The sequence below is a fragment of the Labeo rohita genome, chromosome 21 (assembly GCF_022985175.1).
Source record: "Labeo rohita strain BAU-BD-2019 chromosome 21, IGBB_LRoh.1.0, whole genome shotgun sequence".
Taxonomy (NCBI): Eukaryota; Metazoa; Chordata; class Actinopteri; order Cypriniformes; family Cyprinidae; genus Labeo; species Labeo rohita.
The window spans coordinates 25,986,079-26,097,155 of record NC_066889.1 but is presented as its reverse complement, the minus strand read 5'-3'; the positions used below and the strand labels follow the sequence as shown (position 1 = coordinate 26,097,155).

General features: G+C 31.3%; 1 protein-coding gene across 2 annotated transcripts; it reads left to right on the top strand.

The window, feature by feature from the left end:
• Positions 1 to 10,667: 10,667 nt before the first annotated feature.
• Positions 10,668 to 86,574, top strand: ap3b1a (adaptor related protein complex 3 subunit beta 1a). Of its 2 annotated transcripts, none has more exons than XM_051093316.1 (27): positions 10,668 to 11,009; positions 20,141 to 20,216; positions 20,547 to 20,621; positions 23,010 to 23,105; positions 24,748 to 24,908; positions 24,992 to 25,058; positions 31,391 to 31,573; positions 31,924 to 32,073; positions 34,126 to 34,223; positions 34,316 to 34,370; positions 36,160 to 36,231; positions 36,330 to 36,392; positions 36,574 to 36,706; positions 38,426 to 38,535; positions 38,617 to 38,793; positions 38,871 to 39,057; positions 43,519 to 43,649; positions 43,802 to 43,946; positions 44,021 to 44,180; positions 47,420 to 47,609; positions 47,699 to 47,738; positions 49,385 to 49,488; positions 63,232 to 63,460; positions 67,005 to 67,089; positions 69,825 to 69,922; positions 75,110 to 75,248; positions 85,920 to 86,574. In XM_051093316.1, the coding sequence occupies exons 1-27, from the start codon at positions 10,861 to 10,863 to the stop codon at positions 86,074 to 86,076; spliced, it is 3,330 nt and encodes a 1,109-aa protein (XP_050949273.1). In that variant the 5' UTR covers positions 10,668 to 10,860; the 3' UTR covers positions 86,077 to 86,574. The 2 variants fall into 2 exon arrangements, with proteins under 2 accessions (XP_050949273.1, XP_050949272.1); XM_051093315.1 differs by having other exon boundaries at positions 47,696 to 47,738; positions 85,920 to 86,573.
• The last annotated feature ends 24,503 nt before the right edge of the window (positions 86,575 to 111,077 follow it).

The following is a 111,077-nucleotide window of genomic DNA, read 5'->3' as shown; positions in this document are numbered from 1 at the left end:
ATATATATATATATATATGTATATGTATATGTATATAACATAATATATATATATATATAGTACATTATATGTACATTTTTATATTGATTTTTATTTTTATATCCTTTGTATTTATTTAATCTATTTATACATTTCATTCTTTTTTAACAATAATTATATTTTATAATACATAATAAATTAATCACAAACTAATTATTTTATACATTATTATTTACATTGATTTATAAATGTCTTTCTTTTTTAACAATTTATATTTTATAATACACAAATACATGGTAAAAAATTATGTATATGTATATATATATATATAGTACATTATATGTTTTAATAATAATAATAATATTTTTATAAATATTTTGTTTTGAATCATTATACCCATCTTTTTTCTTTCTTTCTTTATTTATTTTTTATTCTGACTTTAAGTGAAAATATATTGCTTATTAAAAATTAATATATATTTTATATAACATTCATTCTAAAAATCAAATAGATCGATTATATTAACCATATGAATACACATTTTACAGATGTTAATATTAGAAATGATTATTATTACAAGTTATTACTCATGTGTATATAAATATATATACAATATATATATATATATAAAAGGAAACACCTTTCATCAAAACATTATTTTATTAATCAAAATTCAAGCATGATACTTAGTCTGGAAGATTTTTCCATTCATATGCATGTGAAGACGGAGGAGTACAAATGCAAGCACTTTTGCCTTCTGTTGCGTTACAAAGTTCAAGTTTAGTAAACTCTGACCTGCGACTTCAGCTAAGCAAAGATCTGGACCGGAACGATCAGTTTTTTAATGTTTACCAGATTGCAATATTAATATAAATGCATCAAAGTTGCCTTTTTCTTTCTGTCTGTCCCCCTGTAGATTCCTGATGCCGCTTTATGGAGATTCTTTCTACACATTGTCACATCCATCTTGTTCTTTTAAGCCTGCAGGGTCAAAACTGAGTGAGGTTTTTAATATCAGCCTGTCATTCAATATCTACATGGACGTTCATATGGATCATTTTGAAAAGAGACAACAGAGATCACGAGAAAGAAAGACTCTTATGAGTTACAGGGCTGTGAAATCCTGTCTGAAGGCCCTCAGGATGTAAAACTAATCACACACACTCCTGACCCTGAGATCATGCGCTCGTGAGCTCTGGATGAGCACGACGTCTACCGTGGGGCGCTGGAGGTCACGTAAAGGTCATGTGTGCTGGGTGGTTCTTTCCTGTCAGGGGTAAAAGAGCTGCGAGACAGGAGAGGATGTAGGCCATGAGGTCACTTCCTGCTGAGGTGTAAATTTAGCCGATGGCCGTTGATGATGTTAGTTATTGGAAGCCCTGAAGTTTCCACTGGCTTTACTCAGGAGTTGCTCTGCACACTTACTCACATCCTTACCACATCCTGTCCACCATACATCATTTCCCTGCTGCATTATGGGATGTGTTTTATGAGCGATTGTGTATATGCATGGGTTTTAGTTTTCCATGGCAACAGTGGATGTTGTCAGAGGAAGTGTGACATCTTCCTTTAACATCATCATTATAAAATTCCCATCAGCCTTGAATGGATGTATGTTAGTGAATTTGCAATGTTTCTTTGAGTGTAACATTAGCAGTTTTAGAGATTATTGAGAGAGATAATTATTTAAAATGTCACAGAATAATATCAAATACGACCAGGCATTCGTGATATATATAAAAATCATTCAAAGGAACCTTACAGCTAATGCAAGATAACAATATAATAATGTAAAATATGTATATGTATATGTGTGTGTGTTTGTTTGTGTGTGTGTGTGTGTGATGTTGTTTTAAATGTACATTTTAAATTAAAATTTTATCTACCACCTTTTTTTTTTTTCTTTTTTTTTTAAGAAATCTAACTTTTTAAAAAAAAGTAAATTATTTTAAAACCAAACACGGAATAGATCTGTATTTTATTTATTTTACAATATATTATATTATATTATATTATTGTAAATACATTTTTATAAAATAATTTATCATCTTTTTTTAAAGAAATCTATGTTTTAAAAAAATAAATGTAACATTAATATTATATTATATTATATTATAAATTGTAAAATAATATATAAACTAAATAAAACAAATAAAAAACTTTTTTTATCCCTTTTAATAATTTTTCATTTTCATTGTATGTTTAAAAAACATGATGGAAATAATGGATAATTTATCCATTTAAAATAATTTATCATCTTTTAAAAGAAATCTATTATTTTATTATATTATATTATATTAAATTATATTATATTATATTATATTATATTATCAAAATAAAACAAATAAATATGTGTAATGATTTTAAAGCTTTGTATATGCTTTTGTATAAAATAATTCATCTCTTATCTTTTTAAAGAAATCTTTTTTTTTTTTTTTAAATAAAATAATTGTATATTATATTATATTATATTATATTATCTCTTACATTAAACTCTCTCCTCAGCCTCCTCTTCCTCTAAATTGAATTGAACTGTGCTTGTGTAAAAATATGTGTTCTGGGTGGTTGCTAGATGGTTTCTTATTGATCAAAAGAGCTTAAAGTGTCTCTTCTAATATTAAAATCTTTGGTTTTTGTTTACTTATGCAAAACGAACTATGAAATCTGTGTTCTGAAGCACTGTTTTAAACAAGTTTTGTTTTGGTGTCCAAAATTAGATATTTTGAATAATTTTGTCTAGTCTTTCGATACTCTGTAGTTTCTGAGCAGATCTTCATGATGTTGTTTGACAGTCAGTGTGTTTCTATGCATATGTGTTAACAGGTGTGTACGTTTATCTGTAGCGAACATCCACTTCCGTCCGTCTGCGCTTCATTTATCATCAGGACACACTGATTCATGTGCTTCTCTACACCAGTCCACTTTGAGATGGTAAAACAATTGCGTTTCTCTCACTCCTTCTGTGTGTGTGTGTGTGTGTGTGTGTGGTGAAGATAAGAAGTCTGGCGCTCTAAGGTTACGTGACCCACAGTCTGTTTACAAACACAGAAGTCAACCCCCAATAAATCACAGTTGTGTGTGTGTGTGTGAGAGTGTGTGTGTGAGAGAGAGAGAGGGAGGACAGGTGCAGCGGATGAGTCCAAAGGAAAATCTGTGTTCCCGAAAGAGCAGATATTTAAATAATAAAAAAGCATCTTAATTCCTCAATGCAAAAAAAAAAAAAAAAATCTAAATATATAAATAAAAAATAGGCACATAAAAGTGTTTTTAAAGGTGTGAATCTTGTGATTGAAATATTTAAATAAGTAAAATAAATATGCTGATTTGTAAATACCTAAATTAATAAATTAATTACTCCCCCTATAGGAAAATGCAAACATACAGTACAGAGTCATAAAAAATAATAAACATAATAAATAAATAAATAACATGAAATATTTACAGTTTATATTTTTGCGTGCAAAATATGTTAATATGTAAAAATAAAATCTATTTTTGAAGAAAATAGAAAAGAAAAAGAAAACAAGATACATATACAGCAAAATTAATATTTTTGTTTTCTGTCCAAAATATGTCATATGCTAAATGTATGTGACAAACAACACAGTGTAGGAAATATAATATTGTAATTAAACATTTATTTAGCTTATAAAATAAAAATATATATATAAAATAAAATAAAATACATCTCAGAAAACTTTTCATGTATTTTTATACCTAATAATATAAACAGAATTTTTTTTTATTATTTATTTTATTATTTTTTAATATGTCATGCTAAATGTATGTTACAAACAACACAGTGTAGGAAACATAATATTGTAATTAAACATTTATTTTGCTTATAAAATGGAATAAAATAATAAAATAAAATATAAAATAAAATAAAATACATCTCAGAAAACCTTTCATGTATTTTTATACCTATTGAACATATACACACTACCGTTCAAAAGTTTGGGGTCAGTACATTTTTATTGTTTCTTTTTTTTTTTTTTTTTTTTTTTTTTAAGAAATTAATACTTTTATTCACCAAGGATGTATTAAGTTAATAATTAAAAGTTTATTAAAAGTTAATAATAAATAATTTACACTGTTATAAAATATTTATATTTTCAATAAACACTGTACTTTTTAAACTTGTTATTCATGAAAGAATCCTGAAAAAAATAATCACAGGTTCCAAAAAATATTTGGCAGCACAACTGTTGATATTATCCAACATTGATCATTCTAATAATAAATCCGCATATTAGAATGATTTCTGAAGGATCATGTGACACTTAAGACTGGAGTAACAGCTGATAAAAATTCAGCTTTTCATCACAGGAATAAATTCTATTTTAAAGTATGTTAAAATAAAAAACATTATTTTATATTGTAAAAACATTTTGCAATATTACTGTTTTTTTCTATATTTTTAATCAAATAAATGCAGCCTTGATGAGCATAAGAGACTTCTTTAAAGACTATTACAAGTTATACTGACCCCAAACTTTTGAACAGTAGTGTATATATATATATATATATATATATATATCCATATGAGTATAGTGGTTAGATAGAAAATAAAATAAAGTAAAATAAAATAAAAATACATCTCAGAAAACCTTACATGTATTTTTATACCTAATAATATAAATATATCACAATTATATTTTTATCCCATCCATATGAGTATAGTGGTTAGTTAGTGTGTGTATGGCAAGTATGCAGCAGGTATAAACAATAAAAACAGAACTATATTACAATATAAATATATTACAATATAAACAATAAAAAACAGAAATATATTTTTTTCTGTCAAAAAAAAAAAAGGTGCTAAATGTATGTGTGCTTAACTTTCATATACCAAAATGTAAACTATATGCTTGAAGGGGCAAAAAATACACAGTATTACAATACATATATTACAATATTATAGTCTATCCCATCCGTTATACAGTGTAGTAGTTTACATTAGTGTATGGCAATTATGCAGTATGTATTGATTATTATAGTACTTTTTGAATTCTTATTTTTACTAATGTGAAGTGTGCAAATATTGTGTTTTTCTACAACTGTGTAAAGTGAAGTATGCAGTGTTTTGTTGTAGTCAGTAATGGTGTGCATAATGAAGTGTTTAGTGTTCATTTAGTGTTTTTTTAGCACTAGAGCTTGACTGCTGGAGGATGAATGAACTGACGGGACAATCTTGAGATTCCACAGAGGAAAAGAGGAGGACGGATGAAAGAGAGCAGAGGTCAGAGGACAGAGGGACAGAGAAAGAGTTAATGCTGAGCTCTCGCTCTCTCTGCTTCACCTCTCTGAGCAGAACAATTCATGAACATTCAGCTGCTAATCACTCTTTAAACACACTTCAGCGCACACAAACACACACAATACCAGCCCTCACACACGCACACTGACCTGATCCTTACATCTCAATCCTGTTCTGCACAAAAACAAGACTTTTAACCATTTAACTTCCTTGCATCGAATCTAAAATACCACTCACATTTTGCCCATTTTAGAATTTGGTTTTAAAACCAGTTTCATGTCAGTAAATCTGTTGAAGCCTTTAAAGTTCTTTATATCTTTGACAACAGGAAATCATCTGCAGTTCAAAAGGAACAAAATGAAGGGAAAGAACAAAAAACATATCCAACGTGTTTGTATTTCCAACTCGGATCGCTGTGGCACAAACTGCCAGGCATGATCGAGAATATCAGGAAATGGCATCTCAGTTTCCTGTTTCTTCCGAAGAAAAAAACTCACTCCATTCCTCTCACATACTCAGTCTTGTATTTCTCCATACTGTTCTGTCTATCATGAAAAGCATGTCTCTGTTACTCTGTTACTGTTAATTATTATATTATTAATATTTCTTTTAATCCTAATAGATGTGATGGATTGTTTTTGAGGATCTTAGTGTGAAATGGATTTATTTTCTAAGTGATAGTAATAATAATACAGGTATTACAGACCTCACTTGCTCAGACAGACTGAACAGAGTCACAATATTCAGGAAAATCAGCGTATGAATGGATTATATATTTAGACTTAGCTTCAAAACCAAGTGTATTTTCATAATTTAATACTCGGATTATTGTAAATCCTCACAAATAAATTAAAAGTCCTTTATAAATATTCATAGGGAAGTGCTTTCGCTGTAAAAACAGACATTTGGACTGATTTTTGCAGCTTGAAAGTGGTAATAAATGTCCTTATGACAAACAGATGTGTGTCTATTAATAACAGATGAAATGAGGAACAAATGTTTTAAATGGATTATAATGTATGACATAATGTGAATAAATAAAAATTGGACAATAATTGTTTTTTTTTTTTTAGTTATTATTGTATGCAATTATATTGTTTGTCATTTATTTTGTCTGGTTAATTTTAATAATGCTGAAAGAACAGCTAAATAATTAATAATTATAATAATATTAATGATTAAATTATATTATTAATATTAATATTATTTGTAAAAATGTATTATATATATATAATTTTAATGATTAATTTATATTAATATATTTGTAAAAATGTAATTATTTTAAGTTACATTTAGACTTTGTTTTTTTACATATTCATATTAAAAATATACAGTAATTACAAAAATGTATATAATAAACAATTATTTGTTAAATAAATAAATATAAATAAATAAATAAATATTTTTTTGTTATCTTCTGCTCACCAAGCCTGCATTTTTTTTTGATCCAAAGTATAGCAAAAACAGTAAAATTCAGAAATATTTTCTACCATTTAAAATAACTCTTCTCTATTTGAACATATTTTAAAAAGTAATTTATTCCTGGGATCAAAGCCAAATTTTCAGCATCATTACTCCAGTCTTTAGTGTCACATGATCCTTCAGATATCATTCTAATATGCTGATTTGCTACTCGAGAAACATTTATTATTATTTTTATTATTATTATCATCATCAATATTTAATACAGTTGAGTAAATGTTTTCAGGATTTTTTGATAAACAGAAAGATCCAAATATCAGCATTTATCCGAAATAAAAAGCTTTTGTAAGATTATACACTAAACCATTTAAAACCTTGGACTCAGTATTTATTTATTTTTTTTATATTTTTTTATTTTTAAAGGTAAATAGAAATTTATACTTTTATTTAGCAAGGATGCTTTAAATTGATGATAAAGTAATGATAAAGTCGTTTATAATGTTACAAAATATTTCTATTTCAGATAAATGCTGTTTTTTGCACTTTCTATTCATTAAAGAAACCTTAAAAAAAATCTACCCAGCTGTTTTCAACATAATAATAATAATAATAAATGTTATTTAAGCAGCAAATCAGAATATTAGAATGAATTTCTAAAGGATCATGTGACTGGAGAAATGATGCTAAAAATTCACCTTGAAATCACAGGAATAAATTACATTTTAAAATACATTAAAATAGAAAACAGTTATTTTAAATAGTAAAAATATTTCAGAATTGTGCTGTTTTTGCTGTACTTTGGATCAAATAAATGCAGAAGAGACTTTAAAAAACATTAATAAATCTTACTGTTCAAATACTTTTGACAGTGTAATTTTATAAATGGTTATTTGTGTAAATCTACTAAAATGGGCAGTTTTGTTTGCTATTTCTGACAAAACTGGGCTTTATTTTTCATAGTTTGTGGTTTGTTTGTGGGTTGCAGATTTATTATACATAAACAAATGTCTTATTCCTGCCCACAAAAAGAAACAAAGACACTGAAGATTTTGTCTTGTGTCACAGGAATAAATAATCCGACCTGCTGTGTTGTCTTTTCGGTAATATATTTTCCCCCTCTCTCTCTGCTAAGTGTGTGTGTGTGTCTTCTTGAACCCTTAAACCTCAGATATTTTACAGTCAGCAGTAATTATTTTGAGGTAATCTATGATGTCATAATAGCCCACAGTGAAATCTGAAGCTGATGTAAGGCTAAATGTGGTCTTCCCTTAAGCACTGTAAATGTGTCTGTTAACTGACCCTGAGACCGTCTGACCTCTGACCTTCTGCTCTATAAACATTACAAGATAAAACGATCCCCAAACCAGCCGTACCTGTTTGAGATGTTCAGAGCCTTGAAGATACATGTCTTACAATGAGACTCTACAGCTCTGGTCAACAATCATCTGATTGCTCCGGTTTAAAGAGTAACTCTTGACTTCTCCAAAAGCTTTACAAAGTAAAGGTGACTTAAGGGTCATTTATGGAGGTGAGGAGAAAAGTCAAACATGTGGTGAAGAGGTGAAGTAAAGGAAGAAGTGTGATTGAGCTTGTGAGGGTTTTGTTGCAGATAGAAAGGTAATTTTTGTTTAAGCAGTAGGTTAAATGAAACATGCAAGTGAAATGGGCCACTTATTATAATGACAGATATATTTAGCAAACAAATATGATCTTTAAGCTCAGCAGCAGCATGTGACAAAAATTAGGACGCGTACTAATATTTTTTATCAGGATTTATCGCCATCTGCTGGTCATTATGAGAATCGCTGTGTGTTTTCAAGCACTTCAGATGAAAAATATAACGTATTATCAATAATACTCAAACTTTATACATTATTTATTGCCTACATTATATGTTAAATTCTAAAGGTACCACAGTATTACCATCTGATACATTATTATATCATAATAACCATCACAGTACTTTTTGTAAGGGGCAGACAAAATATTATCCACCATTTAATACTCTGTTAAATAATTAATAAAGTCAAATATAAAAATACAAAAAGTGAGAGAGGATGTTTGGAGGTGTATTTAATAATTAATTAGGATCATAAAATAAGATTATTAACAAATAAAAACAGAAGTAGTTCTCTTATAGTTGGAAAGTTTGGCGGCTGTAACCCAATGAATAATTAATGAGACTAATAACATGAGATAAAATACAAAAATAAATCATTTTTAAAATAAATACAAATACAAAAAATATAATCGTAGAACAAGAAAAAAAATCGGATGTGTAATTAGTCTTTGTCACCCTGTTGATAATATTGTTGAAAAATTATTACAATTCTTAAATTACATAGAATTACTTATATCAATATAAGTATTTATTTAAAATGAATTAAATTACGTTAATATAATTACGTTAATATAATTAATTGTAAAAAAAAAAAAAAAAAAAAAACAAAAAAAAAAAACAATTGTGTTATTTAGGTTAAATAATTAATAAAGAAAAATATAAAAATACAAAGAGTAAGAGAGGATGTTTGGAGGTGTATTTAATAATTAATTAGGATCATAAAATAAGATTATTAACAAATAAAACAGAAGTAGTTCTCTTATAGTTGGAAAGGTTGGCGGCTGTAACCTAATGAATAATTAATGAGATTAATAACATGAGATAAAATACAAAAATAAATAATTTTTAAAAATAAATACAAATACGAAAAATATAATTGTAGAACAAGAAAGAAAGTCGGATGTGTGATTAGTCTTTGTCATGCTGTTGAAAATATTGTTGAAAAATTATTTCAATTATTAAATTACATATAACTGCTTATATGAATATAGGTATTTATTTAAAATGATTAAATAGTAAAAAAAATAATGTAAAGAAAAACAATTGTGTTATTTTGGTTAAATAAGTAATAAAGAATAGTTCTCTTACAGTTGGAATGTTTGGGGGTCGTGACCTATTAAATAATTAATTAGAATAATAACGTGAGATAAAAATACAAAAATAAATTAATTTATTAAAAAAAATACAAATACGAAAAATATAATTGTAGAACATGAAAGAAAGACAGATGTATATTTAGTCTTTGTCACATTGTTAAAAAAATTATTAAATTACATATAATTACTTATATTAATGTAAGTATTCATTTAAAAGGTTTAACTTACATAAATATAATTAATTGTAAAAAAACCAAAACAAATAATTGTGTTATTTTGGTGAAATTAATAAAGAAAAACAAAAATACAAAGAGTGAGAGAGGACATTTGGGGGCTATATTTAATAAATTTATTAATAAAAAATAAAAATAAGATTATTAATAAAAAAACTGAAATAGTTCTTAATCACAATTAATTTCCGAAAAAATGTGCAATTAATTAGTTGTATTTTTTGTAATTTTTAATTGATTAACAGCACTACATATAATAACATATTAATAAACGTACGGATTTAAGGTAATATAATTATCTGTAAAAACAAATAACAATTGCGTTATTTTGATATGGAGTGGTTAGTGTAAATGTGTATTACAATTGTTTATGTATGTTTTTTTATTTGAGAGTTACATGTAAATTTAGCTTTTTTAATTTATTAAAGAATAATGTTGTAATAAATATGAATATAATACATAATTATTTGTTACATATTTTGTAAATTATAAAACATAATATGCTTTTATAAAATGGTTATTTGGGTGATTCTTCCAAATTGGCCAGTTTTTTGTCTTTTTCTGACAAAATGTTTATTTTTCATAGTTTGAGGTTTGTGAGTGTGTGATCGCAAATAAGATTATTAATAAATAAAACTAGAAAGAGTTACATTTTAATATGAAAATGTGTGGCTGTAATCTAATTAATGATTAATGGATATAATAAAATAAAAATATGATAATAAAAAGAAATTATGAAAATGAATAAAAATATTTTAAATGAAAAATATAATCCCGGAGCAAGAAAAAAGAAGATGTGTGTGTGTTTGGTGTTCGTCACACTGCTGTCATGTGACGGTCATGTGACCGAACTCCAGCTCACTTCCGACTCTGCGTGGAAGAGGAAAAAAGTTGTACGTCAGGAATAAAAAAGTTTTGTTCTTTCGATTCATTCAGTGAAAACCATAAACGCAACGTCGTTAAAGCACATCTGCGTTTGTCGGAGGATAAATAAGGCTGCGGTGCTGTAGTGATCAGTGTGAATCGGGGTAAATGCTCGGGATGTCCGCCAACAGTGTGTCGTATAACGATCAGGGCTCGGTGGAGTCCGGCGTGGACGCGGCGCAGGAGAACAGCAACATCCCCGTGAGCATCAGCAGCGGCGGGGCCGCCTTCAGCCTCTTCAGCGCCGACTACAAGAAGTAAGAAACCCGGAACACACGCTCACATGATGTTTATTAATGTACTTTTCTGTTTCCACAATGGCTCCTGTGTGAGAAGTGTAGTTGTAGCATACGAAGAAGAATGTTTTTGTGTATGTTTGGGTGTCAAGTGATGCTAGCTGTCTTGTCTAATACTATAGTATACGTTGAGGCGACACGCCTCTTTTTTGTGACCTTATAATTTGGGGTTATGAAACATATTGTGGGTTGTATGTTAGGTTGGAGCTATCATATTTGCATGAAGAGCAGATTAAGCAGCCTCACAGACCAGTGTTGTGCTGTCCTGAACTATTTCACGTCTTGAGAATATAAATATTTGCTTTTCTGTCTTGTATCCTTCATTGTTTATGCAAAAGTTGTCACTAAGATGTTGTCTACCAGACTGACATAATAGATTTATAATAGAGTTTGGTTACATGATAGTTTTGCATAAGAATATGTGACCCTGGACCACAAAAGCAGTCGTAAGTGTCAGCTGAGCTTTATACATCATCTGGAAGCTGAATAAATAAGCTTTCCACTGACGTATGGTTTGTTAGGATAGAACAATATTTGATCGAGATGCAACTATTTCAGTAAATGGAATCTGAGGGTGGAAAAAAATCAAAATATTGAGAAAATCGCCTTTGAAGTTGTCCCAATTAAGTTCTTTGCAATGCATATAACTAATTAGAAATTAAGTTTTGATATATTTACAGTAGGAAATTTACAAAATATCTTCATGGAACATGATCTTTGCTTAATTTCCTAATGAGTTTTGGCATAAAAGAAAAATCTATAATTTTGACCCATACAGTGTATTTTTGGCTATTGCTACAAATATACCCGTGCTACTTAAGACTGGTTTTGTGGTCCAGGCTCACATATGGTAAACTACAAACCATTCACTATTTTTTGTTTTGTAGCACAAGTGTCTAGGAATTTATAGAGATAATAGTTTTATATATAGGCCTATAAATGCACACTCATATTGCATTTGATATACACTATCGTTCAAAAGTTCGGGGTCAGTAAGACTTGTAATAATCTTTAAAGAAGTCTCTTATGCTCATCAAGGCTGCATTTATTTGATTAAAAATATAGAAAAAAAACAGTAATATTGCAAAATGTTTTTACAATATAAAATAATGTTTTTTATCTTAACATACTTTAAAATAGAATTTATTCCTGTGATGAAAAGCTGAATTTTTATCAGCTGTTACTCCAGTCTTAAGTGTCACATGATCCTTCAGAAATCATTCTAATATGCGGATTTATTATTAGAATGATCAATGTTGGATAATATCAACAGTTGTGCTGCCAAATATTTTTTGGAACCTGTGATTTTTATTTTTTTATTTTTTTTTTTTTTTAGGATTCTTTCATGAATAACAAGTTTAAAAAGTACAGTGTTTATTGAAAATATAAATATTTTATAACAGTGTAAATTATTTATTATTAACTTTTAATAAACTTTTAATTATTAACTTAATACATCCTTGGTGAATAAAAGTATTAATTTCTTTAAAAAAAAAAAAAAAAAAGAAACAATAAAAATGTACTGACCCCAAACTTTTGAACGGTAGTGTACATATATTTAATGTTTCCAGCGAAAGTATGTTTATGAGTTTATGGAGTTACATTAATTATATATACACTACCAGTCAAAAGTTTTTGAGCTGTAAGGTTTTTAATGTTTTTTATAAAGAAGTCTTCTCTGTTCACCAAGCCTGTACTTATTTGATCCTAAGAACTGCAAAACAGTACATTTTTAAAATATTTTTACTGTTTAAAATAACTGTTTTCTATTTGAATATAATTTAAAATGTAATTTATTCCTGTGATTACAAAGCTGAATTTTTAGCATCATTACTCCAGTCACGTGATCCTTCAGAAATCATTCTAATATTTTGATTTGTTGCTCATAAAAACATATATTGTTATTATTATTATGTTGAAAACAGCTGAGTAACCAATATTTCATTGATATAAATGCCTTTATCATCACTTTCGATCAATTTAAAAGTGTTTGTGCTAAATAAAATGATTAATTTGTATAATTTCTTTCACAAAACAAACAAAAAAAACTCAAACTCCAAGCTTTTGAATGGTATAGTGTATAATGTTACAAAAGCTTTTTATTTCAGATAAATGCTGATCTTTGGGTTTTTCTGTTCATCAAAGAATCCTGAAAAGAAACAGTTTTAAATATTGATGATAATAACAATAATAATAATAATAATAATAATAATAATAATAATAATAATAATAATAAATGTTTCTTGAACAGCAAATCAGCATGTTAGAATGATTTTTGAATGATCATGTGACATTAAAGACTGGAGTAATGATGCTGAAATTTTCATTTTGATCACAGGAATAAATTACATTTTAAAATATATTCAAATAGAAAACTGTTATTTTAAAAGGCAAAAATATTTAAACATTTTACAGTTTTTGCTGTACTTTGGATCAAAAAAGAAACTCAAAAAACATTGAAAATCTTACTGTTCAAGAACTTTTGACTGGTAGTGTAGCACATTTGCATTTATCAGAGGATAAATAAGGTTATAGATACATAAATAGATACACACACATGTAATTTGATTTAAACATTAAATATTTTAGCAAAACCTGAGATAGTTTTTTTTTTTTAATATGTATGTGAAAATGTAATATTCATAAATTTTAGTTTTTTTTCTTTCTCTATATACTGATATAATGTGTGTATATATGTATGCTGCTAATTTATTTAGAATGTTATTGATTTTAAAAAAATATATATACGAGTTAAATTAAAAATGTAATAAAATTGAGTTAAATTTTAAAAAAGTCTTACAAAATGACTTTATATTATTTAATAAAATAATAAATAATTAATTAAACACCATTTTTGACCAAGTGTGTCCAGAATTTTTGATTTTGGTGCATCCTTAGAAAAAATAATTTTAAAGGAAAAGACAGTTTTTAAAAAGAAAAAACTGCAGCAAAAAAAAAAATAAAAATAAAATAAAATAAATAATAATTATTATTATATATTAAAATATAATATATAATTTAATTTGTATCAAATAAAAATATATATTGCTAATAAAATCATAGTTTTCTGGTGGTTGTCTTGTCTTGCAATCTCATGTTATTGTTTGTTGCAGCCCTTCTTCCCCTCCAGGGGTCAGTATGCCTGTAAAATCAGAGCCCTATTTCTCCTTTTGGTCCAGATATCTCATCAATAATATTCATGAAACTAGGCCTGGCTCACTCTAGCTTCTAAATACCATTATTATTTCTTCTGTGGTGTCTCATAAAGTGCTAGCTGGATCTCTCAGGATTAATCTACATACTGTATTGTCTCTAGTGTTTATCTACTCAGCCAGTGTTTGTCTTCTCCATCCTCTTTGTGTGAAGGCCGTTGACAGGGCTGACGTCAAACCCTCATGTCCCCGTCCTATGGGATCTTAACTCCATTTAGCTTTAAAGGATCTGTTCCAACAATTACAGTTCAAAATGATTAATTCCCATCCTTAGACAGGAAGTCTGTTGCTGTTTCCTACATTAATGAGCCTGTTAATTGTTTAATCTAATGGGTCGTAGGAGAACTGTGTCATTTATTATGCAGCAAAAAGCCTTCGCTGCTGTTTATTATTTAGTTATTCACTGGGACTAGATTGCATGGGTTCCATTCTGTTGTTTGCATATTGTTTTATTTTTGCTTGCTGATTTCAAGATGCTGGTTTTCTGTCATAGCTGATGGTGGGATGGTATGTGTTTGTGTAGATATGTTGAGGGTTATAATGGAAGGATGTTAATGTTATTTAGGGCTAACTGAATTGTGCTCTCACATGACTGCAAGCAGAAGACTGAACTCATGAGAGCAGAGAGAGAAGAGGAAGAATGAGATGCAGGGATAACAACGCTGTAGGGATAGTTTACTCACATGTAAACCTCTATGGCTTTCTTTTCTTTGTGGAACCAACCACTGGATTTATTAGACTAAAAATGTGATATTTTGAATATTTACACAGGTCTTTTTCATGTGAATCATTGTAACTTGCCTCAAAATGCTGCATGGAAGTAGTCTATACAACTCTTGGACTGTATTTCAAGTTGTATGATAGTATCGTTTGATTAACAAATCAAAATTGAAGTCATTATTCTCTTATAATCTTCCTCTCCTGTGAGCTGTTCATTTAAGAATCTGTTTAGTGAATCGGTGAGTTGAACTAATTCATAAACAAATCATATTGATTCGTTAACTAATTGCTCAGTCTAGTTTGTGAACTATAACAAGATCGTTCCTTTTTATTCATAAGAACCAGCTCAAAGCAATGATTTGTTCGCTGGTTTTGTTCTTTAGTTCAACTCATTGATTCACCGAGTCATTTGCTGTTCAAGTTAATAGCTCACTGGTGTTTTTATATATATATATATATAATTTTTTTTTCAGCAAATATCTTAAATAATATCTTAAATAATTCAGAAGACTGAAAATATACTGCATGAATCTTTCAGACTACATTAATGCGAGAGCCTGTTCAGTGAGTCAGTGAGATGAAATTAAATTCGGGAAGAAATCAGATTCATTCACCAACGATTCATTAAATCCAGTTTGTGAACTAGCTCAAACAGCTTTCATTGGTAAGATCCTTAAAATAAAATAAAGATTTGTTCACTGCTTCTGTTCTCTGGTTCAACTCATTGATTCACTGAGTCATTTGCAGTGATTCTTGAGTTAATAGTTCACTCGAGGGGAAGATTATGAGCAAATAACGACTTAAATTTCAGTCTGTTTCTCTCTGAAAGCTATCATATGACTTCAGAAGAATCGAAATGTAGTGTACAAGTTGTATGGACTACTTTCATGCAACTGGCTGTTCAGGGAATCAGTGAGTTGAACTTTAATTTGTGAACAAATCAAATTAATTTGCAATTCATTAAATCCAAACAGCTCAAACAGCTTTTATTGGTAAGATCCTTAAAATAAAATAAAATAAATTGTTCACTGCTTCTGTTCTCTGGTTCAACTCATTGATTCACTGAGTCATTTGCAGTGGTTCTTGAGTTAATAGTTCACTTGTGGAGAAAATTATGAGCAAACAGTGACTTAAATTTCAGTCTGTTTCTCTCTGAAAGCTATCGTATGACTTCAGAAGAATCAAAATGTAGTGCACAAGTTGTATGAACTACTTTCATGCAACTGCCTGTTTTTAATGAATCAGCGAGTTGAACTTTAATTCAAGACGAATCAGGACAACTCATCAGTGATTCATTAAATCCAGTTTGTGAACAAGCTCAAACAACTTTTATTGGTAAGACCCTTAAAATAAAATAAATTGTTCACTGCTTCTGTTCTCTGGTTCAACTCATTGATTCACTGAATCATTTGCAGTGGTTCTTGAGTTAATAGTTCACTTGTGGAGAAAATTATGAGCAAAGAATGATTTAAATTTCTGTCTGTTTCTCTGTAAGCTAACTTCAGAAGACTCAAAACATAGCACACAGGTTGTATGAACTACTTTCATGCAGGAGCCTGTTCAATGAATCAGTGAGTTGAACTTTATTTCAGAAACAAATCAGGTCTACTCATCAATAATTCATTAAATCCAATTTGTGAATTAGCTCAAGCAGCTTTCATTGGTAAGATTTGGAAGATTTGTTCATTGCTTTTGTTCTCTGGTTCAACTTATTGATTCACTGAGTCATTTGCAGCAATTCCTCAGTTAATAGTTTAATGCAGGAAAAGACTGAGCAAATAATAACTTGAATTTCAGCCTGTTTTTCTCTGACAGCTATCGTATGACTTCAGAAGACTTAAAACATAGGGCATAAGTCACATGGACTACTTTCAGGTTAAACGCATTGATTCAGTGATTCAGTTAGAAGCAGTTTTTGAGTCAATAACTTACAAGAAGGGATGTTTATCAGCAAATTATGGTTTCATTTCAATCTGTTTCACTTCGAAAGGTCTAAAAAGACTGAATATATTGCACAAGTTGTATAGACTATTTAATGGTGCATTTTATCTACATCTTTGCAGCTTGAAAGCCAGTGTTCACTACGAACATCTCAGTGATTCTTGTTCAATCCAACCGATTCATTCCACCGTTTTCAATACAATCGCCTGGCAATGTTCACAAAATATTCGTCTCGTTCCTGCCTCCGCTTCACTATTTGGGTGCGACAGTTTCAGACTTGTTATATTTTGTTGCCTTGGTTGGCAGGAGGAAGTTTCACGTTATCAGGATAAGCAGACCTACCGTGAACAGCGAGCACAAGCGAAGAGAGAAACGATGAAAGCCTCGGCCTGAAGATAAGAGCCTGTATGCTTCCTCAAAAGGGAGGTGACCATAGCTATGAAAAATTACCACGAAGTTGATATGAGTCACCTCAGCTCTTTAGATGGTGCTGCTTTGACCTCAATGGACTTCCTTTCCATTTTACCCACTTCCGTTATTAGCTACAAGTCCGAACTTTGCACTCAAAGAGACGCAGCTTGCGAGCTTTGGACCTCTGAGGTTGAGCATTTCTCAACCTGATCGATACCTCAGGATTCATCATTCTCTAATGCAAGAAGCTTCTTTGGACAACTAAGCAGATCTGAGGAGAACCTAAGGGAATTCAGCTTTCAGTCTATGATAGAAGTGAACTATTGTGACCTCGCTGGTCTCTCAGCGCTCATGGATCTAATTGGTGTGTGATGGTCACACTGGACAGTTGTGCGACCGCTGCACGTGGCCATTAACTAGATGATCGAGTCAGGCTGGAGGATAGTGCTGTCTTATGGCTTTCACTCCATGTCAAACGTTCTCATGGCTTTAGCTTCTTAGACCTGGTCTTCTGGGTTGATTTTTGGAGAAATGGATCTCATAGTCGTGTTTAAATGGTTTCTACATGGATGAGCGAGTCTTGAGGAACCTCTTGATGGGTCTTTCACGGCATCCAGCTATGTGTGGATCATCTTGATCTTCTCTACTGCTGTGATTTGTGGTTTTTAGTAGTTTTGTACACGTGTAAGATGAACGGAGGATTGGGCAGCTTGCGTTTGGAAGCCGCCGGAGTGATGCGAAACGCTCTCGTCTCGGCCGAGAACCTTCAGCTCACGCTAAAATCAGACTTCAGCTCGGAGGAACAGGCTCTGACCAACAACCACAAAAGTGGTAATGAGGAGAAATCAAGCAGAGGGTAGGAGAAATGCTTAAGCAAAGCCACTTTAAAGCATGGCATTTGTTTCTGAGCTTAAAAACATAGACAGATTCTAGTGGTCTGAATGTCCTTATGTTTCAGTACTTTTGCTTAAATAATAGCTCATCTGTATCTGTGACATGATAGCATACTGTCTTCAAATTGTCTCAAGAATGTGTCTCACATGATAAGTATGTAAATGATAGTGCTGTGTGGATAGAGGAATGACCAGCATTCGCACAGACTAATCTAATATGTCGTCGGCTGTTTTCCATCAGCTTGAATGGAGATGATTTTTCTTGAATTCTGTGTTCTTGGTGCTGTAGGCAAGGGATTTTTGTCGTTTTAGTCAGCCGAACCAGTCGAAAGTATTTACTTGAATTGCCCACTGAGATTTTAAGTCAGTATTTGAGCTTTTAAGTCAGTAAGCTCCACCCCTCCTTGGTTATTGTTGCTAACTTGGGCTAGCTTTACAGAACATCCTGTAGAAATGAACTGGAGATTTCAATGAACTCCATGACTTACAGTAAAATGTGTTTATTAAATGGTAAAAATTGATTTAATATTTAGATTTTTTAATTTTATTTTTATTAATTTTTAAATTATGCAGTAACGTTTAAAGGTTTGATGGCAAGCAAAAATGTTAATAAATTTGATATATATTTATTTATGTAATTTTAAAAAAATATATATTTTATTGATTTTTACTTCAGTTTATATTTTATTTATTTTAGTACACCAAGTTAGAAATAAAATGAAAGAAATTAAATAAAAAAAATTTATTTATTTTTTTAAATTTTATTTACATTAAGTTAAACTCGAAAATGTTGGCAACTGCTGAAATTAAATTAAATAGTTTTTTTTATTATTATTATATTTATTTTAGTTAACACATTTTATTTCAAGTTTTAAATATGTCAGTATGTTCATGGTTTCCTGATGTTGGTTAATGGTAAGAAGACATGCAGGTAAAAAAAAAAAGTTTTGTTTGTTTATATTTTGAATATTTAGAATATATTTTTATTTTTTATATTTATAATAAGTAATAATATTTTATTTAATTGTAATAATGTAAATGCAAATATGTTGTAATGTATAAATATACCATTTATAATAAAATAATGTTTCATTTTAAAAATATTTTCTAAAATAAAATTAATTAAAATGTAATTGTAAAAATTATAAAAATGTATTTTTTTAATTTATTTTTTAAATGAATTATTTTATTTGTAATTGATTATTTTAATATATGAATAATTTTGTGTGTGTGTTTTTTCAGGTAAAAAAGCAGTTTTTTGTTTCTTATTTTTATTTTGAATATTTATAATATATATTTATTTTTAATAATTATAATATAAAAGCAAATATATGATAATGTATACATGTACCATTTATAATAAATAAATGATATAATAAATAAAATTTAATTGTAAGACAAAATTCATATTTTTTGTCTTTTATTGTGATTGTTTTTATATTGAATATTTATAATATATATTTATTTTTAATATTTGTAATATATAATAATATTTTATATAATTGTCAATATAATTATAAGGTAAATGCAAATATATAATAATGTATAAATATACCATTTATAATACATAAATGAAATAAAATGAAATAAAATAAATTTAATTGTAAAAATGATAAATAATAATTTTTTGAATTAATTATTTAAATATATTTAAATTATTATTGTATTTTTGTGATTTTTTTATTTTTTCAATGGTTCTGCTGTTTTGAAATGGTAAACAAACACATGTGGATAATACAGATATTATTTTTTTATTTTTATATCAGCCCTAACAGCCCTACTTTCATTTTATGAGTAATTTTATGAGTTTTTTTATTGTGCATTTTCGTAAGGGTGCATGAATGTGAATTAATCAAGTCCTTCTTTCCGCTGTGTTTAAATATGAATTAAATATAACCCATTGGTTTCTCTGCAGGAATGAAGATCTGAAGGAAATGCTGGAAAGCAGCAAAGAGTCTCTGAAGCTGGAGGCCATGAAGAGGATTGTGGGGGTACGTCATACTGAGAAACAGAGATCTGTTATTAAAGGGACAGTTCAGCCAAAAAGAAAGAATGTGGGCAAGCAAACAGTTGCTGGTACCCATTGACATTCATAGTATTGTTTCCATACTGCGGAAGTCAATGGGAACCAGTAACTGTTTTGTTACCGACATTCTTCAGAATAGCTTTTTTCATGTTCAACAGAAGAAAGAAACTTGAGGGTGAATAAATAATTTTTATTTTTGGGTGAACTGCCCCTTTAAGAGTGAGTGTGCATTCATCACGCGGCATCAGTGTGTTGCTTCATTTTCTCTAATTAACGTATTTATTTTTCTATCTAGTTGATTGCCAAGGGAAAGAATGCATCTGAACTTTTCCCAGCGGTGGTGAAGAATGTTGCAAGCAAAAACATTGAGGTAAGGAAGTATATAAAACACTCTAAAACATGCTCAATCCAGTTTTCCTCATTGCGCTTTTTGCTTTGATTTGAGAGTGAAAATCGACTGCTGAGCACAAGTGTTGGGCAGCTGTGAGGAGCCCTGTAGACGGGGGTTATTTTTGATCAGGCTTCTGACAGGGAAGCCCTTGTTGATGAAGAATGAGTGTTTAGATGGAAAGAAGATTGTCTGGACGGGGTGATGGAGAGACATGAGAGGTGGTTGGGAAAACGTCCTGGCTGGAGAAGACGGCTGCTGTTTTGAGGGGCCGGTGTGTAATTGGTGGTCCAGGGGCCCAGTCACGTTCTCTCTGTCTCTCCCCACGTCTGATGCTCAGTGCTGGGCAGCTGTGTGCCGAACGCTGTCGCTCTCTGGAGCTCAGAGGCAAGGGGACGCTGGCATTGATCCACACACATGCACACACTCACACAAGACGAGACCACAGGTGTGACCATTGATCCACTCACTGCAGGGTCGTACACAAACACACACGCACACACTCTTAAACACTCGTGCAGTTGGCCCTTTAATAAGCTCCGCCCCTCCTTAGTTACTGTTGCTAACTTGGACGAGCTTTACATAACATCCCATAGCAATGAACTGGGGAACTCTATGAACAGCATAATTTTCAGTAAAATGTGTTTATTAAGTGGTAAAAATGTATTTGATATTGTTTTATTTATATATTTTTTATATGTCTATTTTTATTTATTTTTTAATTTCAGTTTATATTTTTGTTGTTTTAGTACATCAAGTTAAACTAAAAAATGTTGGCAACTGCTGAAATTATTTTTTATTTAATTTTTTATTTATTTTAGTTAACATTTATAATATTTTAAGTAATGACATTTTTGAAATGGTTTTATTTTATTATTATTATTATATAAATATGTTATTCTTTTACTGTATTACTTGTACTTTTATTTTTTTTATCCACTTTTTATTTTATTATTATTATTATTATTCCTAACCAGTAATAATGAAATTCTTTATTATTTTTATTTTATTTTATATTTATATTTGTTACAGTATTACTTGTTACTTTTAATTTTTTTTTTACTTTTTTAATTTTATTTACTTTTATTATTATTATTATTATCCCTAACCGCTAATGATGAAATTGTCTTTATTATTTTATTTTATTTATTTTTTATTTACTATATTACTTGTACTTTTATTTTTACTTTACTTTTATTTTAGGTTATTGTTTTATTTTAATTTATTATTATTATTATTTATTATTATATTATTAACCAGTAATAATGATTATCTTTATTAATATTTTTGTTATTATTTTGCTGTATTACTTGTACTTTTAATTTTTTTATTTTACTTTATTGTATTTTAATTTTAATTTTAATTTTAATTATTATTATTATTATTAACCAGTAATATTGAAATTATCTTTATTATTTTAGTTTAATTTTTTTATTCTTTTACTACATTACTTGAACTTCCTTGTGATTATTTTTTACTTTTATTTTACTTGATTGTTTTTATTTTAATTTTATTATTATTATTATTATTATTATTATTATTAACCAGTAATATTGAAACTGTCTTTATTGTTTTATTTTAATTTATTTTTTATTTTGTTTTACTGTATTACTTGTACTTTTAATTATTTTTGACATTTATTTTGCTTATTATTATTATTATTATTATTATTATTATTATTTTAATTTTCAGGTCGAACCTCTTAAAACTTCAGTTCGAAATTCTGGTTTAATCCACAGAATGCATTTTTTAAAATCTATAAAGCACAATAGCTTGTGTTTTGGTTTGTTGTGTCCCTGTTATAAATGATGCGGTAACAACAATCTCGTGTTTAAAAAACAATCTCCATCCAGTTAGTTTTTCTCCTCCTCATATAATTCTGCTTTATAAATGCCAGCGGTTCATTTAGTCGCCGTCTAATTAACATGCGCACGGATGCTCCAATCCCTGATCAGCAGGCCGCTGTATGTAAATGTGATTAACCAGAGGGGCAGATGGGTAATGTCTCTCTTTATGAAGTGAGTGATGTTTTTCCATTTGGCTGGTAATCGCCGTGGTGATGATGATGGAATGCGTCGCCGTGACTCCTTGATCGCTAGTGACCTCTCGTCACCCCGAGAGCTGGACGCAATTATACGGAGAGCCGACCTTTGACCCTTCGCCTTTGAGTACAAGCTGATCAGACTGTTTCTGAGTTATTAAGATGGAAAATGAGCTTTTTAACGCTGGGATTGGATGATGCTTGTTTGTCTGCTTCTTAAAGTTTTCTGTGTTTCTTTCCTGAAACAAACAAAAGCATATGAAGCCAGAGTAATGACCAAGGAGTGGACTGTTTTTAATGTTTGGTTCATTTGTATGTGTATGTTTTAGCTGAAGAAGCTTGTGTACGTGTACCTCGTCCGGTATGCAGAGGAACAGCAGGATCTCGCCCTCCTGTCAATCAGCACCTTTCAGCGGGCACTCAAGGTAAGTCCCGCCCCTTTCCTCTCCCATGATGCTCTCTTTGCTCTTTACACAATGCCCCCCTTAGTAGGCCTGCACGAATTATTAAAATTAAAATTAATCAAAATTATGATATGGCTTTGTGTGATTATCAAATCTCGAAGGCTGCAATTCAATTTAATAATTTAATGTTTGCGAGTGAAGAAATTAAGATAAATATTAGCCATAAATATTAGTATTGCAATTTTACAGTTGTAGTGTAAAATAAATTACTTTATTATTATTATTATTGTTATTGTTATTAAACTTTTCTTAAATGTTATTACTATTTATAACTAGTGTTTGCTATTTTTTTTCGTTTTACTTAGTAATTTTTGTAACTTTATAGCTATTTTATTTCAGCTGTTTGCTAAAGCAACATTTCTCATTTTCATTAAGTTTATGTAATAAAACAAAATAAAATCTAATTTTATAAAAACTGTATATTTTGCAGTATGTTTTAAATTTACTTTAAACATATATAAATATATAAAAAATAATAAAAAAGTTTCTTCTTCTTATTATTATTATTTAGTTTTTTATTTAGTAATTTTTATATTTTTATTTTAACCATTTTTTTCTTATCTTTAATTTAGTTTATTTAGTTTTACTAAGTTTAAAAACAACAAAATGTGATGTATAATTATGAAATGAAGACAACCGTAAATATTAGTATTGTAATTTTAGTTGTAATATAAAATTGTAAAATATTTTTTTAAATAATTCATATTAAATTGTTTTGTTTAAATACGCATTTATTTTAATATATCTATATATTTTTAATATAATATATAGGATAGTAATAGCAATTTTTTATTTAGTAATAACAATAACATTTGTTATTATTATTATTATTATTATTATTATTTAGTTTTTATTTAGTAATTGTTATATTTTTATTTTAACCATTTTTTTTATTTCAGCTTTTTGCCAGATCAACATTTATTTTTTTCATTTAATTCAAGTACTACAACAAACTAAAATCTTATAGTATAAAAACTGTATAAATGTATTAAAATAATAATAATAGTAGTAATAATAATAATAATAATAATAATAATAATAATAATAATAAATTTTAAAAGTGACAAAGTCAAGAAGTTACAGAAATTAAGAATTTATTATTAATATTTTTTAAATCTTCTTTTTCTTCTTCTTCTTATTATCTTTTATTTAGTTTATTTAGTTTTACTTAGTTTAAAAATGATAAAAAGTCATGTATAATTAAGAAATTAAGACAACCATAAATATTAGTATTGTAATTTTACAGTTGTAATAAAATTTTTAAAATAAAATTATCATTTAATAATTTATCTTTATTTTAGTATATCTATAGCAATTTATTAATATATTTTATAGTGTAGTTGTAATAGTAAATTATAAATAGTAAAGTATTATTATTATTCTTTAGACATATTAATGTATGATCACAAATTTTGCTGCCCTACAAACAAGCAGAGCAAACCTTGAATTTTTTTTTAAATCACATTTTAAATGGCAATTTTTTTTTTTTCAGAAAAAAACGCAATTGGATTTCAGCCCAAATCGTGCAGCCTTTGTGCATGAAAGTTTTGCCTGTATATTAGATCAGCACTAACACACGTTTCCATCATTGGTGTGTGTGCAGGATCCCAATCAGCTTATCAGAGCGAGTGCTCTCAGGGTCCTGTCCAGTATCAGAGTTCCCATCATCGTTCCCATCATGATGCTGGCCATCAAAGAAGCATCCACCGACCTTTCACCTTACGTGCGGAAAACCGCCGCTCACGCTATTCAGAAACTCTACAGGTAATGTGCGCATCCACGCAGATGTGGTCATTGAATGTTAATGATTGAGTGTTTTACTGAGGTCTCTGATTGTCTCTGTCCAGTCTGGACCCGGATCAGAAGGAGCATCTGATCGAAGTGATTGAGAAACTCCTGAAAGACAAAAGCACGGTAAAATATCTTGATATTCACACAAACATGAATAGCAACGTCATCCTTTGTCTGTTACCAGCGCTAAATTTCCATCAGAATACTAAAATCATACAAAATGTTACTTGAAATGACGTTTACTGAATATATATATAATTTAAAAAAATTCTATTATGTTTCTATTTTATTTTGTTCGAAAGGTTATTATAGTTAACTAAAATCATAAAAAATGTTACTCAAAATAAATTAAACTGAAATAAAATAAAACAAAAGAATAATTACAAAATGTTTGTTCTTTTTTTTTTTTTTTTTTTTTTTTTTTTTTGTTTGAAATAAAATAAAATAATAAAATAAAATGAAATTTAAAATAATAAATAAAATATTTTTTTCTAATATTATTCTGTTTTTTTAGTTTGTTTGAAAGGTTATTTTAAAATAAATAAAATAAGATATTAAATTGAATTTTATATAAAAAAAAAGCTAGTTGCCACAAGGAGCTAATAAAGTAAAATAAAATACATTTAATACAATAAAATATTAATAAAAAAGTACAATAAAAGTAATGTGATAAAAGACTAGGTTAATAATATTATTTTAAGAATTATTTAAAATAATAATTTAAAAAGAAATCTATTATTTTTCAGTTTTTTAGTTTGTTTGGAAGGTTATTATAGTTATGTATTATAATTAACTAAAATCATTAAAAAATGTTACTTGAAATAAATTAAAAATAAAATAAAATAAAACAATGGCATAAAAGAAAATAAAAGGAAATGGGAAAAGCTAGTTGCTACTAGGAGACAATAAAGTAAATTAAAATAAAGTAAAAAAGTAAAATAAATCTAATATAATAAAATAATAAATTAAAAATAAAAAAGTGAAATAAAAGTGATAAAACACGTTAAAAGACTGTTTTTTGTAAAGTATAAAGTAAATAAATATTTTAAATTAAAAAATAAAATCATTTTACTTCGAAACACTGGTGAGAAATTAAATAAATGCATGGTATGTGTATGTGTATATATATGTATATATGTATATATATATATATATATATATATATATATATATAAATTGATTTATTTATTTATAAATATATATATATTTATTTAAATTAAATTCAATTTTACATTATATTACATTAAATTAAATTAAATTAAATTAAGAAGACATAATAGCTAGTTGCCACAAGCAGCCAATAAAATAAATTAAAAGTTCTAAAGTAAAATAAAATTAATAAAATAAAATAATAAATTACAAGTTCTAAAGTAAAATAAAAGTAATACAATAAAATTATTAAATTAAATAAAAGAAAATAATTTCATTCTGCTTCTAAACACTGTTGATAAATTAAATGCATGGGATTATTTTTTAATCTAAAATATTACAAAACTTTTATTTAGATTACACAGCTTTAGCAGAGTGAAATTGACAGGTTTTTACAATCTAACCAGCTATAAAAAAGCTGTTTTGACACAATAGGCATTATAAATAAAAAAAAAAAAAGCTGAATTTAGTGAAACTAATCAAGTTTAATGTCTAGTTCAACATTATCTTAAATTTACAGCATACAACCACCAGATGGCGTAACAACACTACATTCATTTCTGTCTCGCTTCCTTTTATCCCTTTTCCCCTCTCTATCTAAAACACTTCTGGCAGTAAAACAAACACTTTCCGACCTCAGAACATTTCCACCAGGGCCTTGGACAAAGTCTCAGCGACACATTATCTTAAAACACATCCGCTGGACTCGCTCGTTGCCTCCGGCCTCAAATCTGAGTTATGTTTGTAGGGTTTCAACTCGCGTTGTCATGTTTTTTAGCGCTGTCCTCATAGGCTTTTAGCACAGAGCTGTATTTCACCTGTAGAGCTTCCCGAATATGCGCTGGAAATGTTTATTGTGACATAATAGACATCTCTACGAGCTGCTAAAGGAAGCTCGCCCGGGATGCGTCGGCGTTGATGAAATATGAGCGCGCGCGTGTGTCTTCGGTCTGACCGGCAGGCACAGCATCAATCACAGGCGCGTCGTTCCAGCGTCTCTCTCTATCTCTCCTCGCTCGCTGATGACCCAGCATTCCCTGTTTCCTCTCCCGTCAGTGCGGCCCGGCCTTAATTAGAATTCATGACAAAATGGATCCAGGGAAACGTCCTGTACCCTTCATAATTTTACAGGAAATTTATTGTTATTAGAGGAACCATTTGCTTAGTGTGATTTTTCCATTAAGGTCTTGTCAAGCAGCAGAGATAGCAGAGCTTTGTTGATGAGGTGTGTGTAAGTAAGAGCTTTGTTGATGGTGGATGGAGTTTACCTTGGCGCTCTTGTTGGGTAATATGGGAACTGAAAGATGGGGAGATGCTAGCTAAAGATGAACGGTAAAAAATAAACCAAGAAATATGAGAGTAAACAAAAGAAATTAAGATTTTTGACTGACTTTCATTTTCCATAAACTTTTATATGTAATTTGGATTACGCACATTTTAGGTAATGTAGTCTGACTACTTTTAGATTACTTTTAGGTTACTTTTGACCTAACCCCTTTATCATAGACTTGAAGAATGGGTTTATTGTGTACAATTTATTTTATTTTGTTTTCTTTTGTTCTCTTTTTTATTATATTATATTATATTATATTAATGTATCTTGATATACAGTATATTAACATTTTACAGTAATGGGAAGAATAATTAAAAATGAAAATAAATTACAAATAAAATATAAAAGTATGGTACTCGATATATATCCTTCCTTACATTATTATTTTTTTTTATTTGTAATTCTTGTTCCCAGTATCTATAGCGATATATATACAATATTACAAATAAAAATAAATTACTAATATATAAAAATTAATGACTAATAAAATAATTAAATAATTAAAATATAAATGATATATGTATAAGTAAATAAATAAAGAAACAAAATACACACAATACTGGGAACAAGAGTTACAAATAAAAATAAATAATTTAATAATTAAAATACATATAAATTAAATAAATAGATATATAATATAGTAGATAAATAAATATAAATAAATACTTAATTGATTTAAAAATACACATGCGCACACACACACAGATGGTATGAGGAACAAGAGTTACAAATAAAAATAAATGACTAATAAAAAAATTTAAATGTATAAAAATTAAATACTGTAAGTAAACAAAGAAATTTATTGATTTAAATATATATACATACGCACATGGTGCTGGGAACAAGAATTACAAATAAAAATAAATTACAAATAAAATAAATAATTAAAATGCATTTAAATTAAATATGTATAAATAAATAAATAAAATATACACATATACGCACACAAACAGTGCAGGGAACAAGAGTTACAAATAAAAATAAATTACTAATAAAATAATAAAATATTTATAAATATATAGTATATATTTTATATAAATATAATATATAAATATATATAAATTAAATATGTGTAAGTAAAATAATTGAAAAAAAACCCCCACGGTACTAGGAACAAGAATTACAAATAAAATAATTAATTAAAATATATAAAAATTAAGTGTGTGTGTGTGTCTGAATATATTTATTTATTTATTTATAGACCCACAAAATACATTAAAATCTATAAAAAATTATATTCTGTATAAACATTTTTGTGTATAGTTTGTGTTTGCGTGTCTGTGTATATATATTTATAAATGTTTATTTATTTATACACAAACACACACATATTTAATTCATATTATACATATATATATATATATATATATATATATGTATGTATATAATTTTTTTTTTTTTTTATCAAAGTATATATCATATATACATTTTATTTTCAACTATTTTTATTAGAACAACTCAACAAGCCAAACTCTCGTCACTGGTGTTGTAATAATAAATGTTGCAAAATATTAATTCATGGCTGCTGCCCGATGTGGCAAAAAGTTTATTTTGCACCCTTTTTGCAAAAGTTTAAGTGATCGGTTACGTGTAATTTCCTTCCTCAGAGTTGGAACTGAAGTCACATGATGATGAATGAAGCACCTGACCTGCACAAACTCTCTCTCTGTGTGTGTTGTTTTTACACACTCTCTCTCATATACTGTAGTTCATTAGTCTAAAGTGAGAGTGGTGTGTTATATTAGCTCGGTGGGAAGCAGAACAGGTTGTCATCTTCCAAGCATCTGTTTGTTTTGAGACCACACTGAGGTTTGTAATTACGACGCATATATAACCTAATCAGCTTAATTTGCAATTATGAACCTCCAGCACAACTTTAGGGTTGCTGCAGGAGAAGCGGGTGAGTGATAATTGCACAGAAGCTGTGGAGGTGTGTGTGTGTGCAGCATGTGTTTGTGTGTGGCTGTGGAGTTTTATAACTTCAGACACACTGTCATAGTAAATGTGTACAGATGCTTTTTGTTCTTCTTTTCATGTGTGTGCAAATGCAATATATATTTATAGCAAGGTTCAGTTAGGTAGAATTACAATACATTACTAGCCAGTATTTACACCAACACTCTCCACATGAGTACCAAACCATAAAACAAATAGATAGATAGATAGATAGATGGATAGACAGATAGATAGATTAATTGATTGATTGATTCTTGGTTTTGCTTTTCTTTAGTTTAAAATTTTGTTTGTTTATAAACAGTTATTTGTGTTTAAATGAGATAAATCAATTAAATTTAAATATAATGTTTTTCTAATTATCTCTAATGGATTGTTTGAATAACTGGTTTGTTGATTTGTCGCTCAGGTGCACAAATATTTTTGGATAGTTTGGGTTTTTTCCCTTTAATACTCTTAAGTTACCGTTTGTAGAAACTCAAAATTGTGCAAATTGTGATTAATTTTTCAGACCAGTACTAATTATTGAAACAGAAATATTGAAAATTAAATTAATTAACTCCACAATAATCCAATCGCCCAGAGTCATTTATTTAGTTGATACCATATTATCACTGTTACATATATATATGCACTTTAATATTTTTTAATATGTTTTAATTAAATTGGAATAATGTTTTTAATTGTTTTAATATATTTGGAATTTTTTAAATATTTGTATTTTATTTGACTATATATATATATATATATATATAAATGTAAACATTTTAAAATAAGTTATTATTAATTAACAAGTAATATATTTTAATTATTGATAATTAATAAACATATTATTATATTATATTTTGAAATGAAAAATACTGATATAATAATAATAATAATAATATTATTATTATTATTATTATTATTATTATTATTTTGCTGTATCACTATTTACAATTGCAAAATGTAATTGTAAATGTTTTTATTATGACAGATTTGTACCAGGAATATTATCCAAAAATATTCCTTTAAACAGAAACGGATGGCAGTGAATACATATATATATATATATATATATATATATATATATATATATATATATATATATGTATATATGTATATATGTATATATGTATATATATATATATATATATATATATATATATATATATATATATATATGTATATATGTATATGTATATATATGTATATATATATATATATATATATATATATATATATATATATATATGTATATATATATATATATGTATATATGTATATATATATATATATATATATATATATATATATAGTTATCTATAATAATTTAATATTATATATTGATATTTAGTATAAATTAATATAGATTTTATTTTTTATATTTTTTTTTATTTTACTGTTAATTCATGATTATATATGAATTCATATATATAATATATATATAATATATATATATATATATATATATATAAAATGTAAACCTTTTAAAATAATTTATTATTAATTAATAAATAATATATTTTAATTATTAATCATTAATAAACAAATATTGTATTGCCTTTTGAAATGAAAAATAGTGACATAATATAATAATAATAATAACTGTTATTATTATTATTCTTTATTGTTATTGTTATGGTTATTATTGGTATTGTTGTTATTATTATCATTTTGATGTATCAATATATAATATCAATATCAATTATTTATAATAATTGAATGTAATATATTAATATTTAGCATAAATTAATATAGATTTTTATTTTACTTTTAACTCATGATTGATAGATAGTTTAAAACGGCCTTTAATTTTAGCTCATAATTATTTGATTGACACCCCTGGAATGTGTGCCAACCAATCAAAATCAAGAATTCTAAATTTTATTTTACTAGTGTACCTCATAGTGAAAGAACCACTTCAAAGTGATGTATAATTTAGGGATGCACTGAAATAAAAATTCTGGGACAAAACCGAAAACCGAAAATTCTGTATGCATATGTAAATCATATGTCTTTTTTTTGTGTGTGTGTGTAGCTGGTTGCTGGCAGTGTGGTGATGGCGTTTGAGGAGGTCTGTCCCGACCGGATCGACCTGATCCATAAGAACTATCGCAAGCTGTGTAACCTGCTGGTGGACGTGGAGGAGTGGGGTCAGGTGGTCATCATACACATGCTGACACGCTACGCCAGGACGCAGTTTGTCAGCCCGTGGAGAGAGGTGAGCTGCTGTCTAAGCACAAACTGTTCAATTATCATTTGACATATTTTTAAAGCTCAGCTTATCAAGATTAGCGGAACATAAAATTGCTGTTTGAAATTGACTGATCTGAATTTGATTTTGTTTTCTTTTTCAATGCTAGCATTGAGGGTTTCAGGTAGGAAGGAGGGATGGAAAGGACTAAATGCTGTAACTCTGATTGATGTTATGTAGACTGTAGTGATGGTTGTTTCAGAAGAGAAAGAAAGTTTTTCTTCTCTTGGTCCTTTCAATCATTTTTGGTTTGGAGTTGGTTTAATGACCTCTGGATTTTTGATATTTGTATTAATTAGTTGTGTGTGTGATTGTAGGATGCTGTGTTTGATGAAAACAGTGAGAAAGCATTTTATGATTCGGAGGAGGAGAAGAGAGTGGACCAGTCCAAACTGTACATCATGGATCCAGACCACAGACTCCTGCTCAGAAACACTAAACCACTGTTACAAAGCAGAAACACTGCAGTGAGTACACACACACACCTCTCTGTTTCTGTTTAAATAAATATTATTGAATAATATTAATTTTTATTATTATTATTATTATTATTATAGCAACATTTCTATTATTTGTCAATATTTATATATATATATATATATATATATAAACTTAATAAAATTATTTTTTATTAGTTGTTAAAATTAGTAGTTTGAGCATTTATATAATAAATACTAGTTTAGCAAATATTAATAAAGCGCCATGTATAAATTGAATTTTCCAAACAATTATATTATTATATTAAATCTTTTTGGACTTATTATTATTATATTAACATATTTATTATTTTTTTTAATAATAAAAATATTTATTATGTATTATTTAAAATAATATTGTTGATACAAATATATGAATCAATTACTTTCAATATAGTTTTGAGCATTTATATAACACATACATGTACAGCAAATACTATTAAAGTGGCATGTATAATAAGTAATAAACATTTTGAAAATGTTTTTTTTTATTATTGTTGTATCAATATTAGTAAAAAATAATAATAATAATAATAATAATAATAATAATAATAATAAATAATAAATAATAATAAATTGAAATTCCCAAACAATTATATTAAATATTTTAGACTTGAAATAATAATAATAATAATAATAATTGTTTATTATTGTTATAATTATTATAGCATTTTTTATGCCAAAAGTTATAGTAATATGTTTATTATTTATTATTTAAATTAATAAAATTATTTCAAGTGTTTTACATTATTACTATTACTATTATAATTATAATAATAATAATTATTATTATTATTATTATTATTATTATTAATGCAAATATAATAATCTGTTACATTTAATATCATTTATATAATAAATACTAGTATTATTAATAGTATATTATTAAAGCAGCATGAATAATCAATAATAAATATTTTTCCATTTTAAAATGATGTTTTATATTGTATTGTTGTATCAAAATAAATAAATAAATAATATTTCCAAACGCTTATATTGTCATTAACTCTTTTTGGACTTTAATTATTAATATTATTATTATTATTATTACTGTTGTTGTTATTAATAAGACCTAAATCTATTACATTTAATATAGTTTAATTATTAAGTATTAAGATTTTTTTTAAAAAACTTTGTCAATCATTGCTGGTTTCATTCCTGTATTTACGGTTTGAGGTAATTTGAAGCGTGTTCAGCTGATAGTTACATCCCTTCTTCTTTATTAATTCATATTTAACAAACTCTCATTTCCACACACATCTGCACTCTCCAGTTCTCTTTCTCCCTCTCTCATGCTCGTTTCTGTTCAACTCTGAGCAATAGCGAAGGCCTTCAGGACGCACCTGAGTGTGTGTGTTTTGTGTCTAAGTGCGAGTGTGTGCGTGTTTGTACATCAGAATATTAGCGGCATCAAGGCTGTATCAAACTCAACTCCATCACGTTACACACACTCAGCCTTAGAAATGTGCTCAGAAAACGTTATTCCCTCCTACATCACACACACAGAGTGACTCGAGTGCTCCATCACCCTGGAAGCTCAAGGTCTGTGTGTATGTGTGTTTTTTCTAGTGTGTGTGTGTGTGTGATATGTTTTGATTAAAACTTGTCCTGCTTTGTTCTACACTCAGTCTGCACTCTGTCTTTATCAGCTCTCTCTCTCCCTCTCTCTCTGCTGGTTTAGCGGTTGATGTGTTGAAGTCTGCTGTCCTGTTCGTATATTGGGGTCAAAGTAATTTGGGAAAGACAAAATCATTACATACATTGAAGGCTTCCTAATCTATCACCATCTATCTCTTTTTCAACCTCGTTCAAACCCTCCTCTTCCTCTTTCCCTCACTTCACATGTCTTTGGGACTCTCTACCACGTCTTCCATTAATCTGTCTCTCTTTCATGAGCTACTTTTTATGTCCACCATCTTTTACTCACCTTTCTCTGTTTTTATAAAAACACAACATGGAAAAGGCATTGTTATTCTTTTAAGTACCTTAGATTTAGCATTTAAAGTCTCTTCATTTATAATGTTAATCATCTCTCTTTGTCAGGTTGTGATGGCAGTATCTCAGCTGTACTGGCATTTGGCCCCTAAACATGAACTTAGCATCATCACCAAGTCCCTGGTGAGGCTCTTGAGGAGCCACAGGTAACGCATACACACTATAAGAGAAATGAGATAGAGATGATATCAAGATCTAATCTAATTCCTGTTTATGGTTTCACTCTCTGCTCTTTTAGGGAAGTTCAGTACATCGTGTTGCAAAACATCGCCACCATGTCCATTCAGAGGAAGGTACAGACTCATGAAACTTTCATTTTGCGGTTCTTATGAAATCTGTAGCACATTATGAACGATGTTAATTATTTAGAATCAGTTAGGCCTAAATGTGTTAGTCTATTTCAGGTGCTTTATCTGAGGTAAAATCAGAGGAAGGCATCGAGAAATCATGAAGTAAACTATGTAGTAAATTTTGAGGTTAGATCTGAGGTAAACACTGAGGCAAAATCGAGGTAGGCCTCATTTTTGATAGAAATCATGAGGTAAAATATGGAGTAAATTTCAAGGTTAGATCTGAGTTAAACACTGAGGCAAAATCGAAGTAGACCTCATTTTTGAGAGGAATCATGAGGTAAAATATGGAGTAAATTTCAAGGTTAGATCTGAGGTAAAATAAGAGGTAGTCCTCAATTTTAAGGGGAAAACATGAGGTAATATATAAAGTTAATTGCATGGTAAGATCTGAGGTAAATAATGAGGTGAAATTATGAGGTAAATATTGCCATATTGTCTGAGGTAAAATCAGAGGTAGTCCTCAATTCTGAGGGAAATCATAAGGTAAAATATGAAGTAAATTTTATAGTAAGTTCCGTGGTTTAGAGGTAGTCCTCATTTCTGAGGTAAAATATGAAGGTAAATGAGGTAAAATATGAAGTAAATCTTGAGGTAAGATCTGAGGTAAACAATGAGGTAAAATCAGAGGTAGTGCTCAATTTAGAGAGACATAATGAGGTAAAATATGAAGTAAATATCGGAATATTGTCTGAGGTAAAATCAGAGGTAGACCTCAATTCTAGGAGAAATCATTAGGTAAATATGATGTAAATCTTACCTTAGGTTTTGAGGTAAAAATCTGAGGTAGACCTCAGTTCTTAGGGAAATCATGAGGCAAAATATGAAGTAAATATTACAGTATTTTCTGAGGTAAAATCAGAGGTAGTCCTCAATTTTGAGGGAAATCATGAGGCAAAATATGAAGTAAATTTTACAGTAAGTTGTGAGGTAGAATCAGAGTTAGTCCTCAATTCTGAGGAAAATCATGAGGTAAAATATGAAGTAAATTGCAAGGTAAGATCTGAGGTGAACACTGAGGTGAAATCAGAGGCAGCCCTCAATTCTGAGGGAAATCGTGAGCTAAAATATAAATGAAACCTGCGAGGTAAGATCCCAGGTAAACTCTGAGGTAAAAACAGAGTTAGTTCTCAATTCTGAGGGAATGAGGTAAAATACAAATAAAATAAATAAATATATAAAATTTCAATGTAAGATCTGAGGTAAACAATGAGATTAAATCAGAGGTAGCCCTCAATTCTGGGAGAAATAAGTAGGTAAAATATGAAGTAAATCTTACGGTAAGTTTTGAGGTAAAATCAGAGGTAGCCCTCAATTCTGAGGGAAATCATGAGGTAAGTAAATTGCAAGGTAAGATCTGAGGTAGTCATTGAGGTAAAATTGAAGGCTTTAATTATGTTTCAAGTGAACTGAGGGTGATATCTGATAAAATATCTAATGTATCTTTTGAGGTGAACACAGTTAAAATCTGAGGTAGGCCTAAGTTAAGGCTCAAATGAACTGAGGTAGTGTCTGAGGAAAACCTTGAGGTAAAATCTGAGGTATCAGTTAAAGTAAGCACTCAACTGATGCCTAAATTTGACCTGAATGTCTGAGGAAAATCTTTAAGTAAATGAATGTAATCTAAGGTAAATATTAAGAGTAAACTCTGAGTACAATATGTGTACATTTTTTGAGGTAAACTCAGAAATTATTAGGGTAAATCAAATCAATGTCTATGTTGTTTTTTTAGGGGATGTTTGAGCCCTTCATGAAGAGCTTCTATGTGAGGTCCACAGATGCCACACACATCAAAACACTCAAGGTAAAACGTTGATTTACCTTCATGTGTCACATCTGCTGGTTTGCTGATGTTTTGTGGCTTATCTAAAGTGTTTTTTTGCCTCTGTTTAAATCCTTCAGCTGGAGATTTTGACCAACCTGGCTAATGAAGCAAACATCTCCACCATACTAAGAGAATTCCAGGTAAAGTTTTATATATTACACTGAATCTGAGGGGAGAAAATTGAATCTTAAGATGAAATCTGAGGTAAATACTGTGATTTGAATATTCATAAATTTCTAAAAATCCTGTCTGTGTAAGCTCGCTAGGTTTAGAAACACAGCTGAGGAATAGCAGTTTTAAGCAGCTCTATGTGTGTTCCAGACATATGTGAAGAGTCAGGATAAGGCGTTTGCAGCGGCCACCATCCAGGCCATCGGCCGTTGTGCCACTAACATCTCTGAAGTGACTGACACCTGCCTCAACGGCCTGGTCCTGCTGCTGTCCAACAGAGACGGTAATAATACACTAACCTCACTGGAGCCTTTTGGTTTTGAAGTTATTGTTCAGTCATTATCAGCAGTGCTTCTGGTTGCCTCCAGATGGCAATATGATGAAGTTCATTGTCTTGCAGTGTAAAGACAAAAGTGACGATAAAGACAGAGTCATTATCACCATGCAAATATGAATATTCTTCTACAAATTACATAGATTGCGTAATAATTCATAAAACTCCTTGAACATATTTTGAACTTTAAACAGTAGGATGTTATGATATATATACACTGTACACACTACCAGTCATTTTTAATGTTTTTTTAAAGAAGTCTCTTCTGCTCACCAAGCGTCAGTTTATTTGATCCAAAGTCCAGCAAAAACAGTAACATTTTGAAATATTTTTACTATTTAAAATAACTGTTTTCTATTTGAATATATTTTAAAATGTAATTTATTCCTGTGATTTCAGAGCTGAATTTTTAGCATCATTACTCCAGTCACATGATCCTTTAGAAATCATTCTAATATTCGGATTTTCCGCTCATGTATTATTATGATGTTGAAAACAGCTGAGTAGAATTTTTTTCAGGTTTCCTTGAATAGAAAGTTCACAAGAACAGCATTTTCTGAAATAGAAATTTTTTGTAACATTATAAATGTCTTTATCATCACCTTTGATCAATTTAAAGTATCCTTGCTAAATAAAAGTTTTAATTTCTATTAATTTCTTTTCTTTTTATTTTAAATGTAAGCTTGGTGAACAGAAAATAATTCTTTAAAAACTTTAAAAATCTTACTGTTCAACTTTTGACTGGTAGTGTTTGTGTGTGTGTGTGTGTGTGTGTGTGTGTATGTATGTATGTATGTATGTATGTATGTATGTATGTATGTATGTATATATATATATATATATATATATATATATAATAAGATATGATATGATTTAGGCCAAAATTAAAATATAACTTTTTCATAATTTTATTGAAAGAGGAAGAGAAACATATTACAAAACATTCTAATAGAAAGTCAGTTTTTAAATATGAAACAACAACATATTTAGAAAATATCCTGAAAATAGAAAATTTTAGAATTTTTATCATACATTAAATTAAAAGGTTCTATGTAATTGTTATTATTACTTTTGTTATTAGCATTATTTTAATTATGTATGTATATTTTTGTATGTTGATTGTTTTTAATAGGCAAAATTATTAAATTATTATAAAAAATGTATTGAAATTATATCATAAGCATACGTATTTTTTAAATACTGATTATTTTGCTATGAATTTAGCTATTTGCTGCTCTAATGGCATGAAATCCTAAAAAATAAATGAACATAATTAAATATAAATCTTAAATATATGTGTATTTCTATACAAGGGTAACTGCATTACATTTAACATACAAATTGCATAAAATGTACAACTGATAAAAGTAGGAAACACAAAAAAATGATCAACTGCATTTACCTATAAAAATGGATCACAGGGTCTTGATTCGTCTGAATCACCTGAATGAATCAGTTCACTAAAATGACTCACTAAAGCTACATATAAGAAAAGACATTAAATATAGAATTGTGTGTATTAATTCCTCACCTCAAACTGCTTAAAATCTAGTTAAACTGCTGCTTAGGTGCTTCTCAACACTGGTTACTACAGTTAGTTATTGTTAACACAGTGAAGACATACAGTGCATTGGCTTATCAATGTATTTATGTTTTTTCTTTTTGTAGAGACTGTTGTTGCAGAAAGCGTCGTAGTCATCAAGAAACTTCTGCAGACTCAGCCGTCACAGCACAGTGACATCATCAAACACATGGCCAAACTCTTCGACAACATCACTGTGAGCATCGAGTGCAATATTACACAACGGTAACGATATAGAGTGCAACTACAGTCTGATTCATATAATTTGCTTCTTTAGGTCCCAATGGCAAGAGCCAGCATCTTGTGGCTGATGGGTGAATACTGTGAACACGTGCCTAAAATCGCCCCTGACGTGCTGCGAAAGATGGCCAAGTCCTTCACCAACGAGGAGGACATTGTCAAACTTCAGACAGTCAACCTTGCTGCCAAACTGTACCTGACTAACTCCAAACAGGTAAAATCAAATCACACTTTGAGTGGGTGGGGGTGTGTTTCGGCTGTGTTTTATATAACTTTTTTCCTCTTATACAGACTAAATTGCTGACTCAGTACATTCTGAACTTGGGCAAGTATGATCAGAACTATGACATCAGAGACCGAACGCGCTTCATTCGTCAGCTGATTGTCCCAAACGAGAAGAGCGGAGCTCTGAGCAAATATGCTCGCCGCATCCTGATGGCGCCCAAACCGGCTCCTGTCCTGCAGTCTGCCTTCAAAGGTAACAACCTTGAAAAGTCATAAAGAGTCATTTACATTTTGTTTATTGAGTATATATACTTTTTTTTTTTAATTAAGTACTGTATTAAAAATGAATTAAACTGTAAAGTATGTAGGTTTTCAGGCCTGGAAATGTGTTTAAAAATAATTTAAATTTCATTAGAGAATAAAAAATATTTGGATTTAGGTAGTAAAAAAAACTAGTAAAATATTTTATTGGCCAGAAATTACTTTTAGTTGTTTCAGACTTTGTAAAATGAAATAGATCAATTAATGTAACTGCAAATAATATAGATTTTCAGGTCTACGAAAGTCATATAGTGTCAGTTTAAATTTCTGTAGTGAATATAATTTTTGTAGTTAAATATTAACATTTCAGAAGAATATTTAAACAGCTAGAAATTGTTTTTGTTATTGCAATCTCTCTGAGATACTTTTTAAAAATTGAATAAAACTGCAAACAGTATTTTTTTTTTTCAAGAGTCTAAATTTCTGTAGTAAACACATTGTGTAAAAAAATTTTTTTTGATGCAAAATGATTTTTAAAAATAATAAATAATAAATATATTATGTATTTTACACAATTTTATTATATATTTATTATAAAATATGTCACATTTATTTAAAAATAAACAAAATAAATAATTTGTTTTTTAGGCCTGGGAAAGGGGAAAAATTATATATATATATATATTACTTATTTTGTTTAAATTTGTTTAAATAAATGTAACATATTTTATAATAAATGTATATATTAGTTAACTACCTTAGTAGTTTTTCTTTTCACAGTCTCTGTGAAAATGATTTGTAAAAATTAATTTAAAAAACTAATGAAAATTCATGAAAAGTAATGTAGGTTTACAAGCCTACAAAAGTCATGAGTCAAATAAATTTCTCAGGTGTTTTTTAATTTTAAATGGAAGTTAAATAATACAATATATTCTGCAAAAGAAAATGTAGTGTTTCATATCCGGATAAGTTATAAAGAGTAATTTAAGTATCTGTAGTGTACATCCTTTATAATATGATATAATATCAATACACATAATTTTTAAGTCATGGAAATTCAGTGGTCATAAGTGATGCCTGAAACCATTCTGTGCAAGAGTCGAACCTACCACCTTTCAGTTCCCACCACAGATCTGTAACCTCTAGCCTTTATTTAAAGCTTTGTTGCATGATGGAAGCAGTTAACAAAAATCCAAAGCAGTCAGTTCACCATCATGCTCCGATTCTAAACGCCACAACCACATCTCTACGAACTCAAGAGTTCTGCTGACATCGATTTCTCTCACTTCTCTCTTATTTCATCACATCATTCCATTCCAGCAGGGCTTCAGAACTGAAACACACAACACTGTCATGGGAATTCATCCCCGCGGGCCATGACAGCAGCGCTAACCCGTAAACATCAATACAGCACGCAGAAATACTCCACAACCTATTCTATCAAACGGCACACGGTTATTTTTTCCCAGCTTTTTTTTCTGCATTAACCGAGTGGATTTGTAGGCTACGCCTTCTGTTCCTCCCACGCGGAATTGAATTGTTGGATTCGGCGTAATTTGATAACAGACAGTCGAATCTGGGCGTCCCGTCCGGCCCGCGCACGCCCACACATCGATATACTACTACCTCCTGTACGTTTACGTGCTTCACCTGCAATTAAGCGGCAGTAATTACGCTCACGAGCAGGAAAAGGGTGTTACTCATTTGCTCCTGTAGATACACGGATGGACGGATGGATGGATTCAGGTTTAGCGCAAAGGATGCGCTCTGTGTGATTGATGCCGGCTGTCGCTGGGGGTAATTTTTGTTGTGCTGAGTATCGTTCTCGGTGCTTGCTAAAGCGTGTCCCGCTCTTAATAGGAGGTAATAAAGTTTGTAAGGGCTGATTATGCTTCTCTGTGATGAAACTTGAAGCGACACGTCTTTGTGTGTTTTTTTTAAGTCATGTATAGATGCCGGTTCTGACATATGATTTGGGCGAATTGTCATGGTTTAGCTGAAAAACTACATTCATAATGTGCTGATATAAAATCTGTGCTCTAATTTGTTTTAATACAATGATTACATGATTCTACTATAGATTAAAATAAATTAGCATACTAAAACATACACCCATTAGTCTTTATTTCATTAATGCGGCATATACTTACCCTATAACATTTGCGAGATATTTAACTGCTGCTGTCATTTTTAATATTGGTGGTTTGGATGCACTGCGTTCGGCTGCGTTTTTCGCTCATGTTTATATTCTGCAGAGCCACAGTGATTATGCGTTCATATACCTTGGTTATTACGGGACTCACCCGGCGTATTGTGAGAAGGGCACACGGGCAGACCTGAATGCCGTGGCATTTCTGCCAGTTTAATGTCAATTATCCAGCAGGTCTTTTGAAGGCCTGTGCAGACACGTATTGCTTTTTTGTTTATTATGACAAAGAAGTACAGTAATATCCAAAGTTGGAGGCATAAAGTGGAAGATCTTAGTTTATTAGTCTTGCATAGCAGAAGTTTTGACTGTCTGCTTGTTCAACACACTAAAGTTTGTTTTCCAACTTTTTTATGCCACATTTATGATGAAGAGTAGATTACAGTAGATTTAACTTTATTCTCATATACACACACAATCTACTATATAATATTTAGAATTACACTACCAAAATGTCAAAATGTTTTTAAAGAAGTCTCATCTGCTCACAAAGCCTGCAATTATTTGATCTCAAATACAGCAAAATCAGTAATATTGTTAAATATTTTTACTATTTAAAATAACTGTTTTCTATTTGAATAAATTTATATAGTGTATATAGTTACATTATAAATGTAATTTATTCCTTTGATGCAAAGTCGAATTTTCAGCATCATTACTCCAGTCTTCAGTGTCACATGATTCTTCAGAAATCATTCTAATATGCTGATTTGCTGTTCAAGAAACATTATTATTATCAATATTTAAAACAGCTGATTTTTTTCAGGATTCTTTGATGAATAGAAAGATCCAAAGATCAGCATTTATTTGAAATAAAAAAGCTTTGAAAAGAAATTATAGAAATTAATGCTTTTATTTAGCAAGGATGCGTTAAATTGATCAGAAATGATGATAAAGACATTTATAATGTTGCAAAAGATTTTTATTTCAGATAAATGCTGTTCTTCTAAACTTTCTATTCTTTAAAGAAACCTGAAAAAATCTACTCAGCTGTTTTCAACATAATAATAATAATAATACATTTTTTGAGCAGCAAATCAGAATATTAGAATGATTTTTGAAGGATCATGTGATTGGAGTAATGATGCTAAAAATTCAGTTTGAAATCACAGGAATAAATTACATTTTAAAATATATTCAAATAGAAAGCAGTTATTTTAAATAGTAAAAAAATCTAAATTGTACTGTTTTAGGCTTGGTAAGCAGAAGAGACTTCTTTAAAAAACATAAAAAATCTTACTGTTTAGAAACTTTTGACTGGTAGTGTATATCCATGATTATATCCATAATTAATATAATATTAAATGTTATACTTAATATTGTTGTATTAATACTCTAATTAAAATGAAAAATAAAAGAAAATATTAAAATTGTTTCATATTATCTGGAAAATATTTACTAAATATTTAAGTTGATTTTTCTGTTTTTAGAATATAATAACTTGTGATTTAATTTTAATGATACCAGTGAATTTAGAAAGCGTAATCAAATGTAAATTTTCAGTTTTCTTTTTTTATTTTGCATTTCTAAATTATTTTCTATTGTATGTATTTACTTGGACTTTATAATTTTTGAATTACCTTTACTGACAAGTTTTACCAATAAACTAATGTTTCTGTTAGCGTATGACCAGAGGTGTTGCTTTGATATAAAACCTTAAAGGGATAGTTAATCCGAAAATTAAAATTCTGTCATTAATTACTCACTCTCATGTTGCTCAAAACCCGTAATCTTCAGAACACAAATCAAGATATTTTTGATGAAATCTGAGAGCTTTCTGACGCTGCATAGACAGCACGTTCAAGGCCCGGAAAGGTAGAAAGGACATTGTTAAAATAGTCCATGTGACATCAGTGGTTCAACCGTAATGTTATGAAGATACAAGAATACTTTCTGTGTGCAAAGAAAACAAAAATAACAACTTTATTTAACAATTTCTTCTCTTCCGTGTCAGTCTACACCATGTGTTCACGAGTACCACGATGCATGCCTTGAACGTGGTAGTTGTGTTGCTGTCTATGCAATGTCAGAAAGCTTTTCAGATTTCATCAAAAATATCTTAATTTGTGTTGTGAAGATGAAAGGTCTTACGGGTTAGGAACGACATGAGGGTGAGTAATTAATGACAGAATTTTCATTTTTGGGTGAACTATCCCTTTAAAGGTTTCCAGCTGCTGACACTGCACAGTATTTAACATAAACAGATATTAACTTATCTATTTCTCGCTTCTTTTGTCCATTTTTCAGATCGAGACCGGTTTCAGCTTGGCACGCTCTCTCATACACTCAATTCTCAGGCCAGTGGATACCTGGAGCTTTCTGATTGGCCGGCTGTTGCTCCTGACCAATCAGTGAGAAATGTGGAGGTAGTAGAACCGGTAAGACTCCCTTTTAATTTTTTTTTAAAATAATGTCTTATTATATCTATATAATTAAAGGGCCTCAAAATTCAGTTAATTCATAGTGCAATGATGTTACCAAGTCTCAAATTATTATGACCTCATTTCCTGTTCGCATGTGACTGGGGCAGGTCAAAGAAGCTGGAGCACCAGCACTTGGTGAATCCAAACCTGCCAAATCAGATGAGAAGTTCTACTCTGATTCTGAGGAGGAAGAGGAGGAGGAGGAGGAAGAGGGAAGCAGTAGTGAAGACAGCAGTAGCAGCAGCAGTGAAGGTAAAACATAAGATTTTAAGAGGATGTTTTTGCTCATTTGAGGCTTGTCTTAACATGTTTTTGTGTGCATGTAGAATCAGAAAGTGAATCTGAGAGTGAGGAGAACAGCGATGATTCAAACAAGAGCAGCTCCAGCCAATCAGAGAAGAGCTCAAGTGAATCCGACTCAGAAAAGAAGAAGAAAACTCTAAAAAACAAAAAACTACAACAACAGAAACCGGACAGCAAAGACAGGTACTGGTCGCACTCAGTGTAAATGACCTCATTTAAATGAACCAATCATGAACTTGCTCTGTATTCCAATGGCCAATCACATTCATCCTTTCTAAATAAATTCCCAGCTGTTTTCAAAATTGTATTTAAGACATATAGCAGAATATAAAAATAGTTAAGTAAGATTTAAAAAAAAAAAAAAAAAAAAAAAAAAACCATTTTTTTATTTAGCAAGCATGCATTCAATTGATCAAAAGTGACAATAAAGGCTTTTAAAAAATGTTAAAATGATGACTGGAGTAAGGATGCTGAAAATTCAGCCTTGCATCGTAGGAATAAATTACATTTTAAAATATATTTAAATAGAAACCACTTGAATTGTAATAATATTTCACAACATTATAGTTTTTTCTGTATAGTTAGATCAAATAAATGCAGCCTTGCTTAGCATAAGAGACTTCTTTAAAAAAAACAACCCCAAACTTTCCAACTGTGCTGTATTTTAGAAATCAGCCAGTTTTTATTTAAATAGACACATCACTTATGCATAAACCTTCATTAAAGGTCATGCATGTTTCCTAAACACCCATTGAACACTACAGAAAAAGTAAGTGTTATGAATTCCCATGCTTTATACTTGCATCACATGCTGTTGCCTGTTTTGAAGTGTTTATGCACATAAATATATAGACAGATGGTATGTGAGATTGACTTTGGTAATTTTAACCACATATACGGGTGTGTTTTGCTCAAGTGTGCGCGCAAGTGGATGCACAATGTACAACTTGGGTTTTATATATGTGCAGAAGGTAAATAATGTGTGTGTTCAGTGTGCGTGTTGGTGTGATTGTGTATGCTGCAGCATAAAACGTGACTAATAAAATGTGGCACCAATAATCTCCCCCTCCATCTGTTCATACACACACATACACTCTCACACTCCCTCTCTCTCCCTCTCTCGCTCACACACACGCCAGGCCTCAACAATAATGTCAGTAATTTAACATTTTCGCCGACCCCACCACAAAGAAACTATGCTTTTTATTTTTAGCAATGCATGTCTGTGTGCCAGAATTCACTTTATATTTTTTTTATTGCATTTCTAGTTTGCTTGTTTCAAAATATAAAAATATCTGGGAAAAAAGTTCATAAATGCACATTTTGTTATCATTTATTAAGCAGTTTTTAATTTTGAACCCATTCTCATTGCTTCCAAATTGATCAAAAATCGCTTTTTTGCTAACATTAGAAACAAGTTTAAAATCAGCAGAATATGTTTAGTTCATCACACAAACACAAATGTTTACATTTGCAAGGCATAAAAAAACACAAACATGATGACTTTCTTTATCCAGTCCACACACCTAGTTTGCACTGTTAATTGTTGTGATGTAACGTTCCTGTAGTTGACCCTTCTGCCTTTATTAGAGGCGGTAATTAAACAGCTAATACACACACACACACACACACACACACACACACACACACACGTGTGTGATACACTCTTTGCCTGTTTTGTTTGCTGTTCTATCATTATTGTGCGTAATTTAAGGCTCTCGCCCACATCCTCAACTACCGTGAAATGCTCTCATTAATACACACACACACACACACACACACACACACACACACACCTGCTTTAATGCTGCCGTTGAACTGTGCACATTTCAGTTAGATGGTGTGTGTGTGTGTGTGTGTGTGTGTGTGTGTGTGTGTGTGTCGCTTGTTCTGGGCAAATGAAATTCAAAGGCCAAATTAATCCATCTAATCATCTCACAATTAAACAGACATTGTTCCCGCTGCTAATTTAGCCAACCTTTTCTCTTGTGCTCTCTCTCTGTATCAAACAATGTCCATTTTGATGTTTGAATATTGAAATATTTTTTAGTAATGGCTATTTGTTCAGTTTTTTTAGGTTGTCAAAAATGACCTGGGATTTTTTTTTAAATATATTATATTTAAACATGTTTTTACTAGGGCTGTCAGTTTAACATGTTAACTTAATTAATTAGTTATAAAAAAATAATGTGATTAAAATATTTTAACGCAGTTAACGCACAGGCCGTGCCCCCAGACCTGTACATCATCTTATATTTTATACAGTTGACTGTGGACAAATATGATCCAGGGAAACAACTCCATAAAGGCAGTTATGCCCTAAAATCCCAGAAAATGGTGCAAAAAAAAAGCCCATGTATTTGTTTTGTTTCATATTTATATATATCGCATGGTATCACACGGGCAACAAGGGCAATATGACACCAGTGCTGATTTTGTCCCGATCTGTCACAAGCTTAAATGATTATATAGAACAGTTCAGTAAATAAGAAGGTGATGTTTTGCTATATTTTAAATACAATATTGCGTTTTTGCTCAATTTTGCAGAGAACATATTACCTTTGAAGCCATAGCAGAATTGTTGCGCTTCTCAGAGCAACACAGCAGTGTTTATTTTCTGAATGAATTTGCGGTTTGAAAGAATCATGTGAATCAATGATTAAAAAGCCCATTTATAAAGAGAGCCATTTACGTCATTCCTGAGTGAATCAGCCGTTTGAATGAATCAAATGAATGAATGACTCATAAAGACATTTACTGCCACCTGCTGGCAGATTTAGTTTCTTATTTAGAGTATAATTTCATTAAAAAATAAATAAATGAATAAATAATAATAATAACAACAATAATAATAAAAACATTAAAGGGATAGTTCACCCCAAAAAATATTAAATTCTGTCATAATTTACTCACCCTCGTGTTGTTTTAAACCTTTCTTTCGTGGAACGTAAAAGAAAGTATTTTGAAGACTGTTGAAAGATGTTTTGGTTACCATGACTTTCATTATATGAACCAAAAATACTGAGATGTTTCTCAAATGATGGTCTTTTATGTTCTATAGTCTACGTTAGGCCATTGCAGGCTAAACGTTTATGTGTAATAAATTTTGTTGAATCAAATAAAATTTCTTTCTAAAGCTACAATTTGTAATGTTTTGTAATGTTTTGTGGGTATTTTCACAGTCGAATTTATATTGCGATTAATACGATTAATTAATCAACACATCATCGACTGACAGCCCTAGTTTTTACATATTTCATTGTGGTGTTTAGTGCATAAGAAACTCTTAAAAGGAAAGGCTATGGATGAAATTAAGAAGTGAAGTTGGTTTATTGGATGTAGGTTGATTTTTGCAGCATTAATTTGGCTAGTGAACTCAAACAAATACTTAAGTTGTTTCTGTGTCTGTGTTGCTTCAACAGGAAGCAGAAAAATGGGAATACTGTAAAGGGTGAATCCGAAAGCGAATCAGGCTCTGAGAGTTCCTCGTCTGGGAGTTCATCTGAATCCGGATCAGAATCTGGATCAGAATTGGATTCAGATTCAGACTCAGGAACAGATCAGAAGAAGAACACAAAGTCTAAACCTGTGCAGTCTAAACCGGTCACAAAGGTGAGAACAACAAGAGAGTGTCCTGAGTTGTGGGTATGAAGTTTTGCTCCATGTGTAACATCTGACATCCATGTTTTTCTTTTCAGCAGGTTGAGAAGAAAGAAGTGTCTCTGCTTGATCTGGATGACTGTGAGTTTCTTTCTGTAGAATTTCCATAGTTAAAGAAGTTCACTTTCTTCAGTTGTAAAGAAATGATGTTTTTGAGAAACAATTTAAGATTTTTCTACATATAATGGACTTCTATGGTCCCCCGAGTTTGAACTTCTAAAATGTAGTTTAAATGCAGCTTCAAAGGGCTCTAAACGATCCCAGATGAGGAAGAAGGGTCTTATCAAGTGAAACAATTGGTTATTTTCTAAAAAAATATTTATATACTTTTAAACCTCAAATGCTCATCTTGTCTAGCTCTGCGTGAACTCTGTGTATTCTGGTTCAAGACAGTGTAGGTCATAAAACTCCCATCTCATTTTCTCCTCCAACTTCAAAATCATCCTACATCACTGTAGAAGTACTGACCTAGTGTTTACAAAGTGAACACGCAAGGAGAGTCAAACACCCTTTCCAAAAAAAGGTAAAACAGTGTTGTAGGTTGCGCTGATAGACTCGTGGGCAGTGCGTAGACATGCAGTGCCATTGCGCTTCGGGTGTCCAGTCTTCGAGTCCCGTCCCCCTCTCTTTCCCACTTCATTTACTGTCTCACTGCTGTCAATCAATAAAAGTCAAAAATGTCAAAAATAAATCTTTAAAAACAGTGTTGTAGGACTATTTTGAAGTTGGAAGAGAAAATATATATTTTGCAGAATCTGCAAAATGTTAATTATTTTACCAAAATAAAAGGGATCATACAAAATGCATGTTATTTTTGTATTTAGTACTCACCTGAATAAGATTTTTCACATAAGACATTTACATATAGTCCATAAGAGAAAATACTGTGTTGTTACCTGAATGGTCCACGGCTGTTTTTTTGTTTAGTGACAGTTGTTCATGAGTCACTTTGTCCTGAACAGTTAAACTGCCTGCTGTTCTTCAGAAAAATTCTTCTGGTCCTGCAAATTCTTTTTTTTTTTTTTTTTTTTTTTTTTTGTATTTGATCCCTTTCCAGTAATGACTGTATGATTTTGAGATCCATCTTTTCATGCCGAGGACAACTGAGGGACTCATGTAACTATTACAGAAGGTTCAAACCTTCACTGATTTTCCAGAAGGAAAAATGATGCGTTAGGAGCCGGGGGGTGAAAACTTTTGGAATTTGAACATCAGGGTAAATTTAACTTATTGTGTCTTCTGTAGCTTCTGAGGGGCAGTACTAACTGAAAAAAATATATATTTAAGCAAAATAAGAAAAATGTACACATCTTCATTCGGTTCAAAAGTTTTAACCCCCCGGCTCTTAATGCGTCATGTTTCCTTCTAGAGCATCAGTGAGCGTTTGAACCTTCTGTAATAGTTGCATATGAGTCCCTCAGTTGTCCTCAGTGTGAAAAGATGGATCTCAAAATCACACGGTCATTGTTGGAAAGGGTTCAAATATACAAAAATGCTGAAAAACCAAAGCATTTGTGCGACCTGAAGAATTTTTCTGAAGAACTGCAAGCAGTTTAACTGTTCAGGACAAACAAACAAACCTTAATATTTAGACAAGGCTATGTAACTTATACTTGTTTTTATGCTGATCTTGGGGGTAAATCTGCGTAATGCAGGTAAATCTAGTAAAATGTGTTAAATAGAGAAAACTATGTTGTTAATGCTGTTCTTATTGTTTTGTTTGACAGTCTCGCCTGCGCCAGTCACCACACCCAAGAGCTCCATCCTGTCTCCTAGTTTGCTGTCTGACCTGCAAGGACTCTCAGTCTCACCCTCCACATCGGCCTTACAGGTGTGTGTGTGTGTTGTGTCTGTCCGACTTTGTGTTGTTATAATTAGGCTTTCTAGAATACTTTGAGTTCATTTGTTTGTATAAACTGACTATTAACTATATATTTAACTATATATTCATTTATTTTGCACTAATGACCAGCTCGCTGTCCTGTAGACACCTCTTCCTTTCTATCATTTCCACTCCAATCTGTTGTTAGTGTCCATCTAGACATCTTCTATGTTCTTTGTTTCTTTATGCTGTTGTATTATAGATTGGTTTTTCATTGCCTTCCCTCTTTCTTCTCCTCCAGTGTGCGTCCAGCGTGTGTGTGTCTGTGTGTGTTGTCAGCGTATGTGATTGTTGACCTTTTGCAGTATGACGGCTCCTTCCTCTCCCGTGAGAGTCCTGTGTCAGGGAGAGAGGGATATCAGGAGAGCGAGAGGGAGGGAGAGATGTCAGTAAGAGATGAATGAAGCATGTGTGGTCATTTCTTCTCAAATACTATCTGTGTCTTTCTCTTTTAGGATTGACACATGAACTGTAATATCCCAGCGGCCCACAGACACCCCCCGACAATAACACACACACTATACACGCGTTTATAGACCTGCACCGCTGTCATATTTCAAGCTAAAGATTCTTAGCGGGATCTGGACCTTGATCGTATTGTTGGTAATATTTTGTGGTGTTTTTAATCTTGTGTATATTTGTAAAGGCATTGCATAGATAAAGATATTGTGTGTTGAAAGAAGAATTAAATGTATTTTTACATAGTAAACACAAGCAAAGGTTAATACACAGTATAGATAATACAAGGACTTTTTTTTATATTATGCTCACCAAGGCTGCATTTATTTGATTAAAAGTACAGTAAAATTAGGAATATTGTGAAATATTATAACAATTTAAAATAAGAGGTATTTATTTGAATATATTTTAAAATGTAATTTTTTCCTGTGATTCACAGCTGAATTTTCAGCATTGTTACTCCAGTCTTCTGTGTCACATAATTGTTCAGAAATCATTCTGATATGCTGACCAAAAAACATTTATTATTATTATCAATGTTGAAAACTGTTGTGCTGCTTAAGAGTTTTGTGGAAAACATGATGCAGTTTTCCCAGGATTCTTTGGTGAATAGAAAGTCCAAAAGAGGAGCAATTATTTGAAATAGAAATCTTTTGTAATACTGTTTTTTTTTTTACTGTAACTTTTTATCAGTTTAATGCATCCTTGCTCAATAAAAGTATTAATTTCTTAAAAAAAACCTACAAAACTTAAACAGTAATGCTCTATCTATCTATCTATCTATCTATCTATCTATCTGTCACAATTTCCTGAGCCATTCCATCATATTCTCCAGTACCTAATATCATTAATTATTTAGAAAATACGTTTTTTTCAATAAATTGCCAGGTCCCACTTTATATTAGGTGGCTTAAACTACTATGTACAGTACCAGATTTTTAATGTTTTTTAAAGAAGTCTTTTCTGCTCACCAAGCCTGGATTTATTTGATCCAAAGTACAGCAAAAACAGTAAAATTTAGAAATACTTCTACTATTTAAAATAACTGTTTTCTATTTGAATATATTTTAAAATGCAATGTATTCTTGTGACTGCAAAAATGAATTCTTAGCATCATTACTCCAGTCACATGATCCTTCAGAAATCATTTTAATACTTTGATTTGCTGTTCAAAACATTTTTATTATGTTAAAAGCTGAGCTGAGTAGCATTTTTCAGGTTTCTTTGATAAATAGGAAGAACAGCATTTATCTGAAATAGAAATCTTTTGTAACATTATAAATATTTTATAATCACTTCTGAACAATTTAAACATCTTTGCTTTTAAGTACAATTTCTTGCCAAAAAAATTTAAAAATTATAATGACTCCAAGCTTTTGAATGGTATAGTGTATAATGTTAAAAAAGCTTTTTATTTCAGATAAATGCTGATCTTTGCATCTTTCTATTCCTCAATGAATCCTAAAATAAAAATGCTGAACTGTTTTAAATATTGCTACTACTACTACTACTACTACTACTACTAATAATAATAAATGATTCTTGAACAGCAAATCAGCATATTAGAATGTATGTCAGGATAATATTTGACCAAGATACAACTATTTGAAAATCTGGAATCTGAGGGTGCAAAAAAAATACAAAGATTGAGAAAATCACCTTTAAAGTTGTCCAAATAAAGTTCATAGCAATGCATATTACTAATCAAAAATTACATTTTGATATATTTACGGTAGGAATTTTACAAAATATCTTCATGGAACATGATCTTTGATTAATATCCTAATGATTTTTGGCATAAATTATGACAGTGTATTTTTGGCTATTGCTACAAATATAAAGGGCCACATATATGACCCTGGACCACAAAACCTTAAGTAGTCTTAAGTAGCACGGGTATATTTGTAGCAATAGCCAAAAATACATTATATGGGTCAAAATTACTGATTTTTCTTTTTTGCCAAAAATCATTAGGATAATAAGTAAATATCATGTTCCATGAAGATATTCTATAAATTTCCTACCGTAAATATATTAAAACCATTCATCAATGGAAGGCTTATTTATTCAGCTTTCAGAATATGTATAAATGTCAATTAAAAAATAACCCTTATGAGTACATTGCACTTATTTTTTGTTGTAAGTACTGTACATAGTAGTTAAAATGCACCAAAAAGCATGCAAAGGTCATACCAATTTATTACTTTGAGTATACGAGCATGCTATTAAACTCCAGACATTGTACTGACAGCTCTGTGGTTGAACTATGATCGCTTATAACGCACAATCCTCGATATCCCATAGTCGGAGAAAACTTTTAAACTTCCTATAGGCTCCAACCTCCATCTGTCAGAATTCCTATTCTCCTCCTGTCCATCACGGCAGGTTTGCCCCGGTGACCTGTATCGGTGCGTTGGGCGGGTGTCAGCGGCGCCGCTTTGATTGACAGGCTCGTCAGGCCCGGGCCGCCGCGCAGCTAGAAGCTGTTAGGCACAGGTCATTAGAATACTACCCACGAGCCTCGGCGGGCAGGCTAATCAGAGCTGAAATAAAGGGTGAGATTGAGAGAAAGAGAAAGGGCTTATTTAAAGTCAATGCTATGCATAAATACATTACAGGCCGCTATAATCTTAGTCACGGTGGATAAACCTCATCTCTCTCGCTCGCACATACATGCATTCAAACGCGGGCATTCATTACGGCGTGTCACGTCACACAGCTGGTCTTTCTTAGGTGCGCGCATGCAGATGTATGAAAATATATTCATACGACACGGCTCCGTGTGTGTGTGTGTGTGACTTTGGCCGATGAAATAACGGTGTGTGAAATAGAGAGACACTCCGATGCATTCTGGGACGGTTAGCGGCGGTATTTAGCCGATCCGGGGTCAGCGTGCGAACTATCTGCCTCGGCTCCTCCCGTTTCTAATAACATTTTGACGTGCGGATCTGCTCTGAAATACTGTTTAAGCGCGCGCCGGGGGAGCCGGCTGATAACTTTTCATTCATAATTAGCGCGGGGCGAATGGGGGCCGAACGCGGGGCGTCGGAGGGAAATTGAACTGTCAGTGTAGGGCGAGCGGGGGGCGAACGAGGGCGAGCACGGGCTGAGCGCGGGGTGGGGGGCGTTTGACCCCATCACAATCCGGGGGCCGCGTCATAATTTGTTCATTTGGTGCCCATCAGCCGGCCGGCGTTGCTGCGGTGACCCCGTTCTTCTCGGAGCACGCTCAGTGGCGTCCTCATTATGACTCAGCAGCAAGGTAGAAACGCACGTGGAGACGACGACTTGCGCTGTCAATCACATGTGCTTCACGCTGGACATGCTTTAGTGTGTGTTTTTGTGTGCTATAAGGCACTTGATTTGATTGTGCATTTGAAGTACATGGTTTAGTGTTTCTCACAGGAGTTTGTGAGACTATGGTTGGGTGAACTTTGAGAGCAAAATTAAGAGCATCAACCCATTTGCAGTGGCCAAACTGAACAGAATTTAAAAAATAAATAAATAAATAAAATCCCTTTGCATTGATGTTGACCTAGACTTTAATAACCAGGGTTTTTAGTCAAATAAAACTAAAACATAAAAAAAATTCCCTTTTGTTTCTTTAAATAAAATAAACATTAAGTGAAGCAAAATAAGTAAAAATTTTAATATTTAAAAAAATATATATATATTTTAGCTAGTTGCCAAAGCAACATTTCTCAATTTTATTAAGTCTAACATGATTTATTAAAATAACTGAAACTAAAACTGAAATAAAAATTAATAAAAAGCTATATAGACATATTTGAAAAACACATTAAATGACAAAAATTATTAAAACTTAACTAAAATGAAAACAATTCAAAATATTAATGAAAACTACTTAACTCCCTTTTTGTTTCTTGAAATAAACGTTTAGTTTATCAGATAAATCAGATATTTAAAATGATTTCAGGTAGTTGCCAAAACAAAATTTCTAATTTTTATTTAGTCTAACATGATTTAACAAAATAACCTGAATAAAAATGAATAAAAACATATGCAGACATTAAAAAAACGAATGAAAATGACAAAAATACAGAACTAAATTACTAAAACTTTAGCTAAAATTAAAACAGAAAATATAAAAATATCTCAGATTTCAAAAATATATATATATATATATTTTTTTTCCAGCAAAATGTTACATTTATGTAAAATTTTGATATAGTTATATTTGCTAAATAATATTATTAATAATTTATAATGTTTTAAAATAATTGTAATGTTAATTTAATATTTAATTAAGATTTTAATTTAATATAAAGCATTTGTTAAAATTTAGTATTTTGTTATTAACATGAATATAATTTTAAAATATATTATGAGTGTGTTAATAGCGTAACATCATTTATCTGCATTTAACGTTATTTAATTGGAATAACATAATTTATCAAAATGTTTTATAATATTAATATGTAATATATAGAAAATCATGTATTATGATTATATTAATAAAATATAATTTTAAATTCATATTTAATTTAATATTGGTTTTATTATTTACATATTCCCCACTTTTGTGTTTTTTTTATTCAATATTTTGATAAATATTAGTGTTGTCAAACAATTGATCACAATTATTCATGTCCAAAATAAAAGGTTTTTGTTTAAATAACAGTACGTATGCTGTGTATATGTATTGTGTATATAAATATCAATTATTTCAGCTAGTTTCCAAAGCAATGGTTCTCAGTTTTTATTTAGTCTTACATGATGTATTAAAATAACTGGAACTAAATCCAAAATAAAAATGATTAAAAAGCTAAAATAAATTAATAATAAATTATAGCCATATTTAAAAACTAATTAAAATGACAAAAAATAGACAACAAACCTACTAAAACTTAAAAAATAAAATAAACAATCTCAGATTTCAAAATATCTTAAATTTCAAAATGTAATAAAATGTATTAATAAAAACATTAATAAAAACTACTAAAATCCACTTTTGTTTCTTGAAAAAAATATAAACACTAAGTGAAGTAAAATAAGTAAAATAAAATAAGTTTCATATATATATTTATTTTATTTAGCTAGTTGCCAGAGCAACATTTCTCATTTTTATTTAGTCTTACATGATGTATTAAAATAACTGGAACTAAATCCGAGATAAAATGATTAAAAAGCTAAAATAAATTAATAATAAATTATAGCCATATTTAAAAACTAATTAAAATGACAGAAAATAGACAACAAACCTACTAAAACTTAAAATAAAAAAATCTCAGGTTTCAAAATATCTTAAATTTCAAAATGTAATATAATTAATAAAAACATTAATAAAACTGCTAAAATCCACCTTTGTTTCTTAAAAAAATATAAACACTAAGTGAAGTAAAATAAGTAAAATAAAATAAGTTTTTTATATATATTTATTTTATTTAGCTAGTTGCTAGAGCAACATTTCTCAGTTTTATTTAGTCTAACATGATGTGTTAACTTAAACTCAAACTGAAAAATCAATAAAAAACTAAGCAGACATATATTTTTAAAAATATATTTCAAATGTTAAAATATCTCAAATACCTAAAATCTCAAAATTCAAAATGTTAAGAAAAACTGCATTGCAATTCTGGTAAAATTCCTTAATAATCTGTTCACAAAACTGTTATAAAATGATGCTAATGATGCCACATTCCCAAATGAATAGAGTTTGCAGCATTTGCTGTGGACCGAGTCTCTTTGAGATGCTGAAAGCACCAGATCATGAGCTGCTCATGTGTAAGTGAACACAGTGATACGCTTCAATCTGATGCACTATACGACTGCATATTTATTTAATTCACTCACAGTCTTTTGAGATTTGATAAGCGTAGTGAGCCATGTCGATTTTAGTTCTGTTACCCAAAAAAATGCCACAAAACGCATTAAATGTTTGTTTGTTTTTGTACAGTAGGAGTTTAGCTATGCAAAGAAACTCACTCCCATTCCTTTACATTTCTTTCACAGCCTTCAATATTAATCACGGTGACTTTTAACATCTGACAGGATCGATGCGTGCACACTTCGCCAGCACTCGTTTCACCAAATGACATTTTTCTCATACCGACAGTCTCATAAACAAATGAATTAGATTTCAAACAGCAATAGAAAATAGATTTTTAATTCTCTCTGCTGTATGTCCTCCCGTCCTCCGTTTATCCTCCTTTTCCCTCCTCTGGTTTCTCTCTCTCTCCCTCTTTATCTGGGCTGGCGAATGCGTTTTGCATCTGTCAGCAGAATTGGGCGGCAGCTGGACAGAGAGGATGCTGGGATATGTGAAGGTGACTAGAGCGAGTTGTCATCCATCACTGAGGTTTCCTTTAAGCTCATCCATAATAGAGCCCCTCAATCAAGCTCCCCTTCACACGGGAGACGTGTCCGAGCGTGCGCGCGGGACGCCGCGGTCAAGGTTACCCTTTTCTTTCGGTTATTTACTCTTCCACCGCCCAGCGGAGTTGACCACTTTATAGGACGCCAAGTGTGTGTGTTATATTGGTGATCATAAGCGATGTGTTGTATATTGGCTCGTCCGGTCCTTGAGGACACTGACAGGAGCGGTTATCATGAAACGGCGGACACAACCCGCGCGTTTCTGTGTGGTAAATCTGACGCCGTAAACATTACGGCTACTTTTATCAACACGGACCGGCTTGACACCTCCAAAAGCATGGCTATAAATTCATGGTGTGTGTGTGTTTTTGTAGGAAGCTTACAAAAGGATATGACACATCTAAAGGCGCCTTTCAGCTGCACGTAACCGCTGTTCGTATAACGCTGCTGTTTCGGATAAACCAACTCATTCATGCTGTCAGGTTTTCAAACCAATTTTATTTTGGTTTGTCTAGTTTCGGTTGCGCCATCCGTCATGGTGATTGTAGGTGATGTGCAGGCCCGCTGCAAATTTCCGCAGAATTCGAACGCCCATCATTCACACGTTTCTATATATTTCCCACCTTTGTTTGTGTTTTTTATTTAATATTTATGTAATATTATTTGCTAAGTAACAGTATTAATAGTTTGGAATGTTTTAAAATAATTAAATATTAAATTAATATTACAATTAAGAATTTAATTTAATATAAAGCGTTTATTAAAATTTAGTATTTTATATTATTTACGTAAATATAAAAATATATATATATATATATATATATATATATATATAATATGAGTTTGTTAATAATGTAATATCATTTATCTGTATTTAATTTTATTTAATTTGAATAACATAATTTATCAAAATGTTTTATAATATTAATATTTAATATATAGAAAATCATGTTTTATGATTATATTAATAAAATATAATTTTAAATTCATATTAAATTTAATATTATATATATATAAATATTTTTAATATGCAAACAACATTTTTCTTAAATATATACATACATGTGTGTGCATTTATATATACATAATAAATATACACAGAATATATTTTGTAAACAAAAACTTTTCTTTTGGATGCGATTAATCACGATTAATCGTTTGACAGCACTAATAAATGTTATATTTGATAAATAGTTAATAATATTTACCATTTATTCAAATGATTTTAATGTTAATTAATATTTAATTAATTTAATATAAAACATTCATCAAAATTTAGTATTTTATATTAACAGCATGAATATATTGTTAAATATATATTATGATTGTATGAATCATGTAATAGCATTTATGTGTTTAATTTATTTAATATCAATAATATAATTTATCAAAGTGTTTCATAATATTAATATATATAAAATTATGTATTATGATTAATTTAATAAAATATTATTTTAATTAATATTTAAAATTAATTTTATCTTTACATATTCCCCACCTTGTTTGTTAATTAAATTAAATATGTTTTAGCAAATATTATAATTTTAATCATATAATGTTATAATATTAATAATAATAATAATTGCAATAACACTTTACAGTAAGGTCTCATCTGAACAATATTTTTTCAGCATTTTTTGTAATGTTAGTTATTAAATGTTCATGTTCATATTAATTTATAGTTCATTAACTTTAAATTTTAATAATGTATTGATAAGTTATAAACTTAACATTAGCTATTAATAAATGCTGTATAATTATTGTTCATGTTAACTAAATATTATGATTGTATGAATCATGTAATAGCATTTATCTGTGTTTAATTTATTTAATATCAATAATATAATTTATCAAAGTGTTTCATAATATTAATATATATAAAATTATGTATTATGATTAATTTAATAAAATATTATTTTAATTAATATTTAATATTAATTTTATCTTTACATATTCCCCACCTTGTTTGTTAATTAAATTAAATATGTTTTAGCAAATATTATAATTTTAATCATATAATGTTATAATATTAATAATAATAATAATTGCAATAACACTTTACAGTAAGGTCTCATCTGAACAATATTTTTTCAGCATTTTTTTTAATGTTAGTTATTAAATGTTCATGTTCATATTAATTTATAGTTCATTAACTTTAAATTTTAATAATGTATTGGTAAGTTATAAACTTAACATTAGCTATTAATAAATGCTGTATAATTATTGTTCATGTTAACTAATATAGTTAATTTTAACAAATGAAACCTTATTGTAAAGTGTTACCATAGTTTCAATATGACAAAATCATATTTTATATTATTGCCATTCTATTAAACTGTTATATGATTGAATTTATAATTTAATATGATGTATATTATTTCGTATTATTTAGTATTATAATATTTATTATAGAATAATGTATTATGATTATATTATTAATTTCATATTTAATGGTATTGATAATATGGTATTTTATAATATTTAATATTAATAATTGTATAACATTTGTACAAATAGCATTTCAGATTTTTAATATTATGTTTAATAATATGAATATCAGTTATATTACAAAAAATTTTTTTTACCGTCTTCAGCTTTTAACATGAATATATAGTATATTTTTGAGCTGCATTTAACAGATTTTACCACATTTAAACCCATTTCCTAGAATTCAGCTATTTTTTTCCTGCAAAATAAAATAATAATAATAATAATAATAAATAAAACTGCTGATTTGGTTCTGGTGTTGTTGTGTTAACAATATTAACACAACCGGTAAAATAAAAATATTACCGGTCCGCAAACAGAGCCTTGGGGTACTTCGCAAATCTGAATCTTAACGGATGCAGTTTTTCATTGCACATTTCCAGTTTATTTCCATTGCACTATTTTTAGCTTATAACACCTCTCATTACTCTATGAAAAAACTCCAGCGTTGGTTTGCAGATGCAATCCATGGCTTGGAGGGATTGCTGGTGTTGAAGACTGAGCCAACAAATAAATTGCAGGCAGAAATGTCATCCCTGTCCAGGTGTTCAGGAGTGCCGTGTAGAGCCAGAAAACTGCCATCAGCCACCGATCTGTTCTGCTGTCACACGAGCTAGAGAGAGTCCAGAGAGTCAGGAGTAATGCATTGAGACGTCAGTGGTCTTTCCACAGTCGTCATATCGATGGCAGCCGGTGTCACAGGACGCAATTCAGGCATGACGCTTGGCCTTTCTTTTCTGTGGGCCATTCTAGTGATTTTTGTGGAAGCAAACTAGTGTAAATCAGGGATGCACCATTAGAGACATTTTTGCTGATACGATTGCAGATGATTGTTTTTATGGCTGAGTGCTGATATGTCAGTATTATACACTATCGTTTAAAAGTATGAGGTCAGTAAGATTTTTTTATGAAAGAAATGCAACTGTTTTCAACATTAAAGGAGAAGATTCACATATAATGTGCTCACCCCCTTGTCATCCAAGATGTTCATGACTTTCTGTCTTCAGTCGTGAAGAAATTATGTTTTTTGAGGAAAACATTTCAGCATTTTTCTCCATATAATGGACTGCTATGGTGCCCCAATTTTGAACTTCCAAAATGCAGTTTAAATGCGGCTTCAAATGATCCCAGATGCGGTTGTAAACAATCCCAGCCGAGGAAGAAGGGTCTTATCTAACGAAACGATTGGTTATTTTCATTTAAACAATACAATATAAATACTTTTTATTCTCAAACGCTCATCTTGCCTTGTTCTCGTTGAACTCTGTGTATTCTGGCTCAGGATAGTTAGGGTATGTGGAAAAACTCCAATCGTATTTTCTCCCTCAACTTCAAAAATCATTTCAAAATCATCCTACATCGCTGCAGAAGTACCGACCCTGTCTTTGCGAAGTGAACATGCAAAGAAGATCAAACACCTGCAACAAAAAAGGTAAAACAGTGATATAGGACGATTTTGAAGTTGAGGGAGAACATGAGATGGGAGTTTTTCGACGTACCCTAACTGTCATGAACCGGAACAAAAACAGTCCAGGCAGAGTAAGACAAGACGAGCGTTTGACATTAAGAAGTATATAAATTGTATTATTTTTATGAAAATAACCGATCGTTTCGCTAGATGAGACCCTTCTTCCTCGACTGGGATCATTTACAACCGCGTTTGGGATCGTTTGAAGCCGCATTTACACTGCATTTTGGAAGTTCAAATTCGGGGCACCATATCAGTCCATTACATGAAGAAAAATGCTGAAATGTTTTCCTCAAAAAACAATTTCTTTACGACTGAAGAAAGAAAGACATGAACATCTTGGATGACAAGGGGGTGAGTACATTATATGTGAATCTTTGTTTTGGAAGTGGACTTCTCCTTTAATGATAATAAATGTTTCTTGAGCAGCAAATCAGCATATTAGAATGATTTCTGAAGGATCATGTGACACTGAAGACTGCAGTAAAGTTGCTGCAGTAAAGTTCAGCTTTGCATCACAGAAATAAATTGCATTTTAAAATATATTCAAACAGAAAACAGTTGTGTCAAATTGTAATAATATTTAACAATATTTCTGTCTTCATTTCTTACTACTAATCGATTCCAATATAGTTGATTAATGATTGATCATTAAAACTCTAATTATGGCTCAAAACATTATGGCAATAACTGGATTTGGAGTGTTTTTGCAAAGCTGACGGTACAGTCACTTGCTAGACCAGTTGTTTTGTTACTGCATCTTTGATGAATTTTTATCCGCTGCCAGCTTGAGCATTTGTTTTCTGTATTGGACACAGCTGTTGTGTTTTCTGCTGTTTTAAATGTCACCAAGGTAATGTTATCTAGAAGTTTTGTTTGAAATTGCAAGACGGACTTGTGATAGTATTGGAAGCAGTTGTTGGAATGGGTTAGAAATCATAAACAAGTCAGTATTGAGCATTTATAAAACTGTATTGATGAATTTTATTGACCCTAGCATTGTGGTTGAAACTTCAGCTTCATATGTAGAACCACTCATATTTCCTTCAGGTGAAGTACAAATCTCTGCTTATATTATAAATTACCTAAGACAGCAATAAGAGCATCCCAGCGTTACTCTAACGTTATATAGGCATTTTGCTAAGGTTTCCCTAATGTTTCACTAATGTGTTTATAATGAAAATAGCCTTATGCCTCTCTATCATCTTCATCTGTGTCTCAGAGATTTTGCATTAAGATGAAAAGTTAAAAGGTGGCTTATTAAGATAAGGAAATGGGCTGATGGTGGCTCTTTATATACTACTTTTTTCATTTTCATGATTGTCTGTGTGCACATAAGTGTTTTTGTATCTTTTATATGAACATTGACATTTTACATATGTTTTATGTTGTGAAGTTTTGACAAATTGCCAAAATAATGACTGTTTTCATACAGTTTCCTCTCATTTTCTTTTTGTCAGACAAAAAAGATTTAATATTGATTAATTGCTGAAATAAAGATTGTTTTTATATATATTTCCTCTCATTTTCTATTGGTCAGACAAAAAAATAATTTGTTTTGACTAATTACCAAAATAATGACTGTTTTCCTTTCATTTTCCATTGGTCAAACAAGTAAATAATTAGTTTTGATTAACTGACAAAATAATGACTGTTTTCGTACAGGTTTTCTCACATTTTCCATTGGTCGGGCAAAAAAAAGTTTTAGTTTTGATTAACTGCCAAAATAATGACTGTTTTCATACAGGTTTAAAAAAAGACCTCGTTTTTAAAAAATTCTGTAAAGAAAAAAAGGACTTAGTTGTGATAAATTGCCCAAAAAATTACTGTTTTCCAACAGGTTTCCTCACATTTACCATTGATCAGACAAAAAAAAAAACAAATTAGTCTTGATTAATTGCCAAAATAATGACTGTTTTCATACAGGTTTGCTTTCGTGTTCCATTGGTCAGACAAAAAGAATAAGTACATAAAATGAAACAAAATAAAAAATGTAGTTTTGATTAATTGCCAAAATACTGTACAAGTTTTTCTCACATTTTCCATTGGTCAGACAAAAAAAAAAGAATTAGTTTTGATTAATTGGCAAAATAATGACTGTTTCCAACAAGTTTCCTCTCATTTTACATTGGTCAGACAAAAAATATTTTGTTTTGATTAATTGCTAAAATAATGACCATTTTCAGACAGGTTTCCTCACATTTTCCATTGGTCAGAAAAAAAAAAAGAAATTAGTCTTGATTCATTACTGAAATAATGACTGTTTTCATACAGGTTTCCTCACATCTTTCCATTGGTCGGACAGAAAAGGTTTAGTTTGATTAACTGCCAAAATAATGTCTGTTTTCTGACAGGTTTCCTTACATTTTCCATTGATCAGCCAAAAAAACAAATTTATTTTGATTAACTTCCAAAATAATCAGACAGGTTTCTTCACATTTTCTATTGGTCAGACAAAAAATAATTAGTTTTGATCAATTGCGGAAATAATTACTGTTTCTGACAGGTTTCCTTACATTTTCCATTGATCAGACAAAAAAAGTACTGAGTTTTGATTAATTGGCAAAATAATGACTGTTTTCATACAGGTTTCTTTACATTTTCCATTGGTCAGACAAAAAAGTATTTAGTTTTGATTACTTTGCAAAATAATGGCTGTTTTCTGACAGGTTTCCTCACATTTTCTATTGGTCAGACAAAAAAGAATTAGATCTACATGTTTTGCAATAATAATTCAGCTATAGTCTTTACTTATTTAGCACTACAAAATATCTAGAAGTCACAGCTGCTGATCATAATGACCAAATTTCTTTTCAGTACATTTTGTTCTTTTCATTTCTAATCAGTTTGTTGTCAACTACAGGTGTTCTCTTCTCCATCTTTGTGTATTTCTTGCTTGTCAGTTTGACGCCGTTTCTTAGCATGTACGTGTCTCCCCGCAGGCGAGTTCTCCCGTGTTTGTGCCGGAAACCTCCCATGAGTTGCTCCACAGGATGACGGGTAAAGGTCTGTCCGCCCAGTACCGCTTCACCCGGCAGCCCTGTATCTATGGCAACAGCATGGTATCCCTGCAGCTGACGCTAAGCAACAGTGGTGACCAAGCCCTGGAGAACATCCACATCTCTGAGAAGAGTTCCACCGGACAAAACATCCACCGCTTTAACGCTATCGGTGAGCATAACACGGCAGTAAAAGGAGTTTAAATGTGTCAATGTGTAATGCGAAGAGGTCATAGCATGGAGAACAGGAGTTACTAAACGACTAAATTCAATTTTGTAGTATTCAAGAAGGCCATCCAATTATTTCTAACACGTTTAGTGAATATTAACAGTCAAATTAGACATTCATAATATTAGTTATTAATCAGACTGTCCAGCTGAGACTTCTCCAGCACACACACATTCACATTCTCCCTCTTTCAGCTTGTATTAATGCAGCTGATATGATTTCAGCCTGTGTATCGATTAGCAGAGGTCCTCTCATCAGACACACGGCTCACAGTGGTGCACAACACAACACACACTCACATTCCCTGTGTTTTCTCTCTGTCTGTTTCTCTCTTTCTCTGTCACAAAACAGTTTAAGTCATTCACAGGACAGGTTTGGCTTTTATAACATTAAATTGAACCATGCTTGTGGTGTTAAACCATCACAAAGATGAATTTCATGGCTGGGAAAGATCAAAAATAGATCAAGCTTCTTTCTATACTGTGCTGCACATTCTTTCTCTGTTTTTCCCCCTCTATTCTTTTTTCTTTCCTTCATTCCTTCTGTCCTTTCCCTATTGTGGTTCATTATTCCTTCCTTCCTTTCTTCCATCCTTCTCATCCTTCTTTCCTTTCTTTCTTGTTTCATTCTTTCTTTTGTTTATCCTTTCTTCCTTTCTTCCTTCATTTCGCTTTTTCTTACTTTCTTCATTCCGTTATTTCTTCTTCCCAGTTTTCTTTACTTTCTTCTTTCTGGTCTTCCTTAAGTTTTTCATTTATTCATTTGTTATTCTTCTTTTCTACCTTTGCTACTTTATTTTTTTTCTTGCTTCATTCTATTATTTCTTCATTTCATTTATCTGCCTTCCTCCTTACTTATTTTTTCTGGCCATCCATTCTTTTTTTTCTTCTTTCCATTTTTACTTCCTTCAGTTTGTCCTTCGTTCTTTATTTCCTTTTCCTGTTTTTCCTTCCTTCCATACTTTTGGCCTCCATTACTGTCTTCCTTATGTCTTGCTTTACTTCCTTCTGTTCCTTCCTTCCTTCCATCTGTTTTCTTACTACTTCTTTTATTCCGTTTTTTTCCTTCCAGTTTTCCGTACCTTCCATTATTCCCTCTGACCTTCTTTACTTTCTTACTTCTGGTCTTCCTTACTTTCTTCCTTTACTTCCTTAATTTTTTTTCTTTATCCATTCTTTATTCTTTTCTTTGTTCCGTCCTTCTTTCCTTTTTTTCTTGCTTTTTTATGTTATTTATTCATTTCATTCTTTGGCTTTTTCCTTACTATTATCCTTATTTCCTTCCATCATTTCTTGGTTCCTTCCATCTTTACTTCCTTCAGTTTGTCCTTTCATCCTTCTTAATTTTCTTTTTCAGTTTTTTCTTTCTTCTATTCTTCCAGCCTTCCTTACCGTCTTCCTTCTATCTTTACTTCCTTCTATCCTATTTGTCTTTTCCTTACTTCCTTCCTTCTTTCTGTGTTCCTACTTTCATCATGCTGGCCTTCTTTTTCCCTTTATTTCCTTCGGTTCTTCCTTCTTTAGTTTTTTCTTCCGTTCTGTCATTTTGTCATTTTTTTTCTCCATTTTTTCCAACTTCACCGCTTCCTATCTCTCGTTATTTTGCCCTCCCTTCCTTCCTTTCTTTTCATCAGTATTGTGTTTCTTCCATCCTTCTCACCTTCCTTTGTTTCTTGTTGCATTTCTTCTTTTGTTTATCCTTCCTTCCTTCCTTTTTTCCTTCATTTTGCTTTTTCTTGCCTACTTCCTTTATTCCATTATTTCGTCCCTCCAGTTTTCCTTACTTTCTTGCCTCTGACTTTCTTTACTTTCTCCTTTCTGGTCTTCCTTACTTTTTTTCCTTTATTTCCTTAAGTTTTTCTTTTATTATTTCTTTCCTTTTTCCTTCCTTCCTTCCAAACTTCTTTCCTTTTTTCTCACATCCTTCATTCTGTTCTTCATTTCACTCTTCGGCCTCAATCATTACTGTCTTCCTTTTGGCCTTCTTTACTTTCTATCTCCTGACCTTCCATCCTTTCTTGCTTCTTTCCATTTCTTACTTCCTTCAGTTGTTTCTTCCTTCCTTCCTTCCTTTATTTCCTTTTCCATCTATTGTTCCAGCCTTCCTTACTCTCTTTCTTCTGTCTATCTTTACTTCTGTCTGTTCCATTTGTCCTTTCCTGACTTCTTTCCATCTGTTTTCTTCCATTCATTCCATCCTTGTCTTTTCTTCCCCACTATTTTCCATCTTCCCTGCTTCCTTTCTTTCTTCCTTCTCTTTCCTTCCTTTGTTCTTTCCTTCCTTTCTACTGTCCCTTCTTTCTTCCATCATTCTCACCTTCCTTTTATTTATCCTTCCTTCTTTCCTTCATTTTGATTTTTCTTGCCTACTTTCATTGTTATTTCATCCTTCCAAATTTTCTTGCTTTCTTCCTTCTCACCTTCTTTACTCTCTTTCTTCTGCTCTTCCTTACTTTCTTCATTCTTTCCTTCTTCATTTCTTCTTTCTTACCTTCCCCCGTTTTTTTTGTTTCTTGTTTCCTTCATTCTGTTATTTCTTCATTTCATTCTTCGGCCTCCCTCATTACTGCCTTCCTTCTAGCCTTCTTTACTTTCTACCTTTCTATCTTTCTATCTTTACTTCCTTCTGTTCCGTTTGTCCATATGTCCTTTCCTGATTTCTTTCCATCCTTCCTTCCTTCTATCTCTTTTCTTACTTCCATCCTTCTGACCTTCCTTTTCCATCCATTCCATCCTTGTCTTTTTTTTCCCCCATTTTCCATCTTCCCTGCTTCCTTCCTTTCTTCCTTCTCTTTCCTTCCTTTGTTCTTTCCTTCCTTTCCACTCTCTTTCCTTTCCACCTTTCCTTCTTCATTTCTTCTTTCTTACCTTCCCTCCTTCCTTTTGTTTCTTGCTTTCTTCATTCTGTTATTTCTTCCTTTCATTCTTCGGCCTCCCTCATTACTGTCTTCCTTTTGGCTTTCTTTACTTTCTATCTCCTGGCCTTCCATCCTTTTTTGTTTCTTTCCATCCTTACTTTCTTCTGTTTTTCTTCCTTCCTTCTTCATTTCCTTTTTAGTTCCAGCTTTCTTTACTGTCTTTCTTCTAACTTCACTTTCTTCTGTTCCGTTTGTCCATGTCCTTTCCTGACTTCTTTCCATCCTTCCTTCCTTCCATCTGTTTTCTTACTTCCATCCTTCTGACCTTTTCCCCTTATTTACTTCCTTCCTTCTTGCTTAGTTTTTTCCTCCATTCCATCATTGTCTTTTCCTTTGTTTTTTGCCCTTCCTTCCTTTTGTTTTTCTTCATTCCATCCATCCTTACTTCCTTTCTTCTCTCTTTACTTTCTTTAGTTCAACCTTTATACTTCCTGTCCATCCTTACTCCCTTATTTCCTTCCGTTCTCGATGTTGCTTTGATGTTTTTTGTATCTTTCTCTATAGAATTATATTCATCTTATGGTTTTGATCGTTCAGACAGCTTGCTAACAGATCTTTCTCTTTCTTCAGAGCGTTTGGAGCAGCAGGCGTCAATAACAGTGTCCATGGGCGTCGACTTCAATGACTCCACACAAGCTGCAAACTTCCAACTATGGTAACAGTTCACTAAATACTGCATAACATAACAGTAAACATTGTTAAGAGGAGCCAGAATCATTAAATCCCTCACAATCTTCATCCCTACCTCAAGTTAATGTGCTTTAGTAGCACTGAAACCCTTAGATCAGGTCACTAACACATCTGAGAGTGAGGCACGATGGTGTTCGCTTACCTCTAAAAACAACGATCAGCAAAAACATTAATACACACTCATAATGTGTGCACGTTATGATGGCGCTAGCATGTCATTATACAGATTAAATTACTGTTGTTCATTATCCTTACACAGGGCGAAATAAGACAATATTAATTGTTCCCCTTTTCAATACGTTTTAAAAAATAAATTATTACCGAATTGTGTGAATGGTAATAATATGCATTACATTTTTTTAATAATCTAATTTAGAGTGATTATGCTTCTCCACAAAGCTTGTAATTGTTTTTTCTTTTTTCGATTACGCCAGAGGCTTTTGTGATCGATACAGTGAAATAGCCAGGCGTGAATAACATCACCATAAACAGCCGAGCTGAAGAGAGGGAGCGAGCGACCGACCGCTAGATTATGTGTGCTAATGGAGCCAATGTGAGTTCAATGACATGGAGACGAGTGGGCGCAGGTCAGGCCTGCACGCGTGTCTGTGGCCCCGGACGAAAGCCGAGCTCACGGAGTCGGTTTAAGGAGGGATTCGGCACCTCTCTATCGCGGCTACGTCAAGAGATTATGCCGTATTAGAAAGAAATACCTGGATTTACTTTGCACGTTGATCCCTAGCCCGCTTATTTGGTCTCTGAATCTTTCTCAAGCCTGTTTCCCCTCATCACCTGATCTCCGTGGTGCCCCTGTTCTCCCGCTCCTGGATTCTCTCCTTATTGGCTTCCTATTTCCCAGCCTGCCGCTCTTCATGATAGGACTTTAATGTCAGATTTCGGTCTTTATCGGAGTACCTGACGCTCTTCTTTCCTATGGCAGGCCACAAACAGTGATGATGCTAATCAATACGAATATGAAAATAGAAATGACTTTCATCCTTCCGTCTCCCTCTTTCTTTTTCTCCGTATTTGGTCTCTCCCCGTCGGTGGATCAGTGATGATTGATCCAGTGGGATGGTAATAACGGTTCTGTTTCTCAGCTAATTGGCTACTTACAAAGTAAATTGGCAAACCTGACAATCAATAACTTTATTCTTTTACTCTTTTGGGATGAGAGGAGGGACCGAAAACAAAATAGATTGGGTTTCAGTCTTTCTCGTAGATGTAAAATGTTTTTGCTTGTTTAAAAACTGTGAAACAGTGTGTTAGCTTCCCTGAAATGTTATACGGCTTTATCACATCAATTCTTTAGTTAACATCACTTCAAAATTGACTCTATTTACTTTTTCACTTAGAAATTTAAAACTATATCACAATACTGAACTGACGAATGCATTACTTAAAGAGACATAAAATGCTCCTACATACAATTTTATATAGTATAATGCCTTATATTGTACCAAATAAAATTTCTAAAAAAATTTAGGTTAGATTTTTAAATGATTTTGAAGTCTCTTATGCTCACTACGGCTGCATTTATTTGATTAAAAGTAGAGTAAAAACTGTAAAATTGTGAAAAATTATTACAGTTTAAAATAAATGTTTTCTAATTTAATACAATTCAAAATTAAATTTATTTAGTTGATGCAATGCTGAATTTTCAGCACCATTACTCCAGTATTCAGTGTCACATGATCCTTCGTTATAATTATTCATAACAATATAGAAGTGTTTACTGTCTATTTTGATCAATTTAATGTGTCATTGCGAAATAAAAGTGTTCATTTACAATGTTATAACTTCCGTTAAAAAATTTGGGGTTAGATTTTTAAATGTTTCGTCTTTTAAAAGTCTCGTATGCTTACTAAGGCTGCATTTATTTGATTAAAAATACAGTAAAAATGTAAAAAATTGGAAATATTTTTACAGTTTAAAATAACTCTTTTCTATTTGAGTATATTTAAAAATGGAATTTATTCCTTTTATGCAACACTGAATTTTCAACATCATTACTCCAGTATTCAGTGTCACATGATCCTTCAGAAATCATTCAGATATACTGATTTTCTGCTCAAGAAACATTTTTGATTATCAGTGTTTTTGTAAAAATATAGAAGTGTTTACAGTCTATTTTAATCAATTTAATGCATCGTTGCTGAATAAAAGTGTTCATTTATAATATAAATACTACCATTCAACAATATGGGGTTAGATTTTTAATTGTTTTTTAAGTCTCTTATGCTCACCAAGGCTGCATTTATTTGATTTAAAATACAGTAAAAACTGTTAAATTGTGAAATATTATTACAGTTTACAATAAATGTTTTTGATTTAAATATAATTCAAAATGTAATTTATTCCTTTGACGCAACGCTCAGTTTTCAGCTTCATTAATCCAGTCTTCAGTGTCACATGATCTTTCAGAAATCATTCTAATATGCTGAGTAGCGGATTTTGGATTCTTTGATGAACAGAAAGTTCAAAAGTAAACGAGATGGACATTTTTGGTAACAATGTAGAAGTGTTTACTGTCACTTTGATCAATTTAATGCATCCTTACTGAATACAAGTATACATTTTTTTCCTAAACTCTCTTACTAAGCAGAAACTTTTGACCAGTACTGTATATTTACAAGGGAATCACAGAAAAAGATGGACAGGTGTGTGGTGACCTTACGGTGCTGTTCTCTCTTCTTTCAGTACTAAAGAAGATGAATTCAACGTGTCTGTCCAGCCTGCGGTAGGAGAGCTGCTGCTGCCCGTCACCATGAGCGAAGCAGACTTCACCAAAGAGCAGGGTAATACAAACACCTCTTAGCACTTACAACACAGCACTGATGCTGTAAACACCCAGAAATAACACTTAAATGCCTCAAAAATACAGCACTGTTTCATCTTCAAAAACGTCTACACACCACTCTCAGAAACCTCAAAAACAGTACTGGGCTGGGTGATTTTATATAAACAACATTTTAAGCCCATGCTCTGAAATAGTCTGAGGAAATGTTGTTTTCCACCCTGTTGAATGCAAGAAGTAAAAAACACTCAAAAGTGAACCCAAAGAAGAATGTTACCTATTTTTTTTATGCATGTAGTAGTGCATTGAAAAGTGCATGAGTTGTGAACTGATACAAACTAATTTTTGCATGTATTGAGCTTGCATACTCAAAAGATGATCAAAGTTCTTAACAAGGTCATGCAAGTTGTGAAACAAGGATGGATAGTGAAGCTAGTTTAATGATAATTATTAGAAAACTTATAAAAAGAGTCATACTTACACATGGACTCCAGGGCTGACCACTCTTCTTTTTTTTTTTCTTTTTTTTTTCACCACTTTGAATGTTTGCGATGTTTAGTTGATGATAGGCGTGCACCTTCGAAAAACTTTTCACATTTAAACTTGGTTATTTAAGCACACAGAATATCTCTTGAAATACTGTCCCTGCTCTTTAAAAATGTCCCTCTGAATATACCTGCTGATGCAGAAAGCTCAGACAGGCTAATCTGACACACATAGTACGCTTTACATGCACTGCTAGCATCTCCACTGAAGGCCAAAACAAGTTGTCCAATGAGATCTAGAACTGACGCGTGTGACCTGTTCTCCGCAGGGCGCTGGGGGTCCTAAGTTTTTGTTAGAAACTGATTGGTATGACTTTTTAAACATCTGCTTTCTTAGCTTTTGACATTGTCCTCAGCCATGTATTTTTTTTTTTTTTCAGTCTTAAAATGCTTTTTACTTTCAGTGGTTGAAATTGCTAATTCCTTCACATTTCTCTTGAATAAGTAATTACTTTGGGTTATTATAGTTAACTAAAACTAACACCATTAAAAAAAATATATATATATATTATTTATTTGTGACCGTGAACATCAAGGCCAGTCTTAAGTAGCACGGGTATATTTGTAGCAATAGCCAAAAATACATTTTATGGGTCAAAATTATCAATTTTTCTTTTATGCCAAAAATCATTAGGATATTAAGTAAAGATGATGTTCCATGAAGATATTTTGTAATTTTTTATTTTATTTTTTTTTTTTGGTTTTGTGGTCCAGGGTCACATTTATTAATTTTTCTTATCATTTCTTATTATTTAGTTTAAATTAACATAGTAAATTAACTAACTAAATAAAATTGCTATAAAAATAACTAACAAAAACTAAAAATGAATAAAAAGCCATATAGTTAATAATAACTGTATAGTTAAAAATTAATAACTTTATAATAAAAATGACAAAAGCACACAGCAAAATTACTTAAACTTCAATTAAAATAAAAGTTAAAATAAAAAAAAACAGTAAATTTGTGAAAAATTATTAGTTTAAAATAAATATTCTCTAATTTAATATAATTCAAAATGTAATTTATTTCTTTGATGCAACGCTGAATTTTCAGTATCATTACTCCAGTCTTCATTGTCACATGATCCTTCAGAAATCATTCTAATACACTGATTTGCTGCTTAAGAAACATTTCTCTTTTTTGATCAATTTAACACATCCGTGCTAAATAAAAATGTTAATTTACAATATAAATACTACCGTTCAAAAATTTGATTTTTAGATGTTTTTGAAGTCTCATATTCTTACCAAAGCTGCATTTATGTGATGAAATATACAGTAAAATTTATTTTAAATTACAGTTTAAAATAAATGTTTTCTATTTGCACAGTCAATGTCTCAATCAATCATGTAAATTTGGGGGCGGGACTATGTTTCCCTGACCAATGACAGACTGGGTACACAAAACCTGTTTAAAACCGTTATTATTTTTGTGCTTTCCTGTTGTTTTTGAGTTAAAACTGTTTGTTTTTTTTACATTTTTAAAATACATTTTTAATATATTTTAATAATTTTTTAACCAATTTTATCTAAACAGTGATAGACAGGGTCCGGAAACCTGTTTAATAACAGTATTTTTTGCATTTTTGTCTTACGTTAGTGACGCAGAAACGCATTTTACCTTTAAACTTCTCCTGATCAAATTTGTTTCTCCTTCCTTAGCGCAACAAACCATTCCAGCTGATAGAACCAAACACAAGCATGGGAAAACCAAATAAATGGAAGCCAAGAAGAGAAAAGCTTGGTTTAGCGTGCATCTGGCTTGTTCAGATGCTTTTCGGGAACGCACACACATGCAACACACACACACCTGGCCCGTTCAAATACCTTTCTCCGCTTTACGGCCCAACATTAGGCCGACATAATGAAGCAGACGCTCTTCGAAAGAAACGGCGGGTTTGATTTTTCATTTACGCTCAATGGATTCCTGCCTTGTCTTTTTAGAGAGCCGCCTATACCTTCACTCAGGACGACACGCGTGCGCGCACATTTTAATGAGCGAAGAGAGTGCTTCCCGCCTCACTATTTACAGACGAGGAACAGGAAGTAAGGCGCTTTTTATAGCCAATCATTTATTCTTAATTGGTTGCTGTGGCAAAGGCTTTTAGCATAAGCCGCGCTATATTCATTTACTCCACATTTTCTCTACAATAGAGCCTAATGGACAGATTTAAGACTTTAAATGAGCACTCTCAAAACCTTGCCCCCTAAACGAGAGAGCGAGCCCGTGCGTGCGTTTGCACGTATCACTGTGCACTCTCACATCCATGCCGTTTGAAAGCCAAGCTGAAGTGGGCTGTAGTTTGTGCCTTTCAGAAAGAAAAGCACCCGGTCTGTCTGTGTTTTTTAAGTGAAACACAACATTTTCATTTAGTCCAGTTTGGACGCATTAAGCCGTATTGTCTGCGCGTGTTTCCCTGAAGAAGCTTGTTAAGGAGCGGCGGCGTGCTGCTTTTATGTGCTTGTTACCGCTCGACGAGGCTTATTCACGCCGTCTCCGGCTAATGTCCTGCACGGCCGCCGTGTTTCCCCGCTCGCTTTAGTCTTAATCAAGTCTAGTGGTTCAACGCGGCCCACAAATATCGCATGCTCTTACCGAAGGCCGAGATTGTTTCGACCCCCGGTACTTTTCGTTCTGCGGATGTTAAATATGAAAGAATGCACACGTATACATACTAGGTTTGTCTTTCTGCAAATCAAATGCAGGTTTGCTAAAAGCTTTATGCAGAAGGGATGTTTGTTTAAGTTCAAGTTTTAAGATTTTATAAGGGATCGGTCATTCAAAAATGAAAATCACCCTCATGTTGTTTTAAACCTGAATGATTTTTTTTGTTTTTCCCAGTGGAAAATGTAAGATATTTTTCAAAATCCCAGAAATTTTGGTATATTCACTACACAAAACTAAAGTTGCAAATCTCTTCCTCTCATACTTCTTTACTTGAATATATCCCTTTTTTATAGTAGTTTTATGAACTTTTTTTGTACTTTTTAATTTTTTTAGCGTGACAGTCCATATATATATATATATATATATATATATATATATACTTACAGTTGAGATCTTTTACATACAATCCAAAAGAGAAAAATAATAGGTGAATTTATAATAAAATAAAAACAACCCTGTTCAAAAATTTTACTTGATTCTTAACACTGTGTTGTTGCCTGAATGATCCACAGCTGTGTTTTTTGTTTAGTGATAGTTGTTCATGAGTCCTTTGTTTGTCCTGAACAGTTAAAACTGCCTGCTGTTCTTCAAAAAAATCCTTTATGTCCCACAAATTCTTTGGTTTTTCAGCATTTTTGTGTATTTGAACCTTTTCCAACAATGACTTTATGATTTTGAGATCCATCTTTCCACACTGAGGACAACTGAGGGACTCATATGCAACTATTACAGAAGGTTCAAAGACTCACTGATGCTTCAGAAGGAAAAACGATGCATTAAGAGCCAGGGGTGAAAACTTTTGAACAGAACGTAGATGAGTACATTTTTCTTATTTTGTCTAGATATCATATTTTTTTCACATAGTACTGCCCTTCAGAAGCTACAAAAGATACTTGCATGTTTCCCAGAAGACAAACTAAGTTAAATTTATCCTGATCTTTAAATTCCAAAAGTTTTCACCCCCCCAGCTCTTAATGCATCGTGTTTCTTTCTGAAGCATCAGTGAGTGTTTGAACCTTCTGTGATAGTTGCATATGAGTCCCTCAGTTGTCCTCAGTGTGAAAAGATGGATCTCAAAATCGAACAGTCATTGTTAGAAAGGGTTCATATACACAAAAATGCTGAAAAACTACAGAATTTGTGGGACTCAACGATTTTTCTGAAGAACAGCGGCCAGTTTAACTGTTCAGGAAAAACAACGGACTCATGAACAATATCACTAAACAAAAAAAAACAGCTGTGGATCATTCAGGTAACAAAATAGTATTAAAAATCAAGCGTATGTAAACTTTTAAACAGGGTCATTTTTATCAATTTTATAAACTATTATTTTCTCTTGTGGACTATGTGTAAATAATTAACATTTTGCAGATTTTGCAAGGTGTATGTAAACTTTTGACCTCAACTGTATATGTACATAAAACATTTATAATGTTACAAAAGTGTTCCATTTTAAATAAAAGCTGTTCTTTTGAACTTTCTTTTCATCAAAGAAATCAGAATTTGGAAAAATCAGTTTTCACAGCAGCAAAACCTTTTAAACATTGATAACAAATGTTTCTAGAGCAGCAAATCAGCATGTTATAATGATTTCTGAAAGATCATCTGACACTGAAAACTGGAGTAAATAATATTTTTGTAATATTACTGTTTGGACTGTATTTTTGATTGCTTAGCATGAAACTTTTGAAAACATTCCACACTTTTGAACAATGTGATTACTACAAATGTATTTATTTTTTTGTTTTTAATTTCTCAAATTTATAAACAAGCACCTGCTGTTATATGCAGCAGATATATGCACAAAACCTGTGTCTCTTCTACTGTAAGTGTGAATCCAGCTTGAGCTCCCAGAACAATTTAAATAAAATAAAAGAAATGATGCAAATTGATGTTTTTTCATCTGTTTTCCTGAATTCCCCTGTAGAGGCTAGATTATTAAAAGTGTAAAACTAATGTTTATTTCTGTGTTCAGGTAAACTGGTGGGCATGAACGAGTCGTCGGCAACAATTACAATGACGCCAGAAAACGTCTCCAGCCAGTCAGTAAACAGAAAGGTGGTGACAGTTGCCAACCTAGGTGTGATTCCATCCAGTCAGGACAACATACAGAGGTAAAAATAAAGAAAATGTCCTGTTTCTTAGAAACTATATATGTTCAGTTTTACTGTTGTATTTTATACCCTGTGTTTTTATATTGTAATAGCTTTCACTTCTCTTCAGAAACTTGTGTTTGTCATACCTTGTTATACTTCAGGGAAAGTTTTGCTAAAAAATGTCCCTGAAAGTTGGGAATGGTGTTAAAAGGAAAAGTGATTCTTAACTAAAGTAAACAATGTTTTTTTTTCCTAAAATGCAGTTTGCAGTGTTTTTAAGTGGCGTAATTAGGCATTCGGGTTGCATGTACTTTTCTAAAAATGTGTATTTTGCGGAGTAATTACCATAGGACGTCTTTCTGACTTTGTAAAGGACTATTGCAGGCAAAACTTTCATACACACGCAGCCTTTTTTTGCTGACACACAGACAAACTTATTTGTCTCTGTCTCATATATGCACACAAACACTGTGACGTTTGGTCTGGACTTTGGGGCAGTCTGATGCAGGCTAATTTAATTATAAAATATGAGCGAATATGAAAGCACCTTGAGAAGCATTAAAATCTTCCTCGCAAGGACACACAGCACACGGGCTGAGTGGAAATCAATGGCCGCAGGTCTGTGGAAAAGGCCTATATTTCATTTAGAATACGCAATCGGGCAAATGAGAGCATGTCATCAATCACACGGCTGTTTCTTAACAGACATCCCGAAAAAAAACTCTCCTTTATCCTTCCTCTACAAACCATGGGACACTTTTACACTCATAAACAAACGGCGATGTCCTGTGTGAGTTTTCACTAAGTTGTTACTGTACAATTCTAATAATGCTGTTTTCTTTTATCTTTTTGTAAAGCAGTTTAGATTGTAATTGGTTCATGAAGTCTTTAACAGATAATAACAAATCAATATAATTAGATACACATTTAATTTGAGTGTTTTCTTTGTGTTAGAATGTAAAAAATATTTTTTTTGTCACAGTCCTAACTGGTGTCCTTTTTACCTCAGAAGCTTCTTTTAAGGTCTGTGTTTTCCTTCATTGTCCCAATTATGTGCAACTCCAACACAAACGGATTCAGTATATGGTTTCTGTTTCCAAGTTGGACACATTTTTAGTGCTAATAGTATACTTTTGTTGTACTCCTCCCAGCTGTTGTTAACTATTTATGCACAAAGTCATGCACTTTCTGTGGTTAATTATACCTGCTGCTCCAGTCGAGCTAATTGACCCAGTTCTTTAGTGAATTATGGGTGTTTGTGAGTTGCAGTTGTTCTGTTTGGCAGCAGGGGGCAGCACTGCTTCTGTGTTCAGCCGCAGCGGGAGAATGCGAGAAATCCAGGGGAGCCGCTTCTAAATGAGCTTGAAAAACAGAGCCTCTGTTCTTGTCCTTCTCTAGATCGCAGAAGGAAAACATTCTGTCCTCTGTGTTACTAAACAGCAACCGAATGAGTCACAGCTATTCTGCTACACTGTTATTTTTTTATCAAGCCAAACAACAACAGTCATAAGCAGTGGACATATCATAAGATGATTTTGTTGTGTGTATGTTTAATGTTAGTCCGAGGGTTGACTGAACAACTGGTCAACTTATCTGCCTTTTTATTGCACAAAAGTATCATAGTGTTAACGCAGGAGAATGGAAATGTTACTGCATACATACACACATACATACATACATTTAAATATATAGTATCCATTACTTTAAATTTGTTATATATACATGTATAACGTATATATAACAGGATGCATTTGTGAATATATTTTATATTCATATATAATATATATGGTCATATATATATATATATATATATATATATATATATATACATAATATTTAATATATATTAAATGTATTATATATACATTTAAAGATATAATATAAAAAGTTAGTAACATAAAATGTGGATTTGTTTAAATATATAAATAAATGTTTATATATATATATAATTTACATAATATTATGATATTATTAATATATATGTTTTTATTAACATATAATTAATATTACATATATATTTATTATTAATATATAATTATATATATATATATATATATATATATATATATATATATATATATATATATATATATCGATTTGTTTTTATATATAATATTATATATATTATATTATGATATTATTAATACGTTTATTATTAGCATATAATTAACATATATATATATATATATATATATATATAGATTGTTTATATATAATTTCTATAATATGATATTATTATTAATATTTTTTTTATTAACATATAATACTTTTATTCACCAACATGTATTAAGTTAATAATTAAAAGTTTATTAAAAGTTAATAATAAATAATTTACATTGTTATGCATTTATATTTTGATAAACACTGTATATTATATTATTATTAGTAGTAGTAGTATATACGTTTATTACTATAACATATAATTAACAAATATAGAAGGTATTTACATAAAATGTGGATTTGTTAAAAATATTATAATAGAAGTTATTTACATAAAATATGGATTTGTTAAAATATAATAATATATGACTATTAATATATTACTTCTATGTTACTTATATTATTTTATATAATATGCATTTTATATATCTGTTCATATACATGTATGCATTATATTATGATAATGTGTATGTTATATTATTATTACTAATATAAGTTTATTATTAACATACAATTAACTAATATAGATGTTATTTACATAAAATATATATTATTACATTTTTATGTATATATAAGATGTATTTATAAATATATAGTATATCAGTTAATATATGTATAATATTAATATAAGATTCGTAAATATTTGTAAATTCATACATATTTGTAAATTCATAAAACTTTATGCATATATATTTATAAAATAATATGTATTAAATTTAACTAAAACTGCTTGAGAATTATTGATAGCTGATTAATAACACATTTGGAACTTTGGAACCTTCTTGGAACTTTTTCTATAACAGGACAACAGGTGGATCAACATCTGTCCTCCTTTAAAATGTGGATTGAGATTCATCAAGGCTTTGTCTTTGGTTCCTTTCAGTATGTTCTTTGCTTCTGTCTTCACTGAGTCATCATATTAAGTTTTGGAAGAGCCTCGTGAAATCCGTCTCCTGCTCCTAAAATGCATGCTTTTTAGTTTGTGTGCTCTTTTCTCCTCTGTGTGTTAGTTAGTTCGCAGCTGTGTGAGTGGAATTTGTTTCCGAGAAGAGGAGAGAAGCTTGTCCTTCATTTTGGAGAGGGACAGCTGGTCATCTGGTCACTCACATTAACCTCTATTAGTACAGAGGACTCTTAAAACAGACACACTCGCTCACACACAAACATACTTGGCACGGACATTTGGCAATTGATGACTAAACCCCTCTCTGCAGATTTGAGGACACAGAGGAACAAGATAGCAGAATAAGGCTTTACCATATGGTGCATCCAGTGCACAACATTTGCTTTCATGACTGGTTTCTGAATGCTGGCTTTTCCAAATACGTGAATAGGAAATTTAGTGAGAGTGGTTAACCGTTACGGGTCAGTGATGACCAATACCAATCTTATGGGATTAAGTAGCTTTTAAGAAAACATGTCACCTTAAAATAGAAAATAAATACTATGCATAAAGAAAATGAAGCCCATTTTAAAACCATTAGTTATTAGTTATATATATAATTTTTTTTTAACTGACAGCACATTTTCCCCAAAAATTATAGTAATGCACTGTTATTTTTATTTTTTTTTAAGAAATATTTAATATATTGCTATATTCATTAATGTATATGTTTTAATACATGATATATAAAAATAATATTTTTATACTTATTCAGTGCCAATTTTATGGTGTAATTAAGTATATTTTATATATCTGTTTGTATGTTTAATATACATATACTTTTCAGATTGTTTTTGTTACATTGTTTTAAATGAAGGTAATACAGTAGGCTCTACCATGGTTCATAAATACGTAAATATGTCACTATTGTTTGTTTATTTTATTTTATTTAATTTCATCATATTTTATGTTTTATGTTATTTTATTCGATTTTATTTAACATTACGAACAAAGAAAGACGAATATTAATTGTCATTAATATTATTTCACATTTCAAAAAGGCTTTATTTTACTTTAAGTAAAATAAATATTTAAAAAATTATTTAAAATTTATTTATTAATTTTTATAAATGTATTTTATTTTATGGAAAAAAGAATTAAAGAAATTTACATAATTCATGAATATTATTTCACAGTTCAGAAATAGAAAGAAGAATTAAGGAAATGTACATAATTGTCATCAAGGCATCATTTTATTTGAGTAAAATAAATATTTTACAAATTTATTTCTGTTTATTAGTTTCTTATAAATGTATTTATTTTTAGGTAGTATTTATTTTATTTTATTGCAAGAAGAGTTAGGGAAATGTACATAATTGTCATGAATATTATTTCACAATTCAATTAGGCTTCATTTTCCTTTAAGTAAAAAAAAAATATATTTTTAACATTTATTTATGTTTATTTATTTTTATAAATTTTATTTTATTTTATTTTAAAAATAAATATTATTTTATTATAAAATAAATATTTGTAAAAAATATTACATTTATTTTTAGACATTTTATTAATTTTTACTTATTTTTTTATTAATTTATTTTATTTATCTATTTCTTTTTTGACATCTATTTAGATCATCACTTTCTCAGTAAAATGTCATCCAATAAAGTGGCCTGAGCAATGTTTCTTTCACTGTTTAGGTCCGTCTGTGAAACTGAATGATAACTGTTGCGTGTGAACAGGAATCTTACTAGTCCAGTCTTTAAGGTTGAATAAAGAGGCGACAGTCATTTAGTCTCTCTCTCTGTCTCCCTCTGATTAGGAGCAAGTGTTAGCGTGTGTGTGTGGATCGATAGCGGTCCGGCTGGCCAGTGCCGGGCTTCTGCTTTGCTTTTCTTTTCTTCCCACAGCCTCAATTAATCCAGTTCAGAGGCCCAGTGGTGACAGACCAGAATACCAATGACCCATTTAGAGCCTGAACCACACCGTATACAACACACACACACACACAGTGTGTAAAGCTGCTGTGGGTGTGTGAATGTTTATTTTGTGTGAGAATGAGCGACAGATAGACAGAGAGTTAAACCGAATGGCTGCCCAGTATCAGGACCTGCAGCTGTAATTGTAGCGTGTTTGTTTGTCTATATTTGTGTATGTAAGCTTAGAGAGCACTGAAATCATGTGAATGAAGTGGCTTTGGGTTATATCACACACTCACACAGGCTGTGCCTCAGGGCCGTGTTAAGTGCGTGTGTAAATAAGACTTTTATAAACTGACTCCATTAGTAGTGCCGCAGGGACTCCGAGATCAGAGTGTCAGCAGATATAATACACTAGATACCTGAAATACCTCTATATGTGTTTCTGCCTGTAAAACTATCTATACTTGACTGTTTATATATATGTCTGTCTGTGGTTCTATCTTTCTATCTATCTGTCATTCTGTCCATCGTTCTATCTGTCATTCTGTCCATCGCTCTTTCAACATTCTGTCATTTTGTCTATCTAAATATATCTATCTGTCATCTGTCTGTCTATCTATTGTTTTATCGCTGTATCGATCATTCTGTCCATCTACCATTTCATCCATCCATCCATCCATCATCTCTCTGTCTATCTATAGTCTATCATCTATCTATCATTCTATCTGTGGAACTATCTAGTATGACTGTTCATATCTATCCATCCATCCATTCATCCATCGCTCTAACATCTATCTTTCGTTCTGTCTATCAATCATTGTCTATCAATCATTCTGTCTGTCAATCGTTCTATCTATCTATCTATCGTTATATGTATCTTTCTATCTATCTGTCTATCGTTCTGTCTATCAGTTGTTCTTTAAATCTATTTATCTACAGTATGACTGATCATATCTATTCATCCATCATCACCCTATCTATCGTTCTATCATTCTATCTATCAATTGTTCTTTCTATCTATCTGTCTATCTATCTATCTATCGTTATCTGTCTGTCGTTCTATCTATTGTTCTGTCTGTCGTTCTATCTGTTGTTCTATCATTCTGTCTATCAGTCGTTCTTTTTTATCTATCATCTATCTATTTATCGTTCTGTCTATCAATCGTTCTTTCTATCTGTCTGTATATATATCTATCCTTCTGTCTATCAGTTGTTCTTTCTATCTCTATCTATCTATCTATCTATCTATCTATCTATCTATCTATCCATCATTCTATCGTTCTATCATTCTGTCGTTCTATCAGACGTTCTTTCTGTCTGTCTATATCTGTCGTTCTGTCTATCAATCGTTCTTTCTATCTATCTATCTATCTATCGTTCTATCGTTCTAGCGTTCTATCGTTCTATGGTTTTGTCTATCTATGGTTGTATCTATCCACCATTCTGTCTGTCTGTATCTATCTATCATCTGTCTATCTATTGTTTTTCACTGTATCGATCGTTCTGTCCATCCATCATCAATCATCTGTCTATCTATCATTTTATTGTTGTATCTATTGTTCTATCTGTCATTCTATCCATCTATCGATCTATCTATCTATCTATCTATCTATCTGTCTATCTATCTATCTATCGTTCTATTTATCATTCTATCATTTTATCTGTCGTTATATCGTTCTATTATTTCATCTGTTGTTCTGATCTAACGTGTGTGTTGATTTGTTGATTATCATTCTATCAGTCATTCTATCTATCTATCGTTCTATCTATCGTTCTATCTATCGTTCTATCATTCTATCATTCTATTTATCATTTTATCTGTCGTTATATTGTTCTATTATTCCATCTGTCGTTCTGATCTAACGTGTGTGTGTTGATTGTTGATTATCATTCTATCATTCTATCAGTCGTTCTATATATGTATGTATGTATCTATCTATCTATCGTTCTATTGTTCTATCGTTCTATCATTCTATTTATCATTCTATCATGTTATCTGTCGTTCTCTCGTTCTATTATTCAATCTATCGTTCTGATCTAACGTGAGTGTGTGTGTGTGTGTGTGTGTGTGTTGATTGTCAGATGTGACGCCCTCTCCAGTTGTTTAGCAGTAGCTCTGACGGCTGTTGTGTCTCATGCTGTCATGGCTAAATGGTGGCCATTGTGTGTGTGTGAGTGCGTGAGACAGCGAGTTTGGGAGTAAAAGAGGGGCCTCCTGGTGGGACGGGGGGTATGTGTGCTTCTCAGTGCTAAATGGGGTCCCCGTGTGTGAGGGTGTGTGCTAAACGGTTCATTGTTGTATAATAGGCTGTGTAAATGGGAGGCAGATGGCAGTGTATCAGGCACGTGGGTCCCCCTCAGTGAGAGAGGGAAGGAGAGACAGACAGGAAGGAGGTACAAGGGCGCAGGGGTCGGACAGGGTCGTGTCTGCACTGTCAGTGGAGCCGTGTGTGGTACGTTCACTAGTGTTTCCAGTCTGTGACGTTACCACGGTTACTGGACGCCAGGAATTCTCCCACAGCGCTATGGAACGGTTCATTAGTACAGTTGATCTCTATTATTACTTTAGCTCACTCTGGTTTACATGCATCATACTGTTACAGGACAATGACAACACATCCATTTACATTTTAGCAATGGGTTTTATTTTGCATGTTAAAATCAACAGTTCCTTTTCAAGATGTTTGGTCAAAAAGTGTTCCAGTCATGTGAAAATAAACCTGTTCACACGGCTGTACCTCTGTGCATAACTCATAGAAGCCCATTACTAACCTTAGTTGAGGGGAACTGTTTTACAGTACGTTTTACATTATACAGTATTCTTAAGACAGTTAATTGTAAGTGTAATTAGCAAGCCTTTTAGAATTTTCTCACATGGAAAAAAACAAAAAAAAACAAGATTATTTGTTTGGTTTAATTGATGGTTGTTTGTTTTTCTATTTATTATTTTCTTAATGTTAATTATTTTTACAATAAAGTTATTTATTCATCCATCCATCCATTTGTTTCTTCCTTTATTTCTTTTTTATTAGATTTTTTTTTTTAAATATATGTTGTATTTTCTGTTTTATTTCTTTAATTTTGTTTAGAAGATTATTTGTTTGTTTGGTTAAATTAGCATTTGTTTGTTTGTTGTTTTCCTTTTTTTCTTAGTGTTATTTATTTTTTCCATAAATATTAATTGTTTGTTTTATTTATTTATTAGTTTTATTTCTACTTTATTTGTTTTTGTTTTATTTTTGTTTTGTATTTCCATTGTTTGTTTTATTTTTTTGTTTTGTTTATTTTTACCATGAAGCTTATTTGTTTGGTTTATTTTATTTTAATAGTTTTGTTTATTTAATATTTCTATTTGTTTTATTTGATACTGTTTATTTATTTATCTTTCATTTTGTTTATTTTATACCATAAAGATTATTTGTTTGTTTGGTTAAATTAGTGGTTGATTGTTTGTTTTTCTTCTGTTTTTTTCTTATGGTTCTTTATTTTTCCATGAAGATTTATTTATTTGTTTTATTTCCTTTTATTTATTTCTGTTAGTTTTTATTTTATATTTTGTTTTGCATTTCCATTGTTTGTTTGTTTTATTTCTTTATTTTTTTATTTGTTTGGTTTAATTTAATTATGATTTTATTTATTTATTTGTTTGTTTAGATTTTTCCATAGTTTTATTTCTTGAAGTTTTTAGTTTTTTAGTCTTTATTTTTGTTGATTTATTTATATTTATATATATTTCACTTAATTTCATAGATTTTCTTCACCTTGTTCTTGCAATGAAAAACATCTGATTTGCATTAAGCACTCTCACTTCCAGGATGCCACTTTATGCAAAGAGGCATTCAGCATTGTGTTTTATTGTGCATATATTAACTGTATTGTGCCCTAACATCTTTTATTTAGAATATAGCAGAACGTCTTATAGCTTATTGTTGAAAGCACATGAATTGCATTGTGTTTTGCACTCTTTCAGGTATGCTACATTTGTGCAGATGCCAATAAAAGTGTGAAATACTCTAGCTTACAATTGCAACTTGAGTACTGCAAATAGTCTCTTTGGAAAAAAACTGCCTAAATGACTACATGTAAAAGTAAAGCATACTTGGTTTACGATATTAGTGTGAAATGACAAAACCAAATGAATTACCAAAGAAAATTAAAATTTCATTTCACTACTGGTTTGAGTGGTCTTCAATACTGCAACATAGATATCACACATTAACTCCCTTGGAGCTTTAATTATAATCATAGTATTGCTCAGTATGCTTTACTCCATCTCTACGAAGTTGATCTAGTCCTCTGGACTCTATTTAGTGCACACCCCCACATTGTGCTCCCTGTCTGTGAGCGGCTGCTGGGTTTGAGTCTGTGAGTGACAGGAGTGTGTCCCTTGGCCCCTAATAGCTTCTTAATCAGGCCAAATAATAGACTGCCATGCCTGTTCACCACACACACACTCTCACACTCACTCACTCCCCTTTCCCTCTCCAGTGCTCACATATGGGTATGGCCCATATATATGTTCTTATTAAATACATTTATTAATTAATGTATTAATTTACATATTTATTCATCATTAACTCTTGAAAACCTGATAATCATTTTGCAAAGTATTTTACTTTGCTGTAAGCACAAACTATAATTTATATTATATTATAGTTATGCAATATGAAATAACATTTACCTTACACAGTTAACAATATATATATTTTTTAGTTTTTTTTTCCAGTATATTTTATTTATTTATATCTAAAATCTAAGTATTGTGAATGTTTATTTTTATCAATTCAACTCAGAAATAATAAATGCTAGGATATTTTATAACTAATACATTAGCAGTAACTGTTGTTTGGCTATTATCATTATCACCTTCTTCTCAGATCATTAGTCAATCCTCCGCAAACACTGCAAATATATTGATTGTGGCAGGCACCTTTCATTTATTCTCTAATTTAGTTAATTTAAATATCATTCATAGTTCATGTACGTCATTTCAAGTTCATTGGTTACAGATTGGTATAACAGAAGAGTCATTTTTGGAAGAATACGAAGTGATAAATTGTGCACAATAATATTAAGGGTATTTGTTAAACTGTGTCAATTTTGAATTAATTGTGAAAGTCCAATATTAATATAATTTCTTTATTTATTGAATCGTTTTTAAGTGAACCCTTAGATCTAAAGTAAACTTAAGAAACTCTATGGAGGGTTTTAAATTGCTCTTTTATGGACCACAAAACCAGTCATAAGTAGCGTGGGTATATTTGTAGCAATAGCCAAAAATACATTGTATGGGTCAAAATTGATTTTTTTTTTTTTTTTTTTTTTTTTTTTTTTTTATGCCAAAAATCATTAGGATATTAAGATCATGTTCCATTAAGATATTTTGTAAATTTCCTACCTTAAATATATCAAAACTTAATTTTTGATTAGTAATATGCATTGCTAAGAACTTCATTTGGACAAATTTAAAGGCGATTTTTCGCCTTTTCTCAGATTCCAGATTTTCAAATAGTTGTATCTCGACCAAATATTGTCCTATTCTAACAAACCATACATCAATAGAAAGCTTTATTATTCAGGTTTTTCTATGTATAAATTGAGTCTTATGACTGGTTTTGTGGTTCAGCGTCACATATTTCAACTTGTTAGTCGCCATGAAAATAGCTGTTGCATGCCATTAAAACACCAACTAACCAACCAATCCATTTTTCTGTGTATTTCCAGGTTTGCTGGTAAGACGGTGAGTTCTGGATCTCTAGTCTTGGTGTCGGTCGTCCTGAAGGATCCTGACGCTGTGATCACCGTTAACACAGAGAAAACCGTAATGGGCTCTATGCTCCTGCGACAGTTAAAAACAGCCCTGACCAACAGCGCCCTGTAGAAAGAGATCAAACGCTCACCATCACCCATTCACACTCGCAAAATAAGTCACGGACAATTGCTGTTTTCAAATATCGCTCACTCTGGGTTATAATGACACTTGGGAGGATTTGTATTGTTTTGAAAAAGATGATAGAAAGATGGCTTCATATCTGTTCATGTCTCATTTCAAGAGGCTTTATGCCCCAAATATGCTTTGCACAAGTCAATGTCAATGTTCTTTGCTAATCTGAGAGATTTGACTCTATTCAAAAAGGCTTTTTAAGCTCAGTACTGACCGTTTGGACAGTGTCGGCATGATTTCATTTCATCTGATTTCCCTGATGACCTGATGCCGACTAGTATGTGCCGTTTTCTGTTCTTGTGTGACCAAAACATGCAAAGTTTCAATCCTATGTGAAGTGCCTTTCTTAAACTGATTGATCCAGACAGGAGTTACGTTTACTTATAATTACAGTGATTAAAAAGTATATGGAAACTGAGAAGTTCTTGTTTGGTTAGTTTATTTCTATCGTATTATACTGTGATTTGTTTTGTGATGTCATTGTCATATGATCACATGTTTAATGCTTGCTTACTGCTTCTGACACATATCTCTCTAAAATAGGTTTCTTAAGAGGGACACTGATTAAAACTAAAGTAATCATGTACGTGAGATGATGTCAGAACTAACTAGCTGCTAATTGAATGAGCCAAACAGGAGTTTTGTGTTGCAATTTAGTTTAGATTTTCTTGCAGTGTTCAGTATGAGGTATGGAGAACAGGTATGTATCGTAGTTCTTTTGAAGATGTTGATTATGACAGTGAAGATGTTTCTCAAATACCTTGTTAGGATTCAGTTAACATTGCAGGCCGTCCTGGACAGCACAAACACAACATTCAGTGCATCTGAAGGCTGGATCTGTCTCCACCAGTGGGAACTATAATTTTCTTAAAAGATAACAAACATGTTGAGAAGAACGACAGGTAAGAGGTGTCTGAAGAAGTTTCAGTTAGTATTATTAATATTGGTATCAGTAATATCAGTTAAAATTAGTAATATTAGTATATTAGTTAAATAATATTATTTAATGGATCTTGGTTAACATGAACTAACAATGAACAATTGTAGTTTTATTAATTAATGTTAGCACAGATAAACAGAATAGAATAAATACTGTAACAAATGTATCTGTCATTGTTAGTTAAGGATAGTTAATACGCTGATTAAAATGAACTAATGTGATCTAATTGTAAAGTGTTGCTGCCATATATCAAAAGTTTGGAAAAAATAAGATTTTCTTGTTTTTCAAAGTCTCTTAGGCTCATCAAATCTATATTTATTTGATCGAAAATGCTGTAAAATTATACAATATTACAATTAAACTGTTTTAAGTTAGTATTGTAGAACGTAAATAGAATGTTAAAAAAAAAAAAAAACATTTTTCCAAACTTAGTTGTTTAGGAGTATTCAGGTAATTCATTTTTTATATATTACATTTGGACCTGTTGGTTGGTTCTGTTTGGGTTTGGTGTTTTTGTGTCTGTGTTTTGGTTTGAAGTTTTTTTGTTTGTTTTTTTTGTTTGGTTTTGTCTGTTTTTCTTTGGTGTTTTAGTTTTGTTTGGAATTTTGGTTTGGTTTTTGATTTGATTTGGTGCTTTGTTTTTGTTTGGTTCTATTTAGGTTTGCTGTGGTGGTTTGGTATGTTTTGATTTGGTCTTGTTTTGTCTTGGTTTTGGTTTTGTTTGGGTTGGTTAGGTGCTTGGTTTGGTTTGGTTTGGTTTTGGTTTGCTTATGTTTTGCCTGGTTTTCTTTGATGTTTTAGTTCGGTTTGGAATTTTGGTTTGATTTGATGGTTTGGTTCTGTTTGGGTTTGCTGTGGTGGTATGGTTTTGTTTGGTCTTGTGTTTTGTTTTTAAGTATGGTGTTTTGTTTGGTTTAGGTTGGTTAGGTGTTTGGGTTGGTTTGGTGCTTTGTTTTGGTTTAGTTATGTTTTGTTTTGTTTGGTTTTGTCTGATTTTCTCTGTTTTTTTGGTTTGGTCTTGTGTTTTGTCTTTGTTTTGGTATGGTGTTGTGGTTTTGCTTTGTTTAGTTTGGGTTGGTTAGGTGTTTTGGTTTGGGTTGGTTTGGTGTTTTGGTTTAGTTGTGTTTTGTTTGGTTTTGTATGGTTTTCTCTGGTGGTTTGGTTTGGTTTTTTTTGGTCTTGTGTTTTGGTTTGGGTTGGTTTGGTGTTTTGGTTTAGTTATGTTTTGTTTGGTTTTGTCTGGTGTTCTCGGGTGTTTTGGTTTGGTTTGGTCTTGTTTTGTCTTTGTTTTGGTATGGTTTTTGGATTTGTGGATTTGTTTGGTTTGGGTTGGTTAGGTGTTTTGGTTTGGTCATGTTTTGTTTGGTTTTGTCTGTTTTTCTCTGGTGTTTTGGTTTGGTCTTGTGTTTTGTTTTGGTATGGTGTTTTGGTTTTGTTTTGTTTGGTTTGGTTTGGTGTTTTGTTTGGTTTTGTCTGGTTTTCTTTGGTTTGGAGTTTTAGTTTGGTTTTGGTTTGATTTGGTGTTTTGGTTCTGTTTGGGTTTGCTGTGGTGGTTTGGTTTTGGTTTGGTTTAGCCTTGTGTTTTGTTTTGAAATGGTGTTTTTGGTTTGGTGTTTTGGTATGTTTTTGGATTTGGTTTGGTGTTTTGGTTTTGTTTGGTTTTGGTTGTTTTGGTGTTTTGGGTTGGTTTGGCATTTTGAATTTGTTTTGTTGTGCTTGTTCTGGTTTGGTTTTTGTGTTATGTTGGTTTGGTTTGGTGTTTTGGGTTTGGTTTGGTATGTTCTGTTCTGTTTTGGTCCGGTCTGGTCCTAATGCAAGACTTTCTAATGCATCACAATCATTCATTTATTCATTTTGGTGTCCAAATAGCTTTGGGGGTCACAAATAACTATGTGTGTGTTTAATTTTAGTGTTTGTTCACATACAAATATTCAGTCCAATTTTCATTCCTACCATTTTACAGACGTTCATCAGTCCAGGATGCTGACATGAGACAAACTGATCATCATAACTAATGTCCAGTTAAGAAAGAATTGTAAGCTTTAATATTAAAAGATAGCTCATAATAATGTGTGTTTAACACCTGTCTTGCCATCTGTCAGTCCATCACTTACACAATAATCATAATTTTAAAGCCATAAAAGACACATTCCCATAAACAAAGGCATTACTTCCTGACTGTAGAGACCTTTTTGCCCCAGCTGATGCGTGTATCTGTGTTTAAGAGTGTGTGAGCATGTACATCCAGAGATTTTCAGTATATTTGCCCATTAAGTGAGAGAAATTGTTGTTTATGGCCAGTATGAGGCTTTTCTCTGTCAAGCAACAAGCCACATCTTTATTGAGCATTATGGCACTTGTTGTTTATCACACACACAGCACGATATGATGCACACACAGATGTGCGGCTGACGTTTTTATGGAAGGGACGCGTGCAAGAGAGAATTCAGCACCATCTCCTTCCATCACTGAGGCTGTTAAGATGTCAGTGTGCCGTTAAGATGCACTCCCAGAGAAAACACTCATCATGCGCTCACCTCGCATGTGCTTAGCTGCTTCATCTCAGTCTGGGTTTATCTCTGTGTAATTATGGTGATGGTGTAATCATTATAGATCATACTGTCAATATAATGCATGATGATCACTAAACTATGAAGCAATAATTACCCAATATGGTACGAGATGCTGTGCTGTATTGTAAAAGTAATTATGGGTAAAGGGTGTTGATGACACATGAAGTACATACAGCCCCTTCAGCACATTAGGGACACAAATTTTAATTTGAAAAAAGCATCGAAATGCAACAATAATGTTTTTTTTGTTGTTGTTGTTGTTTTTTTTAAGTGTGGTTACAATTTTTGAAGTGAATGACAGTGAATATTTGGGAATTTTTATTATTTATTATTATTTTGTACTTTGCACAGATAGTCTTTTTATGTTAAATTATGATAATTGTGATACTACTCATTTAGTTAGTGATATTCTTTTGTATTTTCATTTTTTTTTTTTTTTGTGAAAATTTAATTGTGTTGGGAGTTTTTGTCTTTTAATGTGTCTATAGTTATATTATATTTTATTTTTATTTCAGTTTCAATTATTTTAGTACATCAAGTTAAACTAATGAAATGAAAATGACATTTTTTAAAATACATTTTTAACATTTTGATAAAGCTTTATTTCAAGTAATGATTTTTAAATTGTTTTTATGGTTTTAGTTTTAATTTATTTTTTGCCTTTTTTGTTTTTTTAATACGTCCATAGTTTTATTATTATATTTTATTGCAGTTTCAGTTATTTTAGTACATCAAGTTAAACTAATGAAATGAAAATTAGGTTTTTTAACATATTTAAAAAAAAATTATAATGTTTTATTTCAAGTAATGAATTATTATTGTTTTTATGGTTTTAGTTTTATTTTTATTTTTTTTTTTTTTTTGTTATAATAACCCCGATCACCAGGGACTTATTTATTTTCTTCTCTTTTTTTTCAGTTTTTTTAAAATATGTCTGTAGTTTTATCATATTTTCTTTTTGTTATTATTTTTTATTTCAGTTTCAGTTATTTTAGTACATCAAGTTAAACTAATGAAATGAAAATGACTTTTTTAATATATTTTAAAAATTGTGATAAAGTTTTATTTGATGTAATTGATTATTGTTTTTTATGGTTTTAGTTCTAATTTAATTTTTTTGTTACAATAACCCTGATCCCCAGGGTTTTGTTTATTTAGTTACTTATTTATTAGTTTTTTGCTTGTTTGTTTTTAATATGTTCATAGTTTTATTATGATATTATATTTTTATTATATTTTATTTCAATTTAGTATATCAAGTTAAACTAATGAAATGAAAATGATATATTTTTTTTACAATTTGATAACATTTTATTTCAAGAAATTAATTATTATTGTTTTTACGGCTTTAGTTTTAATTTTAGTTTTAGTTAATAACCCCGATCCCCATGGTCGGTCTTATTCATTTGGTTGGGCGTTTTTGCCTTTTTTTTTCTTTTTTTTTTTTTTTTTTTTTTTTTTTTTTTAATATCTATAATTTATTATTCTATTAAATACATACATACACATATATATATATATATATATATATATATATATAATTTTATTTATTTATTCATTTTTTCAGTTGTTTTAGCACATCAGTTTAACTAATGAAATGAAAATGATGTTATATATATTAGATTTTATTTCAAGTAATGAATTTATTATTTTTTTCATGACTGTTTTAGTTATAATAATCCTTATGCCCAGGGCCTTATTTATTTGCTTGTTTGTTTATTTAATTTATTTAGATTTTTTCAAGTTACACTTTTTCTATGTACTCAGTATTAATTTCCCATTTTTTAATTACAAATTTATGAATAAATTTATTAATAAATAAATAATAATAATAACAACAACAATTTGATGTATTCTGTGATGTTTTGTGACATTAGTTAGTTCGTCTCCCTTTACAACATTTCATCCTGTTACAGGAAATCATGAAATTAAAGTATAATATAAAGTTTCAGACTTACTAATAACTGACCTACTAGTAATTAGTAATTAAATAATAATTCACGAAACTGTGTAGTGATTTTGGGCATCACAGTTTTGAATGATTGTATTTTGAATGTGACGCTGCTGTGAACAGCAGTCCTGCTCGTGCACTGTTTAGTTAATAAAATCAAGAGAATTACAGTCCATCGGCAACATGCAACTCCACTCGTAATGACAATTAAAAGCTGTTAAAATAAACCCAAGTGTATGTGAGATGGGAGGCGTTTCACTCAGATTAATAGAGGTCACTCTAACTGTAGCTATTGAACAGCAGGCCTTCAAGATTGTGCCGTAATTTTAGTTCAAAATACAGAGTTGATCACAGCATCCTTACAAAACGCATGGCACGCCACGTTTTTCCTCAATTAAAGTAGATTTATTGAGGTTAGAAATGGATAAAATCAGAGGATTTAAAGGCATTCGGCTGGTGCCTGGGTAATTATTTTTAAACTCTGTTGCGACGTGATTCGACTCCAATTAGGGCAATGTAAACACTGCGCTTTCAATTAAACCTGGAGATGCTGCAGGTTGCTCGGGTGGCGTGGTTGTACGTGTGTTGCCGTGGTAACTGACAGTGTGAATATTCTGCGTGGGCTTTGTGATGCCGGCCTGCTTTTTAATGCGGAACGGGTGCAAACTCCACTCGGTGACAATCAGTTCCCATTCTCAGGAATTCAAAGTCAAAGACTTTAAAGATGCACTGAATTCTGTGTTTTTTATTTTTATGATTGTGTGAGTGATTGTGCAGAATAAATTTTTTTAATAAATAAAAACTAACAAAATGAAATAAATAATCATTATTAAAGAAATCAGTTACTGGTACACTATAAAAAAATAAGTTGTAAATAAAACTATTGGAATATGTTTTACACAAAAATACTATTTCAGTCTTTTTACTTCAAAATGCAATTTAATTATAAAATAATCAACAATTAATTTATTGGTCATAATATTAAAACAACTGGTCGGTGTAGAGATTTGTGGTGTAGCTGTGCAGAATAAATTTGAATGAAATAATAAAAAAATATAAATAAATAAAAACTAACAAAAAGAAAAAATAGAATAAATAATGTTTTGCAAAAAAATGGTTTACAAGAAAATAGTATTTCAGTCTGTCTACTTCAAAATGCGATTTAATTATAAAATAATCAAAACTTAATTTATTGGTCATAATAAATTGAACCGTGCAAACATTTGTGGAGTAATTATGCAGAATAACTTTGACAAATAATTGAAGAAAATAAGCAAAAACGAACTGACAAAATAATTATTATTTTAAAAAAACTAACTAAGAAAAGGAAATAAAATAATAATCATTACAAAATTGCTATTGGTACACTGTAAAAAAAATAACTGGTAAATAAAAATATTATTGGATTTTTTTTTTTTTTTTTTTTTTTACAAGATAATACTATTTCAGTCCCTACTTTAAAATGCAGTTTAATTATAAAATAAACAATAATTAATTTATTGGTCATAATAATAAAACAACTGGTCAGTGTAGAGATTTGAGGATTAATTGTGCAGGATAAATTTAAATGAAATAATTTTAAAAATAAATAAAAACTAACAAAACGAAATAAATAATCATTATTAAAGAAATTAGTTATTGGTACACTATAAAAAAATAAGTTGTAAATAAAAATATTGGAATATGTTTTACAAAATAATACTATTTCAGTGTTTTTACTTAAAAATTCAATTTAATTATAAAATAATCAACAATTAATTTACTGGTCATAATATTAAAACAACTTGTCAATGTGGAGATTTGTGGTGTAGCTGTGCAGAATAAATTTGAGTGAAATAATTTACAAAAATAATTAACAAAATAAAAAATAGAATAAAAATAATGTTTTGCAAAAAAATGGTTTACAAGAAAATACTATTTCAGTCTTTCTACTTCAAAATGTGATTTAATTTATTGGTCATAATAAATTGGTCAGTGCAAACATTTGTGGAGTAATTGTGCAGAATAAATTTGATGACAAATAATTGAAGAAAATAAGCAAAAACAAAATTAAAAATTAAACATTTATAAAAAAAAAATGAAAATGTAAATAAAATATTATTGGAATATGCTCTACAAGAAAATACTATTTCAATCGTGCAACTTCAAAATGCAATTTAATTACGAAATAATCAACAAATAATTCATTAGTCATAATGAAAAATGATCGAGAAAAGTAAAAACTAACAAAATGAAATAAAATAACTAGATATTGGTACACTATAAAAAAATCATCATAAATAAAAATATTAGTGGAATATTTTTTTTACAAAGAAAATACTATTTCAGTCTCTTCAAAACTTTTATAGAATTTAATTAAATGCATTATTTGCTGTTTCTTTGTCATTAATAGCAATTTTTTAATGTGTTCAGTGTAACAGAATAAACGTGGTAACTTGTGGAAGAAAAAAAAAAAGGTAGCCTAATACTAATAAAATGAGAAAGATTTTGAAATCCTGGACAGTTTAAAAGAACTCATATTAATGTATAATGCTTCTACAGTAGCGACAATAACTTTTTTTTTTTTTCTTTTTTTTCGTAAGCGTGTGTGGCCATTTGTACATTTCATGGGTCTGGCTTCCGGTCTCATCCACATCCAGCTACTTTTAGCTGTGCAAAACAGCTCGTTTCGCTGCTTGATGTTGCAAACTAGTGTGTCTTATATTATTTTAATGTGTTATCTTAATTATGAACACACTGATTTGTAGTGCAAACAGTTTTACCGTTTACTGCACGTTGTTATTCTTCTCGTTCCAGAAGTCTCGCCCATAGGCTTGAAGAATGAGGTGGATATGTTGCAACTGATTGTAAGGACTGCATGACAGGCCTCATATTGATCACATCAGCTCCACATGTGAATAAAATGAACAACAGGTGTTAAGACACACAAAGATGTCTGTTATTTGTTATTCACACACTCAATCACACTGTCAGCTAATTATGACTTTCTCTCCTATTTAGCGCTTTTGAAGATCTGTGCATTTGTCCTGCAGGGTAATGGTTTACTGAGAGAAACATGCATTGTAAAACATCCACACTTTCACTCAGACACTTGAACAAACTCTCTGGTTCTCTATACGGTGCTGATGCAGCTTTGCTTTCTCTCTTTGTCTCTCTCTGTTGTTCTGACAGCTTGATTTCGTGGTCTCTCGGTGGGCAGCTCGGGGGCAACATGATGGGCTTCTTAATCTGAGCTTTTCATGCTGTCTGTCAGGGCCAGAGGAGGAGCTCGAGCACAAGTGTGTGTGTGTGGTAGCTTTTGGAAACGGCTGTCTGACCCGACCGTGGGGAGCAGCTCCTATTAGACAGAATCTTATCAAGCGTGTCTCCGATCTGCTGACAGCGTCACAAACACACACACATGTGCTGACATGCTCTGATAAAACTGCCGTTTTCTCTCCTCTTTTTTTTCCCCTCTGCTTCATCTCTCCGTTCCTGCACTTGTTTTATCATCTACATTTTTTATGCTTGTTCCTATCGGACATAAAAAGCAATATGCATGTCCATGAGGCTATACAAACACAGACTTATGTCTGACATTTCTATATGAATACTGTTTGACTGTTTGAGTGAAAGCATGAATATATAGACATTATAATGCATCTTATTTATAATGCACATTTTGGAATATTCACTCATGACTAATTGTATTATTTTTATTATGCTTGTTAGTAAAATTGACCTGGCTATAGAATACAATATAAGGATTGTAAGACATAATATAGCATGTGAAATTTGTTTTTGGATACTGTTTTACAGTTCAATCGGTGTTTCAACCGCGAAAAGACGTCAGTATAACAGCTTGTAAACGCTGTCACGTGACGTCACGTTTACCTCAGGAAAAAACATTAGGTGAGCATAAACTCGTTAGTCAGCTAAAAAATAAACTCTAGAGAGGAACATTTTGCTAAATACATTTTTTAAAAGTAAAAATAATTGTATTAAATTACCTAAAAAAGTGTAAAGTGATTAAATTGCTTAATTGGTTATAGCTGGTTTTAGCTTTTTTTTTTTTTTTTTTTTTTTTTTTTTGCTAATTTAGCTGTTTTTTTGGTTTAGCACCAGTTGGTTTTAGCTGTTTTTTTTTTTTTTAGCTTTTAAACTTTTAAAATTAAAGCTTAACTATTTAAAACTGAAAACCTTCAAGCTTTTAAAATTACTTCAGACATTCTAGCTAGGCTTTTTCAAGCTAACTTAGACTTTGTCTACAAACATTTTTTATCTAGATTTTACTGTTCTTCACTGTTTATGTTTGAATAAATCCATCAGGTTTTTATAACAGCCACCATTTAAATGTATATATATAACGAATTGGAGAATAAATATAATAATGTAATTGTAACTTTAATAGTATAAAAAAATTAATTTAGTGTAATTTAAGCTGTATACAAATCAGTTCATTTTTACCTTCAGTATTATAGTAATGTAGTACGAACTTACTGTCATGTATATTTTAAAGCATTAGTTGAGAGTTTTTTTTGTTTTGTTTTTTCCCTTGAAAAAACTGGGCATGTACTGTACTTGATATGTGACCCTGTACCACAAAACCATTCATAAGTAGCACGGGTATATACATACATTACATTGTATAGGTCAAAATTATCGATTTTTCTTTTATGTCAAAAATTATTAGGATGTTAAGTACAGATCATGTTCCATGAAGATATTTTGCAACTTTCCTACCATAAATATATCAAAACTTAATTTTTGATTATTAATATACATTGCCATGTGCTTTATTTGGACAACTTTAAAGTTTTTTAATATTAGGTTTTTTTTTTTTTTTTTTTGCACCCTCAGATTCCAGATTTCTTATCCTGCCCTACTAATTATTATTTTTTCAGCTTTCAGATGATATATAAATCTCAATTTCAAAAAATTGACCCTTATGACTGGTTTTGTGGTCCAGGGTCACATATATACCTAAAATAATTGTTTAAATCTTTTTTATTAAGGTATTCAGTCAAACAGTGCAATAGTTATTGTTACATACCATGGTTTTAGTTATAAAAAGGAAAAAAAATAAACTAAATAACACACACAAAAAAAAAACAAAAACAAAAACAAACACACTGTACACTGTACCCAAAATAACTGGTATCAAATAGGAAATCGAATCAGATCGAATCGTGAAATTTGTGTCAAACCCCAGCACCATCATATACTATTATAGATTTTGTTAATGTTGTGAATTTTTTTGGTTTGTGTTTTTATTAGTTTTTTTTTTTTTAAATGTCTATATAGTTTTATTAACTTTAATTTATTAGTTTTAATTTATTAGTTATTTGAGTACTTCAAGTTAAACCAAAAAAGTGTTGCCTTGGCAATTAGCAGAAAAGTTTATTTATTTTTTAAATGTTATGTAATTTCAGTTAATGTTTATTTAAGCAACAAAAATGTATTTTTTTTAATGGTTATAGTTAAAAATAATAACCCTGGCGAAGAGCAGCATGAACTTTCCACAGAATATCTCCTGTTGTGTTGGACAGAACAAAACAAGTCATTTTGGTTTAAAAAGACATGACAATTTTTAATTTTAGGTGAATTACTTTGATCAATAGATACGAATTATACCCCTGGTTTCACAGACAAGATTCATAGCTGTTTCAATATTTACGAAACTTGCACTGATTGATCTTAAAATATATTAGTGCTTTCGTTTTGTCTCAAGATGCACACCAGTAGTGTTTTTTCTAAGGCATATTTATAAAAATTGCATAAATGTCCTAATTGGCCTAATCCTGGCTTAGTCTAAGCCCTGTTTGTGAAACCAGGTCATAATGTATTATACAATTACTGAAAAAAAAGATATTTTGAAAAACCATGCATCTTTGTGTATCCTACAGGTATAAGTCATACAAATTTTAAACAACATGAGGGTGAGTAAAAAATACACAATTTTAACTTTTGAGTGAACAATTGATTTTAGAGAAAAGCCAGATATTTAATCTAATGCATAACACTGTACACTACCATGTCAAATTAAAAAAAAAAACAATGCATTTTAGTCTTGTATATGGCATTCAATAGTTTACAACACAAAACGTGGCCCACAGTGTTATTAAACTGAACTGGAGTGACTGGAGTTAGCTAGAAGTGCTGAAAAAGCTTGCAGTAAAAGCCCTGCGTCTGTTAGCGGAGGCCTGGGGGGGATTTCAGCTGCTGAAATAAACTAAGTGCTCCGTGACAGCAGATATTGTAACAAAAGAAAACAAGAAACAATAAAAACACAAAGGAAAGCAGCTCTCTTGATTAATCGTGTGGTTAAAACTGCCACAAGCGTTTACAAATGCATCTGTTGTGCTCTAACAAAGACACTTAAGAGCGGCTGAAGTGCTGGGAGGGACGAAGACGTGTGACCTATTGTTCAGTCATTTACGCCTGATGTTCAGCACCGTTTGACAGGGTAAAATATTGACTGCTTAAAGAAAGAAAAAACATTGTGTTTGGCATCAGGATTCACGTGCAGTATAACTTAGAGACTTTTTTGGACATAATGGTCTGAATGTCTGTTCACAGGTTTAGATATAAACTAATAAGGTTGTTTTGACATATTTTATGCTAAAACAATAATAATCATCAGGGAAAAAGTAGGCATAAAGAAGCAGCTGTACATTGAAAATAATATTATGACAGAGAAATAAAGATTAATATGATAATGATGGATTTAGATTATCTGTATAAATATAGACACAACAAATAAAATACACATCACTCAAGAAAAAACATTATACAGTACATTTAATGTAGGCTATAAATGAACACAGTTATTTTTGACATCATTTTCAAAGCATTGTTATTTGCGATGTTGTTTTCCATGAAATAAACTTATATTAAACTAAATCTGAAAAGTAAAGAAAATTGGCCATTTTACCAGTTCTCTTGGTTCATTTCTCACATTCATTTTCTCTATCAGTAAGATTTTTACAGTTAGAAATTAAGATTCATTAAGTTATTTTTGTTTCAAATAAATGTTATTCTTTTAAACTATGAGGCCTGTTTGCTATCATGAAAAGAATATATCGATATTCTTCAATGTCGATAATAATAAATGTTTCTTGAATAGCAAATCAGCATATTAGAATGATTTCTGAAGGATCATGTGACACTGAAGACTGGAGTAATGATGCTGAAAATTCAGCTTTGCATCTCAGAAATAAATTACATTTTAAAAATATTTAAATAGAAAACCACTCATTTTAAATTGTAATACTATTTCACAATTTTACTGTTTTTACTGTATTTTTGATCAAATAAATGCAGCCTTAATGAGCATAAGAGACTTGATTAAATAAATGTTGTTCTTTTAAACTATGAGGCCTATTTATCAAAGAATCCTGAAAATAAATTATTTTTCACAAACCTATAAGGCTCACAACTGTTTTCAACATTGATAAAAATAGAAATGTTTCTTGAGCAGCAAATCAGCATATGTGACTCTGGACCACAAAACCAGTCTTAAGTAGCGTGGGTATATTTGTAGCAATAGCCAAAAATACATTATAGGGGTCAAAATTATAAATTATTCTTTTATACCAAAAATCATTAGGATATTAAGTAAAGATCATGTTCCATGAAGATATTTTGTACATTTCCTACCGTAGATATTTCAAAACTTAATTTTTGATTAGTAATATACAAGGCTAAGAACTTAATTTGGACAACTTTAAAGGAGATTTTCTCAATATTTAGATTTTTTTGCACCCTCAAATATTGTCCTATCCTAACTTTCAATGGAAAGCTCATTTATTCAGCTTTCAGATGATGTATAAATCTCAATTTTTATGATTTCTTTTTTTATGGTTTCTGAAAGATCATGTGACACTGAAGACTGAAGTAATGATGCTGAAAATTCAGCTTTGCATCACAGAAATAAATTACATTTTTTAAAAATTTAAATAGAAAACCACTTATTTTAAATTATAATAATATTTCACAATTTTACAGTTTTTACTGTATTTTTGATCAAACAAATGCAGCCTTAGTGAGCATAAGAGACTTCAGAAGAAAAAAAAAAACATAAAAAACCTTATCAGCTCTGAACTTTCTCACTATGTATATATTGCTTCTCTTCTTTTTAAGTGAAGTTCCCTGTGTTATACAAGTAACTTGACTTAACAGTGAGAACCAATACTCTATTTAGAGTAGATATTGCTATTTAAAGGCCTTAGCAGCTTTGTGAGCCTAATGGAAAACATTCACACACCTGTGGCTTTATCGCATCTACATCTTTAACAGACAACAATAACAGTCTTGTTTTCGTTTACCCCCTTTCATGCGTCTAAGTTTCTCATCTCATTTAACATCCAATTTTCGTAGTTACGACACATTTAAACAGCTCAACAGCATAAATTCCAGCAGTAACCTATACATTCCTGTCTGTGATTACGCTCGCTCGCGCGCGTGTGTGTGTGTTTGTGTATGTGCAGGTTACGAGTATATTGCAGAGGCAGAAGGAAGTGAATGGAGAGTAATGGATGGTTTGCTGTGAGTGAGTGTCTCGGGCTCACCAAATACAATTTTTCTCTTCAAACAATCACTCTGTGTCTCTGAGGAGCCCCGGGCGCAGTAATTGATATGATTAGCCGTAAGTGGCTGCTTCACAGCTATGTTATGTCTGTTTTATTGTAATTAGATTTTTTGGTCGTCTTTGAGGAGCTGAACTTAAACGACTGCATGTTCTCCCTCTGAAGTATTCAATCAGACGCTCATTAGACGAGAAAGACAGATTCATCTTTTCTGATTTTCAACTGATTTTTCTCCCCCTCTCTCACTCTCTCTCTGTCTTTCTCTCTTCCTCATCTTCTGTCTTGTTTTCCTCTTTTCCTTCATATAGATGATTCGTCTGTGGATTGAAACAGCGAATCGTAATTTCCGCCTGTGGTCATTACAGGCTGTTGAAGTAATAACAGAAGAAACAAAATGGATTTTTGAACAGTTTCTTCACACAGACTGTTGCCAGATCTTTCTTCCCAACCTTTATTATTAATACTATTATATTCATTTGTTAATTCACAGTGTAAATGTGTCATTTTTCAGCTAGTTTTCACATAAAGGAAATCCAAGACTAATGACTGTTTCCAAACAGGTGTTCCCAAAATGTCTGATGTTTCCCATTGGTTTGCTGTTTATCCTATTGTAAACAGTTGCATTTGAGTTTTCATTTTCAAGTAATAGCTGAGTGATTGTTTGTTAATCTTGAAGTCTTAATCTTGCTAAGCAAGTTACTTAAAGGGACAGTTCACCCAAAAATGAAAATTCTGTCATTAATTACTCACCCTCATGTCCCGTAAGACCTTTATTCATCTTCGGAAGACAAATTAACCTTTCTGACCTTGCATAGACAAAAATGCAATGTTTAACCATGTTTAAGGCCTAGAAAGGTAGTAAGTAAAATAGTCCATGTGACATCAGTGGTTCAACCTTAATTTTTATGAAGCTACGAAAATGCTTTTTGTGCAAAAACAAAATCCAAGTAACTTTATTTGTATTGGTCTTTGATGCGCATTCACAAGATTACACAATGCATGATTGTTTAATGCACAAACATTGGAAGGTAATTCTAAATATGTGTGTCATTTTTCAACTTTTTGTTAAAAAGAATGGCAAAACTAATGACTGTTTCTAAACAGGTTTCCCTACTGTCTGGTATTAGTTTGCTGCTGATCCTACCATAAAAAACGGTTGCATTTGTTGATCAGTTTTCACTTTCAGGTAATATCTGAGTGACTGTTTGAAGTGAATCTTGCTAAGCAAGTTAGTTAAAGTTAGTTTAAACTAAATTTAAAGGGAATTATAGTGCAACCATGAGTATGGAGGGTTTTTTTACTGCCGTGAAAACATAAGAAACCACTTTAAAAATCTACGATAGATCAATTTATTTGTAGAATTAGTTATATCTGCCCATTTCTTCAGCTCAGTCTTGTGTATTTTGGTCCAGGTCAAAGGTCACTTTGTCAGTTTAATCTGTATATGTGACCCTGGACCACAAAACCAGTCATAAGTAGCACGAGTAGCAATAGCCAACAATACATTGTATGGGTCAAAATTATTGATTTTTCTTTTATGCCAAAAATCATTAGGATATTAAGTAAAGATCATGCTCTGTGAAGATATTTTGTCAATTTCCTACCGTAAATATATCAAAACTTAATTTTTGATTAGTGATATGCATTGCTAAGAACTTCATTTGACGTCTTTAAAGGCAATTTTCTTAATGTTTTGATTTTTTTCCATCCTCAGACTCCAGATTTTCAAAAAGTTGTATCTTGGCCAAATATTGTCCTATCCTTACAAACCCTACATCAATGAAAAGCTTATTTATTCAGCTTGTATAAATGTAATGTCAAGAAATTGACCCTTATGACTGGTTTTGTGGTCCAGGGTCACATATACTGTATGGATTTAAAGATTTTCTAACTAGAAAAATGCCTCCATTGCATCCTTGAGCTAGATCTCAAGTTGTTTTAAAGGGATAATGAACATTATTGCATCATTTACTCACTTTGTGTCATTTCAGACAATTTGACTTACTGTCTTCTGTGAAACATGAAAGGATTAAATGTACTGTAAGTATTTTTTTTTAAGAAGAAACCACCTTGGCAAAGCACCACTAAATGTAAATATGTAGTTTAGTCAAAAAATTAGTAATTAAGCACAAAACACACAAGCGATAACATCTCCTGTACACCCATCTGACTGCAATTTTGTATGTCGTCTCATCTGATTTAATATACTATAAAAAAGCTGTTATGGCACATTATGAATGTTTAATGAAATCTAATAATTTTTTAGTCCCCCCCAAAAAATCACGATCATCATTTGCAGGCTTGTCTACCGACAGCCCGATTCAGTTCTGAGCTGCTCAGTAAAGGAGGGAGTTTGTGTAATTGGCTGATAATGGGTTTTATAGAATGTGTTGTCATAAAAGAGGGTGTTTTCATTTCATATTAAACTCTCATTGAAAGCCGCCGTCCCTTTCATTGTGCCTCCACGTTAAGGTTTAAGTACCCTCTTTGCAGGTGTTTCCTGAATTCTGGATAACAGAACGCGCACACACACATATTTGTGACCGTTGATTGGGTGTTTGCGCAGTAAAAGCTGTAGATGTAATGGGAGTTGCTCAGTATGAAGGCTATAGTGTCTTAATTAGCCCCGATTGCTCAGTGAAAGCCCTCAAGTGCCTGAATTAGCCATAAAAAAACACTCAGTGCATTAACATGTCTCGTAGAAAAATTGGAAATAGAAAAACAAAATGCAGTGTATTAATCACCAACGCTGAATACAAATGCAAATGCAATACAAGGCTTATAATTATATATTATATATATATATACACACTCACATATATAACAACTACATATAATATTTTTTGTCATATATATATATAACTTTTTGCAAATAATTATTAGCTAAAGTTTGTATTTAGAATTTATGTTTGTATTTAGATATATATTTATATATTTGCATAAAGCACTAGTGAACATACATAATGCTGCATTAAATACACATTTGCATGCATTAAATATGCAGATATATGCAAATATATATTATGTGTATATGAATATGTGTATATTTAATATACATTTAAATACATAATTTCTTTATTATCTCATATAGTTCATTTGCATAAAAAAAAGAAAGCATCCAATTAATCTCAATCAAACCGCAGTTGGGTTATTTTGAAATGAATTAAAAAAAGAAAAAAAAAAGAATATATATATACACAATAAAAACATAATAAAAAACATGAATTTTGAAAATGTTAAAAATGGAGTTATCTGTGTTTGCAAATAAACTCTTCATATATATATATATATACATATATATATATATGTATATGTATGTATATATATAGTATCATATATAAATATACATACATATATATATACATATGCATATATGTATTCAAATAAATATTTATTAGAAATTATGTTTTGAAATATATATTAATATATATTTGCACATTTTAATGCATGCAACTATGCATTAAATGCACCATTTAAAATTATATGATCTTATTAATATATGTAGTATATAATATATTAAAAGATATACATATAAGATATATTACAAATTATTTTTGAAATATATATATATATATTTACACATATGTGCACACTGTAATGCATGCAATTATGTATTTAATGCAACATTTATGCAGTAGCTTTGCCCTAATTCACTAGTGTTTTATGTATATATAATTAATAATTATATTAATATACTATTAATATTAATATCTATATAATATATTAATATAATATAATGTAATATATTATTAATAGTTAATATAAGTAATAATTATTTATTTAATAGTGAATTTAATTATATATATATATGTGTGTGTGTGTGTGTGTGTGTGTGTGTTTTTTTTGTTTTTGTTCTTTATTTATTCTTAATTAAAATAAATATATAAAATATATTTTGCACTTTTTGCATAAATTTATAGTGAATTAGGGTCTTCAGCTACTAGTGTGTGCGTGCACAAATCCAGTGCTCATAGTCAGTTAATATGAATGAATGAGCTGTTGACGGTGGGGGCCGGGCCCCGGGGTTTGACTGGTCTATTCAGCCGTAATTTTACTCTATAAAGGTCTGGCTAAATCCACCTCCAGACAAAGCGGAGTAGCATTAGAGACACAAAAGCTTCACAAAGACCCTGAGTACTCCTCATTAAACAGCATGCAGCTCTCCACGCTAACACTAATAAAGACCCGCACCACCACCACCGCCACCCTCTTATCAGCGAGAGCTTTCCTCTTCCCATCTCATCCTCTTTAAATCCGCCCTGATGCTTCTCTTAGGGAGAAAGCACTCTTGCGGGAGGCATGGAAATGCCCATTTAGGTTTTGTCCACGTTTTGGCTTTTTAAATGAATTCCTCTTTTACAAACAATCAGAACGCCCCATCAACCTGCAAATCAAGAGCCTCGGTGTAAAAGCCCTGACTTATGAGATGTTTAAAATGGAGAGATGCAGCCTCTCTCAATCTAATAAATCACAAAAAATGTCCTAACACATAAATGCATTTGAAATTAAGCTCATAATGGAGACCTTGCAAAACACATACACATTATTCCCCCCATTTTCAGTATTTGATGGTGGAAGTCAATGTTTTTTTTTTTAAAGATGTAGAAGAAGAAAAATCACATTTTGTCAAAATGAGAGTGTATGCAGGCCCGCATGACGGGCGCATGTCTGATTGGTCTCTTAAAAGTCCAGTCATTTCCCTTCGTACTCACAAGAAAAACGAATTAAAAGCAAATTCGCGAGCAGGTGCGAGTCGCGGCCGCCATTGATAGGTGAATCTCGGGGAACAGCATGAGAGAAGTGTTGGAAATGAGATCCTGCTGCCGGACCGCTTTACAAAACCAGGCCGGCCTCCTCCTCACAATATGTATTACAAATTGGCTATTTGTATTGAGACTCTTCGGGGGCCCGAGGCATCGAGGGCACATATTCCCTTGGGACGGAGGGTCTATAGCGGGGTCTTTTTAGCACTGTGTGGGGATGATGGGATGAGAAACAGAGAGAAGGGGCCCGGTTACGGTGGAAAATTATGTCACGGGAGTGCGCACGGTGTCATTAATGCCACCCTCCCTTTTTCCTGACTCTCTCAGGGGCCCCGCGCGCTCTCATCAGAATGCTAATTTACCATTTAAGAATCCTCCCCCGCGCGCCCCTTCTCAATGGACTTTCCGCGAGGAGAAAAGACAAAACGCACGCGCAACTTGGCCGCACAGATGCGGAGCGTCACCAGGCGCGCGGTGCCGCTCCTCGCCCATGTGCGTTCAACCCCAATTAATTAACCCGTGGGGCTCGAAGCGAGCAGGTACCCCTCCGCGCCCAGGCTCCGGTTTTTAAATGCGCATCTCATTTCTCAATTGGCTGCTCTGGCCACTTTTGTTAAGAGAGGGGACATTTTTTTTTTACCCGTGCACATCCCTCCCTTCATCCAAGATTGAGGCTGTGCTCTAAAAACTGGTGAGCTGACTACATAGGGAGCTTTTTAAAGTGTTTTAAGGTCATTTATTTTTGACTTGGAAATTGCTTGTACAATATATAGTATAATAATATAATATAATAATATGAGTAAGTACATATTTCATATATATATATGAGTATAATAATATAATATAATAATATGAGTAAGTACATATTTACATGCATAAAATGTTGTGTATTTGGAAATTAATACAGAGATGGGTCAAGTATGAGATTGAATTAAACAAGAAATTCTGAAGTAGAAAGACTGATTTTTTTTTTTAATTCTCCAATAACCTTAATTTACAAAAAATTATTACAAACTATTTACAAAAAAAAAAAAAATTACAGCGCAAAATGCATTGTTTTTCGAGATGCCAAAGTTAGAAATTATGTCTATAAATGAAGAGTTTATTTGCAAAACTCAATTTTTAAGTAAAAATAACAAAAAAATACAGCTAACACATTAAAACACAATAAAAACATGATAATATAATAAAAAACATGTTTTTTTTGAAGATAAACTCTTCAAATGTAATGCATTCTAAAATTGTCTTTTGATTGAATCAATAATTAAATTTACGCAATAATTATGTGTTTTATGCCTAGAGCATAAAACTTATTACAGAGTATTACTTTCACTACTACTAAAATTGTTTTGTCTATATATGATTTGTCTATATATTTTGTGTTTGAGTTCAGATGCCACCTTTTGCTGCTTCGAAGTTTTGTGAAAATATATGAGAGAATATATAATAGAATGAACTTCTTGTATTATATATTCTTCTATTATTATACTCTTCTATGCATTGCTTATTATGCTAAAAAGGATCTGTGGTTGCAGATTTGTTGGTGGTGGCAAATCCGGATAAATTCACCTCTGTATGCTTTAGCAAAACATTCTAAACATAAAAAGCACACAGTGAGAATGTGAATATAATAAAATGGTCAAATATGCAATGGTAGCTACCTTCGCTGCCATTTTGGTCCTTTTACATTGGTCAAGTGACAGAAATTGTGTGCGTTTTGATCTTGTAAGCATCAGTGTTTGTTATTAGTCAAAAACTTGACACGTGAAAGCAGCACTAAGAAGGCAGCTTGCTAGGTTTTGAAACAGGCCTAATCCTTTTCTAGATCCTGCGTGAGAATTACTCTGAGAGGCAGCTCATGGAAAATCAAAGGCTTTAAAGCGTTTCCTTTGTTTGGCGCCCTGCGCTCCCTTGACGGATCCCGGATGAAGGATGTAAATAGAGAGTGATGGCGCTCTAATTGCGGGCAGTTGTCATATGGAGATATTTGAATAGAGATTACCGGCACCACTTCAAGCAGATCCACTCCCGTTTAGAGCAGTAAAGCGATGAGAGATCAGGAGAAACTGAGGGATTACACAAATGGACTACACTTACCCAATTAACACTCTAACAAGAGACAGAACGCACTGCTTAACATCTCAATAGCGCTGTTTTGGGCTGTTCGACCCACCTCGTGCCGCATATCTAATGCCAGATTAGCCATAATAGCAGATATTTGTAATCCGTGTGAAGAGGGGAAATCACCCCATGTGACTCCTTCTGGCGAAATTATTCGTCAGGGTGTTTAAATTGATTGCTAGAATGCACACTGTTGCCAGCATGTTTTTCACATTTGTTCACTTATACAAGTACATTTTGTATATGATGACTCATTCATAGATAGACAGATAGATAGATAGATACTCGGATAGATAGATATTTAAATATTGAATAGATAGATAGATAGATAGATAGATACTTGAATGGGAAGATATTTAGATGATAGATAGATAGATACTCGGATAGATAGATATTTAAATATTGCATAGATAGATACTTGGATGGGAAGATATTTAGATGATAGATAGATAGATACTTGGATGGAAAGATATTTAGATGATAGATAGACAGACAGACAGACAGACAAATAGATAGACAGATAGATAGATACTTGGATGGAAAGATATTTAGATATTGGATAGACAGATAGACACAGACAGATAGATAGATTAGATAGATAGATATTCGAATGGATAGATATTTAAATGCTGCGTAGATAGATACTTGGATGGGAAGATATATAGATGATAGACAAATAGATAGATATCTAGATGTATAGATAGATAGATGACAGATATTTAGATGTTGCATAGATATTTAGATGGATAGATGACGGATATTTAGATGTCGCATAGATAGATGTATAGATAGATGATAAATAGATACTCGGATGGATAGATATTTAGATGTTGCATAGATAGAGAGAGAGATAGATAGATATTTGAATGGATAGATATTTAAATGTTGCATAGATAGATACATAGATAGATACTCAGATGGATAGATAAAAAAAAAAGGCCAGTTAGCATGTGCAAGGGTAGTGTGAAGTATATATTTAGTTTTTCAGTGCAGTGTGTGTGTGTAAATAGCTTCACTAATCATTGCTTTTGAAAAGTGCTGATTTATGGCCGTTGTTGAATGCGGGCCATGATGAGAGGGCCGGTGGTAAGTGCATTTGGATGTCTCTGTGTGATGGTGGCGTAAATAGGCGCTTTATTTATTGCCGTGCTGGGGCCCTCCGCGCGGAAGAGCGCCTCCCCAAATTGAAATATAGCGCGAGTTTACTCTGCTGATTAGGGCTCGAGCGCTGCAGCCGCCCAAGGCTATCATCAAACAGAGAACGGCGCGAGCTGACACCTAATTGTGGCGGGATTAATGTGCGCGGAGTGACAACAAATAACCCAGAGTGTCAGCGCGAGAGACTGGTGCCGCACAATGGATGAGGCGCCGGGCCTTTGGTGTGGGGCCACGTGGGACCCTAATGTGGTGTAATCCGTGATAATCCTATAAAGGTGTTGTTACCCCTTTAGGGATTATAGGTGTCCTACTGAGAGACATTTTGTTTAGGATTCAAAAGATGAATTATTTGGTAACATTCCATTAGGCCTATAATATAATGAGCATTTGAATGTAGGATCTATCCACGGGACAATACGCCTATTGTAGCGAAATTGAGGGGTTTAAATTGATTGCAAAAATGAAAATAGCTAGCCAAAGTGTTTATGTAGCACTTAGGCCTACTTGTTTTGAACATGCTGATTTGTCGGGTAGCATTCTTGTTAGATGTAATGGAGAAAACGGTCTCCTTCTGGTAGCCTATATAGTAAATTACATTTGCGTAGTCTTTCATGACATTACTTTTTTTTTTTTTTTTACAATGCATTATTTTTGCTGCATTGCTGTGGACTGAAATGCAATAGCCCACTTAGTGTGTGTTAAGGATGCTACCTTAGGAAGACAATTTATTATCTCTAGTTTCATTGTAGCTGAAATGAATTCAAAAATTGGTGCGTGTGCATGTGTTGGGTGACCAAATAAGTTATTTTAGAATAGATATGTAGTTGATAATGTAAAAGCATAATGAACAAATGAATAATAGGTAGATAGATAGATAGATAGATAGATGGACAGAGAAATAGATAGATGACATATGGACGGATGGACTTACGGACAGACATATAGACGGATAAACAGATGGATAGATAGATGACAGACGGATGTATGTATGGATGGATGGATGGATGGACATATGGACAAACGACTAGATAGATAAACAGATAGATCGACAGATGGACGGACAGATGGATGTACGGATGGATGGATGGATGGATTGACGGACGAACAGATAGATAGATAGATAGATAGATAAACGAATAGATAGACAGACGATAGATAGATAAATGGATAGAAGGATGAACAGGCAGATAGAGATGGATGGACAGATGGATAAATACATAAACAGATAGATGGACGGACAGATAGATGGATGGATGGATGGATGGATGGATGGATGGATGGATGGACCGATAGATGACAGATGGACGGATGGACTTACAGACAGACATATAGATGGATGGACAGATGGATAGATAAACAGATAGATGGACAAACAAATGGATGTACGTATGGACGTATGGACATATGGACAGACGACTAGATAGATAAACTGATAGATAAACAGATAGATCGACAGATGGATGTAGGGACGGATGGATGGATGGATGGATTGACGGACGAACAGATAGATACATAGATAGATAGATAGATAGATAGATAGATAAATGAATAGATAGACGGACGATAGATAGACAGATAAATGGATAGAAGGATGAACGGGCAGATAGAGATGGATGGACAGACGGATAAATAGATAAACAGATAGATGGACAGACAGATAGACGTATGGACGGATGGATGGACCGATAGATAGATAGATAGATAGATAGATAGACGGATAAATAAATGGAAGATAGATGGACAGATAAATAGATGATAGATGGACATATGGACAGACAGATGGACAGATAGATAAACGGATAGATAAACAGATAAACAGATAGATGGACAAATAGATGGACGTACATATGGATGGATGGACGGATGGACGTACGGACAGACAGATAGATAGGTAAATAGATAGATAAACAGATAAATCGACAGATGTATGGATGGACAGATGGACGAACTGATAGATAGATAGATAGATAGATAGATAGATAGATAGATAGACAGACAGATAGATAGATAGATAGACGGACGGATAGACAGATGGATAGAAGGATGGACGGGCAGGTAGATAGACAGACGGACTGATGGACAGATGGATAGATAGATAGATAGATATATTATTCGTTCTTTCATAAATAGATATGTTTATAATTAGTAGCTAATGTGGCAGCATAATGAACTTTGTGGGCTATTATTATCTTTGCTTCGTTTGAACGTTTGCAAGCAGATAATATTCCCGAACTCCTAATATAACCACCCATACACACACACACTCAGAGAGAGAACTGCAAGCGTCTCTACAGACGCTCATCCAAGCGTTACCATATAAACTTCCAATAAAACGGAGCCGCGTGATGACCTTTACCGTAATTCATCATGGAGCGCGCCGGTGACTGAGGGGGGCCCTTCACAGACCGATAATTTGATTACCACAACATCTGTAACATCAATAATGTCCGATGAGATTGTTTTGCGCAACCAAACATGCCGTGGCCATAAAAGAGAGGGAGGGTGAGAGAGAAGGTGTCATCATCTCTTTGACATTTTACTTGCATTTCCGATTAGGTGAGCGTGCAAGATTAGAGAATATCCACGTGGCCGCGTCAGGACGTTTGACGATGACTCCCATATGCCATACTGGACAAGTGTCATCATCATACTTTGCTAAGTATTGCATATCTGAGTACTTTAATGTCACGTGTGATTAAACGGAGTTGGTTTGACTGAGGCGAGCTTAAACTGACACTGTCGTGCCCCTGATTACCCCAAATCACTTTTCATGCTCTTGAATTTGTCTCACCTGCTTTATAATGAGTTTAAATCGCAGGTGAGAGACACAGTCCGTCTGCGCGGGTTTAAAACGCGCGGGAAACA

What these genes read in the sequence shown, in the direction of transcription:
- ap3b1a (XM_051093315.1), top strand. Translation starts at nt 10,861, where the DNA reads ATGCTCGGGATGTCCGCCAACAGTGTGTCGTATAACGATCAGGGCTCG. An exon ending in AGGCTCTTGAGGAGCCACAG is followed by an intron (nt 34,224 to 34,315) that starts GTAACGCATACA and finishes CTGCTCTTTTAG; the next exon opens with GGAAGTTCAGTACATCGTGT. An exon ending in TCTGCTTGATCTGGATGACT is followed by an intron (nt 47,739 to 49,384) that starts GTGAGTTTCTTT and finishes TTTGTTTGACAG; the next exon opens with TCTCGCCTGCGCCAGTCACC.